At 45.2% G+C, this 121,896-nt stretch overlaps 1 protein-coding gene across 1 annotated transcript; it reads left to right on the forward strand.

The window, feature by feature from the left end:
* Window positions 1-60,684: 60,684 nt before the first annotated feature.
* LOC140729282 (polyunsaturated fatty acid 5-lipoxygenase-like) lies at window positions 60,685-115,560 on the forward strand. The gene is made up of 14 exons (XM_073048884.1): window positions 60,685-60,859; window positions 65,070-65,268; window positions 65,454-65,535; window positions 66,763-66,885; window positions 70,326-70,432; window positions 75,814-75,983; window positions 87,965-88,108; window positions 89,217-89,420; window positions 91,261-91,347; window positions 93,557-93,726; window positions 95,223-95,344; window positions 102,549-102,649; window positions 104,336-104,506; window positions 112,913-115,560. Exons 1-14 carry the CDS (start codon window positions 60,710-60,712, stop codon window positions 113,090-113,092), a joined length of 2,010 nt encoding a protein of 669 aa, XP_072904985.1. The 5' UTR covers window positions 60,685-60,709; the 3' UTR covers window positions 113,093-115,560.
* The last annotated feature ends 6,336 nt before the right edge of the window (window positions 115,561-121,896 follow it).

The raw sequence follows: 121,896 nt of genomic DNA on the forward strand, positions 1-121,896 counted from the left end.
AGGCTGTCTTAAGAGGGAGGGTTATAGCGATATCTTCATATAAGAAAAAAATAAGGAATAAAACATTAGAGGAATTACAAAATAGGCTGAAGGAACTAGAGAAAAAAACACAAATTGAATTTGGCACAGGATACATTAGGGGAAATTAAAAAAATTAGGAATGAAGTTAATAGTTTGGAAATCAGGAAAAATTTAATGTTTCTGAAACAGCAACATTATGAAAATGGATCAAAGTCTATGAAAATACTGGCGTGGAAACAGAAAAAAAAGATAGCAGAAAATACAATTCATAGAACTAGGGCCCCAAGAATGAAAATGATAAAAAATAAGCTAAGTGAAATTCAAGAAAGTTTTGAAGTGTTTTACAAAACTCTATATTCCAAAGTTCCAGGGGGAAGCATAACCCAAATTGACACCTTCTTGAATTCTCTAGAGTTACCCACTTTAAGCGAAGAACAAAATAGAATGATGACTGCTGACATAACTGAAGTTGAATTAAAAGCTGCAAGTCACCAGGATCAGATGGGTATATGGCAGAGTGGTACAAAGAACTTAAAAATGAGTTAGTTCCTGTTTTACTCCCCACACTGAACTGGGCTCTAAAAAAGGCACAAATGCCACCCAGTTGGAAGGAAGCGATAATCTCAGCTATACCGAAAGAAGGCAAGGATAAAATGGAATGCGGGTAACTTAGACCAATATCCGTTCTTAATGTAGATGATAGGTTATTTACCTCCATCATGGCCAAACGATTAGAGGAGTTTCTACCCATACTGATATGTAACGATCAGAAAGGTTTTATACGACAATGCCAAACACAAGACAATATACGAGGGACACTTCACATTATGGATCATATACAAAAAAATAAAATCGAAGCAATAGTGATAAGCGTGGACACTGAAAAGGCATTTGATTCAGTTAATTGGAATTTTCTTTACAGAGTTTTACATAGATTTGGTTTCCAAGACACAATTATTAAAACTATATAGACACTATATGACAACCCTACTGCTAGGATTAAAATCAATGGATATTTATCAAATAGTCTTACCCTAGAAAGGGGCACGAGACAGGGTTGTGCATGGTCACCGCTACTCTTTGCATTACATCTGGAACCATTAGCTCAATACATCAGACAAAATGAAAATATCAGGGGAATTACTATTAAAGGGACAGAGCATAAATTGGCTTGTTACACGGATGACATTTTGATCTATCTAGGGCAACCAACGTACTCTTTACCTAAATTGATACAATCCTTTGAACAGTATGGTCAATTATCAGGATACCAGATCAACATAGATAAAACCCAATTACTTTCATATAACTATAGCCCACCAAGAGAAATTGAAAGTAGATATCCCTGGGCATGGCAAACAGATACTTTCAAATATTTGGGCATCATTATGCCAAAAGATTTGGCAAAATTATCAGAATGCAATTATCAGCCTTTAAATAAAAAAATTAAGCAAGATATGGCAAGATGGAACCTGATTCCTTTTTTTCAATCTCAGTTCAAGGATTGAGTCTATTAAAATGAATATGCTGCCCAGACTGTTATATCTCTTTCAGACCCTACCAATAGAGATTAATCAAAATCAATTCAATGAATGGAACAAGATGTTATCAAGGTATATTTGGCAGGATAAAAGGCCTGGAGTTCGTCTCAAAACTTTGCAATTAGCAAAGGAAAAGGGGGGATGGGGCCTACCTTCTCTTAGAGATTATTATTTTGCAGCACAGTTGAGAGCTGTGATACGTTGGTGCAACCCATCATATGACGCTCAATGGAAAAACATTGAGGAGCGGGTACTTCCCATCCCCATACAAGCAATTTTGGCTGATAACAACCTGCAAAGGTACATAAATACTATTGATAACCCATGGGTGAAATTGACTCTTAAAATATGGAAAACTACTATAAAAGAATATAATCTAGAGGGAGATATTGCAATTCTTAAAATGGTGTGCATATGACTCTGATTTTACACCAAATAAATTGGATGCTAGATTTAAGGACTGGACAGCTAAATGAATAACAGTTCTTTGCAACATAATGAAAGAAGGAACACTTTTCAGTTTTGAAATGCTTAAAGAGAGACACTTATTAGAAAAACAAGATTTTTATCAGTATTTACAGATGCGACAATATGTTAATAAGATGCTTAAAAATGTAACCAAGGCAAGTACATGCTTGATAGAGCTCTTTAGAAAAGCATATAATGCAGACAATCGTAGTAGAATCATTTCAAGCATGTATAAGGGGTTGTCAAATCTTAAAACACATTCGACTTCATACATTAAAACAAAATGGGAGAAGGAAGGAGGGATAATTATATCTGAGGAAGAATGGACAATAATATGGAGGTATCAATGGAAGTGTACCAATTCACAGAAATGGAGGGAGTTTGGATGGAAAAACTTGATAAGATATTTTATTACACCCTCTCAGAAATCCCATTATGATAGTAACCTCCCTGTTTGCTGGAGAAATTGTGGAAATCAAAATGCAAATCATTATCATATTTTTTGGGACTGCCCTGTTATCAAAGACTATTGGAGGGGGATACACAATGCCCTAAAAGACATCTTTAAATGTGAAATACCCTTAGAGCGTAAGACCATATATTTTGGATATATACCTCAAGAATGGTTGAAAAGAGATAAATATTTAATGAATATACTGTTGGTGACTGGTAAAAAGACTCTTACTAGGAAATGGTTATCACAGGAGAGCCCAACTTTAAATGCATGGATGGAAATTACAATGGACATTTACAAAATGGAGAAGATAACAGCATCTGTTAATCATAAGCTGGAACAATTTGATTCATACTGGGACAAATGGTTTAACTACATAATGCCTCATAGGCCTGATTTTATTCTCACAAATAATGAATCTGTTGTAAAAAAAAGATCACTCCCTACTTGTACATAGTTCTTTCCTTTTGCTTGTTTTTTCTTTCCACTCTTTTCTATAAGTGTATACCTCAGATAAATCCTTTGTGGAGATTTGTGATATATATGTACAATGTCTGAAATACATCTTATAGAAATGTTTGTTTGATGATGAACTTCAATAAAAAAATAAATTACAAAAAAAACAAGTCTTGATTTCTTCCTTACTTTTTACAATCATGTGGTGGCATCTTGACATATGCCATTCATGTGTTTTTACCTATATCCATAATAAAGAACAAAGAATGTTGAATGAAACAATATATTTACAAGGTTAATATAAGATTAGTGAAATATTAACTACTGTACACAACATTCTTTTCAGAGTGGCAGCTGGAATGAACTACCTTGGGGTGGTAGTAGTGACTGATAAAATAGACGTAATTAGGTCACCCCTCAATCTTCTGAATTCTAGTGAATTCAAACCCACTGGAGTTCAGACAAATAAGTGGTGGCCAAATTGAAACCTATCGAATGGCAAAAGGCCTTGATAGAGTGGATGTGGAGTGGAACCAAGACAGCATATTTAAGGTAGAGGTTCATAGATTCTTGATTCGTCAGGGCATGAAGGGATACGGGGAGAAGGTACGAGAATGGGGTTGAGAGGGAAATGGATCAGCTATGATGAAATGGCAGAGCAGACTCGATGGGCGAACAGCCTAATTCTGCTCCTATATTTACAATATGCTGGAGGAACTCAGCAGGTCGGGCAGCATCCGTGGAAATGAACAGTCAATGTTTCAGGCCGAGAACCTTCGCCAGGACTGAAGAGGGAGGGGGCAGGGGCCCTATAAAGCGGCCCTCCCTCTTCAGTCCTGACGAAGGGTCTCGGCCCGAAACGTTGACTGCTCATTTCCATGGATGCTGCCCGACCTGCTTAGTTCCTCCAGCGTGTTATACATGTTGCTTTGACCCCAGCATCTGCAGTGTACTTTGTGTCTGCTTCTATATTGTTGTTCCCTTCTCACTCCTTGTGGTGCATCGCGCGGCATTTTTGACATTTCCGTAGCACTTGTCTGTTTTTCTGTAGCACTTGACGAGGCTCGATGTTGAACCCCACGCTGATAAAAGCATGCAAAGAGCCGTCCAGATTTGAACTCAGGACCAATCACCTCTAAGTCCAGTGCTCGTGCCATTATACCACCTATCTTACGGTCTTACTTAAACAACACTTAGACAGTCACGTGGAAGTAATAAAAATTGAAAATTATGGGCTGTGTAGGAAGGCAAATTTTATGTATGAAAATAAACTTTATTCATAATAAAATGTTTCCAAAATAAACCAAGCAATGCCTTTTCATTCTGACATCTTATCGTCAGTGCTTTTGGTACTGTTCTATCAGATTCCTTAAACTCAATAGGACTGTAGCCACTCATGAAGACCCCTCAGGAGGGACACTACTACAATAATTGAGTGGCTTCCTCCTCCAATCTGGACTCTCTCTCTCCAGTGACCGAAGAAACCTTCTGGGGTGGCATGATAGCATAGATGTTAGCATGATATTTTACTGTACAAGCGACCCGGGTTCAATTTCCCCTACTGCCTGCAAGGAGTTTGTACGTTCTAGCCATAACCGTGGTTCCTCTCACAGTCCAAGGACATAGTAGGCGATACAAAAATTGATCATTGTAAAGATGTCCCGTGATTAGGCTAGGACTAAATCCAGGACTTGCTGGGTGGTGTGGCTTGAAGGTCCAGAGGGCCTATTCTACACTATATCTTAATCAATCAATCAATAAATTAATTACCCTATTCTGTGATCCTTCCCCACCGAACTTCAGTATTTCTGCGTGTGGGGGATTAGCTTGTATTGCGGAGTAGGCCTGTATTGGTCGCACCAACATCGTGTTGTACTCTGCTATCTATTCAGTCTCTTTCCTCTCACTCTAAATCTATGCCTGGTAGATCTTCATCCCCAATTTCTGTGAAATGGACATTTAAAAAAAATATATCCTAGCATACTACACATCAGTCCGAATGTGCCAAAGATGGTAACATAACGTCAACACAGCATGTAAAGGGAACGTGTCATTTCAATATGTTAACTAATTCTCCGTATGTACTCACATGGAGTAAGATCGAGGGCAAGAGAGTGTAGACTGTACATGAAGAGGAGATGGGATGTCTGTGAATGGTATGCTGCAGGGTCAGAGTGTATGCCTCTGAAGATGCAAAACACGCCGTGAGGAAAAAGGAGGACGCCCATTAATCTTCTTCTTCTTCTTCCTTGAGTTTTTACAGCAGTTGGCATCCATATTGTTGCATTACTGCCATCTTCAGGACTTACTGTCCCTCATTGTCCATTCACTGCCTAAAGTTGTCTTTCCCATCCCGTCGCCCTTAAAAAACTAAACAACCATTTCCTCCCCTGATCACTCTCCCCATATTCCAATAAACCTTTAACACTGTTCTCTACCAGTCTTATTTTGTGTAATTGTTGTAACATTTGGTGTCTTTCCTGTGCAAATTTCCTGCATGAAATAAGGATATGCTCTACTGTTTCAGCCTCCTGACATAAATTGCAAAAAACCTGTCAGATGTTTATTTATGATGGCCAGAGTACCATAAGGTTGCTGTGCCCAATTCTCAGTCTACTTATAATTACTTGCTCCTTCTGCTTTACTCCCCTACTCCTTCCCATATCTACTCTGTACTGAACTGAATGTAAATGTAAATGTCTTCCTTTTATTGCTCTATCCCAATGCTGCTGCCACTGCTGATTTATCCTTCTCCATACTGTGTTCTTCCCTTCTGATTTTGATAGTTTAATATTGACTTTTACAGATCCTTTTTTTGACGCTGCATTTGCCAGCTTATCTGCTGTCTCATTTCCCATAATACCCGAATGTGCTGGAACCCACATGAATGCGATATTTTTGCCTTGTCTAGCCAGTCTTGAATTTGCAAACAGGATTTCATAAAGCAGATCCTGGTGTCCTCTAGCTGTACCTGCCTTAATGCTTGCAAAGGCCGATACAGAATCGCTACATATCACAAAATTACTACAGTCAACCTGCTCACTCCATTCTAGAGCTAACAATATGGCAAACATTTCAACTGCATAAACACTCAAGCAATCCGGCGCTCTCTTGCTAATTTGCACTTGATAACTTGGCACAACAATTGCAGAACCTGTTGCACCCGTTTCTGGATCCTTTGATCCATCCATATAAATCTGTATGTCTTTATATTTACATTCCCTATACCTATAATATTCACTGAGTATATTAGCCGTTTTATTACTGCATTTAATCTTAAGCAACTCCAAATCTAACAGAGGGATTTTCTAATACCCAGAAAGGTCTGACAGGCCACACCACATGTGGACAAAACTCTTTATCATATACACCCATATCTTTTGCTGTTTGCTCTCCTGTCCAGCCAAAACTTTCTTTTTGTGTCCTTTCCTTCTCCCAGCATGTCTGCAACACCGCCCATTAATCTCTGATGCAAGGTGGCTTTTATCCCTGTCCGCCACCTCGATTACTACCTCATCCCTTAGAGGCGCGTCCAACTTAATTCCCTTCCACTTAAGAACGGAGGGTGCTGGAAGCCGATCATGCTGCATTCACGGAGCGAGAAACACCTTAACACTTGAGAGCAGAAAGGTCGGGAAGCGAGTCGCTCAGCATCTGTGGAGAGAAAAGCGGGTAAACTTTCAGGTCGGCGATTCTGTCAAAAGGGGATAACAACGAGATTGAAGCGGTGGAAACAGGAAAGAGAGAGGGGGCAGTAGGGTGAGGGGCCGGATCACTTTATCCGGGGCCCTTTGCTAACACTGCAAAGATTCCGCTTGAACGACAGCTGCTTCGTGTAGCGCAGCAGAGAAAGTACGCCAGGACAATCACCTCCATTCGGGGCTCCAAACAGTCCTTTCGACTGTATTCAGTGCTGCCTCGTCTACATTGGGTGAGACCCATCGTAAATCGGGGGACCGCTCCGTCGATCGCACCTGCACCATTCCGCCAAAAGCGGGACTTCCTGGTGGCGAAATATTTTAATTCCAATTCCCATTCCCGTTCCGACATGTTGATCCATGGCCATCTCATGTGCCAAGATGAGGCCACCCTCAGGGTGGAGGAGCAACACTGTATATCCCATCTGGGAAGCCTCTAAGCTGAGGCATGAATATTGATTTCTCCTTCCGGTGAAGAAATTTCCTCCCCCCGCCACCAACCCCACTTCCTCTATTCCCTGCGCTGACCTCTCTCTACTTCTCAACTATTACTCAGCCCCTCCACCCCGAGTGCCCTCTTCCTTCCCTTTTTCCTATTGTGCACTCTCCTCTCCTGTCTGATTCTTTCTTCTCCAGCCCTTGAGCTTTCCTGCCCACCTGGCTTCACCTATCACCTTCCAGCTCTCCCACTTTCCCTCCCTGCTCCTTTCTATTCTGGCGTCTTCCCCTTTCCTCCTCAGTTCTGAAGATGCGCGTTGGCCCCGAACCTCGAATGCTTTCTTCGCCATAGATGCTGCCTAACCTGCCGAGTTCCTCCAGCGTTCCGTGTGTGTTACCCAGGACAATTAGTTGGGTCGAGGAGCCAAGACAATGAGAGGAGCGGAGTGGAGACGGCGGGATCTTGGAGAAGAGATTAGAACAACATTGGAGACATGTCAATAATAATAGAAGATTGAGTTGTATTTAAAATGTACAGCAGGGCTAACTCCCCTACCCGGCTCACCCCAATCTGCCTTTCCCTCGCCCTGCCCCTCCTTCTCTGTTGCTTCGCCTCACTTGCCCTTCAGCTCCCTACCCTCACTAATTTGCCCCCTCCGTCGTCCACCCCACTCCGCCCTTCCTCTATGATCCATGCTTATTTACTCATCTCACGGCTGCCTTACTCTTTATGCCCTTCCCTGGCCTTGCCTCAGTTGCCCCGCCCTAATCTGCCCCTCCCTGGCTTTGATTCCTCCATTGCTCAGTCCGAATCTGTCTCCCCTCTCTGTTGCCCTGCCCTCATGTGACCACCCGACCCTGCGCCTTTGTTAACCCTCCTGAATATGACCCTCCCTCGCCTATGCCTCAACTTCTTACTATGTCGACCTCAGCTGGAGCTTCTGTGCTCAAACCGCTGACTGCAGCGACGTCCGGGAGCGTTGCTGGTTCCGGGGCTTTTTCAATACTGCGCTGGATTCTGGGGGCACGATGCAGCCATTGTTCAATCCAGATCCTCGCACTTCCCGCGCAGTGTTAGCAAGGGTCCTGAAAAATCTGAAAAGAGAGACCTTCCTCCTACTGCATGAGGGAAGAGTGGAGCAGACTCTTTGATGTTTGTTTATTACAGTGTCGTCCCGGGCTGTTCATAACCAAAAATTCCTTCAGGAAATAGAACATAAGACCATAAGACATCGGAGCAGAATTAGGCCATTTGGCCTATCGAGTCTGCTCCGCCATTCAATCATGGATGATTCTTTACCCCCTCCCCGGCCTTCTTCCCATAACCGTTGATGCCGTATCTAATCTAGAACCTTTCAAGCTCTTCCTTAAATACACCCAATGACCTTGTCTCCACAGCCACCTGTGATAACAAATTCCACAAATTCACCAAACTCTGGCTAAAGGAAATTCTCCGCATCTCTGTTTTAAATGGATGCGCCTCTATCCCGAGCCTGTATCTTCTTGTTCTAGACTCCCCTACCACGGGAAACATCCACATCTACTCTGTCTAGGCCTTTCAACATGCGAAAGGTTTCAATGAGACCCCCCTCCCATCCTTCAAAATTCCAGCGAATACAGACCCAGAGCCATCAAACGTTCCTTGTATAATAACCCTTTCATTCCCGGAATCATCCCTGTGAACCTCCTCTGAACTCTCTCCAATGCCAATGCATCTTTTCTCAGAGGAGGAGCCCTAAACTGTTCACAATGCTCAAGGCGAGGTCTCACCAGTGCCTTATAAAGCCTCAGCATCACATCCTTGCTCTTGTATTCTAGACCTCTTGGAATGAAAGCTAACATGGCATTCGCCTTCCTCACCACTGACTCAACCTGCAAGTCTATTTCAGTTTTTTGGATTTTCTCTCCGCTTGGAAAATAGTCTGCACATTTATTCTAGCACTCAAGTGCATGACCATGCATTTTCTAACATTGTATTTCATTTGCCACTTTTTTGCCCATTCTCCTAATCTGTCTAAGTCCTTCTGCATCCTTCCTGTTTCCTCAACGCTACCAGCCCCTCCGCCAATCTTCGTATCATCTGCAAACTTGGCAACAAACCCATCTACTCCATCATCTAAATAATTGATATACAGCATAAAGAGAAGTGGTCCCAACACGACCCCCTGCGGAACACCACTTTTATTCCCAATCAGCTACCTCTACCTCAATGCTTTAACCACCCCAGTAACTTCCGTGTAACACCATGGGCTCTTATCTTGGTAAGCACTCTCATGTGTGACACCTTGTCCAAGGCCTTCTGAAAATCCGAATACACAGCATCCACTGCAACCCCTTTATCCTTCCTCAGCCTCCGACACTTCAGAGAAAACAACCACAAGTTTATGCAGCCTCAACCTTCTAAAGGCGGTAGTGTCCCGGTAAACCCTCTCTGCATCCTCTTCAAAGCATCAGCATTTTTTTTTTTGATATGTTTACCTGTGGTGGGAATGTCGGCATTTGGAATCTCCCTGTAGGATTTCCCTAATAAAGCACCTCAGGGTTCGGCAGAGGTGAAAATCTCGAATAAAATCCAAGCGCAGTTGCCATTGGAAAGTGACCATCAGAGCTGACAGTCAAGTCGTACATCACCTGCTGGTGGCGGAGCAGATTAACAAGCAATAACAACTACTGGGGAGATTGACTCGATCAAATACCTCTGGCAGAAAGAGGCCGTTCAACCTTCATCCTTTTCATGCTGCTTGAGCTATCGATTTGAATCTTTCCGCAGCGTCTTCCTCTTTCTTAACACCTCAAACCTTTATCGGACTTCCCACTAAACGAGTTGAGAGATTCATTTAAAAAAGAAAGTAGAGATATTTGATTTGGTTTATAGGATACAATGAAAATCCAGTGTCTTCCACACTGTTCATACAAATCAAATTATTACACTGTTCATTGAGCAAGAACAAGGTAAACAATACTGCAGAATAAATTTTAAAAGCTGCACTAATCAATAAAGTACAAGATCATAACGATTATGAATTCATCTGAGGCCATTTGATCGCATAAGAGCTCTGTTCAAGATAGAGGCTGAGTGTGGGAAAACATTTTCCCCTCAGGTTGGGTGAGACTAGAGCGACAATTCATGGGTTTAAGACGAAAAGTGAAATTCGAAGGAAAACTTCTTCACTCACTGGGCAATACAAGCTGCCAGTGGAAGTGGTAGACGTAGCTTCCACTGTAACTTTTAAGAGAAGTTTGGATAGGCCAGCGGATGAGAAGGGTTGGGATGGACATGGTCTGGGATGAGATTAGACAGATGATCAGCTCGGCATGGACTATATGAGCAGAAGGGCCTGTTTCTATGTGGTGGTACACTATGACAGTACAATTCCGACCTGCCGGGCACGGCTTCCTGCTCTACATTTCCCTGCTCCCACATTCCCTTATCTATGTTCTCACTCTCCAACTTCTCCCAATCCCTTGTTGACCGGATAAGATTGTTTATAACTTTGTCCTACAGCTACCAGGATTTTCCCTATCATTGATATCACTCCTCTCTGCACCCTCAGATTCTTTGCTTTCCCCTCCCAGACGCGATCTAAAACATTACTTCGATTGCCTTTCTGTTGATGTGGTTTGACACACGAAGTAATTCCAGATTTCCCTGTTATTATTTTATTTCTGTTGTCCTGTACGAGTCACAGAGCAAACACTCACTCTCTCTCTCACGCTTCTCTCCCTCTCTCATACACTCTCACACGGGACGATTTGCAATGTCCGGTTGAACCACCCGGTAGGTGTTTGGACTGTGGAAGTTAACCCGAGGAGCCAGAAAAAAAAAACCGTATTCCATGAGAGCACATGCGGAGACTCCTTATAGAATGGAATGGGAATTCCCAGAGCTGTAAAGCGAACTGCTAACCACTACGCTGCCGTTAGCACAGTTGGAAGTCTGGCCCAGTGTGGAACTTATCCCACCTTCAAAACCGAATTACAGAATATTCTCAGTGTTTATAAAGAGTTTCTATTTGCTCCTCTCATCTTGATTTAAGAGCCAGCTCGAAGATGATGAAAAGACTGCTCTTGTTCCTGGGAATTCTGATGCTCGCCCAGCCCATCATCGCCGACAATGTGAGGCCTAAATGATCCGATACAAATGATTATTCCGAAAATGTTTTGTAAAAATAAGACGGAGTGCTTGATTGGGTACATGCCGTGACGGTGGTTCGCCTGAGTGTATAGACTGTGACAGGGGAGTATCGCGTCCGGTTTAGGGTTTCAGGAATGAGGGGTGCGGGGTTGGAGATTGGAGTGTATCTGGAAGTCGTCACCAGAGTTGCTTAGTTCAGGGGCTTAACTGTGACTGAAGTCAATAAATGTTGGCCAGTGTCTTGTCTTTATTTAGAAATATGACAAGGCAAAAGGTCCATCTGGCCCAATAACTCGTACAGTTTTGGAATGTAGTGGTGGGGGAGGGCTGGGAGCGGGCCTAGCACCTGGAAGAAACCCACGTTGTGACGGGGAAATCATACACATCTCTCTGGAGAGCGTTGGGAAATAAACCCAAGTCGTTGGCGACGCTACCCTGCTGTGTCCTCACGTGGTCACAGAAAGAACTCCCAAACTATGTACAGAGAGCGACGGTAATTGAACCTCGATCACTGGCATTCTAAAGCGTTACGCTAATCGCTACGCTACCGTGCTGCACCCCCCCCCCCCCAATGCTGGTAAGGATATGAGGATTGGGACATACAGTGGTGAGGTGGGGGATTAGCCATCCTTCGAGGGGATGTCCGAGCAGTGACCTCTTCTTTGGATTGCTTTTACTTCATTAACCCCATCCCTCCCAAACCCCATGTAGTTGCAGGTTAAGGAATTCTTCATTGAATCAGGGGGATGCAGGAACACACCCTTCGGTCAAATGGTCCATGTCGTTGCTGACAACTGGCACTCGTCCCTCATTCACACTTGATTTACTTGTGCACAAGCTGTCACCAAGCTGTTCTGAAGTCTGAGCAAGGAAACGTCAATTTCAGAGTAAAAACTGGCTAGTTGTAGACAGATATTGATCCAACAGAAATCTGCACTTCTGAATCCCATCATTTGCATATTTAAGTACCAATCAGATGTTCACACATAACAGAACATACACTCAATGGCCATTCTATTGGGCACAAACAAGATGAAATCTGCAGATGCTGGAAATCCAAGCAACACACACAAAATGCTGGAGGAACTGAGCAGGCCGGGCAGCATCTATGGAAAAGAGCACAGTCGACATTTTGTGCCGAGACCCCGAGCTCCAGTCCTGATGAAGGGTCTCGGCCCGAAAGGTCGACTGTACTCCTTCTGTCCCATAGATGCTGCCCAGTCTGCTGAGTTCCTCCAGCAATTTGTAAATCTATTAGGCACACCTGTCCGCCTTATCTATACCTCTTATGATTTTTATAAACATCTAAAAAGTCACCATTCCCGGTGAAAGCACAATTCCATTCTATCCAGCGCCTCGTCATAACCCAAGCCCTTCAGTCCTTCCTGGAATTTTTTCTGCGCCCTCTCCATCTTAACTATCATTCCTTTAGCACATCTTTAAGAAAAAAGCCAAAATAAACAAGCTAAGTAATTAGGTGCTGCCCGACATGTAAATGTCGGCCCGGTATCGCTCCACGGCCCGGAAGCTGGGGACCACTGATCTGCGGCCAAGTGATTCGGTTTATTTAAAGTGGAGTTCGATAGCTTCTTGATTAGTAAGAACATCAAAGAGTACGGGGAAAATGCAGGATTTTGAGGTTGAGAGGGAAAATAACTCAGCCATGCTGGATTGGAGGAAAAGACTCGAGGGACCAAATGACCCAGCTCTTCTCCTGTCTTTTATGGTCTTATGGCTCGCGGTAAGATGTGGGGGGCGGGGGTGGGTTGTCAAGCAGGTAAAGGGAAACCGTACGGTCTCGGGTCGTAACCCTTTTCATCAGAACCGGAAAGGAAGGGGAAGAACCTTCTCCTTCCCTTTCCCTCTCCTGTCCAATCAGGTTCCTTCTTCACCAGCCCTTTATTTTTCCCTCGAAGCTTCTCAGCTCATCCCCTCCCGCACTCACCCACTTCCCCCTTCACCTGTTTTCACCTACGAGCTGCCATCTTGTTCTCATTCTCCTGCCCTCACCCTTCACATTCTGGCTTGTTTCCCTATCGTTTTTTGTCCAGATGAAGGGTCTCGGCTCGAAACGTTGACTGTTTATTCCTCTCCACCGATGCTGCCTGAACTGCTGAGTTCCCTGGGAAATTTTGCAGCGACTGTGTTGGAGATAGTTCAGGCCTCAGAGACATAGTAGTTGAAAGTAAATTTATTATCAAAGTACGATTATGTAAGCATATGCTTCCTCAATGTTCATTTTCCTGCTGGAAAAATATTTAAAATAATAGAATTTATGACAATCTATACATAACAAGGACCGACATACATCTAAGGTACAAAATAGGACAGATCGTATAAATTATAAATAAAAAATAAATAAATAATTCTGAGAACATAAGGTGCCAAGTCCTTGAAAGTGGAATCAGTTCAGCTTTGAGGTGATTGAAGTTATCCTCGCTGGTTGAAGGTGCTAAGTTTCTGTACCTGGTGGTGTGGGACCTGAGGCTCCAATGGTAGCAGTGAGAAGAGAGCACGGCCTGGATGGTAGGGGGTGGGGTGTCATTGATGTTGAATGTGGCCCTTCCTTGTTGCAGCGCTTCTTGTAAATATGCTCAACGATGTGGAGGGCTGTATCCACCGCTTTCTGTAGACGTTTCCCTGATGCGCCGAAGTTTTTGATTCGGAACAAGAAGGCAGCGGGAGAGGACCTAAGGATTTCCAGCGGGAAGACATTTTGAGTTCTCGGGAGAAGAGAGGCCAGACTGCGCAGGCGCGTGACGTCAGCCAGTTGAGCGCGAACGGTTTAAAAAGAAGGCAGCGTTGGGAGCGGTCGGTGGGGTGAGAGGCAGCAGAGTGAAAGGGCTTTGGCTCAACGGGCTTCGGCGGTAACGGGACGAGGTGAGGCAGTTGTTGATTGCAAAAGGAGCTAGTATGTGTGTGAGGCCAGTTTTCTGTGGTCGGTGTCAGATGTGGGAGGTCCTGGAGTCTCCAGGCATCCCGGACGGCCACATCTGCACCCGGTGCATCGAGATGCAACTCTTAAGGGACCGTGTTAGGGAACTGGAGCTGCAGCTCGATGACCTTCGTCTGGTCAGGGAGAGTGAGGAGGTGATAGAGAGGAGTTACAGACAGGTGGTCTCTCCGGGGCCATGGGGGACAGAGAAATGGGTCACAGTCAGGAGAGGGAAGGTGAAGAGTCAGGTACTAGAGAGTGCCCTTGTGGCTGTACCCCTTGACAATAAGTACTCCTGTTTGAGTACTGTTGGGGAGGGGGACAGCCTACCTGGGGGAAACAACAGTGGCCGTGCCTCTGGCACAGAGTCTGGCCTTGTGGCTCAGAAGGGTAGGGAAAGGAAGAGGAAGGCAGTAGTGATAGGGGACTCTATAGTCAGGGGTTCAGACAGGTGATTCTGTGGACGCAGGAAAGAAACTCGGATGGTAGTTTGTTTCCCAGGTGCCAGGGTCCAGGTTGTTTCTGATCACATCCAAGATATTCTGTGGTGGGAGGGAGAACAGCCAGAGGTTGTGGTACATTTTGGTACCAATGACATAGGAAGGAAAAGGGAAGAGGTCCTGAAAGAAGACTACAGGGAGTTAGGAAGGAAGTTTAAAAGCAGGACCTCAAAGGTAATAATCTCAGGATTACTGCCTGTGCCATGCGACAGTGAGAATAGGAAAAAAATGAGGTGGAGGATAAATGTTTGGCTAAGGGGGCAGGGATTCAGATTTCTGGATCATTGGGACCTCTTTTGGGGTGGGTGTGACCTGTACAAAAAGGACGGGTTGCACTTGAATCCCAGGGGGACCAATATCCTGGCAGGCAGGTTTGATAGAGCTGTTGGGGAGGGTTTAAACTAGTTTGGCAGGGGGGGTGGGAATCAGAATGTGAGTGTAGGGATTAAGGTAGAAGGACAAGGGCATGATGCTAAGAGTTCTGAGTTGATGAGGAAGGACAGGCAGGGGACAGAACCTAATTGTAGCCAGTTAAAGGGGTTGAAATGGAGGATGAACTTAGAGCATGGATTAGTACGTGGAACTACGATGTCGTGGCCGTTACTGAAACTTGGTTAGATGAAGGGCAGGATTGGATGATGCAGGTCCTGTGGTTCAGGTGTTTTAAAAGGAATAGGATGGGAGGTAGAAAAGGGGGGGGGGGGAGTGACATTGCTGGTCAGGAATGGTATCACGGCTATAGAAAGGGAGGACGCTGCAGAAGGAGTGTCCACGGAATCGGTCTGGGTGGAAATCAGAAATAGGAAGGGATCAATCACTGTGTTGGGAGTAGTCTATAGGCTCCCAAATAGCCCTCGGGACACTGAGGAGCAGATAAGCAGGCAGATTTTAGAATGGAGCAGGAAATATAGGGTAGTAGCTATGGGTGATTTCAACTTCCCTCATATTGACTGGCACCTCCTGAGTGCAAGGGGGACAGATGGGGCTGAATTTGTCAGGTGTGTTCAAGAAGGATTCCTGGCACAGAATGTGGACTAGCTGACGAGAGGAGAGGCCATACTGGATCTAGTTCTGGGTAATGAACCTGGCCAGGTGACAGACCTCTTGGTGGGGGTGCATTTTGGTGAGAGTGACCACAACTCCCTTAGCTTCAGCATAGCTATAGAAAGAGATAAAATCAGACAACATGGTAAAGTGCTTAACTGGGGAAGGGCTAACTTTAAAAGGATGAGGCAGGAACAAGCAAGAGTAAATTGGAAACAGATGTTCAAAGGGGAAAGCACAGAAGTAATGTGGGAGAAGTTTAGGGACCACTTGAGCTGGGTTCAGGATAGGTTTGTCCCACTGAGCAAGGAAAAAATGGTAGGAAAAGGGAACTGTGACTGACGAAACGTGAGGCAACTCATCAAGAGGAAAAAGGAAGCACGTTAGATCTAAGAAGCAGGAAGTAGGAGGGACTTAAGAGAAATATAGGGTAGCCAGGAAGGAGCTAAAGAAAGGACTTAGGAGAGTTCACAGGGGGCATGAGAAGGCCTTGGCATGTAGGATTAAGGAGAACCCCAAGGCGTTCTATGCGTATGTGAAGAATAGGAGGATGACGAGAACAAAGGTGGGACCGCTAAAGGATAAAGAGGGCAACATGTGTCTGGAGGAGGAGGGGGTTGGGGAGGTCCTAAATGAATACTTTCCTTCAGCATTCACAAGTGAAAAGGATCTTGATCAGGATGAGGTTGAAGTAGAGCAGGCCTGTGTGCTGGACAGTGTGGAGATTAAGGAAGAAGAAATGCTGGATCTTCTTAAAAACATTAAAATTGATAAATCCCCAGGGCCGGATATGATACACCCCAAGTTGTTGTGGGAATTGAGAGAAGGAGCATTAGCCATGATCTTTGAATCCTCTTTGGCTGCAGGGGAAGTGCTGCAGGACTGGAGAATGGCAAATGTAGTTCCCTTGTTTTAACAAAAAAAGGTAATAGGGAGAAACCTGGGAACTAAGACTCTATAGACCTATAGAGCCTTACATCAATGGTATGCAAACTACTGGAAATGATTCTTAAGGATAGGATCTATGAGCATTTGGAGAAGTACAGTCTACTCATGGATAGTCAACATGGCTTTGTGAAGGGAAGATTGTGCCTTGCGAGCCTGATTGAGTTTTTTGACGAGGTAACAAGAGAAATTGATGAGGGTAGGGCAGTGGATGTGGTCTACATGGATTTTAGTAAGGCATTTGACAAGGTACCACATGGTAGGCTTATTCAGAAAGTCAGAAGGCATGGGATCCAGGGAAGTTTAGCTGGGTGGATTCAGAATTGGCTTGCCTGCAGAAAGCAGAGGGTCATGGTGGAGGAGGTACATTTGGATTGGAGAGTTGTGACTAGTGGTGTCCCATAAGGATCAGTTCTGGGACCTCTACTGTTCGTGATTTTTATTAATGACCTAGATGTGGAGGTAGAAGGGTGGGTTGGCAAGTTTGCAGACGACACAATGGTTGGTGGAATTGTGAATAGTGTTGAGGATTGTTGAAGATTGCAGAGAGACATTGCAAGGATGCAGAAGTGGGCTGAGAAGTGACAGATGGAATTCAACCCAGAGAAGTGTGAGGTGGTACACTTTGGAAGGACAAACTCCAAGGCGGAGTACAAAGTAAATGGCAGGATTCTTGGAAGTGTGGAGGAGCAGAGGGATCTGGGGGTACACGTCTACAGATCCCTGAAAGTTGCCTCACAGGTAGATAGGGTAGTTAAGAAGGGTTATGAAGTGTTAGCTTTCATAAGTCGAGGGATGGAGTTTAAGAGTCGCAATGTAATGATATAGCTCTATAAAACTCTAGTTAGGCCACACTTGGAGTACTGTGTCCAGTTCTGGTTGCCTCAGTATAGGAAGGATGTGAAGCAAGAGGAGATTTACCAGGATGCTGCCTGGTTTAGAGGGTACAGAGGAGATTTACCAGGATGCTGCCTGGTTTAGAGAGTATGCATTATGATCAGAGATTAAGGGCGCTAGGGCTTTACTCTCTGGAGAGAAGGAGGATGAAAGGAGACATGATAAAGGTATACAAGATATTAAGAGGAATAGGTAGAGTGGACAGCCAAAACCTCTTCCCTGGGGCATCATTGCTCAATACAAGAGGACATGGCTTTAAGGTAAGGGGTGGGAAGTTCAAGGGGGATATTAGAAGAAGTTTTTTTTACTCAGAGAGTGGTTGGTGTGTGGAATGCACTGCCTGAGTCAGTGGTGGAGACAGATACACTAGTGAAATTTAAGAGACTGCTAGACAGGTATATGGAGGAATTTAAGGTGGGGGGTTATATGGGAGGCAGGGTTTAAGGGTCGGCACAACATTGTGGGTTGAAGGGCCTGTACTGTGCTATATTTTTCTATGTTTTATCTTCTATACTTTCCTCCAAACACCTATGCCCCCATGTATTAGCCATTTCCACCTTTTGGGGAAAAAGGCCCTGCCTGCCCACTCAATCTATGTCTCCTGTCATCTTGTACACCTCAATTAAGTCACCTCTCATCCTCTTTTATTCCAAAGAGTAAAAGCCTGACTCGCTCAACCTATCCTCATATCTTCTCCAATCTGGGCAGCATCTTGGTAGATAATCTCCAGAGCTTGCACATTCTTCCTACAAAGAGACAACCAGAAATGAACACAATATTCAAAGTCCAGTCTGACTACGGCTTTAGGGAGCTGCATCATTACCTTGCGGCTCTTGAACTCCCTTACGACTTAACGAAGGCCAACAATCCATATGCCTTCTTAACCACGCAATCAACATGCATGGCAACTTTGTGAGATCTATGGACAAGAACTTCAATAATGGAGCGCAATGCTCCAAGTGCCACCTGACTACAGTTTGATGTAGCTGTAGTAGGACTTCCTAACTCTAATACTCAACATACCTCAACAATGAAGGCAAGATGCTGTATAACTAATCACATTGGCTGTACTAGTGTGGAAGGTGAACTTATGAAGTGTATAAAAATTGTATGGAGTGAATGGGGTGCACAGTGAGTGATAGCATCTCTGGCGAAGGGGCTTTTTGTGTCCATTCCAGGGCAGCTCACTCACATTTGGTCCCCACTGGACTCAACGTGATCAAACAAAGACTGACCAACAACCAATGTGCAGAAGAAACCAAAAATAACAATAGTGATGTAGGATGTGTTTCTGTACCTCCTTCCGAATGGAAGCACCAACAAGAGAGCATGGCTTGGACGGTGGATGGTGGCGGGGGCCTTTGATGATGAATGCTGCTTTCTTGTGACAGTGTCCTTGTAGATGTACTCAATGATGGGAAGGGCTTTTGCTGTGATGAACTGGTCTGTATCCACTACTATTTGTAGGTAGTATCATTCAGCACATTGGTATTGCTTAATATGTCTTCACATCAGCTCAAATATGTGTGATCTTGATAAGAGGTGATTTCCTTAAATGAGGAAATTACTGGGCACAATCTGGATGCAGATGAGGAGAGTTATTTAGAATGCCCAGGCAAAATATTTTCACTTCTCCAGCCGGTACCACTGAGTCCTTTAGTGATGACTGAAGTGGGTGGGAGGGAGGAACAAGGGCTTGTTTTGCTGTTGTAGTTTTGTTGCCTTTGGTATCTTGTTTTGATGTATTTTGTTTTTGCTTTGCCCAGAATTGTGAGCATGCTATGTTGGCGCCAGAATATGTGGCGACATTTGTGGGCTGCCCCCAGCACACCCTCGTAGGTTGTTAATGTAAAACACACATTTTCACTGTATGTTTCAGTGTACACCTGTTAAATAAAGTTGAATGTTGTGAATGTTGATAACAAGCTCATTTCCCAATGAATGAGAGGAAACAGTGTGTTCTGAGTTCCCGTTTTCAGTCACATGGTTAGCGAAGCAAATTCAGACCTTTGAACCACATCAAAGTCCTCATGAAGTATTTGATGCAGTGAGTGTTATACAGAAATAATTTAGGATGAAAATTGATAATTGATTATCTTGGTTCGGCTTTTCTTTCAGCCTTAGAAATTGCAGTGAGGGTACGGTAAGAATCCAAAATGAGGCTGGAGGTTTCTTAGACTACTGTATATGAAGAAGGCTAACTTTTCAGTTGTGGGATTTCATTGCAGTGACATTGTATTAGAGTTACATTGGAGCAAACAGCAAAATAGGGAGCACGTCCTACAACATTTGCAGAATTTCCTATTGCTTCATCTTGAAGGAGCTTACAATCTAAATCTGAATGGATAAATCTATCTGATGTAAGGATTCAGTGCTGGGTTCATGCACTCAGTGACCACTTTATTTGCTTTTTGCTTTTCATTGAGCACACGTTCTCCATCAAACCACTCACAACTCAATGACGTTTCTTCCAGAGAGAGGATAGCAGTGGGAGAGTTCACTGATGTGGTGACAATTTTCAAATCCTTAAAAAAAAAAGTCAAAACCTGCATGCAAATCGAACCAGTCAACCCCAGGCATGGCTTGCTGATATACCCACCACAAAGCAAGAGACAATGCCCATCTACATTCAGTTGCCACTTCATATTGTACAACTGTATATGTACCTGCTCGTTAATGCAAATATGTATTTGCTAATCATCTCGCAGCAACTCAATGCATAAAAGCATGCAGACATGGTCAAGAGGTTCAGTTGTTGTTCAGACCAAACATCAGAATGGGAAAGAAATCTGATCGAAGTGACTTGACCGAAGAATGATTGTTGGTGCTCGACTGGGTGGTTTGAATATCTCTGAAACTGCTGATCTACAGTCTCTACAGTTCACAGAAAATGCAGAGAAAAATAAACATTTTTTCCTTGAGCGATTGAGGTGACCTTATAGAGGTGTACAAGATGATGAGAGGCATTGATTGTGTGAATAGTAAGAGTTTTTTTCCCAGGGCTGAAATGGCTGGCATGACAGGGCACAGTTTTAAGATGCTTGGAAGTAGATAGAGAGGAGGTGTCAAGGGTAAGTTTTTTATACAGAGAGTGGTGAGTGTGTGGAATGTGCTGCCAGGTCGGGTTAGAGGACAACAGAGAGTTGGTGACACAAGGGATTCCGCAGATGCTGGAAATCTTGAGCAATGTTGTCAAAATGCCAGAGGAACTCAGCAAGTCAGGCTACATCTAAGGAGGGAAATAAACAGTCGACATTTTGGGCCTGAAGGGTCTTGAGCCAAAGTGTTCACTGTTCACTGCCTGACCTGCTGAGCTCCTCCAACAACAGAGAGGTAATGGAAAGGAAAATGCCAAGACCTCAACAGGGAAATGGTAGTGCGAGACATATGACCCAGTGTGGTATTCATGTTCAGTGTTTCAATTGTGCATACAGGGATTACTGTGGCAGGAAATTGCCAAGGGGACTTGATCAAGGAAAGGGCCTCCACTAGAGGGGCCATGATGTCTAGGTACAGCCCAGCAAACAAAGACTGACGAACAACCTATGTGCAAAAGAAATCAAACTCTGCAAATAAAATTAAGTAAGAATTTAAGACTGAGAATATGAATTGTAGAGTCCTTGAAAGTGAGTCCATAGGTTAAGGACTCAATTCAGAGTTGAGGTGAGTGAAGCTATCCTCATTGGTTCAAGAGCCTGGTGGTTGAACAGTAATAACTGTTCCTGAACCTGCTGGTGAGGAACCTAACACTCCTGTACCTCCTTCCTGATGGCAGCAGCAAGAAGAGAGCATAGCATTGATGGTGGATAGCATCTCAAGATATATCACCTTGAGATTAATTTTCTTGTAGGTATTTACTGGAAAATAAATATATAATTTATGAGAACTATACACAAAATAAGACTGACAAAAGACAAGCTGTGCTAATTAATAGTTAAATAAATACATATACATGCTATATACTGTCTATATACAGTGCTTGTAAAAAGTATTCACCCTCCCTTGGAAGTTTTCATGTTTTATTGTTTTACAACATTGAATCACAGCGGATATAATTTGGCCTTTTGACACTGATCAACAGAAAAGGACTCTTTTATGTCAAAGTGAAAACAGATCTCTACAAAGTGATCTAAATTACAATCATAAAACACAAAATAATTGATTGCATAAGTATTCACCCCTCCCCCCCATTTAATATGACACATCAAATCATCATCTGTGCAGCCAGTTGGTTTTAGATGTCACACAATTTGTTAAATGGAGATCTGCTTTTGGAGACCTGTGCACAGTCAAGGTTTCAATTGATTGTAGTAAAAATACACCTGAATCTGGAAGTTCACCATGAAGACAATAAAACAATCCAAGCAATTCCACAAAAAGGTTATTGAAAAGCTCAAGTCAGGAGACAGAAACAAGAAAAGTTCCAAGTCACTGAATATCCCTGGGAGTACAGTTAAGTCAATGATAAAGAAATGGAAAGAATATGGCACAGCTGTAAATCTACCCACAGCAGGCCATCCTCAAGAACTGAATGACTGTAACAGAAGAGGACTAGTGAGGGAGGTCTCCAAGAGACCCATGACAACTCTGGAGGACTTACAGGCTTCAGCGACAGAGATAAGAGAGACTGTGCACATAACAACTGTTGCTCAGGTGCTGCATCAGTTGTAACTTCATTGGAGAGTGACAAAGAGAAAGCCATTATTAATAAAAAAAACTCTCATGAAATCTTGGTTAGTTTGCCAGAAGGCATGTGGGAGATTCTGTAGTCAGCTGGAAGAAGGTTCTATGGTCTGATGAACCCAAAACCGAGTTTTCTGGCCATCAGACTAAATGCTATGTTTGACATATCCTCAAAAATATACCATTCCTACCTTGAAGCATGTTGGTGGCTGCATCATGCTGTGGGGATACTTCGCTACAGCAGGCCCTGGAAACTTGTGAAGGTAGAGGGAAAAATTAATTCAGCAACTGTATCCAGAGATATTGGCCATGTGACAGACGCACTGCCACCTGGCTGGTCGGAGGACACACCACACGCCAATCAACATTTGGTTCCTCCCAACTAATCAATGCACACCTAAATTATTGGTCACCTTAATTGGATTATCTCGCCCAGCCCCATGCTATAAAAGGTGAGACGTGTCTGGCTTGCTCTCTCTTACAGACCACCTCATTGAAGGTAAGTGCATTGATTTATGTTTGGGAAGGTCTATCGTTGGTCCTGGTAAAGGAGCCGCAGCTATCCAAGGTCAAGCGGGATAGCTGTCGTAGTGCTTTTCCCTTGTTCTTTGTATGTGTAACTGTACCCTGTCCCCACACCTCTTTCTGTGTATTGTACAGCCGACCCGACCTTCCCCACACGTGTTAACCCTAAGCGTTTTTTGTTAGAATATTGTAGTTGCGTGTGTTGACCCGACTTCCCCTTGTAAATAAATTCCTTATTATTAAAACTGTGTGTGTCCAGGCCTCCACTGTTGAGACTCAAAGAACCAGTTATTTTCCATCACAACATTTGGCGCTGTGAGCAGGGTCTCATAGGTTTTGGCTGGATGCAAGCACAGGGGATAATGTTCTGGAATAAGGGGAAGAAAGCCAGTGCAGGCACCCAGGATAAGATCCCCAGGTGGGCTGATGAAAGGGAGGGATTTGAGAGTCTGGCCAGCATGCTGGCAGACTATGGAAAACCAGTGGACTGGTCTGAGCAGTTAGAGCCCCGTGGAGAGAAGCTGGACCATCATGTGGTCTCCCTCCTGAAGGAATCAGGGTTCCCCAAAGCCAACGGGAGTCAAAGGGGTGCCTTCTGGTTGTTTGCGTCCTTGCTGAGACACCAGGTTAGAATTACTGATCACCTGCAGCACTTGTGTGGTCAGAAGGACAGGGAAATTGAAGACCTCAGTCAGCGTTGTTGCACGCTGAAGGAAGCAGCACAGGCTGCCCAGGCCCGAGCCAATGACCTTGAAGTTAGGGGAACTGAACTTGCCTGTCGCCTCATAAAACTTCAGCAGGTTAGGGCAGCCCGTCGGTCTGGCTGGAAGCTGGATCCATTAAAGATTTGAGCCTTAGTCCAGTGTGGCGACAAGCTGGACGCATGGCTGGGGGATGGGGACATCTGGCTGGATAGTGACGACGAGGGGGTGCCCGAGGAGCCAAGGTCCCACAACCACCCTTCCCCCTTCTCACCCGAGCTCCAACATGCCCGACCCGTCACCACGCGGTCCCAGGTTCATGGCAGGGAGGAAGGGAACGAGGGGGAGACACTCGGACCTTTCCCTAGTCACTCCGAGACCACGGAGACCCGGGACTTCTCCCCCAAGGAGCTGACCCAACTGGCGGATCGGTACCGCCAATGACCAGGCAAGCACCTGGCCGCCTGGCTGCTCCAGCTGTGGGACGAGGGGGGCCCCAACCTCAGCCTCTCCCATCAGGAGCCAAGCGCCCTGGGAAGCCTCTCTGACCAGCAGAGCATAAACAATGCGCTGCGGGCGCCACAAGCAGAAATCCGCGACGGCACAACCCTGTGGGATCGGGTAGTGACCGCGGTACGAGCTCGCTATCCCACACTTCTGGAGTGGGATCAGGTCAGTGAGGGCACCTGGGTTATCAGGGAATGGGCACTGGACAACGGCATCTATCAAGGTGCCTGCGACCGTAACTTCCTTGAAAACACACGAGTGACCGGTGCCCTAGCGGGATACTTGGTCACTACCACACGCCCCGATCTGAAGTTGGTAATCCTGCCCCTCATGGCACCAGCTAGCGGTAGGACCGTATGGGATGCCATCACCCTCCTGGAGGGATTAGAATATATGCAGAGGGGGGTACCTACGCAGGTCCGCAAGACCGAGACAAGGGCCCTAAACACTATCCCTCTCAGATATACACGCAGGCAGCTGTACACGGACCTGCTGCGTGCAGGGGTGGATCGTAACAATATAGATGGCATCCCCACCCCAACCTATATGCCCTGTGGAAGGAACATTGCAGGGGGAAGACTAGTTACAAAAAGACCGCCATGCCCACACCGAGCCACCCTCCGTGCCTTCCTTGCCTGAAACTGTCTCGAAGACCCTCGAAGCAGAACTCAGACAGCTCGTCAGGAAGGAAATGTCCTACCTCCACCAGCAAAGTGCCTCACCCCTGTCGTGGTTTCTCGTGCCCCACAAACGACCTGGAGACGCAGAAGATTCTTCAAGAAGTATTAAACTTTAATTTGCAAATCAAAGCTGAGACAGTCATTGAGCTAGTCGCTGATTGCCCACCGATCCTTGTACATAGCATTTTTTATAGCAATCTCCTGGTTTAGTTGCATTAGCATATCCAATCGGTCTATAGTTGCGTATCACAAGTACATCCGCCACTATTGTTTCTACCCATTGACTTAATCATGTTCTAATCTACATCTCTTAGCTACCTCTCATTAACACACCATTGTCTTTTACATTCTTAAGATTTCATTCTCCTACTAAATTGGGTACATGCATAGCAAATAGCAAACTCAGACTACATAATCCACATCTCTTAGCTTCCTCTTATTAACACACCATTGTCTTCAACATTCTTAAGATTTCATTTTGGATACATGCATAGCAAATAGCAAGTTTCAAAGCTGACTACATAGTTTTGGTTACACAGCAAACAATTTCAACTTTTATACTCCAATATATCCCCCCTTTGAGACCCAGAGGGTCTCACACAGAGAAAAGACTAAGAGTCCGCGCAAAAAGCCCCAATTAACTCAAGCACTTATTCCCAAATCTCGGGTTAAACTATAATTTTCTGTGCCAAGACCTCAAAGTATTCTCTCCCTGTTACCCTGGGCCACTGAACCAAAAACCTGTCCCTTTGTACCTGAGACAGGGAAAAAAAAACTCAGAAGCCCTTACAATCTACTCCCACACTGTCGTTTTGCTCTTGTTCATCCTGCAGGTGTTGTAGGCTGTAACGATACATTTTCGGTGTTTCTTTCTCCACTAAGTTTGCTTCAGTAATTGCCACGAGCATTGGAAATTGTTTGGTTGCAGCATGCACTACAAGAGACTTGAGACAAGGAAGAAAACAGCACAGCACAAGCGCACAGCTCAACAATACAATACTGACAGTTATTGCCAGTTTAGTCAGCCATGCTCCCCATCCTCCAAGTCTACTTTCTAACCAGTCAAATAACTGATGTCCGAACCCTGCATTCTGTGCGCATACCTCGCACTGTGACAAGACAAAGTCCACTGAAGCCTGTAAATAAGGTGACCAAAAACCATCCTTCTTTATTTTCTTTATCACTTCCCCCCTTGCACAATGGTCCATCCCATGCGCTTCTGAAATCAGAATCGTCAGTAGAGGGGTGGACGCTACCAACAAACCGTCTTCCGTGCTCCACAAGCCTTCTGGGTTCTGCTTGGCACCCCTTTTTCTCCACATTGTCTGTTCTGCCAAAGTTGCCTTACCTTGTATTTCAATTAGGTCCTCTACCACAGGTTCTGGAGCTAGGCTTACCTGGGGGGCAATGACAGCTGATGTACATCCAGACACTTTTCTGGCTGCCTCGTCTGCAGCTTGATTTCCCTTTGTTATTACATCATTTCCCTTTTTATGTGCCTGGCATTTTACTACAGCCAATGCTTTAGGTTTCATCATGGCTTTTATTAAGTCTAGAATTTGCTGACAATGTTGTATGGGATCTCCATTACTTTTTTTAAAACCTCTGTTTCCACACTGCCCTGAACAAATGGCATACTCCATGAGCATATGCCGAATCAGTATAGATGTCTACTTTCTCACCTTCCATCATTTCACACGCAGCTGTCAGGGCTTTGATTTCCGGTAGTTGGGCGGAACACGGTTGGGGACAGGACTCCATCCTAATAATCTTATAGCTCGACTGATCTTGCTGCACTACTGAGAACCCTGCATTATTTCCATCATAATCCCTATAACAAGAGCCATCTACGAACAGAACCTTTTTATCTGCATCCTCTAGTGGTTCTGACCGTAAATCTGCTCTCAATTTGGCAAATGCCATCGTCTTCCCTACACAATCATGGGGTTCTCCTTCATAGCCCAAAGGGACAAAATCGGCTATATTACTGGTAGTGCATCTCTGTATAGTTATGTCAGGAAATGTCACTAGCATCTGCTACGCTGCTATCCTGGCTGGCGTCAGCACAAATTTCCCTCTTTCCAGCAATTCTGCTACTTTGTGGTGTGTGTACAGAGTCACAGGATAGCCCAGGGTTACAGATGATGCCTTTTCATATGCATAGTACAGTGCCGCCAATCCCTGATAACAGGGTGGATACCCCTGAGCCACCTCATCTAGTCTCGTACTGTAGTATGCTATCGGCTGCTTTGCTTTTCCTGTGCCTGTCTCTTGTGTTAGAACCGTTGTGACATAACCCTCCTGTCGGTTGGATACATACAAATGAAAAACCTTCTCGTAGTCAGGCAAAGCTAATGCTGGTGCTGACTGCAATTCCTGCTTAATAGTATTGAAAGCTATCTCTGCCTCTCCATTCCACTGTAAGCCGTTCTTCAAATTGGTATGTCCTGCTTCTTTCATTATCTTTCTCAAAGGTGCCACAATCTCAGCATATTCTCCTGTCCAATCTGAGCTGTACCCTGCCATTCCCAAAAACGTCATCATCTGCCCTACAGTCTGGGGTTTTGGGGCCTTGGTTATTGCCTCAATCTGATCTGGTGCTATCGCCTTCACTCCCTTGGATATTACCCTGCCTAAGTATTCCACTTGCTGCGTGCAAAATTGCAGTTTCTTTTTGGATACTTTATGTCCTCCATGCGCCAGCTTCTCTAACAGAGTTATAGTGTCCTGCTCACACTGTTCCTCGCTGTGGGAGCAAATCAACAGGTCATCCACATACTGTAACAACGCACTTTCCAATGGCATGCCCTCTAGGTCTGCCTTCAACACCTGATTAAAAACATGTGGTGAATGTTTAAACCCTTGCGGCATTCTGGTATAGGTATACTGAGCACCTCTGTAAGTAAATGCAAACAGATACTGACACTGGTCGGCTAGAGGAATGCTGAAGAAAGCCAAACACAAATCAATCACTGAAAAGTAACTTGCTTCTGGTGGAACATTAGTCAAAAGCGTGCGTGGGTTGGGGACTACCGCTGGCCAGTCCTCTACCACATCATTTACCGCTCGCAAATCATGCACCAATCTCCACTTAGATTTATCTGCTTTTAAGACCGGCAGCAACGGGGTATTGCATGGACTGTTTGTTCTTTTAAGCACTCCTATTTCAAGCAACCCCTGCACTGTCGATGCTATTCCCTCTTCTGCTTCTGGTCTTAGAGGGTATTGTGGTCTCCTGGGTGGAATTGCTCCCCTTTTCAGCCTTATTTCCACCGGACTAGCTGTTTTTATTTTCCCCACGTCCGTGTCATGCTGTGACCACAGAATAGACGGCAGCTCATCTAACCTTCTATCTTTCTGCTGGCCTCTTTCCTTTCCCAGCAAGGGCAGGTGTGGTTGGGGAGTTATTTCGACCTCTCTCACTGTCCCTACCATATCTACACTTACCATTATTTTAATGCAATTGTTGGCTTCTGATATCCACACCTCTGGCGTGATTTTCCTCCACACTGTTACAGTTTCAGCACTCTTAAATAAGGGTCCTAAGTCTTTAGACTGATATCCCTTGTTTACCAACAACGTTACGTGGGGCGCAGCCTCCGGTATCCTGTACCATTTTTCTAAAAAGGTGTTCCACTTAACTTGTAAAGCTGCCCTTTGCTTTCCAATTATCACAACCTCCCATTCCAGGGGCTGTTGGGTACATGCCTCCAGGTGCCATCTCTCCTCTAACTCCCTGTTCTGAGTCTCGTCAAAAATCACTGTACAATGTAGCTCAGATTTGGGCATTACAGCCCTGGGTAATATAGCCTGCACGCCCTTTTTCCATATTTCCCAGGTTTCCTGAATCTGATCTGCTATGTCTCCTATCCAAAAGACATTAGCCTTCTTGTCTTCTCGCACTATCAATTGAGCCCCTGCCCTTTCCACACTCAGCCCATTTCTGGTGCATTCTAATTTTAATTCCAGTTTCGATAAGGCATCTCTGCCTAACAAATTAATCGGAGTTCCTTTAAATACTAGCACTGGCAAAACAATTCCATTATTTCCCATTCTCAACTGCACTGAAGCCGTGCACTGTGTCAACTGTGTTTTCCCCGAGAACCCTACCGTCTTAATAAACTTTCTTGACATGGCTGTACACAAGTGTACGTGGCTCCAGTATCTATCATCATTGGTGTCAGTTGCCCTTCTAACATAACCTGAACAATGGGTTCCTCGTCTGCCTCCCTTGTTATCATTGGGTAATGTCCCTTCCCACTCGAGTTCTCGGGGCACCCCTAATACTTCGCATAGGGGTTCACAGGTCTGCTTGGGCCTGTGGGGGCTGGTCCTTGGCTAAACTTTAGTTCCCTTCTTATCGGTTCCTGCAGGTGTGTGACAGGCCATGGTGTAAACGGATAATCTCTTCTCATGTGACCTGGCTGATTACATCCCCAGCACAATCTCTCTACCTCTCTTTCCCCCGTTTCCTCACTGGTCCCCTCTGCCCATAGCTCCTCTGTCCCCCTCTTGGGGACTTCCAGTTCTGTCTGGGCTGTTTGAATTTAGTCTGTTCCTGATAGGGCATTTGTGGGAATGCTCCTCCAAAGACGTTGATTATTGGCATGGGGTTTTCTGGCCCTTGTCTTACGGTATGATCGGTTCCTCCATATAGTGGTGCTTCATCCAGTTCGATGGCTGTACTCGGACTGGTGGTTGCTGGTAGCATCTATTTGCTTTTCTCTTTTTCCTTCTTTTTGAGTTCTTCGAGCTGCATTTGTATTAACTTTCTTTGCACCTCTTCCTGCTGCTCAGCCAACCTTCATTTGTCTTTCCGGTATTTCTCAACCGCATGGACTACGTGGTCTCTAAATTCTTGTGGGGTCATTGACGTCAGTTCCTCCAGTTTGGATTTTACTTGTGGAGGCATTGCATCCAAAATGCTATGTCGGAACAGTGTGGTGATAAATAAGCTATTTTCCACCTCTTGCTCAGTCTCCAGTCTCCACCTTTTCAACTGGTTTTCTACGTAGGCTGCTGGGTTTTCAGTGTCTCCCAGTGGATCCCCTTTTAAGGCTTTGGGGTCCACTTTGGGTGGGTAAAGCTTCCTGAGGGCCTGCCATACCCTCTGCCTCACTCTGTCAAACCCGTCTCCATCAGTTCTCGGGTCATTCGAGTTTACTATGCCAGCCATTTCCATTAGTTCGTTAAATTTGGAGGTTCCCATCAACCTTATCAATAGTGCCTTCAAATCTCCCATAGCCAATAATTGTCCGGCCGTTTCTTCTTCAAAGGCTCTAATCCATTTCCTTGCTCCTTCATGTAGACTGGGCAGAGTGGTTTTCAGCCCTTCTAGGTCCTGGGATCCCCAAGGGATATACTGCACTTGTCCTGATCCTTTAACTAACAACGGCATCATTCTTCCTCCTCCTTCCCACCTGCCCTGGCTTTCCTCCGCGCCTGACTCCCCATCTGTCTCAGGGTATGTCTTTACTGCCTCCCACACAAATGTCTCCGGGATTCTGCTCTTCCCTCGGTCTCCCTGTGGAGTCCTTCCTTTCTGTCTTGATTCAATACCTGGTTGGCCCCTTGAATATTTTTCACATCTCTACTGGTAATCCCATTTTTGTAACTTATGTGACTCTCTCTCTACTTCCGCGGGTCGCTCCCCTACTGCCTCCTTCTGTCCTTCTAGGCTTCTGCCCCCTACCTCTTCCCCACAAATTCTCGCATCCTCTCTCTCTCCACTTAACTCTTGCTCCTCCAATGAGTCACCTTCTCTTTCTTCCTGTCCGTGTCTGTACACCTGTGGCAGGGACTCCTCATGATCCTTATTCGTGCTTGATTCCCTTCTCTCTTGTGTTTCTCCAAGACTCTCATCTTCTATCCTTTTTCCACTTCCTCTTGAATGCCTCATCTTTTCCTGCCCTGATGAGCCACTTTCTTTTCTAGTCTGTTTATTTCTATGGTATAACCGATACTCTTCATACTCCTTTTCCTCTCTCAAGTATTTCATCCGTTCAATCTCTTCTTTCATTTCTCTCTTTGCCTGTTCCACCTTTATCCTTTCTGCCTGTATCTCCTTCCATATCGCCGCTTTTTCCTTCTCGTATTGTCTTTTTTCCTCCTCATTATCCCAAACTTGTACTTCTCCCTGCATGTTTACTGTTCCCGTCAGCAGGGGGCACTGCTTAGGGGTTCCTTCCTCATTATAGGGAGGGGGTTTTTCTGTTTCTTTCACGTCCGGGTACGGATCTGAAGCCAGCTTCTCACTGTACCTTCCTCTCTCTCTAACAGGCTGTTTCTCCAGCACCTTAGTGTCTTCCTGGCTTGTAATCAATATTCTACCTTTCCTCCTCAGCCTTTCTCCCTCCGTTCTGAAGAGTTTTAGCACTTCCATTTCTCGTTCTCTTTTTTGCCCTCTTTTAGATTTATCTTTTGGTTTGTAATTTTTAATTAGTGCCTCAATTTCTTCGCACAAACTTACATCAAACGTTCCTTCTCTTGGCCATTTTGTGACCAGGTTTTTGGCTCTTTTTTCCCATTTTTCTGAAGTTTTTGTGATCTCATATTTATTTACTGGGATTTTTTTTTGCTCAGAATCTCTACTGCCATTCCTTTACCTGTCATGTTGTTCTCTCTTTTTAAGGTATTTCAGAGATTCACAGTTCGTTTACTGGATAATATTATTTACTCTAATTCTATGCCTAGTCTATCGTCTATCTACCAGCGCTTTAAACTATATATTGGACTGTCCTTGTTTCCTATTCTGTTCTGCCCGTACAGACCTCTAATCAGAGCGGTATCCACAGAATCTTTCTCTTTGCACCTCGTCTATTCAGACCCTTATCTCTTAAGGCGGTATCCACGAGGATTTTCTCTATTTTTCCTTTCCCTGCCCGTTCAGACCTTCGTTTCATACGAAGCAGTATCCACAGGGATTTTCTCAATTTACCCTTTCCCTGCCCGTTCAGACCTTCGTTTCATACGAAGCGGTATCCACAGGGACTTACCAACACCACGTGGAATTTTTCTTAACTTCTTATTAACTTATTTGTACTTACCCTCTGCAGTGTTCTTGATCAATCCTCTGAGCCTCCTGTTAACCCCCAATTCTGCCAGATTCTTTGGACCGGAGAGACCCTTCGGCAGTGGTTCCATACTTCTGAGACTCCAAGACCTCCCCAAAACCAACAGAATTCTTAGTCCAAATTGTCGCAAAAAGCGCTTACCTTTTGTTTGGGTGCACCCTTAATTCTGTTAGCCTTGTGGGGGGTCCCTAGAGGACTGGGAAGCGTCCCCAATCTGCCGTTTCCTTTCCGCGGGTCTCTTTCCGGACCTGCCGCGGTCGCCAATTTTGTCGTGGTTTCTCGTGCCCCACAAACGACCAGGAGACGCAGAAGATTCTTCAAGAAGGGTTAAACTTTAATTTGCAAATCAAAGCTGAGACAGTCATTGAGCTAGTCGCTGATTGCCCACCGATCCTTTGGACATAGCATTTTTTATAGCAATCTCCTGGTTTAGTTGCATTAGCATATCCAATCGGTCTATAGTTGCGTATCACAAGTACATCCGCCACTATTGTTTCTACCCATTGACTTAATCATGTTCTAATCTACATCTCTTAGCTACCTCTCATTAACACACCATTGTCTTCAACATTCTTAAGATTTCATTTTGGATACATGCATAGCAAATAGCAAGTTTCAAAGCTGACTACATAGTTTTGGTTACACAGCAAACAATTTCAACTTTTATACTCCAATACCCCCAGCGTGGCAGCCCTCTTCCCCCCTCCCATAGGGTGAAGGCCAGTGCCCCCGGCGCATTTGCTCCCTCGCTCTTTCCCGCCCGGGGGACCTGAGGCCACATATACCCGTCACAGTACATTGGGGAAAGGGAAACACACAGAGGTGGATGGCGCTTGTCGACACAGGCGCCCAGCACACGATTATCCCAGGCAATCCTGCCTTATGGAGGGGTTCGGACATGCAGATAGAGGGATTGGGGGGCTCCCTTTTACTCGCCAGGGAGGTCACCCTTCGCCTAGCCATAGGCAACCATTCCCCCAGACGTGTACAAGTCCTTATTGCCTCCTCCCTGGAATGTATCCTCGGGATCAATGTTTTAAAGGGACAATCACTTGAAACAAACGGGCAAATTCACCTTCGGCATCATGCAAGCCACTATTGTCGTCGGGGCGGCTAAGTGGGAGCCAATTGTTATTCCCCCCCCCCAAGATAATCTGTAACAGTCAGTACAGAGTGCCGGGGGGGGGGGCACCAAGAAATCGCAGACTCCATTCAAGCCCTGTTGCGGGAGGGAATTATTAGAACCGCTGCCTCGCCTTTCAATAGCCCCATTTGGCCCGTCTGTAAGAGGAACGGCTCCTGGCAGATGACCGTTGATTATAGGCAATTGAACAAGGCTGCACCCCCCCCCCCCACCGCCGCTGTACCTGACATTGTCACCCTTATTGAAGACATCGCAGGCCGTCCCCATAAACCCTGGTACGCTGTTGTCGATTTAGCGAATGCATTTTTCTCCATTCCCCTGCACTCAGCTAGCCAAGAGCAGTTTGCCTTTACTTGGGATAGCCGACAATACACATTTTGTCGCCTACCCCAAGGCTACATTCACAGCCCCACTATCTGCCATGGCCTTGTCTCCCGCGATTTACACAACATCCAATCCCCGCCGTGAGATTTCAATTCACATTATATAGACGATATTCTTCTCCAAGGTCCTTCTGAGACCATTGTGTCAAAGGGCCTTCACATGCTAATCGAATCCCTCAGGGGACGGGGCTGGGTCATTAATATGGAAAAGATAGAGGGCTCCAGCCAAGGTGTCATTTTCCTTGGAGTACAATGGAACTCCGGGCACAGAAGCATACCCGATGCCGCTAAAAATAAAATTTTAAATTTTGCCGTCCCCTCGAATAAAACTGACACAGAGATTCGTGGGGCTCCTGGGCTATTGGCGGCAGCAAATACCCCACTTGACCATGCTTCTCCGACCACTCTATAGGATCTCCACGAAAAACCCCACATTTCTTTAGGGGCCAGCGGAACAGGCTGCCTTTGATACGGCGAAACTAGCGGTGGAACAAGCCATGCCACTTTCTTCCCGCCAGGCGGGTCTGCCTTTTGAGTTACAGGTCTCAGCGAGCGAGACGGTCGCCAAGTGGAGCCTCTGGCAGAAGACCCCAGGGCGTAGAGTCCCCCTCGGTTTCTGGACTAAGTCCCTACCTGAAGCGGCAGTGCACCAGCTACTAGCCTGCTACCTGGCGCTTCTCGCCACAGAACACCAAACAGGCACTGACCCTGTCGTCCTTCGCCCCCATCTCCCCATAATGCGATGGGTCAAGTCCCCCGATTCTACCCACAAGGAGGGCCGTGCCCAGAGGTCCTCCATTGTCAAGTGGAAGTGGTACATTGCGGACCGGGCTGAGCCCAGAGGTCCTCCATTGTCAAGTGGAAGTGGTACATTGCAGACCGGGCTGAGCCCGGTCCTGAAGGGGTCAGCCGCCTCCATGAACAAGTCGTGGCTTTCCCCCAGTTCCAGGACCCTGCCCCGGACATCCCCGAGGTACAACCCTCCCCAGCATGTTGGCATCAACCCTTCGATTCCCTCGACCCCGACAGCAAACTGCGCGCCTGGTTCACAGACGGCTCCAGCCGCTGGAAAGGGGGTAAACAATTTTGGAAAGCGGCAGCATTTCATCCCGCCACGGGTAGAATTTTAACCACCGAGGGGGAGGGGGGTTCCAGTCAACTTGCCGAGCTGGCGGCAGTAGCCCTCACCCTCCAAAACACTACCGGACCAGTCCACATCTATACTGACTCCTGGGCAGTAGCTAACGGCATTGCAGTGTGGATGGCCCGGTGGCAAGACATGGGGTGGGAAATACACGGACGTTCCCTCGGGGGATAGCACCACTGGCGTTTCATTTGGGACCAGGCTACCCACAGAAAAATTTCCTGTCCACCATGTGGATGCCCATACCCGGAAAGATAATGAAGAGGCAACGTTTAACGCTGCTGTGGACCAGGCTGCCCAAATATCATCTGCCACCACTTCCACCCCTGACACAGACCCCAGTGCACTAGCTGTGTGGGCACACAGACCCCAGTGCACTAGCTGCGTGGGCACACAGACCCCAGTGCACTAGCTGCGTGGGCACACAGACCCCAGTGCACTAGCTGCGTGGGCACACAGACCCCAGTGCACTAGCTGCGTGGGCACACCGACCCCAGTGCACTAGCTGTGTGGGCACGCCGACCCCAGTGCACTAGCTGTGTGGGCACACCGACCCCAGTGCACTAGCTGCGTGGGCACGCCGACCCCAGTGCACGAGCTGCGTGGGCACACCGACCCCAGTGCACTAGCTGCGTGGGCACGCCGACCCCAGTGCACTAGCTGCGTGGGCACGCCGACCCCAGTGCACGAGCTGCGTGGGCACGCCGACCCCAGTGCACGAGCTGCGTGGGCACGCCGACCCCAGTGCACGAGCTGCGTGGGCACGCCGACCCCAGTGCACTAGCTGCGTGGGCACACCGACCCCAGGGCACTAGCTGCGTGGGCACACCGATCCCAGTGCACGAGCTGCGTGGGCACACAGACCCCAGGGCACTAGCTGCGTGGGCACACAGACCCCAGGGCACTAGCTGCGTGGGCACACAGACCCCAGTGCACGAGCTGCGTGGGCACACAGACCCCAGTGCACTAGCTGCGTGGGCACACGGACCCCAGTGCACTAGCTGCGTGGGCACACGGACCCCAGTGCACTAGCTGCGTGGGCACACAGACCCCAGTGCACTAGCTGCGTGGGCACACGGACCCCAGTGCACTAGCTGCGTGGGCACACAGACCCCAGTGCACGAGCTGCGTGGGCACACGGACCCCAGTGCACTAGCTGCGTGGGCACACGGACCCCAGTGCGCTAGCTGCGTGGGCACACAGACCCCAGTGCACGAGCTGCGTGGGCACACAGACCCCAGTGCACTAGCTGCGTGGGCACACAGACCCCAGTGCGCTAGCTGCGTGGGCACACAGACCCCAGTGCACTAGCTGCGTGGGCACACAGACCCCAGTGCACGAGCTGCGTGGGCACACCGACCCCAGTGCACTAGCTGCGTGGGCACACAGACCCCAGTGCGCTAGCTGCGTGGGCACACAGACCCCAGTGCACTAGCTGCGTGGGCACACAGACCCCAGTGCACGAGCTGCGTGGGCACACGGACCCCAGTGCACTAGCTGCGTGGGCACACGGACCCCAGTGCGCTAGCTGCGTGGGCACACCGACCCCAGTGCACTAGCTGCGTGGGCACACAGACCCCAGTGCACTAGCTGCGTGGGCACACAGACCCCAGTGCACGAGCTGCGTGGGCACACCGACCCCAGTGCACTAGCTGCGTGGGCACACCGACCCCAGTGCACTAGCTGCGTGGGCACACCGACCCCAGTGCACTAGCTGCGTGGGCACACCGACCCCAGTGCACTAGCTGCGTGGGCACGCCGACCCCAGTGCACGAGCTGCGTGGGCACACCGACCCCAGTGCACTAGCTGCGTGGGCACACAGACCCCAGTGCACGAGCTGCGTGGGCACACAGACCCCAGGGCACTAGCTGCGTGGGCACACGGACCCCAGGGCACTAGCTGCGTGGGCACGCCGACCCCAGTGCACTAGCTGCGTGGGCACACCGACCCCAGTGCACTAGCTGCGTGGGCACACAGACCCCAGTGCACGAGCTGCGTGGGCACACCGACCCCAGTGCACTAGCTGCGTGGGCACACAGATCCCAGTGCACTAGCTGCGTGGGCACACCGACCCCAGTGCACGAGCTGCGTGGGCACACCGACCCCAGTGCACGAGCTGCGTGGGCACACGGACCCCAGTGCACTAGCTGCGTGGGCACACGGACCCCAGGGCGCTAGCTGCGTGGGCACACAGACCCCAGTGCACTAGCTGCGTGGGCACACAGACCCCAGTGCACTAGCTGCGTGGGCACACAGACCCCAGTGCACTAGCTGCGTGGGCACACAGACCCCAGTGCACTAGCTGCGTGGGCACACGGACCCCAGTGCACGAGCTGCGTGGGCACACCGACCCCAGTGCACTAGCTGCGTGGGCACACAGACCCCAGTGCACTAGCTGCGTGGGCACACAGACCCCAGTGCACGAGCTGCGTGGGCACACCGCAAAGGTGGCCACTTAGGGGCCGATGGCACGCGGCGCTGGGCTGAACAATTCGGTGTCGACTTGACACTCGATCAATGTAAAACAACTGTAGATAACTGCCCCATCTGCCAGCTAGTCAAGCCACGGGACTGGCCAATAGGGCCACCAGGCCACATTCGCGCAGCACAGGAGCGGGTCGGGTATGGCAAATCGACTATATTGGACCGCTCCCGCGACAGAATAAGAAGCAGTATGTCCTCACGATGGTGGACACATACTCGGGTGTCCTGGTGGCGGTGCCCTGTGAGAGGGCCGACCAGAACGGCACCATCAGAGGATTACAGCACCTCTCCTCATCTATGGAAGGTACAATCCAATCAGGGCTTACACTTTGCTGGGACCAAAGCCCAGACCTGGGCGGCTGAGGCGGGGATCTCATATATGTCACCACCCCCAGGCATCGGGCTTAATTGAAAGAATGAACGGCCTGTTCAAGGAAAAAATTCGCACTCTGACACCCTCTTGCACGCTGCAGGGGTGGCTAAGTGCCCTTCAGCAGGCCATCAACCAGTTAAACACACGGCCCACTAGCCAAGGGGGATCCCCCACTGGCCCGCCACCTGGCACAGTCCCCATCTCCCGACTGGGAAACCACTGAACCCACATCTCCCTCTACAGGACAATGGTGCGACTCTGGTCATCCCTCCTGGTCGCTGCGATGATCGGCTCCGTGACAGCTGCTAACACCTTCCTCAGGGTCGCTTATGAGTTTGCCAGCAACACCAACAGATCGGACTGCTGGATCTGCTTGCGGGCCCCAGCACTCTCCTCCCCACTACACAACATTTCTTCCCTTGACCCCCGATGGGGTGGGTACTTCAGGAACTGGTATAGATAGATAGATAGATACTTTATTCATCCCCATGGGGAAATTCAACTTTTTTCCAATGACCCATGCACTTGTTGTAGCAAAACTAATTACATACAATACTTAACTCAGTAAAAAATATGATATACATCTAAATCACTATCTCAAAAAGCATTAATAATAGCTTTTAAAAAGTTCTTAAGTCCTGGCGGTAGAATTGTAAAGCCTAATGGCATTGGGGAGTATTGACCTCTTCATCCTGTCTGAGGAGCATTGCATCGATAGTAACCTGTCGCTGAAACTGCTTCTCTGTCTCTGGATGGTGCTATGTAGAGGATGTTCAGAGTTTTCCATAATTGACCGTAGCCTACTCAGCGCCCTTCGCTCAGCTACCGATTGTTAAACTCTCCAGTACTTTGCCCACGACAGAGCCCGCCTTCCTTACCAGCTTATTAAGACGTGAGGCGTCCCTCTTCTTAATGCTTCCTCCCCAACACGCCACCACAAAGAAGAGGGCGCTCTCCACAACTGACCTATAGAACATCTTCAGCATCTCACTACAGACATTGAATGACGCCAACCTTCTAAGGAAGTACAGTCGACTCTGTGCCTTCCTGCACAAGGCATCTGTGTTGGCAGTCCAGTCTAGCTTCTCGTCTAACTGTACTCCCAGATACTTGTAGGTCTTAACCTGCTCCACACATTCTCCATTAATGATCACTGGCTCCATATGAGGCCTAGATCTCCTAAAGTCCACCACCATCTCCTTCAATTTCCCTCTCTACAATTTGAACTCCACCTGAGTCCCCACCCTCAGAGTTATTCCACAGCAACTGTGAGCAAAACTGGTACCCGGGTGCCCCAGTGACCACTGCCGATGTTGCCACTCAGCTTGGAGCTCCCTGGACCCTAAACAGGACCCACTGGATCTGCGGCCACCGCGCCTACCCGTGGCTCCCCACGAGCTGGTACGGCTGCTGCTTTCCAGCATATGTGGTGCCCTTCATCCACCCCCTGAATGACCTTGGGGAGCATCCGGTGTACAGCGGCCACCGGGACAAGAGGGCCATTACAGAGGCAGGGAAATTCTGGATGATAGCCTTTCCCAGTTATGGTATGGCCTGGCTGTCCCAGGAGGTGATCCAGATGATCTGTGTGCTCGAGACTCTGGCCAACGAGACAGCAGTGGCACTGCAACACCCGGAGGATGCCCTCACCCGAACGGCGGCAGAACTGACAGCTGTCAGGATGGTCGCCCTGCAGAATGGAATGGCACTGGACTACCTACTTGCTGCTGATGGTGGAACGTGTGCAGTGGTTGGTAAGGAATGCTGTACCTTTATCCCTGATGAGTCCAGCAACATCACTCACTTGGCTGCTCACATTCGGGACTCGGTGGCTAAAATCCAAAAATCAGGGGACCAGCTCCTCCAGCACAACACCTCATGGGGCAATTGGTGGCCGTTTGGGTCCCTAGAGGGGTGGTGGGCAACTGTCATTCACCGGTCCATCACACTCATTCTTGTAATCATAGCCATTTTTATACTATGTTGCACATGCCAGCTGATTGAGTGTCTCTGCATTTACTTAGCTGCTTAAAAATGGTTATTTCTGGTATATGATATTGTTTCACCCTCTTATGTGTGTTGGCTATGTGGTGCGTCTTCCGAGGGGTGGAGTGTATCCAGAGATACCGGCCACGTGACAGATGCACTGCCACCTGGCTGGTCGGAGGACACATCACATGCCAATCAACATTTGGTCCCTCCCAACTAATCAATGCACACCTAAATTATTGGTCACCTTAATTGGATTATCTCGCCCAGCCCCATGCTATAAAAGGTGAGACATGTGCCTGGCTCGGTCTCTCTTACAGACCACCTCATTGAAGGTAAGTGCATTTATTTTCTGTTTGGGAAGGTCTATTGTTGGTCCTGGTAAGGGAGCTGCAGCTATCCAAGGTCAAGAGGGATAGCTGTCGTAGTGCTTTTCCCTTGTTCTTTGTATGTGTAACTGTACCCTGTCCCCACACCTCTTTCTGTGTATTGTACAGCTGACCCGACCTTCCCCACACGTGTTAACCCTAAATGTTTTTTGTTAGAATATTGTAGTTGCTTGTGTTGACCCGACTTCCCCTTGTAAATAAATTCCTTATTATTAAAACTATGTGTGTCCAGGCCTCTACTGTTGAGACTCAAAGAACCAGTTATTTTCCATCACAACAGCAATATATACAGGAAAATCCTGGAGTCCATAGCTGATGTAGTCTGCAAGAGAACTGCGACTTGGGAGAAGATTTGTTTTCCAGCAAGACAATAACCTCAAGCATAAAGCCAAAACTATACAGGAATTGCTTAAAAGCAACAAAGCTAATATCCTGGAGTGGCCAAGTCAGAGTGCAGACCTCAATCCAATTGAGAATTTGTGGCTGGACTTGAGTTTGTTCACTCATGATCCCCGTGCAATTTGACAGAGCTTGAGCAGTTTTGTAAAGAAGAATGGAGAAAAATTGCAAAGCTGATAGCGACCTATCCACATAGACTCAAGGCTGTAATTACTGCCAAAGGTGCATCTACTAAATACTGAATTGAAGGGGTATGAATAGTTATAAAACACAAAATATTTGACAGCTCACTTTGTAGAGATTTGTTTTCACTTTGACCTGAAAGTCTATTTCTGTTGATCAGTGTCAAAAAAGCCAGATTAAATCCACTTTGATTCAATGTTGTAAAACAATAAAACATGCAGACTTTTGGGGGGGGGGGGGGTGAATAATTTTTAAAAGACACTGTATATATTCACACAATATAAACAGTATATTTACTATATATTCTATATCTATCTGTGCATCTATATATCTCTCAAGGATTATATATATGAATCTTGAGAGTGAGTAACTACAATGTGGAATCAGGCTCACCCAGAGTCCATGTCTTAAACACCTGCTTTGATCTCTATACATACCGTGTGGCCAAGCACAACTCCACTACTATACACAAATTTGCCAACAGCAATGCTGTTTTCAGAAGAATCACAAGTTGTCTCCTTAAATACCCAGAGATCCAGCCTCTAGCTCCCTCTGGGAGAGGGAATTCCAGAGGCTCACCATCCTCTGCACCTTTGATTCAAATGCTGGTGGTAAAAGACCAGACGTGAATGAGAGAACAGTTACAATGGGCCAGATGATTTCCTCTTACTTCCACATTTTGAAATGTGAAGACAAGAAATTCTTCAATATTTGGGAGAAGGCTCAGGGCCCAAAATGTCAACTGTATGATTTCCCCCATAGTACAGCCTGGCTTGCTGAGTTCCTCCAGCATTTTGTGTGTATTGCTTTGATTTCCAACATCTCCAGATTTTCTCTTGTTTTCAGTCATTTCCTGTTCTTTCACCATCACCTCTCCGCTCCTTTATTAGTTTCATGTGCAGGTGATACATCCATTGGGGATGAGTGCATGTGGTCAAGGGAAAGGGAGAGCAGGTTTGGAATCCCATGTTCCTTTAAAGTCCTTTTAATGTTCCATTAAAGCTTTGTGTTGAAACCATATGTAACACAAGGTACCAAAAGCTCACCATCTTGTCACTACATCTTCATATTTGAGACTCACCCGCTAGTGGGAACATCTCACCATCTACCCTCTCATAGCTCCTCTAAAGATCTTGTTAAGATCACCAATCATTCCTTGAAATTACAGTAGTATCAGAACAGTTTTAGATCATCTTGAGATGCAGACATAGCAGTTGGAAAACTGTGTTTTATTGGTTATCAACAGTAGTGAAAGGAAATTAATTTTAAAATAATCATGGTAATATGCATTCTTCAATCAATAACAGGGATTATTGGTAAGTTTCAAAGATCTATAGTAATCTTAATAAAAAGGTCCTTGAGAGATCTGATCACATTACCCAACTCATTCTGTAAGTGCAAGGAATCAATGATCTTATCAATGACAAAAAGCTTAATGAAGGATGAAGTTTAAAGAGCTTTAAACATTTGGTATGACACAGTGGCGCAGTTGCAGAGCAGCTGCCATACAGCTTCAGGGATCGCAGTTCGATCCTGACCTCAGGTACTGTCTGCGTGTGGAATTTGTACTTTCTCCCTGTGATCATGTGGATTTCACCCTGGTGCTCTGGTTCCCACCCACAGCATGGAGGTTTCATCCCACATCCCAATGATGTGTGGGTTAATGGGCCTGCAAATTGTATGGTTGAGGGGTAGGATCTGGAGGGAGCCAATGAGGATGTGGTGAGAATAAAATTAGTGCAGGACTAGTGTAAAGATAGGCGTTTGGTGGTCAGCACAGCTTTGATGGGCTGAAGGGACTGTTTCATGCTATGACCCTAAGCCTAATGGTAAACAAGGGTTATGGGCAACACACACAAAATACTGGAGGAAATCAAGTCAGGCAGCACCTATGAAGAGGAATAATGTCAATGTTTTGGGCCGAGACCCTTCATCAGTAGTGGAAAGGAAGGGGGAATAAGCCACAGCCCAAGTTTCCACCCAGAACATAGATTTTGTTATTCCTCTCCGTGGATGCTGTCTGACCTGCTGATTTCCTCCAATGCGAGTGTTGCTCTGGATTTCCAGCATTTGCAGAATCTCTTGTGTCAAGAGTTATAGAGTCAGTGTGAGAAGGTGGCACAGAGGTGAAAGAAATGGTGTGAATGGGACAGCAGGTATGAAGGGCCAAATGGTCTCCCTTCTAGTATCAATATCTGGAGAAGGATCACTCTCTTTCTATTCCTACTTCATCTCCTCTCCCCTCTCCGTATTAGTCTTATGTAAGGGTCTCGACTTAAGAGAGATGAACATTAGGTTTTGGGTTGAGGTAGTGAGGAGTGGGGATGAGTGTATGTGATGAAAAAAGAGGGAGAAAATATTTGGAGTCTAATTTCGCATTAAAGAATTGTGTTGAAACTATTAGGTACTAACCACCCACCCTCCTCAACCAACACTGTCACTGTGAGCATCTAGTGTCTACCCTCAAGCTCTCTGCAGAATTAGGCCATTCATTCATTAAGCCTTCTCTGACATTTAATCACAGTTAATTTATTTCACCCCTCAAACCATTCTTCCATCTCTTCCTGACAATCTTACTAATCAAGAACCTATCAACCAGCACTTTAAATATACCCAATGTCTTGGCCTCCTCAGCTACCTGTGGCAATGAATTCTAAAGATTCATCACCCCCAGCAAAACAAATGCCTTCTTATCTCTGTTCTAAAGGGACAGCATTCTATTCTGATGCTGTGCCCTCTGGCCCCAGACGTTCCCACTATTGAGGGATATGGGTCAAGTATTGGCAAATTGGACTAGCTGAGACAACTTGTTCAGCATGAACCAGTTGGGTTGAAGCGCCTGATAATGTCCTGTAAGCCTCGAGAAGAAAATTAACTTTCAAATCTTAAAACAGAAAAGGCATTAGCAAAAGCCATTTGACAATCCTGTGTTTTGGGGGTTAATGTAACTTCTGAATTTTCTAGATCTTTAAATGATTATCCCTAATTTATAGAAGTAGAAACAGATGTTGAGAGAGAGAGTGGATAGGTTTGGAGGAGGGGATAGGAGTGCTGGGCAGAGAACAAAGATGTAAATGACCCCGATGGAATCTGGTCAGAAATTGACGTGGCAGCATACAAGAGTAGCAAGGGCTGGTGAATCGTGAGAAAGAGTCAGTAGAGGAGTGAATCTGAAATGCCAGGAAACATGAGAAACAAACTGGGTTTGCTTGCTATCTGAAATTGGTGAAGGGTATTCTGAGGGCTCTAACATATCTCAGTAAAAGAAGAGAAGTTGCATCTTGAACTTCATTGCAACAATATAAGAAAAGAGAAAATCATGAGCTTAGGACAGAGGATGAAAGTAGGAGCGACTGAAGAGTCAGTTTTTAGTGGTGAAAGTTCACCTGAGGTTGACAGGAAAAAGATTACAGTCCCAGACAAGGTGAACTCTACTGTAGTCCATTTTAGTGAAGGGGTCCAGTCCCTACAATCGAGCAACCTGTAAGATCATAAGACATAGGAACAGAATTAGAACATTTGGCTCATCGAGTATGCTCCATCATTCCACCATAGCTCAAATCCATTCTCTTGCTTCTCCCTATAACCTTTGACACCCTCACTAATCAAGAACCTCCACTTTAAATATACCAAAAAACTTTGCTTTTACAGTCTTCTTTGGCATTGAATTCCACTGATTCAACATTGTTAGGCTAAAAAATGCCTTCTCCACTCTGTTCTAAAAGGATGTCATTCTATTCAGAGGCTGTAGCCTCTGGTCTATTATAGGAAACAACCTCTCCACATCCACTCTATCTGAGTCTTTCAATACACGATGGACATCAATAAGATCACCACCCCTTCACCCCTGTGAGTGTTTTAAACTCCAGTAAATTAAATGCTCCTCATATGTTAATCCTTTCATACCACGATCATTCTCATGTACCTCCTTGGACATTGTCTGATGCCAACAGATCCTTTTTTCTGATAACGTGTGTGAAACTCCTCACATTACTCCAAGTGTGGTCTGACCAATGACTTACAAAGTCTTGGCATTACATCCTTGATATTAATCAATGACAGCTTTTGTCTAAAATATGAGTGGTCATTGATGGTAAAGTTGTTTATCAAGATTTTTGGAGGATCAGCTGGTTAAGCAAGCTGAGGAACGGCCAATGGAGTTTCATTTTGTTAAGAATGAGATATTACATTTGGGAAGACAAACCATGGTAAGACTCTCATGCTAAAAGTCAGGATCCTGGGGAGAAGACCAGAGGAACAAAGGAGTATAGGTACAAGATTCCTCGAAAGTGGCACTACAGGTAGACATAGCAGTGAAGGATACCCATTTTTTTCATCACAGCCTGATATGGAAACATAAATCCCAGCAATGGGGAAGTCTACAGAATATGGTATATACAGCACAGCCCATCACAGGCAAAGCCCTCCCCATCATGGGGCACGTTTATAAGGTGCCCTGCCACAAGAAAACAGCTCCCATCATCAAGTGGTACAGAGTGGGTGAATGCAAACACTCTTTTTTACAGAGATAGCGAATCAAACACCAGAAGGTATAGTTTTGAGGTGGAGGGGAGAAACTTGATCATCACCTGAAGGATAACATTTTTCATTCAGACAGTTTTTAACATTTGAAATGAGCTGTCAAAGGCAGGTGCATTAACAACATTAAAAACATATGGACAGGTCAAAATCAAACTAAATTTATAATCAAAATACTTAAATATCACCAAATACTATCTTGAGATTCAACTTCTTGAAGGCATTTACAGGAAAATAAGAAATGCCATAAAATTCATTAAATACCATGCATGAGCAAAGACTGAAAATTCATGAAATACAATTCCTAAACCAAGACTGACAACCAACATGCAAAGGAAGATGAATTGTACAAATATAAAAATATAGAATACTGAGAACATGAGTTGTAGAGCCCGTGAAAGTGAGTCTGTAGCTTGTTGAATCAAGTTCAGAGTTCAGGTTCATGGCACCCATCAACTGATCTGGGTTAGACAATTCACTACACAGCTCTTAATCAATCAAATCTCCCACTTTACTATCTCTGCGCAGATATCAATGTAACTACGTTGACTACAGGACAACAACATAAAATATGAATTCCACTGGTCCCTCTGCATCAATACTCTCTCTGACCACCGATCAGATTTATAACACTGAAACTGGATCTTCCATTGCTCAAATGACTGATCCTTCTTCTCCCTGCCCCTGGTAGAGGGGCCTTCCTTCCAATTGTTAATCTCTAGAGTTCTCACTGCTTTGCACTCAATGCCCCTCATTCATAGACTCTATCACTTCAGATGTTTTATTTCAATATTGTTGGCCCTGGCCTATCTGGATAACGCGAATCAGCTTCCCATTTGGCTCTGGTGTCATCACTTTTTGCTTTTCTCACAAGTAACAGCTTTGTTTTTTGTTCTGAATCAGAGCAGGCTCAGGCTGGTCAGGTCAGACACAGGCCTCCCTACTCATAATCCTGAATGTCCTGTTGTATTAAAGAACACCTCGCAAACAATTTCTTATCTTTAAATTATCTCTACTTTAGCAAATTATGAGGAGCATCATTGTGTCCACTTTAAACTGGTTGATGAAGTTATACCTGAGCAAAACCAATTTACAAGAGAAATCACAAAATGGAGGTTACAGTGCAGTTTTACAAAATGGCAACCTCCATTCCTTTAACCACATGGCAAGTACGAAGACAATGAGTTGTTGGTCCACATCCACTGTCTTTGACTCATACGAGTTCAATGTCCTTCCCCATATTTGAATTCCTTCATTGCCAACAACATGAGTGATGTTAACCATGGCAGTACAATAGCCTGATGGATGTAGGATAACAACTGTTCCTGGTACATGGATAGGAAAGGCTTAGGGTGACATAGGTCAAATATGGACAAATTGGACTTGTTTAGAAAGGGATTTTGTTCCACGTGAACCAGTTGGGTTAAAGGGCTTCATTCCATGCTGAAAGACTTTACATGAAAACTAACTTTGAAAATCAAAAAACAGAAAAGGCATTAACAAAAGCCCTTTGACAAACCTGGGCAAGTTGTTGGAGAAGATCCTAAGAGGGAGGGTTTATGATCATTTGGACATAATCTGATTAGGGATAGTCAGCATGTCTTTGTCAAGGACAGGTCATGCCTTACAAACCTCAATGAATTCTTTGAAGGTTGATTGATTTGATTGATTGATTTGAAGGTTTGAATTCTTCAAAACAGATTGATGAAGGCAGAGCAGTGGATGCAGTGTAGATTGATTTCAGTAAGGCATTTGATAAAGTTCCCCATGCAAGGCTCATTCAGAAATTATTGAGGCATAGGATCCAAGGAAACCTTGCCGTATGAATCCAGAATTGGCTGTCGAGAATGCTCCACCATAGCTGATTTATTATCCATCTCAATTCAATTATCTTGCTTCTCACCGCAATCTTTGACACAGTTTCTAATCAAGAACAAATAAACCTCCCCTTAAATATACTAAATAATTTAGCCCCCACAGTCTTCTGCATATGGCAGCGACTGGAGCAAAGCTCATGTAGGCGTCCAGAGGGTTGGGGAGGCAGAAAAGCGCAGCTTTTGTCTGTGGCTGAGGAGGAAGGACAGGAACTGGGCGACCGACCAGCCTCATTGAAAGCTGTAGGGACCCGGACCCTGACGCTGTCACCCTTTCATCCCAAGATGATCCTCATGATGCCTTTAAAACAGGAGCATTTTGCAGGGCTCAGCGCATTAGCGGCGGACCGATCAATTTGCAATTCATTAGCAGCAGCAAATAAAAGTAAAGCCAGGTCAAAGTGGAGTGGCCATTGTGTGAGTGGACTAGTGTAGGAGTGGGAATTTGAGGCTTTGACAAGGAGGCACAGGTAAGTAGCAGGTAAGGCTTTTGTAGTGATTGAATGAAAAGTCACTAACTTACAGCTAACTAAATAAAAGGATGATGCAGGATCAGGTGATGTGCTGTAGCTGCGTGATGTGGAACATGGTGGACCCTATTGTGGTTCCTGGTGACCACATCTGCAACAAGTGTTGGCCGCTCGAGGAGCTCAGGATCAAAGCTGAGGAACTGGAATCTGAGCTTCAAACAACTGTGGCACATCAGGGAGGGGGAGAGTTACCTGGATTCTCTGTTTCAGCAGGTAGTCACACCCATTAGATTGGCTGCCTCAAAGTCAGTTCGTGGTCAGGGACAAGAGGGTGTGACTGCAAGTGAGGAGGGAAGTGGGAACCAAGAGACAGTGCTGGAGGAGCCTCAGCCCTTGAGCTTGTCCAACAGGTCTGAGATTCCTGCTCCCTGTGTGGATGAGAGTGGGGGCTGCAGTAAGGATGAGCAACCTAACTGTGGCACCGTAGTTCAGGGAGTCATTCAAGGAGGGGGGGGGGAGAGAGAGATGAGAAATGTGGTGGTAATTAGGGATAGTATAGTCAGGGGAATAGACAGTTCTTTGTTGTGAGCATAGAGCTTCCCAAAGGCTGTGTTGCCTGCCTGGTGCCCGGATTTGGGACATCTTATCTGGCCTGCAGAGGAATTTGCAGTGGGAGGGGAAAGATCCAGTTGTGGTGGTCCATGTGGGTACCAACAACATAGGTAGAATGAGGAAAGAGATTCTGCTGAGGGAATTTGAGCAGCTAGGGAGTAAATTAAAGAGCAGAACCAAAAAGGTGGCAATCTCTTGATTACTACCTGAGCCACGTGCAAATTGGCATAGGGTCAAGAAGTTTAGAGAGTTAAGTACATGGCTCAAGGATTGGCTTGGGGTAAGTGGGTTTCAATTCATGGGAAATTGGCACCAGTATTGGGGAAGGAGGGAGCTGTACCAATGGGATGGGCTCCACCTGAACTGTGATGGGACCTGATCCAAGCGAATCGCATAACTGGGGCTGTGGATAGGGCTTTAAACTAAATAGTAGGAGGGGTTGGTTCAACAGATTGGAGAAGTATGGATAAAGTAAAAGAGAAAAGTGTAGATAACGATAAAGTAAAAGCAAATGATAAAAAGGGAAAAGTAAGAGTGGAGTGAAGATAAGTCAAGTGCAGAAGAGTAGAAGATTACAAGATTTTAAAAGCATAATCAGAATCAGAATCAGGTTTATTATCATCGGCATGTGAGGGGAAAGTTGTTAACTTAGCAGCAACAGTTCAATGCAATACATAATCTAGCAGAGAGAAAATAAAATAAAAATAATAATAATACTCAGTAGTCAAGTAAATCGGTTACGTATATTGAATAGATTTTTTAAAATGTGCAAAAACAGAAATATTGTATATTTTAAAAAGTGAGGTAGTGTCGAAAGCTTCAATGTCCATTTAGGAATGAGATGGCAGAAGGGAAGAAGCTGTTCCTGAATCACTGAGTATGTGCCTTCAGGTTTCTGTATCTCCTACCTGATGGTAACAGTGAGAAAAGGGCATGCCCTGGGTGCAGGAGGTCCTTAATAATGGACGCTGCCTTTCTGAGACACCACTCTCTGAAGATGTAATGGGTACCCTGTAGGCTAGTACCCAAGATGGAGCTGACTAAATTTACAACCTTCTGCAGCTTCTTTCAGTCCTGTGCAGTAGCCTTTCCATACCAGACAGTGTTGCAGCCTGTTGAAACGCTCTCCACGGTACAACTATAGAAGTCTTTGAGTGTATTTGTTGACATGCCAAATCTCTTCAAGCTCCTAATAAAGTATAGCCACCGTCTTGCTTACTTTATAACTACATTGATATGTTGAGACCAGGTCAGATCCTCAAAGATCTTGACACCCAGGAACTTGAAACTGCTCACTCTCTCCGCTTCTGATCCCTCTGTGAGGATTGGTATGCATTCCGTCGTCTTACCCCTCCTGAAGTCCACAATCAGCTCTTTCGACTTACTGACGCTGAGTGCCAGGTTGTTGCTGCGGCACCACTCCACTAGTTGTCATATCTCAGTCCTGTCTGCCCTCTCATCACCACCTGAGATTCCAACAACAATGCGTCAGCAGATGTATAGATGGTATTTGAGCTATGCCTAGCCACACAGTCATGTGTATATAGAGAGTAGAGCAGTGGTGTGCCCGTGTCGATCGTCAGCGAGGAGGATATGTTATCACCAATAAGCACAGATTGTGGTCTTCCAGTTAGGAAGTCGAAGATCCAATTGCAGAGGGAGGTACAGAAGCCCAGGTTCTGCAACTTCTCAATCAGGATTGTGGGAATGATGGTATTAAATGCTGAGCTGTAGTCGATGAACAGCATCCTGACGTAGGTGTTTGTGTTGTCCAGGTGGTCTAAAGCTGTGTGGAGAGCCATTGAGATTGCATCTGCTGTTGACCTATTGTGGCAATAGGCAAATTGCAATGGGTCCAGGTCCTTGCTGAGGCAGGAGTTCAGTCTAGCCACTAGTAACTTCTCAAAGCATTTCATCACTGTCAATGTGAGGGCTACCAGGCCATAATCGTTAAAGCAGCCCACATTATTATTCTTAGGGACTGGTATAATTTTTGCCTTTTAGAGGCAAGTGGAAACTACTGCCTGTAGCAGTGAGAGGTTGAAAATGTCCTTGAACACTCCCGCTAGTTGGTCGGCACAGGTTTTCAGAGCCTTACCAGGTATTCCATCAGGACCTTCCACCTTGGGAGGGTTCACTCTCTGTAAAGACAGCCGAACATCTGCCTCCGAGATGGAGATCACAGAGTCATCAGGTGGAGCAGGGATCTTCACAGCTGTAGTTGTGTTCTCCCTTACAAAGCATCCATTGAAGGCGTTGAGTTCATCTGGTAGTGAAGCATCGCTGCCATTCACGCTATTGGGTTTTGCTTGTCCAATGTCGCCTCCAACCTCATTCGAAATTGTCTCTTTGCCCTTGAAATAGCCCTCCGCAAATCATACCTGGTTTTCTGGCACAGGCCTGGGTCGCCAGACTTGAATGCCACAGATATAGCCTCCAGCAGATGACGTACCTCCTGGTTCATCCACGGTTTTTGGTTTGGGAACGTACAGTAAGTCTTTATAGACACACACTCATCCACACAGGTTTTAATGAAGTCAGTAACAACTGAGGCATATTCATCCAGGTTTGAATGCGAATCCTTGAATACAGTCCAGTCCACCAATTCAAAGCAGTCCTGTAGGTGTTCCTGCACTTCCCTTGTCCATAACTCCTTGGTCCTCACTGCTGGTGCTGCCGTCTTCAGTCTCTGTCTATTGTTACGTACCTGTGAGTATCTGGTACTTGTCACGTGACCGTGGTGTAACTGAGGCTATGCTGGACATGAGGTAATGGTCTTGTGATGGTGGAGTGACGTCATTTTCCCACCAGTGAGAGGTCATGTGATAGTTTTTTTCAACAGGGTATAAAAGGAGAACACCGCCCTGTGACGTGGACAGTTCGTGGCTGAATTCGCCACTGACTCCATGATGCTGCGTATTTCGATGTAATGACGCAGTTTTATTTTAAAGTGGAGCTTTACTTTCTGCCTTAAGCCAAAGGTTACTGCTGGCAGTTTTGATACAATACTGCCAGTTCAGCAGTGGAGAGTGAAGAGTCATCGAAGTTTGGAAATCCCAAAGGATCGGGAAAGTTGGTGTTGATGGTGAAACCGGTACGACCTTATTTAATCTTCGTACAAGGAATTAGTAACCTGCAAGCCAAGATAACTCCTGCTAAAAGGGACAGAAAGAGTTGGATGCAGAGGTTCGCCAAGGAAAGGTCAGTGCCTTTAAGCCATTTCATTTTCTTCATCGTAAATCCTTCGATCAAAGCATACTTCGACTGGGTTCAGCAGTAACGCCACGAAGGAGAACTTAAATTACTCTCAAGGAAAGTCTCTCCGAAACGTCTGTATAAACTTTGGACTTTCGCATTACTACTTCTAAGAACTGTTTTTGTATTCTCGCTTTAAGAAATGTTTTCGCATTATCGCTTTAAGAACTGTTCAAGCTGCCGCACAGCAGCCGACTTCCGGTTAAGTTAGTCGTTTGTTTACTTTTGGGTTTCTTTTAGCAGTGTTTAATAAATGTTTTATTTGCTATAAAAACATGTCTCAAACATATAATCATTGTTGCTGGATCATAACATTTGGGGGATCGTGTGATCTGAATCCATTTTTGAGTTTAAATGCCTGTTTAATTTTTGATCGGTGTTTTGGAAAAGGGGAATGTTCGAGTCTTTTGTTTGATTGGCTTGTGAATGATATTTGGCAACAATGAATATTGAAGGATTCCTGGAATCGCCAGATGCAAAGTTATTAGCGAAGGCGAAAAAAAATGATGTATTGCAGATTGCTGGCAGGTTGGAACTTGAAGGCATTTCAAAAGATACAACAAAGCCTATAATTCAGAGAAAAATTGCGGAACACTATATAGATTCGGGTGTGTTTGATGTATCGGTTTTAGATCGGTTTCCTGTGAGTAAAGCAGCGGTTCAGTTACATCTGGAACGGGTAGTATTAGGAAAGTTAAAAATAGAAGGTGTATTAAAACAAAAGGAATTAGAAGCTCGCTTGGAACTAAGTCGATTAGAAGCTGAGAATAAGAAGAGGGAATTTGAACTTAAGATGGTGGAATTAAGATACGAGTATCAGTCTTCTGGTTCTAGTAAAACATTTGTTGTTAGTCAGGAAATTAAATTGGGCCCCCCATTTAGTGAAGCAGTAGTAGAAAAATATTTTCAACATTTTGAAACGATTGCTCTGATTTCAGAGTGGCCGAAAGAGAAATGGCCGGTGTTGTTACAGAGTGTAATTAAAGGCAAAGCACAACAGGTTTATACATCTTTAACTGCTGAGCAAGCGCTTGATTATGATACTGTGAGAATGCACATACTGAAGGTGTATGAGTTAGTCCCAGAAGTTTATAGAGAAAGATTTAGAAATTTGAAGAAATCTGTGGAAAAAAACTTATGTGGAATTTGCCTATGATAAAGCTGTGTGTTTTGAGAGATAGGTTTCCTCCAAAAATGTAAATGGGGACTATAATAAATTGAAAGAACTGATTTTAATGGAAGAATTTAAAAGAAGCATTCCTGTTGAAGTAAGGACATACTTAAATGAGAGAGACACTGTTACATTGCAGGACTCTGCTAGATTAGCTGATGAGTATGCTTTAATCCATAAGAATAAATTTCCTCAGGGCAGAACTTTTAAAAGGAAAAATAACACAGAGACTCAAGGTAAATCAGAAGTTAGTGAGAAAGGTAAGGAGGAAGGAAAACCTGTGAAGGAAAGACAGTTTAGTCCTATTTGTAACTATTGTAAGAAACCTGGTCACATTATAGCTAACTGTTTCCGATTGGAAAAAGAAAGAGAAGGAAGCAGTCCCAGATGCTTGTGTGCAACATACTGAAACACCTGTAAAATCACAGGGTTTGATAAACACAAATGAGGTTTTGTTAGAGGCTGACCAAGTTAAAAAGGGATATGATCATTTTATAACTGAAGGGTTTGTATCCTTGGAAGAAGGATCTACTCCGATGCAAATAAAAATCCTTAGGGATACTGGAGCTTCTCAATCACTGATGTTAGACAGTGTGTTAAAGTTTAATGAAGAGTCTGATACTGGTGAGGTAAATTATATACAAGGTGTTGGGAGTGCCCTTATGCCTGTACATCTGCATAAAATGAATTTAAAATCAGGGTTAGTTACGGGACTTGTTAAAGTAGGAATACAGCCTAGCTTACCTGTGAAGGATATATCTTTATCGTTGGGTAATGATTTGGCAGGTGGACAAGTTTTCCCTGAAGTGCATTTGACAATAGAGTCAGAGGAACCATGGATGGATTCTAACACAGATTCCTCCTGTGTTGTAACTCGAGCTATGGCTAAAATGTTTGATGTGCAGAATGAGGTTGTTACCCATGACTGTTCAACTCAGGATTCGAGTTTTGAGGATGTGTCAGAAACTTTCTTACCTTCATTGTTTGAACAAGATTCTTGGAGTAAATCTGACCATGAAGATTTGTCTCTGTCCAGGAAGGAGATGATAGCAGAGCAAAGACCCTGAGATTATCAAATTAAAAGAACAAGCTCTTCTGGATAGTGAAATTGATAAGGTGCCAGTAGGATATTATTTTGAGAAAGGTGTATTGATGAGCAAGTGGAGACCGCCTACAATTCCTGCAAGTGATGAATGGAATGTTGTTCACCAGGTAGTTGTTCTAAAGTTTATCGAAATGAGATTTTAACTTTAGCCCATAGTGTGCCCTTGGGTGGACAGCAAGGCATAAGGAAAACTGTGGACAAGATTTTAAAACATTTTTACTGGCCTGGTTTAAGTAAAGATGTGGTGATGTTTTGCAGAACATGCCATACTTGTCAAATTGTGGGTAAACCAAATCAAGTTACACCAGTGGCTCCGTTGTGACCTATTCCAGCATTTGGTGAACCATTTTCTAAAATTATTATAGATTGTGTAGGTCCATTACCAAACACAAAAACTGGTTATCAGTACTTGCTGACTATCATGTGCACTGTCTCTAGGTTTCCAGAGGCAGTACCACTTAGAAATATAACAACTAAAACTGTAACAAAGGCCCTTATAAAATTCTTTACTTATTTTGGGTTACCTAAGGAAATACAATCTGATCAAGGCAGTAACTTTACGTCTGTATTGTTTCAACAGATAGTTTATAAATTGGGAGCTAAACAAATCACTTTGTCTGCATACCATCCAGAATTTCAAGGTGCCTTGGAGAGGTTTCAGTCTACCCTCAAGAATATGATTAGGACATATTGTGTGGAAAATGAAAGTGATTGGGATGAGGGTATAAACTTACTTTTATTTGCAGTAAGGGAATCCATACAAGAATCTTTAGGTTTTAGTCCATTTGAACTTGTATTTGGGCATAGAGTTAGAGGACCTTTAGCTTTATTAAAAGAACAGTGGATTAGTAAGGAAATACACACTAATTTGTCGGACTATGTTTTGAAATTTAAGGACAGATTACATAAAGCTTGTAGCTTAGCCAAGGGGAAAATTTAAAATTGGCTCAGAAGAAAATGAAAATTTGGTATGATAAAGAAGCTAGGATGAGAATGTTTAAGCCTGGAGATAAGGTGTTGGTTCTTTTCCCAGTGCAAACGAATCCTTTACAAGCTAGATTTCATGGTCCTTATGAAATTCTGTCTAAAATCAATGATGTGGATTACATGATAAAAACTCCAGATCGTAGAAGGCCAACACAACTTTGCCATATAAATATGATAAAACCATATTTTGAGAAACAATCTGATACTGTGACTGTTGTGGTTAATGATAATGAGTTTGATTTAACTAGGAACATGATAGATGATTCATCTGAATTCCATTCTAAATCCAACATTGTTTCTGTTAGGTTACCAAATTCAACCATTCTTGAAAATATTGATGAGAAACTAGCACATTTACAGCTAGAGCAGAAACAACAGATGAAGAAATTAATTTTTAAATATAAGGATTTGTTTCCAGATGTTCCGAGAAGGACTACTATAGCTTCACATGATGTAGATGTTGGAGATGCCAAACCTATTAAGCGACACCCATATAGGATAAACATAGAAAAATGTGAACTTGCTGAGAAAGAAATTAAATATATGTTAGAGAATAATATCATTAGACCTTCTAACTCGAATTGGAGTTCACCCTGTGTTATGGTGCCAAAACCAGATGGTAGTATTAGGTTTTGTACGGACTATAGGAAGGTGAATGCTGTAACAAAAACAGATGCATATCCAATTCCTAGAGTAGATGATTGTGTAGATAAAGTTGGAAAAGCAAAGTTCCTTACAAAGATTGATTTATTGAAAGGGTATTGGTGTATTCCATTAACGGATAGAGGTAGAGAGATTTCTGCATTTGTAACTCCATCTGGGCTATATGAATATAATATTCTTCCATTTGGGATGAAGAATGCCCCAGGTACTTTCCAGAGGATGATTAACTCTGTGATTCAGGGATTGAAAGATACTGATGCTTATATTGATGATTTAGTGACAGGAAATGATACTTGGGAAGCACACATTATTGAGGTGGAGAAATTGTTTGAGAGGCTTTCAAAAGCTAACTTAACTATTAATTTAGCTAAGAGTGAATTTGGACATGCCACTGTGACTTGCCTTGGTTATGTTGTGGGTCAAGGTAAGGTAGCTCCTGTTCAGGCAAAAGTTCGGGCAATTTTAGAGATTCCCACTCCAATGGGGGAAAAAAACTCTCAGAAGATTCTTGGGAATGGTAGGATATTATCAAACATTTTGTAAGAATTTTGCTAATGTTGCCCTTGCTAATGTTCTACTAACCTTTTGCAGAAGAATGTGAAGTTTGTGTGGACAGTGTCTTGTCAAGAAGCATTTGAGAAATTAAAAACTATATGTCAACAACCTGTACTCAAGGCACCTGACTTAGAAAAACCTTTTTCATTAGCTGTAGATGCTAGTGATGAGGCTGCAGGAGCAGTATTAATGCAAAGGAATGAGAGAGATGAGGTTGATCATCTAGTAGCTTACTTTTCTAAGAAATTTAATAAGCATCAAAGAAACTATTTGACAATAGAGAAGGAATTGTTATCTCTTGTTTTAGCTTTAAAATATTTTGAGGTATATGTTGGTACAACTCAAAAACCATTTATTGTTTACACTGATCATAATCCATTAGTGTTTCTGAGTAAGATGAAATACAAAAATGGAAGATTATTAAATTGGAGTTTGATGTTACAAGAGTACAATATTGTGATAACTCATATTAAAGGTAAAGATAATGTGGTTGCTGATTGTCTATCTCAATGTTGAATGTACAATGTAATTTTTTTTATGGAGTGGTTTTTTTTACAATTGTAACACTCCTGTATTGTGAGTTGTAAGATGTTATATGATGATACTGTATTGTATATTGTGTATGTTATAAAATTTATACATTTGTTTTTCTTGTAAATAATTGTTAAAATTTTTGTTCTTGACAGACAAAAAAAATTTTTTTGGAGGGAGGTGTTACGTACCTGTGACACGTGACAGTGGTGTACTTGTCACATGACAGGTGTTGAAGCTATACTGGACTTGAGGTAATGGTCTTGTGATGGTGGAGTGATGTCATTTTCCCGCCAGTAGAGGTCATGCGACAGGTTTTTTTTCACAGGGTATAAAAGGAGGACCCCTCCCTGTGAGGAGGGGCAGTTCATGGCTGGATTTGCCATGTTGACTTCATGCCACTGTGTGATTTAATATCATGATGCAGTGTGGTTGAAAGATGGAGTTTTATTTAATGCCTAAAGTTTAAAAGGTCATTGCCAGCAGTTTCTTCATAATACTGCTAGTTAAAAACCAGTGGAGAGTGAAGATCGGAGTTCGGGAGTTAAAAGATCGAGGAAAGTCGATCTCGACGGTGAAACAAGTTTGATCTTGTTTGATCCTCATTTGGAAGGAATTCGTTGACTGTGCTCGTGTTAATCACTGTGAAATAGCAGAAAGGATTGTGTACAGTGTTGTAAAGGAAAGGTCAGTGCCTTTAAGCCGTTTCATTTTCCATCTTCGTAAATTCTTCGTGGGAAAAGTAGTTCGACTGGGAATCGCAGCAAGACAACGTGAAAGAGAATTTAAATCGTCTTAAAAAGTCTCTCCTTTAAATGGACTGTAAGCATTTTGAACTTTTGTAATACTACTTTGAAGAACTGTTTTTGCAACATCGCTTTAAGAACTGTTTAAGCTTCATTGCTTTAAGAACTGTTTAAGCTGCCGCACAGCAGTTGATTTCCAGTTACGTTAGTGATTTGTTTACTTTTGGGGGGTTTGTTTTTCAGTGTTTAATAAACGTGTTATTTGTTATAAAAACCCCTGCCTCACTCATATATTTATTGTTGCTGAATCCGTAACAATATGAACCCTCCAAGTAAGTCTTTCATCAAAACAGACACCTAAAAACTTGAATACCTTGACTCTTTCTAATGGAGAATCATACAGACGCAATTTACAATCAGGAATCTTTCTTCTAAAGCCAAAAATCATATATTTGGACTTAGAAGCAGAAATCCTGAAACCCCATTTCAACTGATCTTAAAGCCTTTTGTACCTGCTTTAATATATACTTGACGTTTCTTCCTCTTTTCCAGATTGCACCATTATCTCCAAACAACGACTTGCCAAATCCTGTCCCTACCTGCTCAAAGATATTGTTTATCATGACATTAAAAAGAACTGGACTAATGACGCTTCCTTGAAGAGTACCATTATCTATTTTAACTGACTTGGAGCTTGTTCTGCCTATTCTTGAATTGTCCTTTCCTTAAGGAAATCTTTGATCCAATTAAACATTCTACCTCTAATTCCCGCATCATAAATTAATAAACCATCCTTCCATAGTGAGTCATATGCTCTTTCAATATCTAGAAATACAGTTACCATTACTTCTCTATTTTGAAACACCTTTTTAATATCATGATCTAAAGGGCAACAGATTCCATTGGTGACCTTCCAGTTCTAAAACAATTTTGATAGGCAGCAAAATGTCTCTTACTTTCTAAAAAAATAAACAAGTCTGTTGGCGACCATTCATTCCATGGTTTTACAAAGCACTGATGTTAAAGCTATAGGCCAATACGAACTAGGACTAGTCACGTCTTTACCTGGCTTTAAAATTGGAACTACCACCGCATGCTTCCATTCTACTGGTAATTTTCCTTCTTTCCACACTGAATTAAACAAAGCTAGCAATTCTATTAATACAGAGTCATCTAAATGCTTAAGCAATTCATAACACAGTCCATCTCTACTAGGAGAAGTGTTTGAATCTGATTGGACAGCTTCCTGCAATTCCTGAAGGGAGAAAAACAAATTCATGGAGCTGTTATCATCCAGGCTCCTGTCCAATTTCCAACTTCCCTTTAACATAATTTCCTTTCTCAAATCACCCGACTCTCCAGAACTGTGTAATGCTTGGAACACCTCTACAAACATATCAGCCTTTTCCTTGTTGGTTACAGCTTCAATATCTCCTTCCAGCAAAGCTGGGATAGATGGTTTTCTATATATCCCTGACATTCTGTGAATGATCATCCATAGCTGCTTTGTAGGTGTCTCAGGGCCCAGGGTTCTCCAACTATCCCTCTTTGCATTTTTAATTACTCTCCTTACTACTGCTCTTTCCTTTTTATACTCCATAATATTATCTAACACTGGGTACTTTCTTAATTTCCTGTAAGCTCTATTTCTGCTTCTTACTGCTATATCACAATTTTTATTCCACCATGGAACTAACGCTCGAGCCTTAGGAATGTTCCGTAGTGGAATAGTCAACTGAGCAACCTTATGAATTATAGAACAGAGGAATTCATTCCACTCGTCGATGGAGCCCTCGCTATCAATCTCTTCTATTATATCCACAGCTTTCTTCTGGTACTCATCCCACCGGGCCAATGAAAAAGTATGCCGAGCAGCCCTCTCCTCAACTTCTACTATCAAATTTCTACCAAATCTACATAATATAGGATAGTGATCATTTCCTAGTGTGTACCTGTCCATAACATCCCATTCCCCAACCCTGGCTAAGTTTGAGGAAGTGATTGATAAGTCTAAGTGACTACAAGTATTCTTTACAATATTAAATCTTGTAGGCCTTCTGTCATTTATAAGTAACATGTTGTATTTATCTAGAAGCTCCTCTACCACCGCTCCATTACTATCATTACTTTCACTACCCCACATAGGATTATGGGCATTGAGATCTCCAACCCAGATTACTGGGGATCTTACCTTATTCATAATTCCATCAAAATCTGATAACATCATCATATTACATGGATTATAGAAGTTAATCAAAGTTGTTTGACCACGAGGGCTCCAAACCTCCACAACCACAATTTCAAGGTTAGATTTAAAATCAAGTCTTCTAAACTGAAGTCCTGTTTTTATGGAAGTTGCACACCCTCCACCAGATTTACCCGTTCTGTCAGCTCTCAAACTATCATAACCAGGGATCACAAAATCTAAATGAGGCTTTAACCATGTCTCCTGTATACAGATCAAATCAGGCTTAGCTTTAAAAGATCCAATAAACCTTTTAAATTCTTCACCTCCCCCATACTTTCTGACCTCAGCAACTGGGAAGTATTCAGTGATTGTTTGTCTGTCATGTACTCATGTAATTTTTCCGGTAAAACCTGTTTCATATCAAGGAATCTCTCTGCAGCTCCAGCAACTACTTTTTTCATATACGACTTCTTGGTTGCAGTTTTAGCCCTGATCAGAATATCAACAACAAATGCCAAAAAAGGCTCTTTAGCCATCAACAACATGTCTGAAGAAACCATGGTTGGAGAACGTGGAATGCGCTGACTCCCCATCATTCCAATCTTTTCTTTACTTACCCTTTGCTCTCTATCAACTTTCTTTATTGCCTCAGCATATGATATTTTTGGTTGGTTACTAACAACCTGAATCTGCTTTGCCTTAATAAAATACTCACATCCTCTGAACGGCGCTACATGGTCCCCTCCACAGTTACTGCATTTCGGTGCCACTGCCTTATATCATGATCCTCTCCACATTTCACACATCTTCTTTTACCTCAACACGAACCAGCAATGTGTCCAAATCTCTGGCAATTATAACAGCGTAAGAGGGAGTCTAATATATTCTCTAACTTGATAAGACATGCTCCCAAGATAGACTCTAGTTGGAAGAACATCACCTGCAAAAACCAATAGGACAGGAGAATCCCAATCACCTCCTTTTCTCAATTTTAATCGCTTGGCTTCAATCATTCGACCACCTTTGATATTGTCCAAAATTTCCTTTTCATTCATGCCAAACCAAATACTTTACACTAACCCCCAATTCCCTTCCTTTCTTTTGGAGTAATACACTCCACTTTCACAGTCAATTTTCCCACTGTTTTAGCACAGTTATATTGGTCAACATCTTTGCAACACATTTTCAGCAATACATTATACAAAATCCTGGCCTGGAATCCTTTATCTATTTGGTTCTCTAATGCTGCTGCCACTTTCAAAGGATTAAGGGCTCTAAATCCTCCTTCCCCTTCCTTCTGACCTTTCATTTTATACGGAACTACAAATTCCTCCAAGTAACTCATTTTCCTCAATTTGTTGTCTCCTATTACATCGGGTCTTTCACTTGATGTACCTCTTTTTTGGCTACCCTTACTTCCTGAATATTCCAGTCTCTCTCCTTCCTCCTTCAATCCCAACCCTCCCTTCCCAGCCATAGGCTACAAACTAACCCTTTCAAATTACTAGGCTGAATAAAGGGGAAGAAAACAAATAAATACAATACGTAAAATTAAACAAACTGGCCAACCAAAAGTAAGGGAAACCACCACTGATCAAACATCAAAAAAAAGCCCTGAGCCAAAATAAAAGCCAGCAGCTCTCTCATTCCATCTCCCCGACCAGCCCCTGATCAGCACCAACCACACCCCAGCCAACCAGGCGGCACTCGGAACACTCGTTTCAACATGAATGCGGCTGTTATTTACATAAAGTGCACCGCCCCTGCCTTGTAAAGTATTTCTCTGCAGCTGGGCTCCGAGTCTCCGAACCTCGACAGGAGAGATGGTCACCTACAGGGTCACGGTAGCCACTGGAACGTCAGACTACTCGGGAACCAACGACTACATCTATGTCACCCTAGTGGGAGAGAGGGGGTCCAGCAAGAGAACTCTCCTCGACAAGTGGCTGTACAATGACCTGGAGAGGGGGAGCGTAAGTGTGAGGGACGGGGGAGAGGGAAAGAAGAATATATGAGTGCCAGCGAGGATATATGAGGTTGTGTGTCTGAGGGGAAGAGAGGACCCGAGGAAGAAGTAGAGATTGTAAACGTTTGAGAGGGGGAATGTTGAGAGAGTGTGCAGAGGAGGACAGAGTGTATGTGTGAGCGCAGAGAAAAAATGTGCATTGTGAGAGTGTGTGGGAGTTAGTTTGTACATGGCGAGAGATGGAGTGTGTGTGTGTGTGTGTGTGTGTGTGTGTGTGTGTGTGTGTGTGTGTGTGTGTGTGTGTGTGTGTGTGTGTGTGTGTGTGTGTGTGTGTGTGTGTAGAGAGAGAGGGAGTGTACATGGGAGTGAGTGAGAGGGAAACTGAGTACATGAGGGAGCGTGTACGCGTGGGGAGAGAGGAAAGAGGGAATGGGAAGAAGTGAGAGAGTATGGAGAGAGAATATGAAAGGAGAGAGGGGAAAGAGAACAGAATATGTGGAGAGAGCACAGTGTGTGAGGAGAGAATATGTCGAGAGCGAGTGTGGAGGACTTCATCTCATGCTCTCGATATTCGTTGCTTATTTATTATTTGTCCTTTCTTTGGTGTCTTTTGCACGCTGGTTGAACACTCGTTGATTCTGTCATGGTTATCATTATATTACGGATTTATTGGGTATGCCCGCAAGAAAATGAATCTTGGGGTTGCAAATCGTGAAGTTTGTGTTCGTGTGGAGAGAAATGGGGGGAGAGGGCGTGGCTGTCTGTAAAGACGGGGGGGGGGGGTAACAATAATACCCAATAATAACCCCAGCACTGGCCACAAAGTTTTCCCTTGGCAATAATCATCCTTGGAAAAAGTTTTGCGGGAAGTGACACCCCCTATTGCAGTTTACCTGTGAGGCACTGACAACACTAACAGTGGGTGTGAACGAATGAGGATCTCTACCGCTCTCTGCGCGCACGTCTCCCCGCCGCTCCTTGAGCTTTGCTCCCGAGCCCTGGGGTCTGTTTATCAAGCGAGCGCAGAGAGGGCTGGTTATTAACGTGTCCAGTGACACTGACCATCCTGGTGGAGAGGGAGCCAGGTCGACCCCCAGCAACGGTGGGATGTCTAAGGACACAGAAATTTATTGGAGCAGCAACACCTCATCTTCAGTCTGGGTAGCCTCCAACTTGAACATCGATTTCTCTAACTTCCTTTCCTTCATAGCCCACTATCAGATTCCTCTTCTTCAGACCGCGACATTTCAAACGATCTCCTCTCAACTTTTCTCTTTCTCTCCTACCACACCACCTACCTTTCCTCTCGCCTGGTCTCACCTATCATTTACCAGACTCCCATCCCCCCCCTCCGACCTATTTATTCTGCCTTCTCCCTCCCTCTCCAGACCTGATGAAGGGCCTTGGCCAGTAACTTCGACTGCTTATCCCTCTCCATTGATGCTGTCTGACCTGCTGGGTTCCTCCAGTATTTTATTGTATTCCCTGGAACGCATGAGAGAGAGGGTGATGGCTTTTTCCCTCTCGGGCTGGGTGACTAGCACTAGAGGTCATAGGTTAAGCGTGAAAGGTGAAATATTTCAGGAGAATCTGAGAGGTAACTTCACTCAAGGACGTTGCGTGTGTGAAATGAGCTATCAGCGGAACTGGTAAAGATGGGTTCATTTGTAACATTTAAGAGCAGTTTGGATAGTTATCTAGGGCAGTGGCGAGGAAACAATATGATTTGGCGATATGAGTCAGCTGCACCTTTCCTCATTCCCTGTCACAGCCACTGTTGAACTTGAACGCACACGAGGTCATCAGTCACCTAAACGCAGTGATACCCTCGAACCAGGGATCACTGGTTGGCCTCGGGTAACCGGCCAGCGGGAAGTGCCTATGCTACTGGCCTGGAGCACGGACAGATGGGTGCCCTCTCTAAATTGAATGTTCGTGGGGAACCCGGTGCTAAAATATTCGCAGGCGACCTAATTCGGGCTCAGGGATTTGTAACTAGCAGAGCAGCTACCTCGCTGCCATCTACTGAAAGTCATCCCTCGAGCCAAACTTTGTCGGCCAATAGATCCTACCTACCTACGGGGGTGGCGCCCTGTCGCACTCCTCACTCGGTCACTCTCTCCGGACTGTGACCACCGCGGCCCCGGCATGGGGACCTCCGGCTCTTACCTTGTCCTCTCACCCCACCCATGACCAACTGCACCTGGCCAAGGCCTCTGGCGGTGGGCAGGCGGGAGGCTGGAGTTCGGGCCTGGAGGCTGTCTAATGAGGCAATGAAGCCCTGAAAACTACTTTGGCACCTTGAGTTCAGCTCCCTGCACTTAAAGACAAACCCGTTGAGTTTTTTGAGTGGAAAAAACGTGAGCAAGCGAGACAGAAGTAAGTGCTAAGAGCCACGAAAACTAAATTCCGGAATAGACTGGACATAAGGAACCTCCTTTGAATATCGCTGTATTCCAGTTGTGATTAACACCCACACCACCCCCCCCCCCCACCACCGGCCGGTCCACAAGAATATTGTCAATATTCAATGGGTCCGCAGTGCAAAACAGGTTGGTGACGCCTAGGGCTAAGGTCTGGGTGCAGGTAGTTTGGACTAGCTAGGCGGAAAACCAAGCCGACAAGCACTAGATGGGCTGAATGATCTGTTTTGTGTTGTAGTACTCAGTAATTATGTCTGTAAATAAAAGTTGCAGTGGACCACTCAACCCCTCGTTTAAAGAAAAATCTCCGCTTTTCACACTTAGGCTTTTCTCTTTGGAATGAAGGAGGGTGAAGTGTGACTTGATAGAAATGTGGATGTGTGGCGACACCTGTGGGATGCCCCCAGCACATCCTTGGGTGTAGCGCAAATGACGCTTTTCGCTGCATGCCTCGATGTACTTTCAATAAATAAATCTAAATCTGAAATCGTGCCTCCCTTTAACCTTTGCAACACCGGAGAAAACAAATTGTTTTTGTTCAACTTCCCCTTGTAGCTCACACTCTCTAACCGAGGCGACAACCTTCTCCATGGCCTCCACAACCTTCCTGTTCACTCTGTTGTAAGTTACCCCTGGTGTGCTACCCCTGCTGTAAATTGGCTCTAGTGTGTTACTCTAGTGTAAATTGCCCCTTGTGCATGTCCTGTGGGGCTTATTCTATTGTTGAAACTCGTTTGATTGTGTTAGTTTAAAAACTGCGGCTGTTTTCCAATTGGTTACTGCCTGGTATCCAATTTCAAATATCCTGGGTATATTCTGTCTCTCTCCCTTTTATTAAGGAAAGTGGCACTCATGACCTTTGAGAAAGTATGCACTGCGTGTGCTTTTCATTAAGTATGTTTGTTGAATATTCAGCTTTGTAGTTTCTGTAATTTGGGGAACATGGATGTTTGGTTGATTTTTTATTGTTTGTAAATGAACAATTAATATACCTATTAATGCAGTCGGCATTTCCTATCTCACTTGCTGGACCCACAAACCTGGTTCAACATTACTGTGTATTACTGCACAGTTCTCTGTGGCAATAAATCTCAGAGATTCACCTCTCTCTGGCTAAAGAAATTCTCTTCATCTCTGTTCTAAATGATGCCTGTTTATTCTGAGGCTGATTTAGACTGACCCTGATGGAACATCAACTTGGTTTCACTCTCTGCAGATGCTGCCTGACCTGCTGAGCTCTTTCTATTTTTTTCCTGATTTTATTTCAGACTTCCAGCATCTGCAGTTTCTTTTAAAATATATTTCTGGAAGAATTCATTTGAATCTCTGGAGCAATTAGGGATGGGTAAGAAATGCTGGCATTGCTATGTGCATCCACTTCCAGTGATTGCAAAAATAAAATAAAATCCAGGAAGATTTTTAGGGAGAATTCCACACAGATATGAACAACCCAGACTGATTAAATATGCTCCAAATTCTCTTCTCAGGGTTCCTGCTCGATCCTGTCTATCTCTCTATCTACCTGCATAAAACAGGTCCTTCCTGCCCAACAAGCTATGCCACCCAGCAACCCACCGATTTAACTGTAGCCTAATCACAGGACAACTTGCCACGCCCAATTACCCTTTTAACTTTCCTGGACTATGGGAGAAACCCACGCTGTCTTACGAGGAGAACGTAGAATCTCCTTACAGATTCAAAATTGAACACAGTTCCAATTCCAATGTTCTGGGCTGTGATAATGTCGTGCTAACCATCTTAGTTTGTGACGCAACCTCTGATTTGATTGGCCAGGTGGATGAATACGAGGTGGAGAGTGAGAAGGACCTGGGTTGCATCTGGTGGGTGCAACTGGACAAGGAGAAGTTCCTGGTGGAGGACAATTGGTTCTGCCGCTACGTGATGGTGCAGCTACCTTCGGGAGAGAGCCTCGTCTTCCCCTGCTACAGATGGTTGTGCCACAATGACAGCGCCTGCCTCCGGGAAGGATCAGGTGAGACTGCAGGAGAAGGGTTGGGGAGGTGGCGAGGGATCAGGAACGGATACCACTTTATATTACAGGAAACAGCAGCCCTGTGGAAGTTATAGTCAGACCATGCGCACGTTACATCGACTTCTGTAAGTACGATCTGCTGAGCATGCCTGTGAACTTGATCATGTAATCTCTTCTCACCACAGCTAAGCGACCCACTGATGACACACTACCCATCTTTCGGTTGCATCGCCACGGGGAGCTCGAGGACAGGCAGAAGTTGTACAGGTAATGGTGGCTGGCAGCTCGCCTGGAGCCCTGGGAAGGAGAAGCATCCAGATTTTATTCCCAGTGATTCCTTACCTAGGGGGGCAAATCCCAGACTCCACGCTTCTAGCTCCCTTCCATCATGGCTTTGAAATTCTGTGGGGATATATCAGAGGATTTTTGTCCCTAATCCCACAGGGGCCTGACCTGTTATATGCTCGGAATCCCCATCCAGTTAAGCGGGGATCCCTTATTTTCAGAGTAGGAAAAGGGGAGAAGATGGGATACTGGGGCTGAGGGGGAAATAGATCAGCCACGATGAAATAGCGGAGCAGACTCTGATGGGCCAAATGGCCTAATTCTGCTCCTATATCTTTTGGTCTAAAATGCATTTAACTTTCATTATTATAAAGTTTTTAATTATTTATTGTGGTTCATGTATTTTAACTTGCTGAATATTAAAATAGTAAAAACAATTTGAATAGTTCTTTTAAAGAATCAGTGATTTAAAGTCAGATTTATTATCACTGACTAATCTGATGTGAGGTTTGCAGCAGCAGTACAGTGCAGAGATATAAAAAGCATGGAACTATTTGCCAGGGAAATGGGACCAGCTTCGATAGACATCTTGGTGTTGGGTATGGAATGATGCACGTCTGGATGGTACACAAAACAAAAAAATTCACTGTATCTCAGTACATGTGACCACTGATCTATTAGTATTGCAGGGCCAGTATCTACTCAGTGGAGTGATGATGTAAATAGTGGGCAGAATCTTTTACAACATTTTTTAAAAATACTGGCCTATTTGATGGCCAGCATCGCTACTAATTGATGATGTGAATAGTGAAGAGAATCTCATAAAGGTCTGAGAGAGGGTAGCCCTTACATAGTGTCATAAGAACATAAGAAAGGGGAGCAGGAGTGGGCCATCTGGCCCGTCGAGCCCATTCCACCATTCAATAAAATCATGGCCCATCTGGACTCATCTCCACCTACCTGCCTTTTCCCCATAACCCTTAATTCCCCTGCTATGCAAAAAGCTATCCAGCCTTGCCTTAAATTTACATACTGAGGTAGCCTCCACTGCTTCATTGGGCAGAGGTCCACTCTGACTCTCAGTGTGGATTTACAGGTTTGTGTCTCCAGAGGGGGAATAACCTCCTGAATTTGGGATTTGAGTGAGGGTTAGGATGTCCACCACCACTGCCCACAGTGTGCTGACGCAGCCCGCTTTGTGTTGTACAGATGGAAGGTTTGGAGGACTGGTGTCAGCAAGTGCATTGACGCTGAAACCAGGGAGGATCTGCACCCAGACGTCAAGTTCGACGACGACAAACGTGCCGACTTCGAGAACTCCTTGTACTTGGCGTGAGTTCAGCATTGGCTCTGAGTCGCTCCTTAAAGTGTGGTTGCAGCAATGTGGGACTGGGAGTGTGGGAATGGGGAGCCCCTCCTCCAGGATTCTATTTATTTATTTATTCCATTTAGAGATAGAGGGCAGTAACAGGCCCTCCTCACCCACTGCTCAATTACACCTACACGTATGTGACCAATTAGCCTACTCAACCATATGTCTTTCTCAATGTGGGAGGGATCTGGAGCACCTGGAGGAAACCCCTTCAGTCTCGGGAAAATGTGAAAACTCCTTACAGACAGCAGTGCGAATTGAACCCAGGTCACTGGCACTGTAAAGTGCTATACTGTTACTATGCCATTGCCATGCTGTGCACTGACAGACGACTAGACCCAGTAGCAGAGAAACAGCAGACTCCCATGTAGAGATGGAAACCTAGTTCATTCATAGGAATTCCAACAGAATGTTGGTGGCTCAACTGAGCAACACCGCGAGACAAATCATTCACTTGTCATGAGGGCCCCGTGATCAGCACTAATTGGGAGCCCCCTTTAAATAATCTCAGTACTCAGAAAACACGAGCCAAACTGATTAAATAGAAACAGGGCTTAGCGACTCTAAATAAGACAACAATTAACAAATACAGGTGCACAGGCCACAGACCTCGTAGCAACCCTGCCTCCTGGGTCACTGGAGTTGGTTCTACCCCCTGTGCTGCTCGTGAAGGGAGCATCAGTAATAAGGGTGCACGGTGGCGCAGCGATTACTGTAACAGCGCCAGCGATCAGTGACGGGGGCTCATTTCCCGCAGCTGTCTGTAAGGAATTTGTATGTTCTCCCCGTGACCGGTGGGATTCCTCCGGTTTCCTCCATTGTTCCGTAGAGTTAGGATTAATGAGTTGTGGGCATGCTATGTCGGTAACACTTGCAGACTGCCACCATCATAAACCTCACGGATCTGATTTGACCTAATTGACGCATTTCGCTGTACATTTCAATATTCTTATGATGCTTCACCTGTGAGTCTATCTGGGTCATCAAATATATCCATTACTCCCCATGCCTGGCCTCTTCTACATCGGTGAGACCCTTCGCACGTTGGGAGCTACCTCTACCTGTTACAAAAAGCAACATCACCCAGTGCCCACCCATTTCAATTCAACTTCCCATTCTCTTTCTAGAGCATGTCAGTCGGTGGCCTCCTCTACAGCCGTGGCTAGGCCAATCTCAGGTTGGAGGAGCAACACCTTATGTTCTGTCTGGGTGGCATGAACACTGATTTCTCTAAATTCTGGTAATACTCTCCCTCTGCTCATTGTATCTTTCTCCATTCCCCATTTGCCCCCATTTCTTCACCTCCCTGTCCATCACCTTTCTCTTAAATGTATGCCCTCTAGCATTTGACATTTCTACCCTGGGAAAACAATTCTGACTGTCTATGCCTCTCACAATCTTGTACGCATCCATCAGATCTCCCATAAACCTCTGCTCCTCCAGAAAAAAGCAACCCAAGTTTGTCCAACCACTCCTTATAGCACATATCCTCTAATCCAGGCGACATCTTGGAAAATAACTTCTATACCTTCTACAAAGCCTCCATATCCTTCTTGTAAGGGGGCATCATCCTTCCCTTCCTTCCATTGTTCACTGTTCTTCTTCAGCCCTTTACTTCTTCCACCTATCATCTGTTAGCATCTTACAGCATCCCTCCCACCCACCTTCCCACCCTCCCACCTTCTCCCTCACTTGGTCTCACTTATCACCTGTCAACTTGTATTCCTTCCCCTTCCTATCTCCCCCACCTTCTTATTCTGGCTTCTACCCCCCCCCCCCCCACCTTCCTCTCCAGTCCTGATGAAGGGTCTCAGCTTGAAATGCTAATTATTCATTCCCCTCCATGGATAATGCCTGACCTGCTGAGTTTCTCCTTTGTGTGTGTTGACAGTGATCCCAGGATTAGCCAAGAGAGAGGTTATTGTCCCTGGGAGTACGAATGGGTTGGAGAAAATTGGCTTATTGTTTTTGGGATTTCCATAATATCCACAGGATCACAAATCAGGGAACGTTTTTGACATTAACAATGTTCAGAAGGATTTGATGTACAGAGGACTCCTAGGTTCCATGTATGTACAGTTTCCTGCATAGGGTGGCAATGATGGTGAACGGCATGCTTTCCTACATTAGTTGGAGCATTGAGTGGAAGAACAAGGAAGCCATTTTACAGCTGTATAAAACTGTGGTCAAGCTACCCTTGGGGTATTGTGTGCAGTTCTGGTTGCCCCATTACAAAAAGGATGTGGAGGCTTTGGGGAGGGTGCAGAAGAGGTTTCCCAGGATGCCACCTAGATTATAGGATATGAGCCATAAGGGGAGGTTGGACAAACTTGTTTCCTCTGGAACATCAGAAGCTGAGAGTAATTTATCAAATGATGAGATAGGGTAGACAGTCAGATGTTTTACCCAATGTCAAAATGTTAGATACTAGAGGTGAGAGGAGGAACGTGTAAAGGAGATACACGGGGCAAGATTCAAGGTGGAAGTGTGGAGATTGAGAAGAGACTTAAGAGGTCACTTCCTTACACGTAGGACAGTGAGTGCCTGGAATGAGCTGCCAGAGGAAGTGGCCAAGCTGGGTACCATTGCAGTGTTAAAGTGGCATTTGAATGTGTACATGGAGGGGAGGGTCTTGGTAGATTATGGTACAAACTCAGGCAAATGGGACTAGCAGGGAAAATACTGGGGTCAGCATGGACTGTTGGGCTGAATGGCCTATTTCGACACCACATTACTTTGTGACACAAAAGCAAAATTTTCTTTTACACAGAGTTGTCGTGCCTGGAGTGGACTGCCTGGAGCAGATAGTGACGTTCAAAAGTGCATTATACGCATAAATATGAAAGGAATGGAGAAATATGGATTGGGTGCAGGCAGAAGAGATTTCATTTAATTTGGAATTGTGTTGGAGGGCACAGCCTCAGAAAAGGACACCACTTTAGAACAGACACAAGGAGGAATTTCTTCAGTCAGAGGGTGGAGAATCTGTGGAATTCATTGCTGTAGAGGCCAAGTCATTGGGTTTATTTAAAGACATTAGAAAATGTGCAGGAGCTGGAGATCCAAAGCAACACACAAAAGATGCAGGAGGTGGCCAGCAGATCAGACAGCATTTATGGAAAAGAGTAAACAGTCGGCGTTTCAGGCCAAGACCCTTCTTCAGGACTATTTAAAGCATAGTTTAATAGGGTCTTGATTAGCAAGGGTGTCAAAGGTTACAGGGAGAAGGCAGGAGAATGGGGTTGAGATGGAAAATAAATCAGCCATGATCAAATGGCAGAGTAGACTCGATGGTCTCACTCTGCTCATATATCTGATGGACATTATGAGCTGAAGAGCCTGTTCCTACACTCTACTGTTCTATGTTCTGTATTCTACACTCTTCGATATCTCTTCTCAGTTTAGGGGAACTGTTCCTGAAGAAGTTTGTGAATATGTTCGGAAACTCATGGGACAATCTGGAGAGCTTTCAGAGGATATTCTGGAGAGTCAAGAGTGCCATAGGAGGTAAGAATTTAGTAAATTGTGCACCAATTAGCACAACATCCAGGGTCGGGGAATCCTACATATTTATGCCAAGGATAGGAAGTTGGGAATTCTGCCCACAGTGGTAAGGTTGGCAGGTGAATTGTCCATACAATTCTATCCCAGCTCTCGTACATTTACCTGGAGCACTGTCACAAGAAAGCAGCATCCACGATCAAACACCCCACCATCCGGACCATGCTCTCTTCCCACTACTACCATCAGACAGGAAGCACAAAAGCCCTAGGTCCCACACTACCAGGTTCATGAATAGGTATTACCCTTCAACCATCAGATTCCTGAACAGCATGAGCTCACCTGAACTCTGAACTGAATCGACAACCTATAGACTCGCTTTCTAAAACTCTGAAACTCATGTTCTCGGTATTACTATTTTTTAAATTTTTATATTTTTTCCACATTGATTGTCAATCTTTGTATATAATTTTTCAAGAATTCTATTGTATTTCTTTATTTTCTGTAAATCCCACAAGAAAGTAAATCTCTATGTGGTATATGGTAATATATACTTTGACAAGAAATTTACTTTGACTTGGGGCTTCAAGAAACACTTTATTAGAGCTCCAAGTCCATTATCCTTTCCCCTCATATTTTTTTAAGATATAGAAGGATTTGGCCATTTGATCTATTCAGTCAGTTCTCACTGCAATCACTTCAACTGTCTCTACCAAAAATCCCTGTTCACTATCCCCTCACACCCACCTGATGATCCCACCAGCATCCTGTACAATTTACAGCCACCAACTGATTCACCGACTCTCCACATCTTTGGAATCTGAGATAAAACTGGAGACCCCAAGTGAAGGGGGTCTCGCACAGACAGACACACGGGCAGCAATGGAGGGCAGAAATTATAGACCTGTTAGCTTGACATCGGTGGTTGGGAAATTTTTGGAGTCGATTGTCAAGGATGAGGTTACAGAGTACCTGGAGGCATATGACAAGATAGGCAGAACTCAGCATGGTTTCCTTAAAGGAAAATCCGCCTGACAAACCTAGTGCAATTTTTTAAGGAAATTACAAGTAGGCTAGACAAGGGAGATGCAGTGGATGTTGTGTATTTGGATTTTCAGAAGGCCTTTGACAAGGTGCCGCACATGAGGCTGCTAAACAAGATAAGACCCCATGGAATTATGGGAAAGTTACATACGTGGATAGAGCATTGATGAATTGGCAAGAAACAGAGTGGGAATAAAGGGATCCCATTCTGCTTGGCTGCTGGTTACCAGTAGTGTACCACAGGTGTCCGTGTTGGGGCCGCTTCTTTTTGCGTTGTATATCAACAATTTGGATTATAGAATAGATGGCTTTGTGACTAAGTTTGCTGATGATACAAAGATAGGTGGAGGGGCCGGTAGTGCTGAGGAAACAGAGTCTGCAGAGAGACTTGGATAGATTGGGGGAATGGGCAAAGAAGTGTCAAATAAATTACAATGTCAGAAAGTGTACGGTCATGCGCTTTGGTAGAAGAAATAAACGGGTAGACTATTATTTAAATGGGGAGAGAATTCAAAGTTCTGAGATGCAACAGGACTTGGGAGTCCTCGTGCAGGATACCCTTAAGGTTAACCTCCAGGTTGAGTCGGTGGTGAAGAAGGCGAATGCAATGTTAGCATTCATTTCTAGAGGAATAGAGTATAGGAGCAGGGATGTGATGTTGAGGCTCTATAAGGCACTGGTAAGACCTCACTTGGAATACTGTGTGCAGTTTTGGGCTCTTTATTTAAGAAAGGATGTGCTGACATTGGAGAGGGTTCAGAGAAGATTCACTAGAATGATTCCGGAAATGAGAGGGTTAACATATGAGGAACGTTTGACCGCTCTTAGAGTGTACTCCTTGGAGTTTAGAAGAATGGGGGGGAACTCATAGAAACATTTTGAATGTTGAAAGGCATGTACAGAGTGGATTTGGCAAAGTTGTTTCCCATGGTGGGGGAGTCTAGTACAAGAGAACATGATTTGAGGATTGCAGGGCGCCTATTTAGAACAGAGATGCGAAAAAAAATTTTTAGCCAGAGGGTGGTGAACCTATGGAATTTGTTGCATGGGTAGCAGTGGAGGCCAAGTCATTGGGTGTATTTAAGACAGAGATTGATAGGTATCTGAGTTGTCAGGGCATCAAAGGTTATGGTGAGAAGGCAGGGAAATGGGACTAAAGGGGAGATTGAATCAGCTCATTATGAAATAGCGGAGCAGACTCGATGGGCCGAATGGCTGACCTGCTCCTTTGTCTTATGGTCTTATGGAATTGAACCCTGGTTCCTGGAGCTGTGAGTCTGTAGCTCTAGCCACTGTGCTGCAGGTCCACCCCAGATTCCCAGCTCTGCAGTATCCCTTTGTTCTGTCTCAGCCTTCCGTCGATCAGCTATCCACCACACCCCTCCACCTCCACCCAGCTCCATATCCTCCTCTTCCTTCTGCCTTACAAACTCTCCCTGATTATATCAGGGCTGTAGGAAAGGACCCTGACCTTTCCTTCAACCTCTGGAGTTTTCCTGTTTCCCTCAGAATCTCTCCCCTTATCTGAGAGCTGATCATAGAGCCATCCATCTGTAGGCCTCTAACCTCACTGGGTATTGGAAACATAGAACAGCACAGTCTGGGCTCTTCACTGCATGTCTCATGCCTTACTCTGACCACCAGGGGGCGTTGGAGACCTCCAGGCTCTGGCAACCCTTCTCCCCAATTATTAGTTGATTATTTTTCACCTGTGTCTTGTTTTAGTTATCAGTGCACCCATGCCTTGTTTTGTTTGTCTATTTAAGTTCCCTCTTTCATTCATTTTTGCTCAGCCTTGAGCTTACCTACCCTGGTGAGTAGTGCTTCTTGAGTTGTAGCCTGTGCTCCCGACTGACAAATCAACAAGTGAGGATTCTATCCTTGTCTCTAGTCTCCTCCGGACTTGGGTCCACCTGGTCTGTCTTTCATGGTCGATCACTGGTTAAAGATATAAAACTTCACTATTAGAGCCCTGGTGCAAAGTCAGCTTGGCACCTACCCCCCCCCCCCCACCCCCCGTTACTTCATGATGTTGCACTGACCTTTGACCAAGCTCCTCAATTATTCTAACCATTCCCTCATACACAGCCCATAGAGTGTAGTTACATGGCCTCTTGGAAGAGTTGTTTGGAGGAAGGCTGGTATTGACAACCTCAAAACCATTCACCAAGAGACTGTGGGCATACCTGAGGAGTACATCTGCCCAATACCTCTGCCCCATGTGTGGGAGTGATTCCCACATTGCCCTCATCCTGACCCTTTACACTGATAGCAGTGTAGAAGGAAATAAGGGAACATTGGGCCTGAATGGGTGGAGACAATGTTCAATATTGTGGCAAATCATCCTGTGATGTCACTGGAGTGGTTTGGTGTGGTCTTTTATTGATTCTTTTATGGTTATCACTCTATTAAGGATCTCTTAAAACTGCCAGCAAGTAAATGAATCTCAGGCTTGCATATGGTGACATACAAGTACTTTGATAATAAATTTACTTTGAACTTTGAATGATTGGGTACAGACAGGGTGAATGCACAAAGCTTATCCCCCAGTGTTGGGAATTCAAGAACTGGAGGCATAAGTTGAAGGTGGGAGGTGGAGAGATTTAATAGTGACCAGAGAAACAACTTCGTTACCCAGAGGGTGATCCATATATGGAATGAGCTGTCAGAGAAAGGGGTAGAGGCAAGTACATTAACAACAATTAAAAATAAATGTGTGTGTTGGTTTATTATTGTCAAAAGTACTAACCTATAATTAAAAACCGGGCTTGCATACTGTTTATGCAGATCAAATCCTTGTACAGCGCATTCAGGTAGAACAAGGTAAAACAATAACAATGCAGAATAAAGTGCAACAGCTACAGAGAGAGTGCAGTGCAGGTACAGAATAAGGGTATAGATTGTGAGCTCAAGAGTCCAACTTATTGTCAGCTTGAGGGGGATATGAACTAAATATGGGCAAATGGATCTTAAATGGGAATTGTGGTCAACATGGACCAGATGGGCCAAATGGCATGTTTCTCTGCTGTATGACTCTTTGGCTATGCGTGTGTGATGTCACAGGAAGTGAGGTTTCAGTAAATGGGGGGGGCAGTGAGAGAAGCCCCCATTTTAGTCCCACCATTTAATAACATCACCTCTGATCACATTGTAGCCTTCACCCATTTGCTTTATCAAATATCTCCCTTCAACCTTTTGAAACATTCCTATTGCCCCCACCATTTCAGGAAGAAACTTTGAATCCTCTGACAGAAAGAGTTCAGTTTCTTTGTTTCTTCCTCTCTGCCTTCCCATGTCTCCCTGTCTCTGGAAAGGAAGGGGAAGGTGCCAGAATAGAAAAGGTGGGGAGGGGAAGAAGGATTATCTAGAAGGTGATACGTGAAGTCAGGTGGGTGGACAAGGTAAAGGGATGAAGAAGAAGGAATCTGATAAGAGAGGAGATTGGACCATGGGAGAAAGGGAAGGAGCAAGGCACCAGGGGAAGTGTTGGGCAGGTGAGGAGAAGCAGTAAGAGGCCAGAGTGGGGAATAGAAGAAGAATGTTTTATTCTTCACTCTGCTCTATGTTTTCCCTTGAACTACCTCAATACACTGAGGTGGTGAAACGATCTGTGTGGATGGAATACAAATCTGACATTTTACTATATCTCGGTACATGTGGCAGTTAGAAACTAATTTACCAACTTCAAAGCTTGCAATCTTTCACTGTTCGGCTAACATGTTTCTCTTTAAATTTTGCCCCCATCAAATTTGAGCATTAAACTTCATTGCTAGATCTTTGATCACTCATGTAAGCTGCCTGTATTTCTTTGTAGCCTCAGACATCCTCTTCCTGGCTTCTGCAAAGATAAGGTGGTGGATTCTGGTGCTACAGTCTGTGGGTGGAACTCAGTGATTCAGGTAGCAGCTGTGGAGGGAAATGGACTGTCAACGTCTTGGACCAAGTCCCCATCTGGACAGCATGTGTCTCAACTTGAAAGATTGACTGTCTATTCCCCCCCGCCCCACAGACTGCCCAATCACCCCACCACACACCTTGGCATCATCAGAGCATTCAATAACACCGCCTTTGGAGGTTTTGTACATAAATTGCAAAGGATGCTACACAAAGAGGCTAACGAGAGCTTTGAAATTTTTCAAGCAAACAAACAGAAACCAACAGCTCACCAATGATCAAGGAAGGGCAGAGGGTGTTCGCCATCTCTATGTACTTTTAAGGTCACAGAACAACCTAGTAGAAGGTATTTTTCTACTGGAGATCATTATTCATGTGATAAGTTTCTTCTTATTGCTCCTTTCTCTCTACCTCCCCCCCCCCCCCATTCCATTTCCATTATTTACCAGTCTACGTGGCAAAACATTGGAAGGAAGACTGGTTCTTTGGGTACCAGTTCAAAAATGGTTACAATCCCTGCTTGATCGAGAGGTGCACGGAGATCCCAAAAAAATTCCCTGTGACAGACACCATGGTCAACCGGTTTCTCGGAGGCTCTACACTGGCACAGGAATTGAAGGTGCGTGCATGTGGCAGGTACTAGATTCAAAGGATGGAGCAGCAGGTACAGCTGCTACCTCACAATGCCAGAGAGCGTGCGTGTGTGTGTGTGTCACATTCCCCCTGTAAACGTCTGTACAATGTACTGTGTATGTTAATCAAAATGGGCTCTTTGTTTTGTTAAGAGTAGGAATGCTTCTTTGTATGACAGGTGCTTTCTCTCGCAGTTGTTTAGCTTTAAACTTGCTGATATCAGGATTGTATTCATTTGTTTACCAATGGGGAATGTTATTTTGTCTTGTGAGGCTGGGAGCTTGGGGGTTTTCAAGGTCTTTTCAGGGGAGTCGGGAAGAAGACGCCGAGGAAGGTGGACGTGCGCTGCACTGCTCGGTCGACCACCGGGGGTGGTCCCAGGTGCAAGGACGTGGAGGTCGGAGGAAAGTGATGAGGGGTCGAATGGTTCGATGGTTGAGCTCCAACGATGTGCACTAAACTGACTGAACTTTGATAAGTTGGCGCCTTTTACTTTATTTTCTTTTCCTTCATATATACTGCATTGCATAGTATTCTTTTAGTAAATTCTTTAAAGTGTATTCCATAACGGTATCTGGTGTGAGTTTGATATGGTGTGTGTCCGCGCAGCATAAACTTCATTCTCCCAGCACCTGCGTGTACGGGAGGTGGGGTTGGTGAGGGGCTGGATCTCCTTTTCCCCTAGACATATACCAGCCTGTTGGGTAAGTGTTACACGTGTGTGTTTCTTTATATTCCTCTCCCATCCCAAAGATGTGCTGGTTTGCAGGTTAATTGGCCAGCTTAGATACAGAGATCCCATTCCCAAGTTCAGACACAGAGTGAAGCTCCCTCTAAGTGAGCCTTAAATTTTCTTCGGCGGTTTAACGGGGGGCACGACTGCGCAAGCGCATGTAAGTCGGACCATGAGGCAGCAAGGGTATTTAAAAGAGAGCAGTTTGACGGAGCGGGCGACGGAGTAGAGGGAGACAGAGTAGGAAGGCTTTGTCAAGCAGAGGCTGAGGACGAGCTTCACTCCAAGTGAGGTAAGGCCGGGTAAGTTCCTTTAAAAGGAGAACGTTTCAAAAGTTGAGGCAACTATTGGGTAGGTCATGTCAGCTGAGATCGGCCCCGTGGTTTGTTCATCCTGCAGCATGTGGGAAATCAGGGATACTTCCAGTGTCCCCGACGACTATGTGTGCAGGAAGTGTGTCCAACTGCAGCTTCTAGCAGACCGCATTGAGCATCTGGAGCTGCGATTGGATTCATACTGGAGCATCCGCGATGCTGAGAAAGTCGTGAATAGCACGTTCAGTGAGTTGGTCACACCGCAGGTAAAGGCTACACAGGCAGAAAGAGAAGGGGTGGCCACTAGACAGTGTAGCAGTAGGCAGGTAGTGCAGGAGTCCCCTGAGGTCATCTCCCTCCTAAACAGATATACTGTTTTGGATGCTGTTGGGGGAGATGTCTCATCAGGGGAAGGCAGCAGCAGTCGAGTTCATGGCACCATGGGTGGCTCTGTGGCACAGGAGGGAAGGAAAAGGAGTGGGAGAACTATAGTGATAGGGGATTTGATTGTAAGGGGAATAGATAGGTGTTTCTGCGGCCGCAAACGAGACTCCAGGATGGTATGTTGCCTCCCTGGTGCAAGGGTCAAGGATGTTTCTGAGCGGCTGCAGGACATTCTGGAGTGGGAGGGTGAACAGCCAGTGGTCGTGGTGCACATAGGTACCAACGATATAGGTAATATGTAGGATGAGGTCCTACAAGGTGAATTTAGGGAGTTAGGAGATAAACTAAAAAGTAGGACCACAAAGGTAATAATCTCTGGATTACTACCAGTGCCACGTGCTAGTCAGCGTAGAAATAGGAGGATATTTCAGATGAATACGTGGCTTAAAAAATGGTGCAAGGGGGAGGGATTCAAATTTCTGGGGCATTGGAACCAGTTCTGGGTTAAACAGGTACAAATAGGACGGTCTGCACCTGGATTGGACTGGAACCAATGTCCTAGGGGGAGCATTTGCTACTGCTGTTCAGGAGGATTTAAACTAATGTGGCAGGTGGATGGGAACAAGTGCAGAGTGACAGAGGAGTGTAAAATGAGGGTAGAAGCAAAAAGTAGTAAGGTGAAAAGTAAAAGTGGCAGGCAGGCAAATCCAGGGCAAAAATCAAAAAGGTCCACTTTTCAACATAATTGTATAAGGGCTAAGAGTGTTGTAAAAACAAGCCTGAAGGCTTTGTGTGTCAATGCGAGGAGCATTCGTAACAAGGTGGATGAATTGAATGTGCAGATAGTTATTAATGAATATGATATAGTTGGGATCACAGAGACATGGCTCCAGGGTGACCAAGGATGAGAGCTCAATATTCAGGAGGGATAGACTGGAAAGAAAAGGAAGTGTGGTAGCGTTGCTGGTTAGAGAGGAGATTAACGCAATAGAAAGGAAGGACATTAACCTGGAGGATGTGGAATCGATACGGGTAGAGCTGCATAACACTAAGGGGCAGAAAACGCTGGTGGGAGTTGTGTACAGGCCACCTAACAGTAGTAGTGAGGTTGGAAATAGCATTAAACAGGAAATTAGAAATGTGTGCAATAAAGGAACAGTAGTTATAATGGGTGACTTCAATCTACATATAGATTGGGTGAACCAAATTGGTAAGGGTGCTGAGGAAGAGGATTTCTTGGAATATATACAGGATGATTTTCTGAATCAACATGTCGAGGAACCAACTAGAGATCAGGCTATTCTAGATTGGGTGTTGAGCAATGAGGAAGGGTTAGTTAGCAATCTTGTCGTGCGAAGCCCCTTGGATAAAAGTGACCATAATATGGTGGAATTCTTCATTAAGATGGAGAGTGACATAGTTAATTCAGAAACAAAGGTTCTGAACTTAAAGAAGGGTAATTTTGAAGGTATGAGATGTGAATTAGCTAAGATAGACTGGCAAATGATACTTAAAGGATTGACGGTGGATATGCAATGGCAAGCATTTAAAGATTGTGTGGATGAACTACAACAAGTGTTCATTCCAGTTTGGCAAAAGAATAAACCAGGGAAGGTAGTGCACCCGTGGCTGACAAGGGAAATTAGGGATAGTATCAATTCCAAGGAAGAAACATACAAATTAGCCAGAAAAAGCAGCACACCTGAGGACTGGGAGAAAGTCAGAGTCCAGCAGAGGAGGACAAAGGGCTTAATTAGGAAAGGGAAAAAAGATTGAGAGAAAGCTGGCAGGGAACATAAAAAATGACTCTAAAAGCTTTTATAGATATGTGAAAAGAAAAAGATTGGTTAAGACAAATGTAGGTCCCTTACAGTCAGAAACAGGTGAATTGATCATGGGGAACAAGGACATGGCAGACCAATTGAATAACTACTTTGGTTCTGTCTTCACTAAGAAGGATATAAATAATCTTCCGGAAATAGTAGGGGACCGAGGGTCTAGTGAGATGGAGGAACTGAGGGAAATACATGTTAGTAGGGAAGTGGTGTTAGCTTAATGTGAAAAAGACTAGGGAGCTGGTGGTGGACCTGAGGAGGGCTAAGGCACTGGTGACCCCTGTTTCCATGTGGACATGGTGGAGGATTACAAATACCTGGGGATACGAATGGACAATAAACTGGACTGGTCAAAGAACACTGAGGCTGTCAACAAGAAGGGTCAGAGCCGTCTCTATTTCCTGAGGAGACTGAGGTCCTTTAACATCTGCCGGACGATGCTGAGGATGTTCTGTGAGGCCGTGGTGGCCAGTGTTATCATGTTTGCTGTTGTGTGCTGGGGCAGCAGGCTGAGGGTAGCAGACACCAACAGAATCAACAAACTCATTCGTAAGGCCAGTGATGTTGTGGGGGTGGAACTGGACTCTCTGACGGTGGTGTCTGAAAAGAGGATGCTGTCCAAGTTGCATGCCATCTTGGACAATGACTCCCATCCACTCCATAATGTACTGGTTAGGCACAGGAGTACATTCAGCCAGAGACTCATTCCACCGAGATGTAACACTGAGCGTCATAGGAAGTCATTCCTACCTGTGGCCATCAAATTTTACAACTCCTCCCTCAGAGTGTCAGACACCCTGAGCCAATAGGCTGGTCCTGGACTTACTTCCACTTGGCATGATTAACTTATTATTTAATTATTTATGGTTTTATATTGCTATATTTCTTCACTATTCTTGGTTGGTGCGGCTGTAATGAAACCCAATTTCCCTCAGGATCAATAAAGTATGTCTGTCTATCTGTCTAAATTGAAGGGATTAAAGGCAGATAAATCCCCAGGGCCAGATGGTCTGCATCCCAGAGCGCATAAGGAAGTAGCCCAAGAAATAGTGGATGCATTAGTGATAATTTTTCAAAACTCCTTATATTCTGGATTAGTTCCCGAGGATTGGAGGGTGGCTAATGTAACCCCACTTTTTAAAAAAGGAGGGAGAGATAAATCGGGGAGTTATAGACAGGTTAGCCTGACATTGGTGGTGGAGAAAATGCTAGAGTGGGTTATCAAAGATGAGATAACAGCACATTTGGAAAGGGGTGAAATCATTGGACAAAGTCAGCATGGATTTGTGAAAGGAAAATCATGTCTGACGAATCTTATAGAATTTTTTGAGGATGTAACTAGTAGAGTGGATAGGGGAGAACCAGTGGATGTGGTATATTTGGATTTTCAAAAGGCTTTTGACAAGGTCCCACACAGGAGATTAGTGTGCAAACTTAAAGCACACAGTATTGGGGGCATGGTATTGATGTGGATAGAGAATTGGTTGGCAAACAGGAAGCAAAGAGTGGGAATAAACAGGACCTTTTCAGAATGGCAGGCGGTGACTAGTGGGGTACCGCAAGGCTCAGTGCTGGGACCTCAGTTGTTTACAATATATATTAATGATTTAGACGAGGGAATTAAATGCAGCATCTCCAAGTTTGCAGATGACACGAAGCTGGGCGGCGGTGTTGGCTGTGAGGAGGATGCAGGGTGAATTGGATAGGTTAGGTGAGTGGGCAAATTCATGGCAGATGCAATTTAATGTGGATAAATGTGAGGTTATCCACTTTGGTTGCAAGAACAGGAAAAGAGATTATTATCTGAATGGTGGCCGATTGGGAAAAGGGGAGGTGCAACGAGACCTGGGTGTCATTGTACACCAGTCATTGAAAGTGGGTATGCAGGTACAGCAGGTGGTGAAAAAGGCAAATGGTATGTTGGCATTCATAGCAAGAGGATTCGAGTACAGGAGCAGGGAGGCTCTACTGAAGTTGTACAAGGCCTTGGTGAGACCACAGCTGGAGTATTGTGTGCAGTTTTGGTCCCATAATCTGAGTAAAGACATTCGTGCCATTGAGGGAGTACAAAGAAGGTTCACCAGATTGATTCCTGGGATGGCAGGACTTTCATATGAAGAACGACTGGATCGACTAGGCTTATACTCACTGGAATTTAGAAGATTGAGGGGGGATCTTATTGAAACGTATAAAATTCTAAAGGGATTGGACAGGCTAGATTCTGATGCTGGGGGAGTCCAGAATGAGGGGTCACAGTTTAAGGATAAAGGGGAAGTCTTTTAGGACTGAGGTGAGGAAAAACTTCTTCACACAGAGAGTGGTGAATCTGTGGAATTCTCTGCCACAGGAAACAGTTGAGCCCAGTTCATTGGCTATATTTAAGAGGGAGTTAGATATGGCCCTTGTGGCTAAAGGGATCAGGGGGTATGGAGAGAAAGCAGGTACAGGGTTCTGAGTTGGATGATCAGCCATGATCATACTGAATGGCGGTGCAGGCTCAGGGCCGAATGGCCTACTCCTGCACCTATTTTCTATGTTTCTACACCGTCCCATCACACACTCCCAGGGTCAGACACAGAGTAAAACTCCCTCTACACTGACCCATCACACACTCCCGGGGTCAGACACAGAGTGAAGCTCCCTCTACACTGTCCCATCACACACTCCCAGGGTCAGACACAGAGTAAAACTCCCTCTACACTGACCCATCACACACTCCCAGGGTCAGACACAGAGTGAAGCTCTCTCTACACTGTCCCATCACACACTCCCAGGGTCAGACACAGAGTGAAGCTCCCTCTACACTGTCCCATCACACACTCCCAGGGTCAGACACAGAGTGAAGCTCTCTCTACACTGTCCCATCACACACTCCCAGGGTCAGACACAGAGTGAAGCTCCCTCTACACTGTCCCATCACACACTCCCAGGGTCAGACACAGAGTGAAGCTCCCTCTGCACTGTCCCATCACACACTCCCAGGGTCAGACACAGAGTGAAGCTCCCTCTGCACTGTCCCATCACACACTCCCAGGGTCAGACACAGAGTGAAGCTCCCTCTGCACCGTCCCATCACACACTCCCAGGGTCATACACAGAGTGAAGCTCCCTCTGCACCGTCCCATCACACACTCCCAGGGTCAGACACAGAGTGAAGCTCCCTCTGCACCGTCCCATCACACACTCCCAGGGTCAGACACAGAGTGAAGCTCCCTCTGCACCGTCCCATCACACACTCCCAGGGTCAGACACAGAGTGAAGCTCCCTCTACACCGTCCCATCACACACTCCCAGGGTCAGACACAGAGTGAAGCTCTCTCTACACCGTCCCATCACACACTCCCAGGGTCAGACACAGAGTGAAGCTCCCTCTACACCGTCCCATCACACACTCCCAGGGTCAGACACAGAGTGAAGCTCCCTCTACACCATCCCATCACACACTCCCAGGGTCAGACACAGAGTGAAGCTCCCTCTACACCGTCTCATCACACACTCCCAGGGTCAGACACAGAGTGAAGCTCCCTCTACACCGTCCCATCACACACTCCCAGGGTCAGACACAGAGTAAAACTCCCTCTACACCGTCCCATCACACACTCCCAGGGTCAGACACAGAGTGAAGCTCCCTCTGCACCGTCCCATCACACACTCCCAGGGTCAGACACAGAGTGAAGCTCCCTGTACACCGTCCCATCACACACTCCCAGGGTCAGACACAGAGTAAAACTCCCTCTACACTGACCCATCACACATTTCCTGGGCAGTGGCTGTTGTGACAATCCTTCCCTTGTACCTCAGGGCCCTGGGTAGAGAGCACTGCAGAGAGTCATGACCTGCATACACTTTTAATTCTGCACACTGATTTCCCAGCTGTGTGTCTCAACTATAGGCTGAAAGAGACCTTGTACCAAAGAAAGCTAATCTGATCCAACCTACTAACCTGTATATGTCTAGAATTTGGGAGGGTACTGGAATTCACACGCAGTGTTGGGGAGAATGCATAAACTCCTTTCAGACAGCAATGGAATTGAACCTGTTCGCTGGCACTGTGATAGTGTTACACCATTGTGCTGCCCGACAAAAACCTTTTTAATGCAAAGTGAGAGGTTGACCATAAGGCCATTCAGCCCATCGAGTCTGCTCCACCATTCAATCATGGGCTGATCCAATTCTTCCAGTCATCCCCTCTCCCCTGCCTTCACCCCATACCCTTCGATGCCCTGGCTAATCAAGAACCTGTCTACCTTTACCTTAAATGCACCCAATGACTTGGCCTCCACAGCCGCTCGTGGCAACAAATTCCACAGATTTACCACCCTTTGACTAAAGTAATTTCTCTGCATCTCAATTCTAAATAGACATCCTACAATCCTGAAGTCATGCCCTCTTATCCTAGACTCCCTTACCATGGGGAATATCTAATCTGTTCAGATCCTTTAACATTTGGAATGGTTCTGAGATCCCCCCTCATTCTCCTGAACTCCAGGGAATACAGCCCAAGAGCTGCCAGACGTTCCTCATACGGTAGCCCTCTCATTTCTGGAATCATTCTCATAATTTTTTTCTGAACTCTCTCCAAAGTCAGTATATGCTTTCTAAAATAAGGAGCCCAAAACTGCACACAATACTCCCAAGTGTGGTCTCATAGGTGCCTTATAGGGTCTCAACATCACATCCCTTATTGACGCAAGCAAAAAGACAGAAAAATAATTCAACATAGATTCATAGAAAAGTACAGCACAGATACAAGTCCTTCAGCCCATCTAGTCCATGCCAAACTGTGTAAACTACCTACTCAGCTACTGCCATGGACCTGCACCATGACCATAGCTCTCCATACTTCTCCATGCATGTACCAATCCAAACTTACCTTAAAGTCCTAACCTATTCAATCTTTCCTTGTAACTCAGGTCCTCCAGACCTGGCAACATAGAAGAGATGCTCAAGGCTAACTTTGAGGGGATGCGACAAGATTTAGAAGGAGTGGATTGGAACAATTTGTTTTATGAGAAAGATATAATAAAGAAATGGAGGTCATTTAAAGGCAAAATTTTGAGGGTACAGAATCTTTATGTTCCTGTTAGGTTGAAAGGAAAGGTTAAAAGTTTGAGACAGCCAGGGTTTTCAAGGGATATTGGAAACTTGGTTTGGAAAAAGAGAAAGATCTACAATAAATATAAACAGCATGGAGTAAATGAGGTGCTCAAGGAATATAAAGAATGTAAAAAGAATCTTAAGAAAGAAATTAGAAAAGCTAAAAGAAGATATGAGGTTGCTTTGGCAAGTAAGGTGAAAATAAATCCAAAGGGTTTCTACAGTTATATTAATAGCAAAAGGATAGTGAGGGATAAAATTGGTCCCTTAGAGAATCAGAGTGGACAACTATGTGTGGAGCCAAAAGAAATGGGGGAGATTTTGAACAATTTCTTTTCTTCGGTATTCATGAAGGAGAAGGATATTGAATTGTGTAAGGTAAGGGAAACAAGTAGGGTAGTTATGGAAACTATGATGATTAAAGAAGAGGAAGTACTGGCACTTTTAAAGAATATAAAAGTAGATAAATCTCCGGGTCCTGACAGGATATTTCCTAAGACCTTGAGGGAAGTTGGTGTAGAAATAGCAGGGGCTCTGACAGAAATATTTCAATTGTCATTAGAAATGGGGATGGTGCCGGAGGATTGGCATATTGCTCATGTAGTTCCATTGTTTAAAAAGGGTTCTAAGAGTAAACTTAGCAATTATCGCCTGTAAGTTTGACATCAGTGGTGGGTAAATTAATGGAAGGTATTCTTAGAGATGGTATATATAATTATCTGGATAGACAGGGTCTGATTAGGAACAGTCAACCTGGATTTGTGCGTGGAAAGTCATGTTTGACAAATCTTATTGAATTTTTTGACGAGGTTACGAGGAAAGTTGACGAGGGTAAAGCAGTGGATGTTGTCTATATGGACTTGAGTAAGGCCTTTGACAAGGTTCCACACGGAAGGTTAGTTAGGAAGGTTCAATCGTTAGGTATTAATATTGAAGTAGTAAAATGGATTCAACAGTGGCTGGATGGGAGATGCCAGAGAGTAGTGGTGGATAACTGTTTGTCAGGTTGGAGTCCAGTGACTAGTGGTGTGCCTCAGGGATCTGTACTGGGTCCAATGTCGTTTGTCATGTATATTAATGATCTGTATGATGGGGTGGTAAATTGGATTTGTAAGTATGCAGATGATACTAAGATAGGTGGCGTTGTGGATAATGAAGTAGGTTTTCAAAGTTTGCGGAGAGATTTAGGCCAGTTAGAAGAGTGGGCTGAAAGATGGCAGATGGACTTTAATGCTGATAAGTGTGAGGTGCTACATTTTGGTAGGAATGCATACATGGTAAATGGTAGGGTATTGAAGAATGCAGTAGAACAGAGTAATCTAGGAATAATGGTGCATAGTTCCCTGAAGGTGGAATCTCATGTGGATAGGGTGGTGAAGAAAGCTTTTGGTATGTTGGCCTTTATAAATCAGAGCATTGAGTATTGGAGTTGGGATGTAATGTTAAAATTGTACAAGGCATTGGTGAGGCCAAATTTGGAGTATCGTGTACAGTTCTGGTCACCGAATTATAGGAAAGATGTCAACAAAATAGAGAGAGTACAGATAAGATTTACTAGAATGTTACCTGGGTTTGAGCACCTAAGTTACAGAGAAAGGTTGAACAGGTTAGGTCTTTATTCTTTGGAGCATAGAAGGTTGAGGGGGAACTTGATAGAGGTATTTAAAATTATGCAGGGGATAGATTAAGTTGACATGGATAGGCTTTTTCCATTGAGAGCAGGGAAGATTCAAACAAGAGGACATGAGTTGAGTGTTAAGGGGCAAAAGTTTAGGGGTAACACGAGGGGGAACTTCTTTACTCAGAGAGTGGTAGCTGTGTGGAACAAGCTTCCAGTTGAAGTGGTAGAGGCAGGTTTGATATTGTCATTTAAAAAAAAATTGGATAGGTATATGGACAGGAAAGGAATGGAGGGTTATGGGCTGAATGCAGGTAGATGGGACTAGGTGAGAGTAAGCATTCAGCACTGACTAGAAGGGCCGAGATGGCCTGTTTCCGTGCTGTAATTGTTATATGGTTATATAGTAGACAAAACTGCTGAGCATACTATGACAGCCACTTCCATTCAAGCTTACATTAATTACAACTCTGCATTTCAAATGTCAATGCACAATTTCCAGAATAATAAGACCTTATGCATTTCTGTGACTTCAGTTCAGATGAATGATGGGTATCTGTGGTCTCTCAAGGACTTCCAAGTTTTGCATAACTGATAGACACAGATATTCTGCAGATGCTGGATATACAGAGTAACACACAAAATGCTGGAGGAACTCAGCAGGTCAGGCAACATCTATTGAGGGGTATAAGCATTCAGGTCAAGACCCTTCATCAGGCCTGAATGGAGGGGTAAGAGGGGAAGGTGTTCAAAATTTCAAAGTAAATTCATGATCAAATTACATAAACGTCACCATATACTACCCCAAGATCATTTTCCTGTGGGCATACACAGTAGGTACAAAAAACACAATAGAATCAATGAAAAACTAAGTACAAAGATGGACAAACACCTAATGTGAAAAGAAGACAAAGTGCACAATCAAACTAATTAATTAATAGATAAATAAAATTGAGAACATAAGTTGTAGTGTCCTTGAAAGTGAGTCCATAGGTTGTGAAATCAGTTTAGTGTTGAGGTGAGTAAAGTTATCCACGCTGGTCCAGAAACCTGATGGTGCAGGGGTAATAACTGTTCCTGAACCTTGTGGTGTGGTGCTTGGTGAGGAGCACAATGAGCTCCTGTACTTCCTTCCTGATGGTGGCAGCAAGAAGAGAGCATGTCTTTTTGGTGTTGGCCTTTGCTGATGGATGCTGCTTTCTTGTGGTTGACCCTGTGGTGAGGAAGGCAAATGCAACGTTAACATTCATTTCAAGAGGACTAGAATATAAAAGCGAGGTTGTAAGTTTGAGGCTTTATAGAGCACTGGTGAGGCCTCACTTGGAGTTTTGTGTGCAGTTTTGCATCCCTTATCTTAGAAAAGATATGCTGAAACTGAAGAGGGTTCAAAGGAGGTTCATGAAACGATTCTGGGATGGAATAGCTTGTCATATGAAGAACGTTTGATGGCCCTAGCCTAAAGGCTAGGATACTCTCCACTCTGCATCTAGAGGTTTGTCAACATTTTAGATGACATGTCAAATCTACGCAAGGTTCTAAGAAAGTAAACATAAAAGGCACTTATATGCAAATTCCAGGATAGATCCTCTGAAATGATAATGCCAAGGAATTTAAAGTTATTGACAACCTCTGATCCCCTGATAATAATGGCATATGGATCTCCAGTTTTCTTCTGCGCAAGCTGACAGGTGATCGGTGAAGCCAGGCGAGAGGAGAGGTGGGTGGGTAGGGAGTGGGAAATGAAGTGAGAGCTGTGAAGTGGCCTGACCTCCTGAGTTCCTCCAGCATTTTAGAATTGTGCTGTCCATTGACATAATTAGATTTTCCAGAGAAATTGCACAAAAATCTTAATAGCGGGTAACCAAAGCATTAAAAGTGTTATGCTGTCGCCCCACATTGGGAGTCAATTGCTTTTTGTTTTGTTTGTAGTGAGGATGTTTCTCTCTCTTGTCTATGACTGTGTGTGTTTCCTGTGTCTGTTCACAGAAAGGGAACATTTACATCGTGGACTACAAGATCTTGGATGGAACTATTGGAAATGTGATTCAGGGGAAACAGCAATACGTGGCAGCCCCCCTCTGCCTGTTGTTCCAGGACCCCCAGAACAGGCTGATGCCTCTAGCCATCCAGGTAGCTGGGGGAGTGGGCATGTGGGATCTGGGAATGATGGAAGGACCATTACTGCCGCCCAATAATGGTCTGAAGATAGAGAGGAACAGAGAGGATGAAGGAGGGAGGAAGTTTGAGGCTGGAAAGGAATGGAGAGGGAGAACAAGACATAGAGAGACAGAGGGGAGATGGAGATGAGAGGGGGTGGCAGAGTGTGGTGGAGAAAGAAAGGGAGAGAGGAAACAGCAGGAAGGAGGGAAAGAAAGAGGGGAAAAGGGGGGGAGATGGGAGAGAAATGAGGAAGAAAGACCGATGGAAAGGGGAGGAATCAAGGGAGTGAGGGAAGAGAAGGAGGAAAATAGGAGAGAGAAGAAAAGAAAGATTAAGAGAAGATGGGAGAGTAGATAGAGAGATGTGGAGGCAGAGAGCAATGGCACCATTCTAGCTGATTGAATCACGATCTGGTGTGGAAGGGTCACTTCACATGATTGCAAAAAAGCTGTAGAAAGTTGCAAACTCAACCATTTCCATCATGGGCACCAGCCTCCCCAGCTTTGAGGACATCATCAAAAGATGATATGGCATCCATTATTAAGATTTGCCATCACACAGGATATGTCCTCTTCTCATTGCTACCCTCAAGGACAAGGTACAGGAGCCTGAAGACACATACTCAAATGTTTCAGGAACAGCTTCCCCTCCACCGTTAGATTTCTGAATGGACAATGAAGTCATGAACTCTACCTCCACTGTTGTTTTTACTCCCCTTTGCACTACTTTGTGGGAGTGAACTGAAGGATCCATAGAAAACCCCCACATTCTGAAATTGAACTGTATGGCTGCCAGAAAGCAACAACATTTCACAAACTGTGCTGGTGACATTAAACCTAATTCTGATTCAGGGAGAGGGGAAAGGAAAGAATGAGATTGAAGCTGAGGGAGAGGGAAGATGACAGGGAGTTAGCATGGAATCAGTCGGCTGAATGGCCTTCTTTGTTCTCTGGGAATGTACAGCAACCAGAAAGAGTGAGTGAATAGTGTTGAGTGCTTTTGGAAGCTCAAGGTCGGGGCTCCTATTCCAGACCAACGTTCCACACTGTTTCAAATCTTCACCTTCCCTCCCCTGCAGCTTGGCCAGCACCCTGGGCCCAACAATCCCATCTTCCTGCCCTCGGATCCGGAGAACCTCTGGCTGCTGGCCAAGATCTGGATGCGGAGCTCTGATTTCCAGATGCATCAGATCGGCTTCCACCTGTGTGGGACTCACCTCCTGGGAGAAGTGTTCTGCATCGCCACATTGAGGCAGCTTCCTGCCGTGCACCCTGCCTTCAAGGTGAGTGTCCCTCACTCTTCTTCTATTCCTCTATATCTCTCCTTCCCTCTGTCCTCTCTCCCTTCCACTTACCTCCTCCTCTATTATTCCAGCTCCATCTGCTTCTCTTTGCCTCCATGTCCTCCCCTTGTCTCATTGCCTTTCTGTCTCTGTGTGTCTTTTTCTTCCCGTTCTTCTCTCTGTCTCCCTTTCTCTCTTTATCCATTGTTTCTCTTTCTCTCTCTCTCATCTCTATGTATCAGGTCGAGCTGTGGAGAGCTTTTTGCAGCTCTCCCATCCATATTGTGAAATTCCCCAGAAATATCAATCTTGTTCATTGGGCTCCCTGCCCATCGGCTGCTACTGCCGATATCCCACTGTGCTTATCCTCTGTCTCTCCCCTACTGTTCCTCCCTTCTTTGTCCCTCTCTTACCCTTCCCCTCCCTATTCCTATTCTTCCTTTCCTGTATCACCCCATCTTCACTGCACCCTATTGAGAGTAGTTGCTTCCCTTGGAACAATAGTAGGAGGAGCTTCACTGCAGACTAGGGTGGTCAGAGTTTCACTGAAGCTTTGGTAGACATGGTTTCACTGGGGATCACCATGAACGGGGCTTCACTGTAGAAAATAGCAAATGGTCATTGATTGGGGACAATGGTGGGAGGTGCTTTACTGGGGACAGTCATGGGTGGAGCTTCACTTGGGAGAAGGATGGGTAGACCTTGACTGAGGACTAGTGGGAGCACCATCACTGGGGGCTAGGGTTCACAGGCCTCAATTGGGGTCTGTGGTGGGAGGGGTTTGACAGGGAACAATCATGGGAGGAGCTTCACTGGGGTCAATGGTTAGTAAACCTTGGTTAGGAATTCTCAGGACAGAGACTCCACTGGGGCTATGGTAGGCAGTGCTTCACTGGGGACAATGGAGAGTAGAGCTTGACTGGAGACCATTATGAGTGGAGCTTCATTGGGGACTATGGTGGGTAGACCTTGATGAGTCTGCAGAAGGAGCTTCACTGGAGACTATTGTGTGTGGGATTACTGTGGACTATGGGGGTTGTGCTTGATTGAGGACAATTATAGGCTGAGCTTCATTGGGTTCTCGTGGGCAGAGCTTCATTAATGACAATGGAGGGTGAAGCCTCATTGGGACTATAGTGGAACGAGCTTCACTAGGGACTAGTGCGTGGAGTTTCATTGAGACCTAAGTTTAATGAAGCTTTACTGGATCAAGGCCATTTCCATAGATGCTGCCTGGCCTGATGAGCTCTTCCAGCATTTTGTGTGTGTTCCTGATTCTAGTCCAAGTTTCCTCGATCGTCCATGAAAAGGACAGATCAAAGGGATTATTTGTAAAAGTGGCTAAAACCATGGCCACACATTCTCCCTGCCCCTTACTGGTGAGATAATGGAAGGAGAGGGAAGTTCACCAACAATAAGCCTCACTTTCCACTCTCTTTTCCAGCAGTTCTGTGTGGAGTCTCCTTTGTCAGACAAAGGTCTGAGTTGGGGTGGAACAGTAGCACAGTGATTAGCACAATGCTTTACAGTACCAGCAACCCAGGGCAAAATTCCTGCCACTGTTTGTAAGGAGTTTGTACGTTCTCTATGTGACTGCGTGGGTTTCCTCTAGGTGCTCTCGTTTCCTCTCACGTTCCAAAAATATACTGGTTGATAGGTTAATTGATCATTGTAAATTGTCCTGTAGCTAGTATAGGGTTAAATCAGGGGATTGCTGGGTGGCACAGCTCAGAACCAGAAGGGCCTATTCAGTGCTGCACTTCAACAAAATAAATTATGAAGTTGATTGCCATCCCAGGCTGCTCTGCTTAATCTGGTGACCTATCATTTCTTTCCTCAGCTTCTGATTCCGCATACGAGATACACACTGGAGATAAACACGCGGAGCAGAACTGGGCTCATGGGCAAGGATGGTATCATTGCCAGAGTAAGTCACCCCATTGTGGCTTGGATCACAAACTGCTGAAATTTCATTCTTCAAAGGCTGTACAGTAATGTAGCAGTTAGTGTGACTCTATTACAATGCCAGCTGTAAAACTGGAGTTCGATTTCCTCTGCTGTCTGTAAAGAGTTTGTACCTGCTCCCTGCGACCACATGGATTTCTTCCGGGTGCTCGAGTTCCTTTCCACATTCCAAGGACACTGGGTTAGGTTTAGTGAGTTGTTTGGCACCAGATGCATGGTGACACTTGCAGGCTGCCCAGAACAATCTCACTGATTTAATTTGATGTAAACAGTGCATAGCACTGTATGTTTCGATATGCATGTGATAAATAAAGCTGATCCATAATCTTTAATCAAGGCCATTCAAATTCATTACTGCAAGGTTTCACAATCTGTTTGACCAACACTCAATACATCAGAATCTTTTAGCAGTCTTCCACAATCTTCTACACTCACACCACCCCCCCCCACCCCCTCCCCGGCCAACCTACTGGAAAGATGGGGTCCTTTAATGTCTTATCTTGAATTCAGCACCTTGGATAGCTCCAGAGGAGCCAGGGAAGATGTGAAGATTATGTTTCTTTGTGTGGGTGTTCTCAAACACAGAACATTACAGCACAAGAAAAGGCACTTTGGCCATGATGTCAGTGCTAACCATGACACCAATTTAAAATTAACATTAACCAGTGCATAATTGATGTGTTTATGTGTGCTTGCCTAATGCCTCTTAAACTTCCTACTTTCTCTACCTCCTCAGGCAATGCTTTCCAAGCACCCTGTGTAACGAAAAAACTCTCTCACCTTAAAATTATGCCTCTAGTATTTGACATATTCACCCTTGGTAATTGATCAGCTAAGCCACTTAGCTTGATTGCATAGTATACAGTACTATGGAAAAGTCTAAGGCAACCTAGCTCTATGTAACTCTCACTTCAGCTCACAGCTTAATATAGGAGATGATAGCCCCCGGCCCAGCCAAACTTAAGAAATCTTGTTTGTGTGGATGCTGTGCAATGTGTCCTGTTACAAATCAGTACCATGAAATAACGAACAGTACACAATATGCAATTAAACAATTGAGCTTTATAATTCTTAATTTGACTATATGGTTAGTCAAAAATGGCTTTAATGTAATTCACAAATGCTGGGCAAACTCAGCAGGTCAAGCGGCACCTATAGAGGAGGATACTTGACATTTTGGGCTAAAAGCCTTCATTCAGGACTGGCAAGGAACAAGAAGCCAGAATAAGGAATGAGGGGAGGGAAAGGAGTACAAGGTAGCAGCTGATGGGTGGAAATGTTAGAACAGAAGAATAAGGAATCTGATAGAAGAGAAGAGTAGACCATTTGGAAGAATGGGAGGAAAGAAGGTCAAAGAATTATGAATAGAAAGATGGAAGGAATGCAAAAGAGATAGTAAGGGAGGATGAAGGAAAGATACAGAGAAAGAAAGTAAAGCAAATTTTAGAGAAAAATTAAATCAGAAAGGATGAAATGATGTAAGAAGAGGAGAAAGAAAATTTCTGACAGAGGAATGGAGAGATAGGAGTAGAGAAGTGATTGAAGAAGGCTAGATGGAAGAGGGGTAGACTGAAAAGGAACCTGAGAGAGGAGAATAGACCATCGGAGAAAGTGAAGAAAGAGGGGCACTTAGAGGAAGGTGATGGGCAGATGAAGAGATGTTTTAATGTAGGATTCGTGCAAATGGGTCAGCACAGACTCAGTTGTCTAACAGGCCAATTTCCATTTTCTAAGCAGAGTAAATGCAATTATTTCTTTATTTAATTAGCACAGTAACAGGTCCTTCCAGACCAATGAGCTGGCCCCGTCCAATTACACTCCTGTGACCAATTAATCCACTAACCAGTACATCTTTGGAATGTGGGAGGACACTGGAACACCCACAGTAAACCCACAGGGAGAACATACAAACTCCGTACAGACTGCAATGGGAATTGGACCCATGTTGCTCGCTACACTACGGTTCTTGTTAAGTAAGGGGTGAAAATTATCCAGGGTTGGGGGAGGGGTGGAGGTGGGCATAAATGGATATAGAGAATTGAAGTAGTGATGAAATCTTCCTTGATCTTAATGCATTGGATGAGGTTTGAGAGGCACTTCATTCATCTATAGCTCCCACAAATAATTCAATTCTAAATGGAGAAATCTACTTTGATATTTTCTCCCCCCAGCTAGCAGCCTCAGGTGGCCCTGGCCTGGATGCGGTTGTCCAGAAGATATTTAAGTCGTTCACCTACAGGTCCATATGTCTCCCCGACAACTTGCAGGACCGTGGAGTCCAAGGACTGAAGGAATACTTCTATCGGGATGATGGACTCCAAATCTGGGGTGCAATCAACAAGTAAGTTCCTTTGGAAGTCAGGGACAACTGGATTACATGTTGTTTGTCAGTCTTTGTGTATAGAGTTTCATTTTGATTTTGGACTGCATTATATTGTATTTAGTTGTTCGACTGTGAATCCCCTCAAGAAAATGAATATCAGGGTAGAATATAGTGACGTATATGTACTTTGATTAAACAATTTACTTTCAACATTAAACTTTGAACAAGAGACAACAGATGCTTGGAGCTAGAGTCATGGACAAAGCACTGGGGAAACTCAACGGATCATGCAGCATCTGTAAAGGGAATTGGACAGTCAATGTTTCAGGAATCAGGTGCAGAGGGTTTCCATGTTGGGAAGAAGCCAACACACTGGCAGCCACTCTAAATAAGAGGGAGCAGGATCTCTTCTTCAGAGGAGGGTCTAAAACATCGCACCGTTGATTTCCCTCCAGAGATGCTGCTGGCCTGCTGAATTCCTTCAGCAGCTCATTACTGGCCCCTAGTTACTAAAGTTTGGCATAAGGAGATGAGAAAACTTGTCACAGCAGGAAAAGTGGCCATTATGCCCATCAATTCTCTGCTGGTACAACAAATCCATCACACCCACATGCCTGTTCTTTCACAACAGTGTGGCAAATTATTCCTTATCAAGTGCCTCTTTAATTCCTCCTTAGAAAATGTCAACTGCCTCTTGTTTCTACTACCTGGGTCATTGTCCACTCTCTGCAGCTTTTCTACATATTTCCTCACAAGCCTTTTGTTCCCTTCCACCCAGAATTCTATACTCCATGAAAAAACTGTGGACTTGTGGACACAGCTCGATTCGTGTGAGAGAAAAAAAAATCTCTCTTCTACACTTGTAGCTGTTTTGGTAAATCAGCCAGCATAATCAAAGACTCCACCCACCATGAACATTCTCTCTTCCAACTTCCACCACACCCCCCCCCCCCCCCCCCATTGGGTAGAAGGTACAAAAGCCTGAAAGCACGCACCACATGATTCAACAACAGCTTCTGTCCTGATGTTATAAGATTACTGAACATATCCCAGTACAATAAGATAGACCCTTGCCTTCACAATCTACCTCGTTATGACCCTTGCACCATGTTGTCTGTCTGCACTGCACTTCCTCTGCAAGTGTAACACTCTATTCTGCATCCTGTTATTGCTTTTCCCTTGCACTACCTCAATGCACTGATGAGATGAAATTAGATTGCATACAAAGCATAAGTTTTTCACTGCTCTCGGTATGAACCTAATTATCAATTCACAAATTTACCAGTTATCTCTGCTCCCCTGCACATATCTGGCTTAAATGTCACTCCTCTGGTGAACAGTAATGTTGGAAAGAGAGTCACAGGGTTTGGACCCATGGACGATGGAGGAACAGCAACGTATTTCCAGGTTGAGACCGAGACTAGAGGAGGGCTTAGACAGAAGGGTTTCTCAGAGAAGGGTCTTGCAGACAGACAAGATGGAGGGGGCTGCTTAATCATGTTTCTGTTCCACAGGTATGTGAAAAACATCATGGGGCTGTACTATAAGAGTGACTGTGACGTACTTGAAGATGTGGAGTTGCAGGCTTGGCTGAAAGATGTGGTCCAAGAGGGATTTGCAGAGCTTCCTGAAATTGGTGAGTGGAAGTTCTAGTTTTGAGGTATAGTTGGGGGGGACAGCAATCAGGTGAGAAAAGAGCAGCTCCAGGTGTTGCCCCATTGTCAACCTCTCCAAAAAATGGATCTTGTCCTGAACCACTATAACCTCCTGTTTGGAACCTGGATCCAAGAGATGAAGTGACCACTAGGGTTTTACCACTCTTGAGATAAGGACGCTGTCAGCAATGCCCATTGTTCACTGCCCTCTGAGCGCGGGGGGGTGGGGAGGGTGGGGAGGTTAGGACTCAGCCGTTGTACTGGGTCTGGAGTCATGTAGAAGGTAGAGGAGGATGAGTGGCAGGTCTCTGTTCCTGGGGTTTTCATTGTAACTTCAGGGTCAGCGTGTTAAAGTAGGTTTATTTAAGGCCATAAATTTTCCAGCTACCGGACTGTGGGACACATTCCAGCTACTCAGACACTTGGCTCATGACTTTTCTCTTCTTTCTACCTAATGCCTGCTTGATGATCCAAATGTAGCCACAATACTGAGAGCAGCTCCATGGTGCAGGTGATAAAGTTACTGCCTCCCTGTCTCAGCAACCCTGGGTTCAGTCCTGACCTTGGGTAATGACAATGTGTAGAGTTTTCCTGTTTTGTGACCAAGTGGATTTCCCTTGGGTGTCTATGCGTCATGGAGCATTGAAACAGGCCTTTTGACCCATTGAGTCCATGCTAACCAACATGAACCCTTTGGAAGGATTCAAAGATTCAAAGTACATTTGTTGTCAATGTATGTATGCAGTATAAAACCTTGAGATTCATCTTCCCACAGGCAGCCACAACAAAGAAACACCATGGAACCCGTTCAAAAATAAAACATCAAACACCCAATATGAATAACAAAAAAAAACAAATTATGCAAATAGCAAAAAGTGAGGGAATAGCGGACAGAATATTAAGCATCAAATCGCAGAATCCTTGAAACAGTCTAGGAATGTTCAGTTCAGTTTAGCATTGTGCCATTCATTGACTCCGATCGCAGAGTCAGTCCATCCCAGTCAAAATCACGCAGAATAGGAATGAAAAGGAGTAACCAGAAACCCATATAACATGAACTGCAGAGTCCTCTAAAAACAAGTATAATTCACAAATCGCAAAGATCGAACTTGCCCAAGACCCAAGACTTCGTCCCACAATTTCTGCTGACAGTCAAGCACACTTTTACACTTATCTCAATTTATTTTCCCCAGATTCCACCCTTCACCCACATACTAGTTTAGAAACTTAACCTACTGACCTGCAAGTTGTTGGGATGTGGGAGGAAACAGGAACATGTCGGGGGAAGTCCACATGGCTACAGAGAGAGCTCCACATACAGTCAGAAGCAGAGGGTGGGATCAAACCTGCTTCCCTGGAGCTGGAAGGTAACAGCTTTACTAGCTGCAGCCCTGAAGGTGTCCTGTTTTCAGCCCATGTCCCAAGCATTAGAGGGCTGGTAGACCAATTGGCCACTGAAAATTACTGTGCTGGGTCTGGAGTCATATGCAAGTGCTTTGATGAGGGGTAGAATCTGCAGGAAGCTGATGGGAAAATGAGAAGATTAAAATGGAAATCACAAAGGATTGTCAGTATTGGTAAACACACGAGATGTTGAAAATCCGAGTAATAGACACACAAGGCTGGAGGAACTCAGCAGGTCAAGCAGCATCTATACAGAGGAATAAACAGACGAAGTTTAGGGTCGTGGATGGTTTCAACCTGAAATGTCGACTGTTAATTCCTTTGCATAGACACTGCCTGACCTGCTGAGTTCCTCCAGCATTTTGTGTGTGTTGTTAGTATTGATGTTGGTTTACCATTGTCACATGTACCAAATTAGAGTGAAAATTTGTCTTGTATAATGTTCATTCAGATCAAAGAAATACACAGTGCATTGAAATAGAACAATGCACCTCCAAGAGGACCTCAACTTTTTCATGGTTTGGAAGCTTGAGTGCCTCAATGACCCAGAGAGCTATGTTGACTGGAGTCAGGGCTTTATGCTTTGGCTCTTGGTAGGGTCACCCATGCCAAACAGGTCAAAGAGTAGAAGAAAGATGAAGAGTGGTCCACCAGTCCTCCAGGTTCAGGGGTTCGGCTCAGGGCTAACAACCCTGACAGGTAAAACAAAATAGTTACAGAAACAGCAATGAAGATTCCTTCTACATCTGTGCATGATGTCTGAGTCTCCACCTGGGATTTGCATGATTGACTATAGTGAAAACCAAGTGACTGATATGATGAAGGAAGCCCTGAACACCACCTGAGATGGAGGACCTTCATTGCTGCCCAAAACAGCACTGGTGTAATGGGTAGTATTATGTGTAATAACAATGCAGAATAAAGTGTAAAGGGTACAGAGAGTGCACTGCAGTTAAGCAGTAAAGTGCAGGATGAAAACTATAAGACCATAAAATATTGGACCAGATTTAGGAAATTCTGCCCATCAAGTCTGCTCCCCCATTTCATCATGGCTGATCCATTTCCCTCTGAATCCCATTTTTATGCCTTCTCCCTGTAACCGTTCACACCCTGACTTATCAAGAATCTATCAACTTCCACTTTAAATACACTCAATGACCAGATCTCCACAGCCAGCTGTGGCAATAAATTCCACAGATTCACCACCCTCTGGGTAAAGAAATTCCTTCTAATCTCCATTCTAAATGGACATCCCTCTATTCTGAAGTTGTACCCTCTGGTCCAAGACTCCCCCACTATAAACTTTCTCTCCACATCCACTCTAGGCCTTTCAACAGTCGATTGTTTTCAATGAGACCCCCCCCCCAGTGTTCTAAATTCCAAGCAGACACCCAAATCCAACCAACACTTCATATATGATGAGCATTTCAATCCTGAAATCATTTTCATGAACCCCCTTCAATCCCTCTCCAATGTCAGCATATCCTTAGATAAAGGGCCCAAAATTGCTCACACTACTCCAAGTGAGGCCTCTCTAATGCCTTATAAAGCCTCAGCATTACATCCTCATTTTTAGATTCTGGTTGTCAAAATGATGCCAGCATTCCTCACCACTGACTTACCTGCAAGTTAACCTTTAGGAAATTCTGCATGACCCTGCATGAAGATTCCCAAGTTCCTTTGCACTTGGATATCTTTTAACTTGCTCCCCGTTTAGAATATAGTCTACTCGTTTATTCTTTCTACCAAAGTACAAGACAATATGCTTCCCGACACTATATTCCATTTCAGAACCAAAATCAGTGGCATTTGATGTGAAATTTGTTAACTTAGCAGCAGCAGTTCAATGTGATGCATAATCCAGCAAAGAGAGAGAAAAAAAAATGAATAAAACATTACAATAGGTAAACAAGTAAATCAATTGTGTATATTGAATAGATTTAAAAGAATATGCAAAAACAGAAATACTGTAATTTTTTTTTTTTTTTTTTAAAGTGAGGTAATGTCAAAAGCTTCAATGTCCATTTAGGAATCAGATGGCAGAGGGGAAGCATCTATTCCTGAATCTCTGAGTGTGTGCCTTCAGGCTCCTGTACCTCCTACCTGATGGTAACAGTGAGAAAAGGGCATGCCCTGGGTGCTGGAGGTCCTTAATAATGGACGCTGCGTTTCTGAGACACCGTTCCTTAAAGATGTCCTGGGTACTTTGTAGGCTAGTCCCCAAGATGGAGCTGACTAGATTTACAACCTTATGCAGCTTCTTTCAGTCCTGTGCAGTAGCCCCTCCATACCAGACAGTGAAGCAGCCTGTCAGAATGCTCTCCACGGTACAACTATTGAAGTTTTTGAGTGTATTTGTTGACATGCCAAATCTCTTCAAACTCCTAATAAAGTATAGTCGCCATCTTGCCTTCTTTATAACTACATCAATATGTTGGGACCAGGTTAGATCCTCAGAGAACTTGACACCAAGGAACTAGAAGCGGCTCACTCTCTCCACTTCTGATCTCTCTATGAGGATTGGTATGTGCTCCTTCATCTTGCACTTCCTGAAGTCCACAATCAGTTGTTTCATCTTACTGTTGTTGAGTGCTAGGTTGTTGCTGCGGCACCATTCCACTAGTTGACATATCTCACTCCTGTATGTCCTCTCGTCACCACCTGAGATTCTACCAACACTTCACTTCACTGTCACTTCCTTGACCATTCTCCTAATTCAGTCCTCATTGAAATGAGTATTCCTCAGCAAACTTGGCCATAAAACCAGCAATTCTGTCATCCAAATCATTGACATATAACATAAAAAGAAGTGGTTCCCGACACCAACACCTGTGGAACACCAGTAGTCACTGACAGCCAATCAGAAAATGCTTCTTTTATTCCCAATCTTTGCCTCCTGCCAATCAGCCAATGCTATGTCCATGCTAGTATCTTTCTTGTAATACCATGGTTCTCTTATCTTGCTGAGCAGCCTCCTGTGTGGGACCTTTTCAAAGGCCTTTTGAAAATCCAAGTACACAACATCCACTGATTCTCCTTTGTCTATCCTGCTTGTTATTTTCTCAAATATTCAAACAGATTTGTCACAAAAGATTTCCCCTTAAGGAAACCATGCCAACTTTGGCCTACTTTATCATGTGCCTTCAAGTATCCCTGAACATCATCCTTAACAATTGGCACCATCTTCCCAAGCACCGAGATCAGGCTAACTGGCCTAGAATTTCCTTCCTTCTGCCTCCCTCCCTTCTTGAAAAGTGAAGTAACATTTGCAATATCCCAGTCCTCCAGAAATCTAGTGATTCATGAAAGATCATTACCTCTTTCAGATTTCTCATGCATCTAGTCCTTCAGAACTTTCAGCTTCGCCAGCACTTTCTTCCTAGTAATTGCAACAGCACTCACTATGCCCCCTAACACTCTCGAATATCCGTATACTGTTAGTGTCTTCCATAGTGAAGACTAATGCAAAATATTTATTCAGTTCATCTGCCATTTCCTTGTCCCCATTTGCTACTTCTCGTGTGTCATTTTCCAGCAGTCTAATATCTACTCTCACCTCTCTTTTGGTATCATCTTTAATATTTTTGGCTAGCTTACCTTAATATTTCATCCTTTTGCGCCCTATGAATTTTTTTGTTGCTTTTGTTGGTCTTTAAAAGCTTCTCAATCATCTAACTTCCCAGTACTTTTTGCTCTATTATATGCCCTCTCTTTTGCTTTTATGTTGGCATTGTCTTCCCTTGTCAGACATGGTGCATCATCCTGCCTTTAGAATACCTCCTCTTTGGGATGAATCTATCCTGTGCCTTCCAAATTGCTCCCAGAAACTCCAGCCATTGCTATTGTGCCGTCATCCCTGCTAGTTTCCCCTTTCAATCGACTTTGTAATTCCCTTTACTCCATTGAAATACTGATGCATCTGACTTTAGCTTCTCCTTCTCAAATTGCACGGAGAATTCTATCATATTATGATCATTGGCTCCTAAGGATTCCTTTACCTTAAGATCCCTAATCAAATCTGGTCAATTACATAGCAGCCAATCTAGAATAGCTAATCCCCTAGTAGGCTCAACCAGCAGCTGCTCTAAAAAAAAAATCTCATTGGCATTCTACAAATTCTCTCTCTATTGGGATCCAAAACCTAAATTTCCCATCTACCTGCAAATTGAAATTGCCCATTACTCTCGTAAGATTGCCCTTTCTAGATGTAGCTCACATCCTGGCTCCTGTTTGGAGGCCCGTACGTAACTCTCATCAGGTTATTTTTGCCCTTGCAGTTCCTCAACTCTAGCCACAGTTATTCTACATCTTCAAATTCTATGTTACCTCTTCCTAAGGATTTGATTTATTTTATTACCAACAGAGCCACGTCACCCCTCTCCGCCTACCTGTCTGCCCTTTCAATACAATATAAATCCATGGATGTTAAGCTCCCGACTATAATCTTTCAGCCATGACTCAGTGATATCTGAAATGTCATACCTGCCAAACCCCAATTGCGCTACAAGATCATCCCCTTTATTTTGCATACTGTGTGTATCCAAATGTAACACCTACAGTCCTGTATCTATCACACTTCTCGATATTCCCCCCCCCCCCGTTACCCTAAATCTCATTCCACTGACTGAAATTTTGCCCTATCATCTGCCTGTCCTTCCTCACAGTCTCACTACACACTGCATCTGCCTGCATACCAAATGCCCCATCTTCAAATGTATCACCCAGTTTCCCATCCCCATGCCAAAACAGTGTAATCCCTCCCCAACAGTTCTGGAAAATCAGCCTGCAAGAATATTGGTCTCCGTCAAGTTCAGGTGTAACCCGTCCCTTTTGTTCACATCATAACTCCCCCAGAGGAGATCCCACTGGTCCAGAAATCTGAAACCTGCCGTTGCAACAGTTTCTTAGCCACGCATTCCTCTGTCAAGTCATCATATTCTTACCCTCACTGGTGCTTGGCACAGGCAGCAATCTAGAGAATACTGTCCTAAAGGTCCTGCTTTTCAGCTTTCTACCTGGGTCCTTAACTTCTCCCTTCTGGAACTCCTCTCTTTTGTTACCTGTGTCATTGGTGCCAATTTAATCCAAGACTTCTGGCTGCTCTCCCTCCCTCTTCAGAATGCTGTGGACCCAATCCAAGGTATCTCTGACCCTGGTACCTGTAAAGCAAAATAGCACTGGGTGTCTCTATTGCATCCACAGTATCTCATGTCTACTCCTCTGACTATGGAATCCTCCTCTCCCCCTTCCCTTCTGAGCCACAGCACCAGATTCAATGCCAGAGACCTGATTGCTGCAGCTCCTCCTGGTAGCAAACCCCCCCCCTCCACCAATAGGATCCAAAATGGTATATTTATTATTGAGGGGAACAGCCACAGGGGTACTCTGCACCCTCTCCCCATTTCCTTACCCTGTTATGACAGCCACCCAGCTTCCTGCCTCTTGCAACTTAGGGGTGACCAGCTCTCTGTATCTCCTAACTATCACTTCCGCAGTTTCTCATGAGCCAAAGGTCATCGAGCTACATTATCGTTTTCTTAATTCATTCTCTGAGGAGCTGCAGCTTGGTACATCTGGTGCAGATGTGGTTATCCGGGAGGCTCGAGGTCTCCCAGAATCCCTATATCTCACACAAAGAACCCCTGAACCCATCCTCACTGGCAGTATTTCCGATGTCCGCTATGTCTGATCAAACTACGGAGCCAAACAGATGTTCACACAGTGACTCTCTGCGGCATTTTGTTCATGACCAGCACCTAACCCTGTCCATATTGGCTTCAGGCATCCCGACAAGCTTTCTGACCAGGGAGGAGCTGTTCAAATTCTTCACGATGGTGATCTTCATCTGCTCCGCCCAGCACGCTGCGTTGAACAACAGTCAGGTAAGGGCTCCATCTCATCTTGCAATATCCTTCAACCTCTCCGCACTGGAAGGGTCCAGACCATCACCTGTTCCAGGTTGACCTTTGTGTGAGGGTGTAGATGCTGAGCGATATTCAGGACGAGGGGCAAGATCCGGGAATCATAACGGATCAATTACAAGAAGGTGGCAAGTCCACAAGCATTCAATTCATCCTGCAGTAAATTGATTGCGTTTTCAAGTGTGTGGGTCTTTCATCTCTGTGGGCCCAGTTCATAGATCGCATACTGTCAGTTGCACATCACTAACATTTCAACATACTACTCCACTGTTGCTCTCGCACCTTGTACACATTGCAGGGAAGACTGTTGACAGACAAGTCAATCAGAGCTGAGGGTTCGAGCCTGCTATCCAGTGTCCTGGGGTGGGTGGGATTCCTGCCTCAGTAGAAGCCTTTGGAGTGTCAATGAGAGGTGCTTCTCTTCCTTAGACGAACACCAAGAGGTACTAATTTAAAGTAATGGATAAACACAAGAGGTTTAGGGCTGGAATATGGAGATTATCAGCCATTTTTTGCCCTCTGTCCCTCCTGGTTTCAGCCACATGTCATCCACACATTTCACCCACTGCATCCCCTCCCCATCTGGTTCCAACTGCCCTACATGTTATACCTACATCAATGGTATCCATGATCACATTCCTTACCTTGCACTGGTAAAATTTGTGTTCCCATTTATCACATCCACTCAACTTCCATCTCCCCCATTACTCTCCCTTCATTTGATTCCATCTGTCCCTTGACTCCATCTCATCCACTTGTTCCTGATCCCTAATTCCATTCCTCCCTCTTATTCAGCTGTTCATCATTCTTCACCCCTCCTTGGTCCACCAATCACCTGCTGCCTCTTGATTCCTCCTCCCCCGTCCTCCGCCTTTTGATTGGTGATTTCCAAGTCCTGTTGAACACTATCTACAACACAGCACATTTCTTTATCACCCTCTAACTACACCACTAACAACTTCTACTTACTTTACTTGTCCTATCACATATATCCCCTTTGTCCTATCCATTCCTGCCCACATCCATAGGCCAGCACAGTAGCACGCAGTTAACATAATGCTATTAAGCACCCGCGACCTGGGTTCAATTCCGCCACTGTCTGTACGTTCTCCCTGTGGCCACGTGGGTTTCCTCTGGGTGCTCCGGTTTCTTCCCACATTGCAAAGATATTCAGGGTTAGGGCTGGGATTGGCAAACTGTGCACATCCTATGTTGGCACTGGAAGCTTGGTGACACTTGAGGGCTGCCTGCGGCCCATCGTTGGACTGTGTTGGTCATTGTAGCAAATGATGCCCTTTTGCTGCATTTGTCGATATTTTGATATACATGTGACAAGTAAAGCTGAACTTACCTTAAAAATCTAACCCATCCCTGCCCACATCTTCTCTCCAAATTTAAACTAATCAAAGCAAATAGCACCGGAACCACTCCGAGGCATCTGCAGAAGGAGGAATGTTGCTAATTAGTTCTATGACCTTTGATTAGAACCTGAATACATCAACTGCGTTTCTGTCTCCACAGATGCTACCTGACCTGATGAGTGTTTCCAGCATGTTTTTTATTTTGACTCAGGTTTCCAGCATCTGTAGTTTTCATGCTATTCCACCATTACAATCTGACCCTTGAATTTTGACCTTGCCCCGACAGTATGATTGGAGCTGCTGGGTGCCAAACTCGCCTTGCACCATGAGGAAGCCTCCACCCACCTCCAAGGAGGACCACTCAATCGAGCAGCTCATGGATACGCTACCCGATATGAGTCAGTCCGCTCTACAGATGGCAGTCACATGGCAACTGGGTCGGTCTTTACCCAACAAGGTGGGCAGTGCAGCGATGTGTCTGCATGTCTGTATGTGTATGTATATAACCATATAACAATTACAGCACGGAAACAGGCCTTCTCAGCCCTTCTAGTCCATGCCGAACACTTACTCTCACCTAGTCCCACTGACCTGCACTCAGCCCATAACCCTCCATTCCTTTCCTGTACATTTACCTATCCAATTTTACTTTAAATGACAATACCAAACCTGCCTCTACCACTTCTACTGGAAGCTCGATCCACACAGCTACCACTCTCTGAGTAAAGAAATTCCCCCTCATGTTACCCTTAAATTTTTGCCCTCTAACTCTCAACTCATGTCCTCTTGTTTGAATCTTCCCTACTCTCAATGGAAAAAGCCTATCCATGTCAACTCAATCTATCCCCCTCATTATTTTAAATACCTCTATCAAGTCCCCCCTCAACCTTCTACGCTCCAAAGAATAAAGACCTAACTTGTTCAACCTTTCCCTGTAACTTAGGTGCTGAAACCCAGGTAACATTCTCGTAAATCTTCTCTGTACTCTCTATTTTGTTGACATCTTTCGGTGACGAGAAATGTACACAATACTCCAATGCCTTGTACAATTTTAACATTACATCCCAACTCCTATACTCAATGCTCTGATTTATAAAGGCCAACATACCAAAAGCTTTCTTCACCACCCTATCCACATGAGATTCCATCTTCAGGGAACTATGCACCATTATTCCTAGATCACTCTGTTCTACTGCATTCTTCAATGCCCTACCATTTACCATATATGTATTCCTACCAAAAATTAGCACCTCACATTTATCAGCATTAAACTCCATCTGCCATCGTTCTGCCCACTCTTCTAAATGGACTAAATCTCTCTGCAAACTTTGAAAACCTACTTCATTATCCACAATGCTGCCTACCTTAGTATCATCTGCATACTTACTATATGCATGGTCCCCTATCCCCTCTCTCTTGTCTCCTATCACTCTCTCGCCTCACTTCCTTACTATAGGTGTATATGTTTGCGTACAGGTCTGCATACATGCACATGTCTGTCACTGTGTCTGTCTGTAAATGTGTATCCACATGTATGTGTTTATATATGAATGTGTGTGTCTCCCTCTACATGTGTATGCATGTGAATGTCTGTCACACAATGTGTATATCTGCTATCCATGAGTGTGTGCATGTGTGTATCTCCATGTATTTACATGTGTTGATGAATACTCTGTACATTTGTATGTGTCTACCTATGTGTGCTGTATATGTATCTGTGTAAGGTGTGTACTTGTGTGTATGTATGTGCGCATGTCTACGTTTCCTGTAGCATGTGTAAACAATATGGATTTTGGGTACACACCTGTTGTACAAACACGTGGATTATGTTCTAGGGCTGTGAGGCTTTATTGGGAGAGCAGAGGAACTGTGGGAGATGGTTGGGCTACCCTCAATCACTCATCCCAATCGTCTGCTCCCTTCTTGACATGTTGGCCAACAAATTGAGAATGGTACATCAATGTGATCACTACCCCCTTCCTGCAGGCTCTCCACCCCTCCCATTGCTACCCTTCCCATCCATCTCCCTGCCCCTTCCATTCATCCTTTTCTATCTCACCCTTCCCCTCCTTAACTTTCTCTCCTCCTTCCTCCCACCATTCCCCTCACTCTTCCTGCTACCCACACGTCTCCTTTTCAACCTCTCCCCTTTCCCCTCTTCCCACTCTTTCCTCTCCCTCTCTCCTTCCCTATCCCCTCTCTCTTGTCTCCTAGCACTCTCTCACCTCACCTTCTCCTCTCCATGCTCTCTCTTCCCCTCTCCTTTCTCTCTCCTCACTCTCCCCTTCCTCTTCCTTTCCCTTCTTTCCTCTCCCCCCTTGTCTCCCTTTCTGTAGCCCCTCCCCTCTATCTAGCTTCTCTCCTTCACTCACTCTCCCTCTTCCACCTTCCCCCTTATTCTTCCCTCCCCTTGCACTCCTCATTCTCACCTACCCTCACTTCTCACTCCCCCTTCCTCCCTCCCCGTCCTCTACTATGCCACATACCTTTCCTCCATCAATGTTCAGAAGCTTTGATAAACATGACACTGCATTCAAAGAAGATGTGAAATGGTTGGCTCAAGCATTTTGTATTGATGGCCACTTTCAATCTGATGCTGCTGCAATAAATGAAGACATGCCTCACCTTCCAACAAATTACGTTTCTCAATTTCCATGCATGTTATGACTTGGGACATAACAGATGTCATACAAGATGATGTAAAACCAAGTTGACAATGTGTCAAAGCAGAATGCCTAGCTGATGGAGCTCTGCTGTTCTGTATAAACTACATCCTTTCCATGCATTAAAACAGAGGCTGATTTAGCTGCATTAAGGTAATGGCAGCAGGGCATGCCGAGAACCACACCAGGCATACCTAATTATGAGGCGTCGCCCTGGTGAAGCCACAATACAGGACAACTTGCAAACCAAACACCATAAGCAGCAAGTAATAGACAGAGCTAAGTAGTCCCACAACCAATGGATCAGGTCTAAGCTCTCTAGTCCTGCCACATCCAGCTGTGAACAATGGTGAACAACTCACTGGAGGAGGAGGCTCCACAAATATCCCCATCCTCAATGATAGAGGAGCCTAGATCATGTGTGCAAAAGATAAGGCTGAGACACTTGCAACAATCTGCAGTCAGAGGTGCTGAATAGATGATCCAGCTTGTCCTCAACCACAAGTCCCCAGCATCCCAAATGTTAGTATGCAACCAATCTGATTCACTTCACGTGATATCAAGAAGCACCTGAAAGCACAGGATACTACGAAGGCTATTGTCCCAGACAAAATCCCACCAAGTCCTGAACACTTGTACTCCAGATCTTGCTGTGCTACTAGCCATGCTGTTCCAGTACAGCTACAACATCAGCATCTACCCAGCAATGTGGAAAATTGCCCAGGTATGTCCTGTTTCTTGTGTACAGGACAAGTCCAACCCAGCCAATTACTGCCCTATCAGCCTACTCTCAATCATCACAAAGTAATGGAAGGGGTCATCAACAGTGCTATCATGCAGCACCTACTCAGCAATAACTGCTTATAGATGCCCAATTTGGGTTCCGTCAAGGCCACTCAGATCCTGACCTCATCGCCTCCTTGGTCCAAACATGGACCGAGGAGCTAAATACCAGACCCTCAACATCAAGGCAGCATTTGATGAGTATGGCATCAAGGTGCCCTAGTTAAAATAGAGTCAATGGGAATTGGGGGAAAACCCTCCACTGGTTGGAATCATACCTGACACAAAGAAAGATGGTTGTGATGGTTGGAGGTCAATCATCTCATCCTCAGGATATCACTGCAAGAGCTCCTCAAGGAAATGTCCTAGGACCAACCATCCTCAGCTGCTTCATCAATGACCTTCCGCCCATCATTAGGTCAGAAGTGGGGATGTTCACAGATGACTATATAGTGTTCTGCACCATTCGTGAAGCAGCTCACACCCAAATGCAGCAGGACCTGGACAATATCCAGGCTTGGGCTGACAAGTGGCAAGTAATATTCGAGCCATGTAAGTACCAGGCAATGACCATCTCCAACAAGAGAGGCTCTAACCATCGTCCCTTGACATTCACCATCACTGAATCCCCACTATCAACACTGACAGGAAACTGAACTGGTCTAGCCATATAGACACCATGGCTACCAGAGCTGGTCAAAGGCAAGAAATCCTGTGGTGTGTAACTCACCTCCTGACTCTCCAAATCCTGTCCACCATATACAAGGCTCAGGTGAGGAGTGTAATGGAATACTTGCCAGTCACAAGATGAGTGCAACTCCAACACTCAAGAAGCTTGGCATCATGTAGTACAAAGCAAACGACTTGATTGGTACCCCTTCCACAAGCATTCAATCCCTCCACCATCGATGTACACACTGCTGAAACTGTTCAATCTATAAGATGCACTGCAACAACAACACACCAATGTTCCTAAGGCCGCACCTTCCAGTCCCATGACCATCTAGAAGACCAAGAACAGAACAGATACCTGGGAACACCACCACTTGGAAATCCCCCCTCCAAGTCATTCACCATCCTGAGTTGGAAACATATCGCTGTTCCTGCACTGTCGCCAGGTCAAAATCATGGAATTCCCTCCCTAACAGCACTGTGGGTGAATCTACACCTCTGGGACTGCAGCAGTTCAAGAAGGCAGCTCATCACCACCTTCTCAAGGGCAACTAAGAATGGGCAAAAAATGCTGGCTTAGCTGGTGTCACCCACATCCCATAAATGATTTTTTTTTTTTTTAAATGGCAACGATTTATGAGGGACAGACATGCACTGGAAGAACAAGAGGAGCAGCTACAGAAAAGGAAGGAACAGCTTAAGATGGAGGAAGAAATTGCCACGCATATGGTTAAGAGCTTCGAGTGTGTTGAGTGCTAAAAGTGCTCAACAGGACAGTTCAATGGTATGAATGCCTATATTGAAAATACACAGGGAAAAACTAAAACACAATGTCAATGCTGATTTATTCATTCCTCAAGTGCCTCAGAAACATGAACAAAAGCCCAAGAGCTAGTTCATGATGTTTACTGTCAATCTGCACTATTGAGGCACTCTGAACCTATGTCGCATCCAACAGCTCATGGGGACATTCATTTACAGCATGGAAATGCTCTTATTTCAGATGATAATATGTTTAATATTATGAGGAAGCAAGATGAAATAACAACCTTATTGGCACAATGACGCCTTTAATCTTTGCCATAAAAGAGAGGTTCAAATCTTCGGCGATCCATTTGTGGATCATGCATTTGTGAAAGGCCTTTAAAAACGGTGTTAAAAACAACACTGACAGTCATAGTAGCTGTCTCTATTTCCTTGAATTGTACACTAGGGTTCACCCTAAGCAACTTGATAGAACTTGACAACATGTTGACCATAAAAGAGGATATGTCAAGGCTAAGGCTTTTCTACAGGAACGTTTTGGTGTTGAATAGGAAACTGCTTCTGCCTATAAGGAAAAGGCCCTTTCATATGGTATCCATAAAATCTGAAGACACAAAGGCTCTTAAGGTTACATTCTTTTTCTTGGAAGTTGTTGCAATGCCCTGGAAGAAGTGCAATACATGCATGAGCTGAACATGCTTGCCAATGTGTTGACCATTATAAAGAAATTGCCCTATAAGCTTAGGGGTATATGGTGAACCATGGTCTGTGAACCTCAAGAAAGACACAACCATAAGACTACTTTCATTGACATTGCTAATTTTCTGAAAAGCAAGTAAACGTGGCAACAGACCCAGTGTTTGGGAATAGAGATGATGCTTCATCACTGTCAATAAGCAAAGGTGTGAACAAAAATAAGTCACCATTTTGTTCTAGAGCTAAAGGAATCAGCTTTGCCACTACTGTGACCACTGTGGGAAGTAAAACTAAAACTGAGCCTAGAACTAGAGGAAGGGAAATGGTCTCATCAGCTAAAAGGGTTTGTCTGTTCTCTGGGAGTGGGAACATATTGGATTTGCACCCTCAGCTGGAGAAAAGGGCTCATAGTGAGAAGATAGTCTTCCTGAAGGAAAATTGTGTCTCCTTTGGCTAAATGTGTACAGGACATATCAGCAAAGATGGTAGGAAGCATCCTTCATGCAATATATTCAGTTTTAAGCATTCCAGCATACTTCAGATCCACTCATTGGACAGGAAAGCAGAACCAGAACAAGCTGTGAAAGAATCAGAGACAGCAGTGGACAGTGTTGCAGTGTCCAGTGGCCTTACGGGGCTGGTGATGATGACTGTAAAACTTCCCCATGTTCCAGTACAAGTGAAGTCTAAGAAGGGTAACAAGACAGTAGTTGCTTGCACTTTCTTGAATCAAGAGAGTACAGCAGTTTTCTGTAGAGTGCCATATGAACAAGTTCAATCTCACAGGAAAAAGAACATGCACACCATAGGTCAAGAGATGGTCGTGAGTAGCTTCATGGTTTCAGAATTGGAAGTGGCCGGCCTAGATAGTGAAAATTATTGTGAACTACCTAACATCATAACTTTTCACACAGACCTGATCAGTCTCTCTCACGTTCCCCCATGATATGAGCCAGCTTGATGGTTAAAAAGCCACTTAATTCCTTTCCGAAGAAGGACATCACTGATCTGTGAATGGTTCCACTTTTCAATGGCTTTGCTCAACTCACCCTCACCTCCACAACATTAGTCACATTTTCAGAGTGCATCTTGCTATAAAGCATCAAAATGCATAAACAAAGGAAAACATATCTAATGAAAATGCCATTTCAATGTAAACAGCTCATACGGCTAAATTGGTAAATATGACTGGTAAATTTGTGGTTACTCATGGCCTTCTCTTGACCTCTGCACTGTTCTCCTTCTGCTCTTCACCTCAGAAGGTGCAAATTCATCCACTCCTACATGTGTAAACTGAATTTCATCTGGAGGGACCCTGTCCAGAGGTAGATCTGTCATCTGCTGGCATCCTGGAGCTGTGTGCAATGGTCAAACACCACACTTTAGGCAGGATTATTCTTGGAGCTGCACTCATGCTGGGAATCCAGCACTTTTGTGCAACCTGGACAACATGTGGTTACAGGCACCATGTCCCACCTCTCGATGTACAAACGTACATGCCTCCAAAGGATGTCTGAGATATGGAGATCCTTTGCCAGCGTAACAGGATGTTTAGACTCTTCAGGCATGGCATCCACCAACATCTTAATTATCTTCTGTGCATTTCCTAATAGTAAAACTGGCACAGAATGGTGATGAATTTGCTCCAGAGAGATGTAACCCCATTCTAAAGTTCTCCATATCTTGGCTGAGGTCACCAACAAGCCACCAGAGAAACCTCAGCAAATTTGCATCTTCTGCTGGTACTTTAACCTGATGAAGCATTGGTTCAATATCTGTCATGGTCACCACTGGCTCTTTTCTGAATCTGGTCATAACACTAAGCAGTGAGCTAGTAAGACCTGATCCCTGTAAGAGCCAAGCATTAAGAGATATTCCCTGTAAAATCGCTCCACAGCCAAGCACAACACAGAGTTCCCTTTTCCTGGAGCGGTAAACACCATGATGTAGAATATACCAGACTTTCCCATCACTGTGTTCCAGATCCTCCTTAGGCATTCTCTCAGCATAACCTTTGGAGATGACGTCCTTCATGAAAGCTGTGTAGTTAGTGTGAAATGACAAATACCTCATAAACCTCCTGCTTAGATTTTGAGCATGCTGTTCTGCAATCTTTCTATTATTTGCCATGTTAACCTTCTCCCTTCTCCAAGGTAAACTACTCATTTAGTGGCCATCCACCAGTTTTGCAGAATTTGCAACCACCTTTGTGAATTTGTGGTCTTGTCTTGACAAACCAGGTTGTTCATCCAGACTGCATTGAGGGAAGTTTGACTTAAATTGCTGCTGCCAAAGCTCATCCAAGTTCAAAACTGAGATCCTATTATCTGAGAGCTCGGGCTTCTTTTGATCCTGTGCAGTAGATCCAACCCCTACCCCATGCCAGATGATGATACAGCCAGTTAGAATGTTCTCCATGGTACATCCATAGAAATTTGTGAGTGTCTTGGTGATGTACCAAATCTCCTCAAACTCCTATTGAAATATAGCCACTATTGTGCTTTCTTTGTACCTGCGTCGATATATTGGACTAAGGACCGATCTCAGAGGTGTAGAAAGCCAGTAACTTGAAATTACTCACTCTTTCCACTTCTGATCCCTCTATGAGGACTGGTGTGAGTTCCCGCATCTTCCTTTTTTGAAGTCCACAATCAGTTCTTTGTTGAGTGCAAAGTTGTTGCTGCAACACCAATGAACTAGATGATATATCTCCTGTACACCTTCTCATCACCATCTCAAATTCTGCCAGTGATAGTTGTATCATCAGTAAATTTATAGACGGCATTTGAGCCGACCCCAGCTGCACAATAATTTTCACCATCTAAGCCAGCCACTTCCATTCCTGAAATAATTTAGTTACTCGTGATCTTCTCTTGACCCGTGGTATGTAAGAGAAGGTGTGTCCTTTTTCCTATGACATTAAACTTGTTAATTAGGCCCACAATTTTCAAACTGTTGTACTCCCTTGATCTAATAAAGCACAAGTAACCATGGTTTTGTTATCCCTCTTAATGCCTTCCCAGCCCTGCTTGCTAGCTTTCCATCCCCACCCTCCCTACCATCACCTTCACTTCCCTCCCATCCTATCCCCTCCCCTCCATTTCCCCCTTCCGTCTCCTACCATCTCTCCTTCCCATCCATTCAGACCCTTGTCCTGTGGTAGTGGGCACTTCCCACACATAATCTTTTTACCCAGGCGGTGGGGGGTCAGCTCAGTTGATGGGAACCATACGGAGACGGCAAGTGAACATCAGCAATCATCTGATCTCTACCCCTTCCTCCAGATCCCCCTGGGCTTTTTCGAGGAGGAGAACTTCACCGAGCCTGATGCTAAGCAGATCATAGCAGAGTTCCAGCAGGATCTGAAGGAGATCGAGCAACGGATTGAGGACCGAAACCAGAATCTTGAACTCAAGTACCAATATCTGCAGCCTACTAACATCGAGAACAGCATTAGTATTTGAGATCGACCCTCCCCGTGTCAACCACTCACCACTGGGACCCTTCCCATATCCCAATCACTTACCATAGAGACCCTCCCTACATCCCACCCACTCAGCAGACACCCTCCCTATGTCCCACCCACACCACAGAGACCCACCCTACGTTCCACCCACTCAACACAGAGACTCTTCCCCTCCTCCCAATCACTCACCACTGAGACCCTCCCCACATCCCAATCACTCCCCACTGGGACCCTTCCCACATCACCCCCACTCACCATTGGACCTTCTAGTCCTGCTAGATAAGAGTACCCCTTACTTCCTGGGCTCTGTTTCTAGGGGGTGGGGTGTCACCTTTCACCCTCAGCCTATGACATCTGATTCTAGTCTAACTCAAGCTGAGGGGGAAACACTGTATATTTACTCTATCTATACCTCTCAGAATTTTGTATACTTCTGTAAGAACTCCCCTCACTCTACACTCCAGGAATAAAGTTGTAAGCTAATCAACCTTTCCCTATATCTCAGAGATGTATTGACATGGTACCACAGTGGTTCGTGTAAAACTATTACAGTGCCACTGTCTGTAAGGAGCTCGTACTTTCACTCTGTAACCGAATATCCCCCATGTGCCTCAGTTTCCTCCACATTCCAAAGATGTACAGGTCAGTAGTCTAATTGGTCACAAGGGTGTACAAACGTTTGTAATTGAGCAGTGCAGGCTCTTTGAGCCAGAAGTGTTGATTACACTCCTGTATCTTTAATAAAAACAACTACACCTTCATCAATCATCTTCAAAAAAATACCTCCGAAAACTGCTTCAGGCTTGTAAAATATGACCGCCCCTGCACAAAGCCATGCTGACTATCCCTAATAAATCTATGTCATTCCAAATACGAGTAGATCCTAACACTTAGAACTTTCTCTAATCATATCCCGAACATTGATGTAAGACATAATTTTCTGTTTTGTCTCTAATACCTTTCTTAAAGAAAGGAGCAACATTGGTTACTCTCCAGTCCTCTTGATCTCACCTGTGACTCTACCTTTGTGGTCATGGATTAAGGGTTAGTGTTAGAGGTTAGGATTTGGATTTAGAGATTTGCAGTTAGAGTTAGGAGTTGCTAGAGCTGGGATTGGCCAATTCTTAAGAGAGATGAACATTAGGGTTAGAGTTGAGGTAGTGAAATTTTCCCAGACTCCTACTGATGATCTGACTTTGCAGAGAGCTTGAGGGTAGATACTAGATGCTCACAGTGACAGTGTTGGTTGAGGAGGGTGGGTGTTTAGTACCTAATGGTTTCAACACAATTCTTTAATGTGAAATTGGACTCCAAATATTTTCTCCCTCTTTTTTGATCACATACACTCATCCCCACTCCTCACTACCTCAACCCAAAACCTAATGTTCATCTCTCTTAAGTCGAGACCCTTACATAAGACTAATACGGAGAGGGGAGAGGAGATGAAGTAGGAATAGAAAGAGAGTGATCCTTCTCCAGATATTGATACTAGAAGAAAGGGAGACCATTTGGCCCTTCATACCTGCTGTCCCATTCACACCATTTCTTTCACCTCTGTGCCACCTTCTCACACTGACTCTATAACTCTTGACACAAGAGATTCTGCAAATGCTGGAAATCCAGAGCAACACTTGCATTGGAGGAAATCAGCAGGTCAGACAGCATCCACGGAGAGGAATAACAAAATCTATGTTTTGGGTGGAAACTTGGGCTGTGGCTTATTCCCCCTTCCTTTCCACTACTGATGAAGGGTCTCGGCCCAAAACATTGACATTATTCCTCTTCATAGATGCTGCCTGACTTGATTTCCTCCAGTATTTTGTGTGTGTTGCCCATAACCCTTGTTTACCATTAGGCTTAGGGTCATAGCATGAAACAGTCCCTTCAGCCCATCAAAGCTGTGCTGACCACCAAACGCCTATCTTTACACTAGTCCTGCACTAATTTTATTCTCACCACATCCTCATTGGCTCCCTCCAGATCCTACCCCTCAACCGTACAATTTGCAGGCCCATTAACCCACACATCATTGGGATGTGGGATGAAACCTCCATGATGTGGGTGGGAACCAGAGCACCAGGGTGAAATCCACATGATCACAGGCAGAAAGTACAAATTCCACACGCAGACAGTACCTGAGGTCAGGATCGAACTGCGATCCCTGAAGCTGTATGGCAGCTGCTCTGCAACTGCGCCACTGTGTCATACCAAATGTTTAAAGCTCTTTAAACTTCATCCTTCATTAAGCTTTTTGTCATTGATAAGATCATTGATTCCTTGCACTTACAGAATGAGTTGGGTAATGTGATCAGATCTCTCAAGGACCTTTTTATTAAGATTACTATAGATCTTTGAAACTTACCAATAATCCCTGTTATTGATTGAAGAATGCATATTACCATGATTATTTTAAAATTAATTTCCTTTCACTACTGTTGATAACCAATAAAACACAATTTTCCAACTGCTATGTCTGCATCTCAAGATGATCTAAAACTGTTCTGATACTACTGGAATTTCAAGGAATGATTGGTGATCTTAACAAGATCTTTAGAGGAGCTATGAGAGGGTAGATGGTGAGATGTTCCCACTAGCGGGTGAGTCTCAAATATGAAGATGTAGTGACAAGATGGTGAGCTTTTGGTACCTTGTGTTACATATGGTTTCAACACAAAGCTTTAATGGAACATTAAAAGGACTTTAAAGGAACATGGGATTCCAAACCTGCTCTCCCTTTCCCTTGACCACATGCACTCATCCCCAATGGATGTATCACCTGCACATGAAACTAATAAAGGAGCGGAGAGGTGATGGTGAAAGAACAGGAAATGACAGAAAACAAGAGAAAATCTGGAGATGCTGGAAATCAAAGCAATACACACAAAATGCTGGAGGAACTGAGCAAGCCAGGCTGTACTATGGGGGAAAATCGTACAGTTGACATTTTGGGCCCTGAGCCTTCTCCCAAATATTGAAGAATTTCTTGTCTTCACATTTCAAAATGTGGAAGTAAGAGGAAATCATCTGGCCCATTGTAACTGTTCTCTCATTCACGTCTGGTCTTTTACCACCAGCATTTGAATCAAAGGTGCAGAGGATGGTGAGCCTCTGGAATTCCCTATCCCAGAGGGAGCTAGAGGCTGGATCTCTGGGTATTTAAGAAGACAACTTGTGATTCTTCTGAAAACAGTGTCGCTGTTGGCAAATTTGTGCATAGTAGTGGCGTTGTGCTTGGCCACACGGTATGTATAGAGATCAAAGCAGGTGTTTAAGACATGGACTCTGGGTGAGCCTGATTCCACATCATAGTTACTCACTCTCAAGATTCATATATATAATCCTTGAGAGATATACAGATGCACAGATAGATATAGAATATATAGTAAAAATACTGTTTATATTGTGTGAATATATACAGTGTCTCTTAAAAATTATTCACCCCCCCCCCCCAAAAGTCTGCATGTTTTATTGTTTTACAACATTGAATCAAAGTGGATTTAATCTGGCTTTTTTGACACTGATCAACAGAAATAGTCTTTCAGGTCAAAGTGAAAACAAATCTCTACAAAGTGAGCTGTCAAATATTTTGTGTTTTATAACTATTCATACCCCTTCAATTCAGTATTTAGTAGATGCACCTTTGGCAGTAATTACAGCCTTGAGTCTATGTGGATAGGTCGCTATCAGCTTTGCAATTTTTCTCCATTCTTCTTTACAAAACTGCTCAAGCTCTGTCAAATTGCACGGGGATCATGAGTGAACAAACTCAAGTCCAGCCACAAATTCTCAATTGGATTGAGGTCTGCACTCTGACTTGGCCACTCCAGGATATTAGCTTTGTTGCTTTTAATCAATTCCTGTATAGTTTTGGCTTTATGCTTGAGGTTATTGTCTTGCTGGAAAACAAATCTTCTCCCAAGTCGCAATTCTCTTGCAGACTACATCAGCTATGGACTCCAGGATTTTCCTGTATATATTGCTGTTGTGATGGAAAATAACTGGTTCTTTGAGTCTCAACAGTAGAGGCCTGGACACACACAGTTTTAATAATAAGGAATTTATTTACAAGGGGAAGTCGGGTCAACACAAGCAACTACAATATTCTAACAAAAAACGTTTAGGGTTAACACATGTGGGGAAGGTCGGGTCGGCTGTACAATACACAGAAAGAGGTGTGGGGACAGGGTGCGGTTACACATACAAAGAACAAGGGAAAAGCACTACAACAGCTATCCCCCTTGACCTTGGATCGCTGCAGCTCCCTTACCAGGACCAACAATAGACCTTCCCAAACAGAAAATAAATGCACTTACCTTCAATGAGGTGGTCTGTAAGAGAGACCGAGCCAGGCACATGTCTCACCTTTTATAGCATGGGGCTGGGTGAGATAATACAATTAAGGTGACCAATAATTTAGGTGTGCATTGATTAGTTGGGAGGGACCAAATGTTGATTGGCATGTGATGTGTCCTCCGACCAGCCAGGTGTCAGTGCATCTGTCACGTGGCCGGTATCTCTGGATACACTCCACCCCTCGGAAGACGCACCACATAGCCAACACACATAAGAGGGTGAAACAATATCATATACCAGAAATAACCATTTTAAAGCAGTTAAGTAAATGCAGAGACACTCAATCAGCTGGCATGCGCAACATAGTATAAAAATGGCTATGATTACAAGAATGAGTGCGATGGACCGGTGAATGACAGTTGTCCACCACCCCTCTAGGGACCCAAACGGCCACCAATTGCCCCATGAGGTGTTGTGCTGGAGGAGCTGGTCCCCTGATTTTTGAATTTTAGCCACCGAGTCCCGAATGTGAGCAGCCAAGTGAGTGATGTTGCTGGACTCATCAGGGATAAAGGTACAGCATTCCTTACCAACCACTGCACACGTTCCACCATCAGCAGTGAGTAGGTAGTCCAGTGCCATTCAGTTCTGCAGGGCGACCATCCTGACAGCTGTCAGTTCTGCTGCCGTTTGGGTAAGGGCATCCTCCGTGTGTTGCAGTGCCACTGCTGTCTCGTTGGCCAGAGTCTCGAGCACACAGATCATCTGGATCACCTCCCGGGACAGCCAGGCCATACCATAACTGGGAAAGGCTATCATCCAGAATTTCCCTGCCTCTGTAATGGCCCTCTTGTCCCAGTGGCCGCTGTACGCCGGATGCTCCCCAAGGTCATTCAGGGGGTGGATGAAGGGCACCACATAAGCTGGAAAGCAGCAGCCGTACCAGCTCGTGGGGAGCCATGGGTAGGCGCGGTGGCCGCAGATCCAGTGGGTCCTGTTTAGGGTCCAGGGAGCTCCAAGCTGAGTGGCAACATCGGCAGTGGTCACTGGGGCACCCGGATACCAGTTTCGCTGACAGTTGCTGTGGAATAACTCTGAGGGTGGAGACTCAGGTGGAGTTCAAATTGTAGGGAGGGAAATACCAGTTCCTGAAGCACCCACCCCATCGGGGGTCAAGGGAAGAAATGTTGTGTAGTGGGGAGGAGAGTGCTGGGGCCCGCAAGCAGATCCAGCAGTCCGATCTGTTGGTGTTGCTGGGAAACTCATAAGCGACCCTGAGGAAGGTGTTGGCAGCTGTCACGGAGCCGATCATCGCAGCGACCAGGAGGGATGACCAGAGTCGCACCATTGTCCTGTAGAGGGAGACGGGGGTTCGGTGGTTTCACAGTCGGGAGATGGGGACTGTGCCAGGTGGTGGGCCAGTGGGGATCCCCCTTGGCTAGTGGGCCGTGTGTTTAACTGGTCGATGGCCTGCTGAAGGGCACTTAGCCACCCCTGCAGCGTGCGAGAGGGTGTCAGAGTGCGAATTTTTTCCTTGAGCAGGCCGTTCATTCTTTCAATTAAGCCCGATGCCTGGGGGTGGTGGGGTATATGGAACAGCCACGAGATCCCCGCCTCAGCCACCCAGGTCTGGGCTTTGGTCCCAACAAAGTGTAAGCCCTGATCGGATTGTACCTCCCATGTGACCCCATAGAGAGAGGAGAGGTGCTGTAATCCTCTGATGGTGCCGTTCTGGTCGGCCCTCTCACAGGGCACCGCCACCAGGACACCCGAGTATGTGTCCACCATCGTGAGGACATACTGCTTCTTATTCTGTCGCGGGAGCGGTCCAATATAGTCAATTTGCCATACCTGACCCGCTCCCGTACCGCGACGAACGTGGCCCGGTGGCCCTATCGGCCAGTCCCGTGGCTTGACTAGCTGGCAGATGGGGCAGTTATCTACAGAGGTTTTACATTGATCGAGTGTCAAGTCAACACCGAATTGTTCAGCCCAGCGCCGCGTGCCATCGGCCCCTAAGTGGCCACCTTTGCGGTGTGCCCACACAGCTAGTGCACTGGGGTCGGTGTGCCCACACAGCTAGTGCACTGGGGTCGGTGTGCCCACGCAGCTAGTGCACTGGGGTCGGTGTGCCCACGCAGCTAGTGCCCTGGGGTCGGTGTGCCCACGCAGCTAGTGCACTGGGATCTGTGTGCCCACGCAGCTAGTGCACTGGGGTCAGTGTGCCCACGCAGCTAGTGCACTGGGGTCTGTGTGCCCACGCAGCTAGTGCACTGGGGTCGGTGTGCCCACGCAGCTAGTGCACTGGGGTCGGTGTGCCCATGCAGCTAGTGCACTGGGGTCTGTGTGCCCACGCAGCTAGTGCACTGGGGTCGGTGTGCCCACGCAGCTAGTGCACTGGGGTCTGTGTGCCCACGCAGCTAGTGCACTGGGGTCTGTGTGCCCACACAGCTAGTGCACTGGGGTCTGTGTGCCCACGCAGCTAGTGCCCTGGGGTCTGTGTGCCCACGCAGCTAGTGCACTGGGGTCTGTGTGCCCACGCAGCTAGTGCACTGGGGTCGGTGTGCCCACGCAGCTAGTGCACTGGGGTCTGTGTGCCCACGCAGCTAGTGCACTGGGATCTGTGTGCCCACGCAGCTAGTGCACTGGGGTCGGTGTGCCCACACAGCTAGTGCACTGGGGTCTGTGTGCCCACGCAGCTAGTGCACTGGGATCTGTGTGCCCACGCAGCTAGTGCACTGGGGTCGGTGTGCCCACGCAGCTAGTGCACTGGGGTCTGTGTGCCCACGCAGCTAGTGCACTGGGGTCGGTGTGCCCACGCAGCTAGTGCACTGGGGTCTGTGTGCCCACGCAGCTAGTGCACTGGGGTCGGTGTGCCCACGCAGCTAGTGCACTGGGGTCGGTGTGCCCACGCAGCTAGTGCACTGGGGTCTGTGTGCCCACGCAGCTAGTGCACTGGGGTCTGTGTGCCCACGCAGCTAGTGCACTGGGGTCTGTGTCTGGGGTGGAAGTGGTGGCAGATGATATTTGGGCAGAGTGGTCCACAGCAGCGTTAAACGTTGCCTCTTCATTATCTTTCCTGGTATGGGCATCCACATGGTGGACAGGAAATTTTTCTGTGGGTAGCCTGGTCCCAAATGAAACGCCAGTGGTGCTGTCCCCAGAGGGGACGTCCGTGTATTTCCCACCGGGCCATCCACACTGCAATGCCGTTAGCTACTGCCCAGGAGTCAGTATAGGTGTGGACTGGTCCGGTAGTGTTTTGGAGGGTGAGGGCTACTGCCGCCAGCTTGGCAAGTTGACTGGAACCCCCCTCCCCCTCGGTGGTTAAAATTCTACCCGTGGCGGGATGAAATGCTGCCGCTTTCCAAAATTGTTTACCCCCTTTCCAGCGGCTGGAGCCGTCTGTGAACCAGGCGCGCAGTTTGCTGTCGGGGTCGAGGGAATCGAAGGGTTGATGCCAACATGCTGGGGAGGGTTGTACCTCGGGGATGTCCGGGGCAGGGTCCTGGGACTGGGGGAAAGCCACGACTTGTTCATGGAGGCGGCTGACCCCTTCAGGACTGGGCTCAGCCCGGTCCGCAATGTACCACTTCCACTTGACAATGGAGGACCTCTGGGCTCAGCCCAGTCCGCAATGTACCACTTCCTCTTGACAATGGAGGACCTCAGGGCTCAGCCCGGTCCGCAATGTACCACTTCCACTTGACAATGGAGGACCTCTGGGCTCAGCCCAGTCCGCAATGTACCACTTCCTCTTGACAATGGAGGACCTCAGGGCTCAGCCCGGTCCGCAATGTACCACTTCCACTTGACAATGGAGGACCTCTGGCTGGACACGGCCCTCCTTGTGGGTAGAATCGGGGGACTTGACCCATCGCATTATGGGGAGATGGGGGCGAAGGACGACAGGGTCGGTGCCTGTTTGGTGTTCTGTGGTGAGGAGCGCCAGGTAGCAGGCTGGTAGCTGGCGCTTGAAGGGGCTGTAGCGCACTGCCGCTTCAGGTAGGGACTTAGTCCAGAAACCGAGGGGGACTCTTCGCCCTGGGGTCTTCTGCCAGAGGCTCCACTTGGCGACCATCTCGCTCGCTGAGACCTGTAACTCAAAAGGCAGACCCGCCTGGCGGGAAGAAAGTGGCATGGCTTGTTCCACCGCTAGTTTCGCCTATCAAAGGCAGCCTGTTCCGCTGGCCCCCAAAGAAATGTGGGGTTTTTCGTGGAGATCCTATAGAGTGGCCGGAGAAGCATGGTCAAGTGGGGTTTATGCTGCCGCCAATAGCCCAGGAGCCCCACGAATCTCTGTGTCAGTTTTATTCGAGGGGACGGCAAAATTTAAAATTTTATTTTTAGCGGCATCGGGTATGCTTCTGTGCCCGGAGTTCCATTGTACTCCAAGGAAAATGACACCTTGGCTGGAGCCCTCTATCTTTTCCATATTAATGACCCAGCCCCGTCCCCTGAGGGATTCGATTAGCATGTGAAGGCCCTTTGACACAATGGTCTCAGAAG

The sequence above is a fragment of the Hemitrygon akajei genome, chromosome 6 (assembly GCF_048418815.1).
Source record: "Hemitrygon akajei chromosome 6, sHemAka1.3, whole genome shotgun sequence".
NCBI lineage: Eukaryota > Metazoa > Chordata > Chondrichthyes > Myliobatiformes > Dasyatidae > Hemitrygon > Hemitrygon akajei.

Bases quoted from the DNA above. Each gene is read 5' to 3' on its own strand.
- LOC140729282 (XM_073048884.1), top strand. From the start codon at position 60,710: ATGGTCACCTACAGGGTCACGGTAGCCACTGGAACGTCAGACTACTCG. The intron at 70,433-75,813 runs GTAAGAATTTAG...ATTATTTACCAG, and splicing joins AGTCAAGAGTGCCATAGGAG to TCTACGTGGCAAAACATTGG. The intron at 89,421-91,260 runs GTGAGTGTCCCT...TTCTTTCCTCAG, and splicing joins CCGTGCACCCTGCCTTCAAG to CTTCTGATTCCGCATACGAG.